Source organism: Alosa pseudoharengus, unplaced genomic scaffold (genome assembly GCF_046254945.1).
Source record: "Alosa pseudoharengus isolate Yale_2024_CS ecotype anadromous, Long Island Sound unplaced genomic scaffold, YU_APseudo_1.1 YU_APseudo_1.1_scf_24, whole genome shotgun sequence".
NCBI lineage: Eukaryota > Metazoa > Chordata > Actinopteri > Clupeiformes > Clupeidae > Alosa > Alosa pseudoharengus.
In genome coordinates, this window is record NW_027468689.1 from 9,903,341 (window position 1) to 10,025,236 (window position 121,896).

At 41.2% G+C, this 121,896-nt stretch overlaps 10 protein-coding genes across 14 annotated transcripts in view; 3 read left to right on the forward strand and 7 right to left on the reverse strand.

Moving 5' to 3' along the window:
• The window catches only part of ykt6 (YKT6 v-SNARE homolog (S. cerevisiae)), a 6,419-nt gene extending 4,654 nt beyond the window's left edge, over window positions 1-1,765 (reverse strand). The window contains exons 1-3 of the mRNA XM_076303088.1: window positions 1,429-1,765; window positions 498-619; window positions 227-309 (exon numbers count right to left, since the gene is read on the reverse strand). Coding sequence (XP_076159203.1) covers window positions 227-309; window positions 498-601 — 187 coding nt within the window. The 5' untranslated portion in view covers window positions 602-619; window positions 1,429-1,765. The remainder of the gene's footprint in view (window positions 1-226; window positions 310-497; window positions 620-1,428) is intronic.
• A 273-nt stretch (window positions 1,766-2,038) lies between these two features.
• Window positions 2,039-16,963, reverse strand: aebp1a (AE binding protein 1a). Of its 2 annotated transcripts, none has more exons than XM_076303090.1 (19): window positions 16,339-16,963; window positions 13,459-13,731; window positions 12,657-12,713; window positions 10,842-10,925; window positions 10,461-10,520; window positions 10,292-10,351; window positions 9,086-9,163; window positions 8,311-8,420; window positions 7,931-8,076; window positions 7,649-7,733; window positions 6,605-6,749; window positions 6,369-6,448; window positions 6,082-6,205; window positions 5,762-5,958; window positions 5,362-5,541; window positions 4,302-4,680; window positions 4,002-4,141; window positions 3,423-3,522; window positions 2,039-2,960 (listed from the first exon to the last, which is right to left on the reverse strand). In XM_076303090.1, exons 1-19 carry the CDS (start codon window positions 16,592-16,594, stop codon window positions 2,371-2,373), a joined length of 3,144 nt encoding a protein of 1,047 aa, XP_076159205.1. In that variant the 5' UTR covers window positions 16,595-16,963; the 3' UTR covers window positions 2,039-2,370. The 2 variants fall into 2 exon arrangements, with proteins under 2 accessions (XP_076159205.1, XP_076159204.1); XM_076303089.1 differs by having other exon boundaries at window positions 16,333-16,963.
• A 6,536-nt stretch (window positions 16,964-23,499) lies between these two features.
• On the forward strand, window positions 23,500-41,409 carry ash2l (ash2 like, histone lysine methyltransferase complex subunit). 2 transcript variants are annotated; one of them, XM_076303091.1, is made up of 17 exons: window positions 23,500-23,573; window positions 24,018-24,084; window positions 25,468-25,616; window positions 25,723-25,811; window positions 25,963-26,057; window positions 26,145-26,240; window positions 26,802-26,897; window positions 27,007-27,106; window positions 27,375-27,392; window positions 29,633-29,735; window positions 30,095-30,312; window positions 30,933-31,100; window positions 31,344-31,537; window positions 38,579-38,671; window positions 39,276-39,374; window positions 39,660-39,719; window positions 40,630-41,409. In XM_076303091.1, the coding sequence occupies exons 1-17, from the start codon at window positions 23,515-23,517 to the stop codon at window positions 40,732-40,734; spliced, it is 1,809 nt and encodes a 602-aa protein (XP_076159206.1). In that variant the 5' UTR covers window positions 23,500-23,514; the 3' UTR covers window positions 40,735-41,409. The 2 variants fall into 2 exon arrangements, with proteins under 2 accessions (XP_076159206.1, XP_076159207.1); XM_076303092.1 differs by having other exon boundaries at window positions 27,007-27,082.
• A 13-nt stretch (window positions 41,410-41,422) lies between these two features.
• Window positions 41,423-55,769, reverse strand: grk5 (G protein-coupled receptor kinase 5). The gene is made up of 16 exons (XM_076303093.1): window positions 55,465-55,769; window positions 52,326-52,421; window positions 51,962-52,074; window positions 50,419-50,496; window positions 50,199-50,299; window positions 49,912-50,004; window positions 49,747-49,810; window positions 48,992-49,132; window positions 44,736-44,926; window positions 44,347-44,384; window positions 44,020-44,109; window positions 43,281-43,489; window positions 42,759-42,896; window positions 42,255-42,392; window positions 41,897-42,055; window positions 41,423-41,652 (listed from the first exon to the last, which is right to left on the reverse strand). The coding sequence occupies exons 1-16, from the start codon at window positions 55,514-55,516 to the stop codon at window positions 41,575-41,577; spliced, it is 1,779 nt and encodes a 592-aa protein (XP_076159208.1). The 5' UTR covers window positions 55,517-55,769; the 3' UTR covers window positions 41,423-41,574.
• A 2,181-nt stretch (window positions 55,770-57,950) lies between these two features.
• On the forward strand, window positions 57,951-68,512 carry mier3a (mesoderm induction early response 1, family member 3 a). Its single transcript, XM_076303094.1, has 12 exons — window positions 57,951-58,991; window positions 59,524-59,669; window positions 59,791-59,925; window positions 60,136-60,256; window positions 60,389-60,462; window positions 60,777-60,846; window positions 61,223-61,374; window positions 63,901-63,982; window positions 64,085-64,179; window positions 64,296-64,423; window positions 64,952-65,100; window positions 65,572-68,512. The coding sequence occupies exons 2-12, from the start codon at window positions 59,571-59,573 to the stop codon at window positions 66,051-66,053; spliced, it is 1,587 nt and encodes a 528-aa protein (XP_076159209.1). The 5' UTR covers window positions 57,951-58,991; window positions 59,524-59,570; the 3' UTR covers window positions 66,054-68,512.
• Window positions 68,474-73,382, reverse strand: setd9 (SET domain containing 9). Of its 2 annotated transcripts, XM_076303096.1 has the most exons (7): window positions 73,205-73,382; window positions 72,710-73,029; window positions 70,816-70,939; window positions 70,078-70,193; window positions 69,722-69,827; window positions 69,511-69,598; window positions 68,474-68,745 (listed from the first exon to the last, which is right to left on the reverse strand). In XM_076303096.1, the coding sequence occupies exons 1-6, from the start codon at window positions 73,300-73,302 to the stop codon at window positions 69,511-69,513; spliced, it is 852 nt and encodes a 283-aa protein (XP_076159211.1). In that variant the 5' UTR covers window positions 73,303-73,382; the 3' UTR covers window positions 68,474-68,745. The 2 variants fall into 2 exon arrangements, with proteins under 2 accessions (XP_076159211.1, XP_076159210.1); XM_076303095.1 differs by lacking the exon at window positions 68,474-68,745 and having other exon boundaries at window positions 69,249-69,598; window positions 73,205-73,381.
• Window positions 73,383-73,831: 449 nt separating this feature from the next.
• On the forward strand, window positions 73,832-75,824 carry pdxp (pyridoxal (pyridoxine, vitamin B6) phosphatase). Its single transcript, XM_076303097.1, has 2 exons — window positions 73,832-74,732; window positions 75,381-75,824. Exons 1-2 carry the CDS (start codon window positions 74,132-74,134, stop codon window positions 75,704-75,706), a joined length of 927 nt encoding a protein of 308 aa, XP_076159212.1. The 5' UTR covers window positions 73,832-74,131; the 3' UTR covers window positions 75,707-75,824.
• Window positions 75,825-84,520: 8,696 nt separating this feature from the next.
• On the reverse strand, window positions 84,521-85,563 carry LOC143141918 (alpha-ketoglutarate dehydrogenase component 4-like). The gene is made up of 4 exons (XM_076302599.1): window positions 85,462-85,563; window positions 85,217-85,280; window positions 84,936-85,132; window positions 84,521-84,767 (listed from the first exon to the last, which is right to left on the reverse strand). Exons 1-4 carry the CDS (start codon window positions 85,489-85,491, stop codon window positions 84,750-84,752), a joined length of 309 nt encoding a protein of 102 aa, XP_076158714.1. The 5' UTR covers window positions 85,492-85,563; the 3' UTR covers window positions 84,521-84,749.
• Window positions 85,564-87,292: 1,729 nt separating this feature from the next.
• Window positions 87,293-116,932, reverse strand: LOC143142301 (myosin-IIIb). Of its 2 annotated transcripts, none has more exons than XM_076303099.1 (30): window positions 116,597-116,932; window positions 116,000-116,065; window positions 115,480-115,610; window positions 112,659-112,761; window positions 108,890-108,992; window positions 108,316-108,472; window positions 107,286-107,388; window positions 106,682-106,807; window positions 104,117-104,225; window positions 103,551-103,667; window positions 103,346-103,446; window positions 102,310-102,396; window positions 101,455-101,520; window positions 101,077-101,190; window positions 100,553-100,664; window positions 100,222-100,265; window positions 99,953-100,009; window positions 99,466-99,585; window positions 98,966-99,051; window positions 98,736-98,783; window positions 98,358-98,405; window positions 97,687-97,778; window positions 96,374-96,556; window positions 96,085-96,212; window positions 95,675-95,841; window positions 95,300-95,389; window positions 94,818-94,983; window positions 92,324-92,623; window positions 89,200-89,269; window positions 87,293-87,540 (listed from the first exon to the last, which is right to left on the reverse strand). In XM_076303099.1, exons 1-30 carry the CDS (start codon window positions 116,696-116,698, stop codon window positions 87,533-87,535), a joined length of 3,204 nt encoding a protein of 1,067 aa, XP_076159214.1. In that variant the 5' UTR covers window positions 116,699-116,932; the 3' UTR covers window positions 87,293-87,532. The 2 variants fall into 2 exon arrangements, with proteins under 2 accessions (XP_076159214.1, XP_076159213.1); XM_076303098.1 differs by having other exon boundaries at window positions 99,953-100,018; window positions 116,597-116,931.
• A 2,312-nt stretch (window positions 116,933-119,244) lies between these two features.
• tfpil (tissue factor pathway inhibitor-like) lies at window positions 119,245-121,478 on the reverse strand. The gene is made up of 6 exons (XM_076302451.1): window positions 121,469-121,478; window positions 120,825-121,022; window positions 120,489-120,653; window positions 120,140-120,205; window positions 119,709-119,787; window positions 119,245-119,574 (listed from the first exon to the last, which is right to left on the reverse strand). Exons 1-6 carry the CDS (start codon window positions 121,476-121,478, stop codon window positions 119,523-119,525), a joined length of 570 nt encoding a protein of 189 aa, XP_076158566.1. The 3' UTR covers window positions 119,245-119,522.
• Between the last annotated feature and the right edge of the window lie 418 nt (window positions 121,479-121,896).

Here is a 121,896-nt window from a genome sequence, read left to right on the forward strand (position 1 = left end):
TACACCGGCCCTTTGTGTGTCTAACCATGTAGCTCACCATATCCACTGGTTTGAACGCTAAAAAAATGTATGGTTCGCGACTTTATGAACATAGGGAAATTGTGGGTTCCAAGGCCAGACCAGTTAAGAACCACTGGTGTAATATCATTGCAACATGTTAAGACTACTGTATCCTTCAATGAAAGGGTCTTCAACAGTGTCACCCAAATGGGTCAGGGAGACTAACCTTGCTCTTTCACAGATGCCCGACTTCCCAAACCAGACCGCTCCACAATCAGTGCGCTGGTAAAGGTCATGAACTCCTGCACACTGCAAATAGGATGAAATCAAGAGAATGAAAACTAATGCCATTTTAGACCTATCTATTCAAAATGGTATGCTACACACTACAAGAAAAGACCCAAACTCCCACACCAAAAGCTCAGCACACTGAATCTGACATCTCTTCTGTGTAAAACTGAAAATACGATCAGTATTATGCATTTCAGTTTTCTTACCTGGATCTCTGAAAGAAGCTGAAGGATGACAGGTCATAGGCAGCTTTCAGCAGGTTGGACTTTGTGGCTCCCTTGTGTAAGACACTCAAACTGTACAGTTTCATGGTGATGTGGAGGACAACCTGTGACAGAGATGAGAGACGTTAATTTCACTCATCTCTTTATTTATGCAACTTGATGAGTGACGTTAATTTCACTCATCTCTTGATTTATGCAACTTGCTGGTTTCAGTTTCAGTTTGTTTGGTGAATCCAGTACATGATAAAGATCCCCTCACGTCACTTGGCTAACTTGGTGTGATTTCACCAACAGGGACCGAACGTGTTTTGGTCCAAGAACCTGATCAAGAATCACTTGGCGAATCACGTGGTGACACCTTGTATGTAGCCTGTACTGTTAACGTCATGTTCATTTACAACAGTGAACATTAAATGCCTTAAACATGATTAAAACGGATAGCTTTGACGTTAAAAAAACGCCCAACGAAATCCGGTCGCCAGCTAGCACTAAAGTTAACACCAAGCTATGCAAGGATTTGCAACCAAACCTTTAACATTAACGTCACTTCCATAGAAACATCTTGTAACGTCAATGATCCTCCTCAGGATTAGGAGATTATTGATAACTCATGGAATAAAAAGCATATTACATGTTCGTGTATATGATTAAAATGAACTAGCACTAGATCGAGAGTGCATGTCTCGACTGGTAGCACTGGTAACTTAGCGATACTAGCCGTCTATCGAGAGTCGTCTTCGCAGAGACGTGTCACATACCAGGCAACAGGCTACCTAGGAGGCTAACCTAATTAGCCAGCTAGCTGTCAGTAAGCTAGGCTACGTAGCTAGGCACTAGGTGTAATACTTTGTGCCACTAGAACATTAATGTTGTTATCATTGCTATAACAATGTAGAACGAAATTTCCTCTTACCTTTGATACAGTATCCAAGAAAAACTGTGCTGACTGAAGTAGCTTCTAATGTCGAATGAAAATGTAAAAATATTCCTTTAAGTCTGCTAGCCGGGCGGCTAGCCACAAACCTGGTAGGCTATGTTAGCTAGCTAAAAATCTAAATACTTCTCCTCGATACAAATCTATTAACACGTAGTTAAAACAAACACCTTAAATTTGACCCATGTATGCAAACGCTCAAATTGTAATTTAAAATCTTTAGAACTTAAGACTATCCAAAATCAAGAAAGTTCTCTTATCCTCACTGGCTGGCTTACTTTTAGGGGGCCTACATGGATCTACGTCCACAACAGTACACAACAGTTCCGGGCTAATATGTATTTCAAAGTAAAAGCAACCATTTGGCCCTTGCTGGGCGTGTGGGCCTGCTGCCACAGCGCTATTTATCTTGAAATACCCTATGTCATTTTTTTTTGGTTTCCTCCTTCCTGAGGATAGTTTGTAGTACTAGGTTTAATCAGTTTATCATAACAAAGAGATATTGCTTGTAGACAAATGTGAATATTGTGAGTATTGTTGTTGTTACAATAAAGGTAGGCTTAGGCAACATGAAAGACTGGAGACTAAACACTTTTCTTTTTGTGTATTTATTTGAAAAAAATAAATGCCCATGGGAAACAGACATACACACACTGAAAACATTACAGTTTTGGGTAGACCCTATACATTTGTTAGAGTTAAAAGCAAAGGAAGTCAAATGTGTCAACTGATTCAGGCATATCTTGAACGATAAAAACAGCCCCTCCCACCTTTAAGTTACTCCATGTCTGTACTTGAACCTCTTTGCGCAGCAGAGAGAACATTTTCTTTAAGCTCTTTAATACTTAACTAATACAGTATTAGAGAGTACTTTGTGCTAGACACTAGTGGAAAGAAATTACATTATTAGACTAACTTAGCCTAATACTCATCTATAGTATACTCAAAGGTGTCATCAATGGCTTCAGGCTCAAAGAGTTCTGTCTCAATGGGAGTGGGTGTTGTTGAACTGCTGTCCAGGTCATACCAAGAGTCGAACCAGGATGTGGTGGTCTCTGTTACTGGTTCAGTGGTGGTCGGTGGTAGCGTGGTGGTGGTGGTGGTGGTTGTTGTTGTGGTGGTGGTGCGTGCTATGTTCCTGCCGGCACCCCCCAGTCTCTGCTGACGCAGCCTGCGCAGACGCATGATGCGCAGCCGACGGAGACGCTCGCTCTGTGTGGGAGCGGGTCCCACATCGTTGGCCCCTGTGACCCTGCTGTTGCCCTGACTGGCGTCTATACTTACTGTTGGCTTCGCTGCTGGCTTAGGTATCAGAATGGGCCTATTGCCGTTGGTCTTCATGATCTGCTTGATGCGGTCCCAGTTGGATTTGGGCAGAGAGAAGCTGCAGGGGGTGGCAGACTTCTCATACCCCACCATGCAGAGACGCGTCTGCTGGGTGTAGCCGTCGGCCCGTGCTGTCACGCGGTACTCACCTGGGTTCAACAGCCGCCAGTAGTCTCCCGTGGAAGCTATAGTGTGGCAGATAGTAACAACACCAAACAATTGTGTATGAAGTCACAATTCTACAAGGCTTAGGGTAGAATTTCTTAGGCCTTTAAGCTCATCGCAAGATTTATTTTTATCATTATTAACCACTGTTGCAAGTTAACTGGAGCTTTTGCCTGTTTAGTGCAAATAAAATGGCTTCATTCAGCAAAACAAAATGACCACAATAACCAGACCTAAAAACCAAAGAAAATGAGCCTTATTTCCTTGATTAAACTAACTTGAGCTGAATACTGTCAGTTAACAAGGTGCCCTTTAAAATGTTTATGGAGATTTTGCATTGGAGTTGTTTTGACTCAGAAAAACCTCACATATATGGACATGTTAATTACCGGGTGACAAATTTTGTTTATAATACAAAGGTCAGTCGGAATATTGCTGACATATTCTATTGCTGAGAGATAAAGCTCAGATAGCAGGCCTACCTGTCTTTATGTCATGCTTGATGCCTTCCACTGAAATAGTAGCATTTCCTATGGGGTTTCCCCTCATGTCTCGCACCATTCCCTTTATGCCTCGGTGTACCTGGGCAAGGAAATCATGTTGTGAAAATACAGTACATTTGCATACCATAGACACATGCTTTTGCATACCATAGACACATTCTTGGTCTGCATCAGTCTATGTTATCATTAGGGCCATTGTAGGTTATGTATGCTGATTAGTATCTCTCTGGTGACAGTGCTTTCTGCATATAAGAATTCAGCCAACAGTTCAACTGAACCGTCCTGTCTGTCGTAATAAATCAAGACTGTAACTGAAGGAAGTCCTAAGAAGGAAGTGCAGGCATCTAAAAATAACAAGCATAGGATTAATATCAAATATAATACCATGGGCCTAGAGACTGATTTGTCTCATTTGATCACAATGTTTTAAATGTAAACTGATTAATTAGGTTGATATAATTGTTTTGTAGTGAAATTACATGCATTATTGAAATGCATATATTAGTATGAGTAGTGTAATTTAATTAAAATTGTATGTGGTGGCTTATATTTGTTTACCTGCTCTATGAAGGCCAGAAGAGACTCTCTGTTATTCTCCCATTCCTGGGGCAGCTCACTCTCATGGGGGAATTTATCACAGCCCAGGAAAACAGAAATCTCAAAGCAGTTGGTGTGCAGGTAGCTGAAGTCATTCATGCCTGCAAAAAACGAATCAAAGTATTTCCAACAACAATGACATAAACGATGACTAAGGTACATTAAGACAATGTGACAATCAAGTCTTTATTGTTGTCCCATTTTGTTCCCTGCTTTATTCTCTGTGTCACATTTTTACAACCCACTGCTCCCGAAACTCACTGCCCACGACGGGCTTCCAGCTGGCACGGTTGATGAAGCCCTGTCCACCGGTGATGTCATCTGTGTGGCAGGACCCGCGCTGCGTCTCGGTCATGGTCAGGTGGCTGTGGGCGTAGGTCATGGCCAGCCAGCGGAACATGTTCTCGTCCGCCGTCTCTCTCCATGCGCCCTCGTTCTGCCTTTGTATGCGCGCCCATGTTTCCTCGCTCATCTCGTGGTCAACGGTTGGTTGCCGTCGTCCTCCTCTGCCGAAGATCCTAGGGGGGCGTTGCATGTCATAGGGGTAGGTCACAATCTTCTCCCCACCCTGAAAGTTTGCTCCCAGCACGAAAGGGGTCCGTTCCATCCAAGAAATGATGGCACGGGTCTCCACAGCTGCCTGGGAAGGTGTGAACATGCTTTTATGAATATGTATGATATTATAATGTCTCTAATACCCTTAATGGTATTGTTTCCTCATATGTTGCTGCTGGTATGCAGAATCCATACACTCCCTCAAGGTCTTTAAGGTCTGCATCCCAATCACTACTGATTATCCCACAGTCACGACTCAAAGAGGAGACCGTGCGTTTGCCGTGGTTGCACCAAGACTTTATTGTCTCCCAATGGACCTCAGAAATGTACCAACCCTGACTGCTTTTAAATGTAGGCTTAAGAGACACTTCTTCCATTTGGCATTTGGCAACTGCTGATCATGAAGTTGGGTTTGGAGGACAGTAAATTGTAATGTCTTTGTTTGTAATACTGTGTGTTTGTGTGTGTGTTTGGTGAGTTTCTCTTTTCTTTCTTTTATTTTATTTCTGTGTGAAGTACTTTGGTCTAATTAAATTAAACTTACTTACTTACATACTTACTAATACAGACAATTATTATATATTAGAGAATATTATTATTAGACAGAGATCCTAAGAAATCCATTGAGATATGCAAAAGATAACTACAGTATCACAAGCAATCCTGCAAATAGGATATGACTTTTTCTGTGGTAAAGCAGGTAAAGTTCATTTTCTTTCTTTTCAAGTTCATTTTCATGATCAGCTGTGCTGTTGTGCATACCTACCGAACCATTGGATGAGAGGAAGTTCTCTGGTAGTGGAATGTGGTGATTGGGCACAATGCGAGGAACCCAGCCTCGGTCCTCGGCCCCCCACAGAACACTATTAAGGTCTGGAAAGTTCTGAAAGATGTCATACCCTTCATCTGTCCAGTGCCCTAAGGCCCAGTTACCCATCTCAGAACCCTGAGGAGAAGAAAGATATACCCTAATACATTTAAAGGACCAACATAATCAGAAACATGTCATTTCTGCATTTCTGTATTTTCAAAAGCACTCATGGTCCAATTGATATTAGAACATTATGTGGTCTTGTTTTTTTCCAAGAGCCACAACATTGTCTTTGCCACCAGTATGTTTAACCAGTTTTTTTGTAGCCAGACCTTATGTCTCAAAGAGAACCTACCATCTCATAGGCCAGCTCATAGGCATCAGGGTTGAGTGAGGGCACCAGATGAATGCGCACTCCCTCCACTAGGCGGCGCACTCTGGGGTTGTCATCGTTATACTCTTTGCAGAGGAACTGCATTAGCAGTAGGATCAGCTCCCGGCCCAGAACTTCATTTCCATGGAGACCGGCTGTGTAGCGAAACTCAGGTTCACCTGTAGGTGAATAGAGACAGAGAGAGAAAGAGACATTCATCAATCATCATTTTAATCACAATCACATCTCAGGGTTAGGCTTATGAGATCTGTTGCTTTAATTATCATGTGGCTGCTGAAAACCTGTTTCGTGGTCCCCAGGGTTGTCTGTGATCTCCATCGCGTACATTTTCAGGCCCTGGGAGCTCTTGCCAATGTTATAAATTCTTGTGATGTTGGGACACTCTTCATTTACCACTTTCATCATCTGCAAGGAGGAGGAGACAGATATCATGTGAAGTGGAAAATAAATGTTCATAGACACTATATTTATAGCCCACTCCCAAAGATAATGCTACATATATCCCAGGTTTGCCTGGGTGATATGGTAGGTTTTCGCTTGTGAAGACTTGTGGGAATGATGGTCTTACCTGCCTCATCTCCTTGTAGTTGTGGTGTCTGAAGTCCAAGTCATCTGTGCGGACAACCTCATTCTCACTGGTGTAGCTTTCTGTAGGAAAATACCACGTTTCTTAACTCCTAAGATGCTCTGTTATGCTTTAACTACATCATATGTATTTACAATGTATTTGCAACATGAAGGTATTGAAAAAAGGATATTTCTATATTATCCCATTTTCGAAGAGTCAAAAGCAGCAGTTCTTACTGGGTAAAGGACAGCCCATCACCTCTATGCGCATGCACAGGCTGCCGTTCCAGCTTTGTGGTAAGATGCGGATGTAGCGAGCCACCACAGGCCAGGCGAATTGAGTCAACACTGGGGTGTCTTTATCCACATTCCCGTAGAAAAGCTTTGAGGGGAGAGAGGGGGATCAACTTTTGGCTTCCTGAAGGAGCATTGTTCTGGACCATTCTTTGTAATTGAAGAACTCTGAGTACTGAGTTCTGCACAGTGACAAATCCAGTCATAACACTCCTATACTGAAAATTGTACTGTGAATACATGAAAAGAGAAATGACAGATGACAGACATTACCAGTGGTGGTCTAGTTAGCTAGTGGGTATACTGTGATGTACAGTAGTCTAGTTAGCTGTGGGTATACTGTGATGTAGTCTAGTTAGCTGTAGTGGGAATACTGTGATGTAGTCTAGTTAGCTGTAGTGGGTATACTTAACCTGGAAATCCAGGGTTCTCTTTGCTCAGCGAGTGAGTCTGGCGATGAGTAATGATGCTCATTACCTATGCCCATGGACCCAAGCTGCACCAATCACATCGGTGTGTCTGATATAGGCGGGCCAGAGACGAGCTAAACAGATGATGACAGCGCTGCGACGTCGAAGTCTGGATACATTGGTCGTATTGTTATCCAATTGTGTTGACGTCCAGAATCGGTCAGTAAACATTGGTCGTAGTGTTATCCAATTGTGTGCAGTGATATTTTCAAATGCATGCTTGGTACCGCCCCTCAAGTTGGGCCATTTTCATTACTCGTAGCTAGACCCTTAATCTTTCGGATTTGAGTCTGGATTTTCCAGGCTAGGGTATACTGTGATTAACCCCAAATGTTACCTATCCTTGCCTATTTTATGTGGGTATACTGAGATGGTGATGCTTTTGAAGTGGGTATACTGCGTAGTCCTGCGTATCACATAGACTACACCACTGGACATAACCTAAAAATGTTGTGGTTATCATATTAAGACTGGCCCACATCACTGGATTACTCAGATGAATGGTTTCTAAGCTCACCCATTCCGCATAGCCATCATGAAGCACTGTCCATTCCCGAGTGTCATTGCTGAAGGCCACAAAGTAGGCGGAAACAAAATCCTCACTAAATGGAAAAAGGAGGGAAAAAATGTCTCACAAGAAGTCGTATAAAGAATTTCAATCAGATAAATTGGACGGCATTAATTCAAGATTTTTATGATGGCCGCTGGATGCCCTGTTTCAGTCAGGGTAAAATAATGGTTTGCCATATGCTCTGACATCGGAATATTCAGCGCAGATAAAAAAAGAGTGAGTCCTTACTGAAGGTCAGAGTTCCTGCCCTGCGTGATGACCCCTGTGAACTCCACCTCCCTTCTGGCGTCCATCTGAATCCAGTGCTGCTTCTCATCAGGGTCGGCACACCACGCTCCGCCATATGGAGTGTCCTCCTCATCATTGCCTGACCTCTTCAAAGACAACAAACGCCCACACAATAACAAGCTGTGCTATGTGGTTGACGCAAATGGAATTGCTGTACACGGAGAATGGCACAACGTGCACATCCTTGGGCTGTGTCTTACCTAATCACAGTAAACCACAGACCAAAAACCACAGTATATAGATGTGTCAGTCATTGTGAACTGTGTTTTGTCAGTGCGTCAGCACAGAGGATTTATTGTTCTGTGAGAAATCTGACAAACCTGCATATTGAGGCGGCCTCTCTGGGCGTTAAAGCCATAGTGTGACATGGATGAGGCCAAGATCTGATCGTCCTCCACTTTATGTGACTCCATGCCAAGAGGAGGGCATTCTGGGGTGTGAAGAAGAGACACTGGCATTAGTGCGACACATTTTCTTAGTAGACGTGTCAGATGTTGTTCACTTAACACTCATCTTCATAGATTTTTTGTTTCTTGTGTTCTATATGTGTGAAGGCATTAATCAGTGTAACATAGATGTATCGATGTTTGCATATAGATTTGTTGTGTTGTAACACTCCTTATGCAATCATGAAAACAAGAAACTGGTTTGAGTTTGCTGTTGAAGCAACATGAGTTAAAGTCACAGCAGAGAGAAGACTGGAATGGGAGCCAGTTGTGAGTCAGCTTGTTCCAGAAACTCTCTGTGGTAAATCTCCAAGTCCCGTAATCTTATCCAAAAGCTCCTCTGCTAGTGGAAAATAAACGTGGAGTTGTGTTGCTTGGGTTGTCCAGTGTCCTGCGGAATTCTCTAAAAAAGGATTCCTTTTGTTCAAAGGAACAAATGAACATTTCTCAAGCCAAACTGCTGGAGAGTTGAGTAACATACTGCTAAAAGTCCTTAGAGCAGAGAATGCTATATCCAAAGGTATGTGCAAAGTGGGTCAGTGGATTTCTGTTAAAGGGAAAGGGCCCTGGTTGCTATGTTTGGAAAAGAAGGAAGGGGCATACAGCAGTAAAGATAAAAAGAGGCCATTAGCCATTTTAAGAGCATTACTCTTTGGTTCGACATAGACGGGGGTCTGCTTTCTTCTCTCCTCTTCCTCCTCCTCCCACTTCTTCCTCTCCCTTTCAGCTGGTGTGCAGAGAGAGAGAGAGAGAGAAAGAAAGAAAGAAGGAAATTGAGCTTTTATGGTTTGCATGTCTCCACACAGCATAACACTTTTAATATGCGGACCATTTCCATGATCTCATTTCCGGTTAAATAACAAATAATGATAATAAAAAAAAATGCTTAACATTCCAAAAACAACAAATAAAGGCTATAGATGCCACATAGTCTTGTGCAATTGTATATCATTATGGAACAGAGTGTTGGAAATATTGAAGAAATAACATAGACTGTCTATAAAACTTACTTGTAGAGTAAGATATGGAGGTAAAATAGTAACAGTATATGGTCCTCTTAACAGTTGTAAAATTAAAAGAAAAATCAGAACAGCGCCAAGGTAGCCCCCCAAATATATTCGGCTTTCTAAGGTTTCGGAATCGCTACATGGAAACAGCTGTTTTTTTAAACTTCTGTTCCTTTCCCCCCTTTTCCCTCCTATTTGGCCGTGCAAGTGGAGCACATCCACTACCCCTCACCCCACAACCTCAAGCCAGCTCCTTTCTCTCAAATCTCCGGGAGCTCCACCAAACCAGATATTTCCTCCAGCTTCCTCTAGGTCCCACACAACCAGTCCGTCCACATCCCAGTGGGTCAGTTCTGACCCGTTAAATCTCTCCTCACTCAGCTCCCTAACCCAGCGTCTCTCCCACTGTATGCTGTATAAACAAAGCACACAGCGCCATGTGGCCCCAGCGTGACAGGCCAGCCCATAATGTGAGTTAAGGAGCCTCAAAATGACCATGGCCACAGAGCTCCACAATGACTCAGGCACCCTCTGAAGAATAGAGGGAAACCACTTAAGGTGCAGTTATGGGAGCCATAAAAAGAAGTGTGGCGCTAAGGCTTTTTCTTTTGCTGGCTGACAGAAGGATTTAAAAGTGTTTTAAGGCCCCAGCAGTGGCGTGACTGACTGGGGCACCTGCACCGTACGCCGGCGACCCAGGTTCGATTCCCGCCCGTGGTCCTTTCCGGATCCCACCCCGATTCTCTCTCCCACTAACTTCCTGTCAATCTCCACTATCCTATCTAATTCTATCTAAAGGCATAAAAAGCCCAAAAAAAATATATATATAAAAAAAAGTGATTTAAAACCTCTTTCCTCCTTCTCCTTCCGTGCCTTCTCCATCTCCTCCTCCAGCTTCTTTGTAGCCACTGTTGAAATGAGAGAAAGCAAATCAAAAACACTTTAAAAAATGCTATATAATCATGAAAATTGTAGGTATGATTTTATATGATTGAATTAAAGTGATTGAGCACATACGGTCAACATAGTCGTATTCCTCATACCAAGGGATAGCAACTGATGGGGCTACTGTCTCTTCTAGTGGTAAGACATGATGAATATGTGTGTTACAGGGATAAGATACAGCACATAATCATTTTCAATAGCAATTCTGCAGTTAGAGCAAACAGCATCAGTCATAACCATTGATAGTCTCCTTAACTGTTGACTTAACTGTTGATCTAAAGAAGGCCTCATGGCCGAAACGTAATCCAATAAAATATACATATATTATCAACTATTGACTTTTAACAAATGCATGCCTACTGATAAACTGATCTTGAAGTGCTCAAACAGTGTGCCCTCTTTTAGATATAATTTAACAACATTCCCTGTAAGAGCATGCATGTTATTGTTTACCTGGTATAGGTAAATATATGCTTGGATCCTCTGTGGTTGTCTCTTCCTTGCCTTTAGGTCGTAGGTCAGGCTCTGTTACCTCATCTGAAACAAAACAGAGTGCAGAGTGACTTGCGTCACTTTACCTATAAGGTATACAGGAAGGAACCTTCATGAGGAACACAGCTCCTATTCACGCACACATTTTTTTCAGATAAGAATCAACATTCCTCAACAATAGTAAAAAACAAATTGAGCAAAGACAGACAATGCACTGTTGAAGCATATTGATGCTAGTGCTATGACGCAACTTGATGCTAACATAACAGGATGAACAATGAGAGATCAGATCGGAATTTAAGGTGATTAAGCCTCTATTTACATTTGTCTCCCTTAGACAGATAGATAGATAGATAGATAGATAGATACTTTATTGATCCCCAGGGGAAATTCAAGACTGATACCATATTAAAAAAACATGAATTCATATTTAAAAAATAATCACATTATTTTGACATCTAAGTCTGTATGTATTCCAGAGGGTGTCCCAGTTATCAGTTATCAGTACCCTGCTATGTGAGGGATTTCTTTATCGGCGGGGTCAGACTATCTCTACCTTCAACCCTTTTCAATTATGGGGGGAAAATGAGAGGCCAAAGTGAGGATCAAAGGAGGACCCAAACCCAGGAGACACTCATGCACCCCTCCCCAACACACACACACACACTCACAGACACACACACGCACGCACACTCACTCACTCACTGTCTCTCATCTGATCTCTCAAGTGCCAGCAGTGAGCTTCAAGAGTGGTTTAGATTCCTCCTGCCTCATCCATTACATAGCAGGCCACTGATAACTGGGCTAGCATGCAGTAGCCTGAAAGTTGTGGGTTCAATTCCCAGCTTCTACCCATTGTGCCCTTGAGCAAGGCACTTAACCCCAAGTTGCTCCGGGGACAATGTAATCCCTTGTAATATATACAGTAGTTGACATATGTAAATCACTTGGGACAACAATGTCTGCTAAATGAATAAATCTAAAATGTAAATGTGCATGCAGGAGAAAACAGTTCCGGCCATTATATTATATTTACAAATTCATGAGCACATGGGATAATATGTTTATTTATGTTTTCTTTTTTAAGAATAATGTCTAATAGTACTATTTTTGCATGCCATTCTATAATGCCATACCATAATCATATGAACATAAATGTATGCATTGGTATAGAAAATAAGTCCAAATATTGTGGCCAAATTTTAGCAATGTCCAAATATTCCAAACTAACTGCACCCTAAACTAAGCTATGACATTTTGTAGCTAAATCAGTTTTTTTTCTCAACAAAAACATTTTCTTCTGGCTTCGTGCAATTACTGACGCATCTAGCAAAATATTGTTTGTTTCCACAGTGCCAGCATAAAATGACTGTAGATGTTAACAGTTTTCAAATAGGTCTTTGCTAAAGTGAAGTGTTGGCATTGGTATGAAGTGTTACAACATTAAATGTCCCATCAACAGCTAAATGGAACAGATCCTAAGCAATAGACTTTTGGATAGTTTCTTAAAGAATGTAGTTAACATTGTTAAGTTGAGTTTACGAGCAGTTAAGCACTACTCTAGTTCAACTTAAAAAGAACACTGATAAAATGAGGGCCAAAAGAGAAGGAAGTGCGTAATTTTGCGGAAATAACCTATCTGTGTCCGCTATCCACATGTCCCCCTCAAAGAATATTATGATTACGACCTTGATTCAGATCCGGCTGTAAAGTTCCGTCCACAAAGGGAGGCCAATGGTAAAAGTCATGTGTTGGAGAGACCTGAGGTGTCCTTACCGTGGCCTGGTTGCACAGGTTGCTTCCCGTCAGTGTTCTCTGGGGAAACAGGCAACACTACAAGAGGAGGGAAAAAAGCCCTTGTCAGTCACATAATAACATTCTGTTTAGAATGGCATACAAACTGAGATGTTCCATTAAAGATACACCCATGCACTGTGGTTCAACTGGCCACAGCATCTGTATCCACAACTACCCACAGTGATCCGGCCTCAATTGCAATCCACGGTCATCCCACCATCTTTCTCTCCCACTCACTTACTGTCACTCTTAACTGTTCTATCTGAATAAAAGCAAAACCCCAAAAATATACTACTACTGTAATATAGACGATATAGGTCTTTATTAAAATGGCTGGCCGATACAGTGCTGGGTTACTTGCTGCACCTAATCCACATTACAGTAATACCAATGCAACAGAGTGGCAGCAATACCAGTATTTCTTAGTTGTACAGGCATCCTCACATCAAACGCTTTTGATTTATCGCTACTCATAACCGCATGACAACAGGACTTGTTTGTGCAGACATTCCCATAAAAAAAATCAAATTCCTGAAGCCTATAGGGTGCATCTCTTTTAGCAATAATCTCATACATAATTGCAATGATTGCACCAATAAACTTTTATGTCGAAGAAAGCAGTCGACCTCCGTGTGAAATAATTTTGAATTGTCTATGGTGAAACCCACAGGTGAAGAACTGTGGAGGAACTTATAATTGATTTCTTTGTGACGGTGAAATGCGACTGACAAACATGAGCAAAATGGTTAGCGCACCTGCAGCTGTTGAAATTTGTACTTACCATCACCCCAGCCAAGCTCCCGAAGTAGCGTCTCCTCTTCCTCCTCCATTGTAGGTTTCCTTGGTGTGACCTTCTCTTCCTTTGGCTTGGATTTTGGAGTAGACTTTGGAGCCTTAGGCTTCTTGGTGGGTTTTGGTTTCTTGGTGGGTTTAGGTGCCTTGGGTTTCTTGGTGGGTTTTGGTGCCTTGGGTTTCTTGGTTGGTTTGGGTGCTTTAGGTTTTTTGGATGGCTTGGGGGCTTTTGGCTTCTTTGGCTTGGACTCTTTTGGGTTTTCTGAAATAAGAGATGAGAGAAAATGCAACACTTTAAAAAAACATATGATTTTTGTTTCTTTTTGTTTACAGCACACTGCAACATATCTGTTATTTTTCATGTTGTGGCATACGTTCCATTTAGTAATTTCATGTTGTGTTTCCAACTTTTTCTGGTTAATTCCATGTTCAGGTGTCTTTCTTTATAAGCTAAACATGAACCAAAGACTTATTTGTCTGAATTTTGCTTTTTCTTCATTAGTTCTGACCACTGAATGAGCGTTTCTGTGTTTCAAGCTTTATAAATGTGTCGTGGAAGCCTTATGTAACTCACTGCACAGCTTGCCAGTGACCTCGGCACAGGGCTGTGTTGCATTAGGCAACAGCTCAAGTGCATGTCAATGCCTTAAGCAAACCTCTGATGCTGTCTGCCTTCTAACAAGTCACACACTTTTTAGCAGAGACAACGCTGAACACACTGATTCTTTTGTTGCAGCTCCCTCATGGCACATTGGAAACAGTGACGAGCATGTTGACGTTGCTTTACATTCATGTTCAGACAGAGCTAGTCCCTGCCAATTAACCACTCAGCTCAGGCCAAGCAAAGGCTATGCAATCTACAACTATATGTATATATATATATATTAATATGCGGCAGAAAAGAAGAACATCATGAATGCTATATAGCCTAATACATAGCATACAGATTTCATCAGCCAGGTGCTACATCACATTGCATGTCTGCTTTATATATTGTTCATAGTTATGTAAGTAAGTAATACGCTGTACACACTGTATACACTGTAACTAAAAACTCCACTGGCAGTAAAAGGTTGCATAAATTCAAAGCATGGAGCATTTCTGTCCAAAAATGAGGTCAACTGATAAAACAGAAATCTACTTTCACCTGCATTTCCCAAGGGAGCTATTTTTCCATCCCTACCTAAAGTGGTTCCTGTGATTCTGGGATAACATTGTTTCATCCCCTATCTTGTTATAGAGAATTTAACTTGCTTTACACTGTGGAAAATTGTATTAGTCTGGGCAGCCTTAAAAAAAACCTAGACACCGATGTTACATGCTCTTAACATGAATTGGGCTTAGCCACAGCTGAGTGCCAAAATATGTCATCTGATCCGTATTTTTTAATCACAAACAGATAAATAACATGTGATGCCTCTTGCTCTGCATTCTCTTCATTAAAAGCAGGAGTGAGTATTTATGTCTTGGACACGTTCAGACTGTTTTCATTATATTCTAGTGCTTTGATAATGGTGCAAGGAAACATCTGCAACATATTAAACATGTGGGCTTGAGGAGAGCTGAAACTAAAAATGAAGTGGGTGGGGGTGGGGGTGGGGGGTAGATAACACGTTGCACCACACAGATGATTTAGAGAATTCCACACAGGGTGCGCTTTACGGAAGACAGCACAGTATTTGATTAACCGAAAAGTGCAACAACTTCACTGAAACAAAGTCTAGGATGAGAGATTGCATACTGTTTCGTGAACTCAAATGAAAGAGCTGTTTGCATTGATAGAATAAGAATTTAAAGTGAACTGAAGACTACTAGTGGGAATTTCTGTTTGACTGTGATAAAGTTGGGCATACATGTCTTCCTCTGCTGTGAAGATAAGACAACCTATAAAAAAAATCACCTCACAAATGAATCACTTATGCCCTACATACCACACAATTACTCACACAACTTCTACAATCTTTTTTTCCACCAAGCCATGAACTAGTATATAACAAATGTGCAATTAAAAGTGATGGTTCCAAATGGAATCCATCTCCACAACAAACAATTGTGAAATCCTCTGCCTGGAGACAAAAACACTAGCTAGCTATATTCACTTCAGTGCAAACCAAATGTTTGGTCTGAGGAGTTCTCCTATACTGCGCAGCTTCAAACCACAATCTACTCCTTCATTACAGCAAGACAGAGAGGAGGGGAGGTGGAGGAAGGGGAAGCAAGAGAGACCTCTTTTGGGCGTGTGTGCATGTGTGTGTGCGTGTGTGTGTGTGCGTGTGTGCGTGTGTGTGTGTGTGTGTGTGGTGTGTGTATGCGTGTGTGCGTGCGTGCGTGTGTGTGTGTGTGTGTGGTATTCCCGTACTCCTGTCTATAGCATCCAGCTGTGTTTTCCATTCCACTCCTTCAGTATACCCAACAGTGATTTCTTTCCCAAATGGGGTCCCTAGTCCTGTTGGAGCGTGTTTTAACAGATCGAGGTGGAAGGAGACGCTAACTCAGCGCGGTCTGGTGTAGTGTGACTGGGCTAGACCACTCTGACCACACTGATAAGGCCTTGGATGGGGAGACTCACTGACAGAGTGCAGCTGTGCTTATAGGGCTCGCTGCCAATGATTCTCACCACTGTCATGGAAACACAAAGACTAGACGCACCATTTGTACAGCCTTTTTTCAAGCAAAATAAGATTGTAGAGTCTAATTGGATCAGTCTATTATTACAATTATTGCAGTTTGATGGTAAAATGGTGTGATATTTGTACATTTGCACGTCATACAATATGGTAGTTTCACTTTACTCAGCATTAAAGGAAAGCTCTCCTGTCTAGAACACGATGCTTATTTGCATATGAACTTTAACAGTAATGACCTTCACCTGCAGGGTCCTCCTGTGGGGATCTCTTGGCCCTCAGGGCATGTTTGATGTCGTTCTTCTCAACAGCGGGGCTGTCCATCAGAGTCCACTCTGCCTCTCTTCTCTGCACCCCTGTAATTTTCTCGGCAGGCGACTCATTGTGCTGAATCAGAGCTCGTCTGGCCGTCTCCTCGTCTGTCTGCTCTTCCGCGCCGGCAGCGATCCAGCCGAGAGCGAGCAGGGAGGCCAGGAACGCCAGTGGCAGCTCCGCACGCATCCTCGTCTCGTTGTGATGCTGTGTTCGCCAAGACAGGAGACAGAGCTGAGGTGTGTCTCACGCAGGATCTGAAAGCGTTCCTGGACAAGTCCTTCAACTCTCTCGGTAAGGGCAACAATAAGACCTACAGGTTTAAAAACAAGCACTTGGGGAAAAAAAGGTGGTTGAAAAACAGATGGTTGGTGTGAGATTGCTTCAAACAAATGTCAAAGTAAAAAAAAAGGTTTTGGTCTTTAAAAGGACAAATATTTGTCTTTGCCGTTTCTTGTTTGTCTGAGAATAAACACTACAAAGTCAAAGTTATGAAAATCCTGAAAAGTTGTGCAGCAGAGATGGACAGAGTGACTGCAGGAGAAACTGGAAGCCCCTACAGTCAGCCTCAATCTCTCCTGCGTGTTTCTTTTAAGAGGCTCCTTCACAGTAGAATTCCTCTGACATCCCCCTTTTAGGGTGGGAGGGAAAAGAAATCACCCAAAACGTCACATTCCAGGGGAGGGGACAACAAAGAGGCAGAAAAGAGGGAAGAGAGAGAGGGGAGAGAGAGACAGAGAGAGAGAGAGAGAGAGGGGAAGAGAGAGACAGAAAGACAGAGAGAAGAGGGGGGGTAGATATAGACAGGGAGAGAGACTTCTCTCATTTTATTTCAAACATGAGAGCAGATTGTACTACTGTATCCAGTGACTTCCAGTCAAAGCTATAAAGTCAGCTACAGAGCACTGTTTAAGAGAGCAAATGCTCCAGCACATCAACATTTTGAAGGGCCAGTGAAGATCCTCCTTACTCTATTACCCAAATATAAATAACCTGGTGTTCTAACTGGTGTACAAACTGAACTGTGTAAAAACATCCATAAACTCTTGTGAGCCAGATTTGGAAAAAATAGTGAGACAGACAGACACACACCAGTTAAAAAGTGAGATATGGTTCAGACACATTTCAAGTTCAGGCTCTTCATGATTAAGCTGGAGGAGGGAATGCATGCAGTGTGGTTTTCCACTATGTCAAACTAAATCAGATGTTAGTATATTTTAAGGGGTTTTAATATGGTGCCACATACTGGTGAATCAGCACACCAGACACTTCCCTCTCAGAGCCATAGCTTTTTCAGAGTCACACACTACAAAGGATTTCTCCAATCAAAAACTTTCACATTATATTTTACTAATAATGTCCCCATCTAATTCTTCCTGCTTACAGCTGAAACAAAAAGATAATGCAATCAGTGATGCCATATCACTGACTCATCTCTTGAGAGGGGCCAGCATTATGTGAACAAAAATAACAAAAATGAGTGACTCATAGCTAGTTCTTCAGAGAATTTCAAATTGAGAAGAGGTGTAGATTTCCATCACAATTAGCTTGCATACGGCTATTGCTCTATGTTGAATATGTCATGAGTTCACAGCTGGCAACCAAACATTCTCATTTTTATTACTGACATTGTTGCAAACAACAAATGTATTCAGCTGCTTTCTATAGCTTCTGCATTTTTACATAAAAAATGGCAAAGAGCAACTGTTTTTTTTTCAGCACCATGTTACCGTATAGCAACACACCAGTTAAAAATCTAGAGTATATGAATAATAAAAAGACGTTTCAGCTCCATCTGTTACGTAATTCTTTGTTAATTCTTTGAATACATACCATTTCATAAATCAATCCCTATTATTAGAGACTTCAGTTGTGTTGGTGTCTGGATACCCAAAAAGAAGGTTACTATTGACGAGTAGACATCTGAAGATAACATAAACCATGTGTTTGATTGCACACAGCTGTGAGCCTCCTGGGATTGTCTGGACCTCACTCAAACATGTTTTGCTCTAAAGCTTGCCTCTCCAACCAGGCCAGGAAATCATTCAAACGCTGGCCCGACACATTTGCCAATGATATCCTGTCTGCAGGTCTATAAGTATAAGTATATATACTCTTTTGATCCCGTGAGGGAAATTTGGTCTCTGCATTTATCCCAATCCGTGAAACACACACAGCACACAGTGTACACACAGTGAGGTGAAGCACACACATCAACAGCGGCGCTCGGGGAGCAGTGAGGGGTTAGGTGCCTTGCTCAAGGGCACTTCAGCCGTGCCTACTGGTCGGGGTTCCAACCGGCAACCCTCCGGTTACAGGTCCGAAGTGCTAACCAGTAGGCCACAGCTGCCCCACTGCCATGCATCTTTCTGATGTTCCCTTGATGTTCCCTTTTCTTTTTGAAATTACATTACATTAGCATGCCTTCAGTTAAAATGATCAAATGTATTGTCATCCTTTGGCCTTAGTTAAGTACTCTATTTATCGTTGCAGTAGATTTGTAATTTGTTTGCTCCTCTATCTACCACAAATTCAAATAATGAATCTCAACAGATGAAACTTAGTGCATGAGAAGACAAATTGAGGAGTCATTGCATTACATGTTTATTTTTATTTTAAAAATCATCACATTATGAAAATATTTGCAGTATTTGAGACTGTATAAAATAAGGCAACATGTTCTTTAAAGCAGAACTCAAGATATGTACAATTCAATCTGCCATTACATAAATATTCATGAAACAAGAAACTGTTCTTAAAATACATTATATTAACAATAATATTCTTCATATAATTCATCTTATCCACATGTTTTCGTCGAGGTAATAGTAGCCTTATCAATTACTTTGATGTTTGATCTGGCATTACAATGAAGTTGAATACGCATGGTGGTTGTAAATTTGCGTAAGAAACGGTGGCTGTGAGAACACAAATGGACTAGACTCATGACACTGGAACCTACTCATGGTAATGTTGGACGGACACACGGGATATGTTAGATACTGTAGGCCATATTGGTCGTGATCTTCAAGTCTTTGACCCTCTCGTTCCTTCTTCCACTTTGTGCGCCGATTCTGAAACCACACCTTGACCTGCGTCTCAGACAGATTCAAGGCCTTCGCGATTCCAAAGCGTTCAAACACGGAAAGATAGTGACTGTTTCTGAAACTGTGCTCCAAAATACGCAACTGTTCTAGAGTGAACGCCGTCCGAATGCGTCTTGCTTTGGCTATGGACTTGGGCTGCTCAGAGAGGGTTGGCAGTTCAACACCTGCAGTCGCACCTGTCACTTGTGTCCGGTCCGTATCTTCACCGCTGGATGCGTGCAACATTCCTTCCTCCTCATCTCCAGTCGATTCATATTCTGAAATGAAGCGTACAACATGTAAGACACAAGCTAAAAGTAGCCTACATGGGTGTGACTATGTCCAAAATATAATCCCCTAATGATCATACATCATGCAAAATAGGCCTTACTTACCATATTTGTGCGCCAAGAAGTCATTGTGAGATGGAGCACCGTGAGTTAAATTCCCGGTGAATTTAACTGGGTCAAGAATATCTGTCACAGAGAAAGAGGTGAGGGTGCTCTGTGGCATTTTCCTGTTTTCCTGATACATCATGAAATTTCCTCTCAGACACAACCTTCGGGGCCACCAGCCTGTCTTGTTTAGAGGCCTTGCGCACATGTCTCCTTTTATATATAACTGCCAGCACACGACGCTCACGCTTGTAAAATTAACATTTTTAAAAGACACTCAAAGGCAGTTGTGGGTCTGTGATGACAATACAAGGTACTGGGCTCTTCCTCATAAATGCGTTACCTCACACAAAGTACACACGTCTTGCGCAGGGACTCCCGCGTTGACACTTGCACATGCAAATGCGTGTCCCAGCGGGTGTGTCGGAGTCTTAGTTATTTATTGCAGTGCATCTGGTTAAAATGTGCCCTTTTCTTTAGAAACTTGTATTTTTTTGTTTTAACTCATGTCGTTATTTGCAATTGTGTGATTTTTACGCCACTAGAGCACGTCAACGGCACTTGTGATGCAAATTAATCGACTCACAAGAGAAAGTAAAACGTGTCGTATATGTAATCCTATAATTTAAGCCTTAAATCGCGACACGCTTCGTTAGAAATCTATTTTGAAAGAAGAACATTTGGTTGTTTCTAGCGAATGACCTTCTTCAGGAAACAATTTTAAGAGTTGAGAATGGGATTGCAGCAAAATTAGGACTATTGAATTCAACATTGAGTTCGCTAGAAAGTTACATAATGTTTTTTTCCTTTTTTTCCAAAATGCCAACTTATAGCCTAAATATTTTTTATATCCTTTGATATGTCTTCTGCAATGAAAAAGATGATATTCTTTCAGTAAGTTGTCTTGTTAAACCACAGAAACCATATTGTACAGCTTTTATAGTCAAAACTCATATTATCATATTATCAACTTCAGCATCATCCATACCCACCCCTACCCTATGTATGGGTGATGCTGAAGTTGAAAATATGATAATAGTTTTGACACTATGAAAGTGATGTTCATGTGGTGGCAGCCAGGTCATGACTGATGCCCTGTCCCCACACAGGGGCAGAGGGCAGCTTGTAAATAATCCCTGAAGCCCCTGGAGGTGGCCGTCGGTGGCAGATGCCAGTCCTCACACATGCTATAGCACCACCTAAGGCACTGGTATTGAAGGAAGGAGCCTGGGCCGGCCCACCGGGACAATTAGCAGATGTCACCAGTGAGGCTGACCCTCCTTGACCCGGTCCATTGTCTGCGATACTGGGGGGGGGGGGGGGGTTGGTGGTCGTGCCAGCAAGGGGCAAGTGGGGCAGAGTGTGCCTGCTGCATAGCTGCCTCTTGGCCCCCTCCTGGTTTACTGCTCCAGCCATGGTGAGCGTGTCATAGAGAATGGTAATTGACTGATCACAGAGCACTGGAATAAGACACAGATATCTATGCACTGAAATAGACATTCAGTGCAAGATTTGCCTGTCTTGCAAGTAAAATAGATTATCAATAGCACTAATGCTGATTTACTGCACATTGTGATATTGCCTGTAATGGACAAGGACAGAGTGTGCATGTTGACAAATCATATAGGCTAATATAAAGTGTTTATGTAAGTAACATTACAGAATGGCCCACATTTCTTTGAGAGCACCTATTGAGTTTACCATTCTTTAGAGAGGAATTGTTGCAGTCACAAAACATTTGACCAGTGTGTATCCCTTTTTTATTCCTTATTCTGTAAAGCATGTAGGGGGCGTCCCATTTTCAATGATCACCCCTGAACTCTTATACCACAAAACATGTCACAGATGGCTTCCAATTCAGGCGTGGGGAGGAGACACGAGTGTGACATGTCTTTTAACAACTCTCCTGGGCACATTTAAAATTCCACAGGAGAGGGACGTCCCTCAGAGGCTCCCTTGGTGACTTTTAAGAGAACATTCAACCTAATAGTCACACTCTCTTCTGTGAGGCCTTTATTCATTGCTGCAATAGAACTGTTTAGAAGCCTGCAATAGAATTGTTTAGAAGCCTGCAATAGAACTGTTTAGAAGCTTGTTATAGAATATATAACTGTTTAGAAGAACTGTTTATCACAGCATTAGGACCTTTATGTTCAGTGCAGTCCCTCAGAAGTAATCTGTTAAGGTTAGGCAGCAGAATAGAGGTTATATGCTGTGGTTAACCCTCTTCTGGGTCAGTGTATGCAGAATATATTTATTGGTTCATTAACCTATTTACTACATTTTCTAATATTCTCCTAATATTCAAAAATCTCCCTCATGATGAACAAAGTATCTATCTATCTATCTATCTATCTATCTATCTATCTATCTATCTAAACCGCATGCATTCTTTTTTCAGTTTTTTTCCCAGTAGTTCCCTGTGCGGATCTTTGTACCCAATGCACTTGATATACATGGATCTACATAAAATTTAATTTCAGAAAATGCACATTTATGCACATTTGAGTTGTTGTTATTATTGAGAATTGAGAATGAGAATTCAGATTCGGGTTTAAATATTGCAATCTGTACATACATCTGTGGCCAGATTTTATATGGCAGCAGAGGATGGGGCACAGCCATTCTAAAAATACACTTGGCAATCATTCACTCCTCACAATCTTACAGAAGATCAGGGTGCATGAAACTTGGTGGGCATGTAGCCTCACGATGACACGAAACAATTGATTTTCGTTTTGATCTGTTGACTATCTCGAGAACCGTAGGGCCTAGGATGACCCAATTTTTTTGTATATGTTGGCCTCCAGGGGCAATGTCAACCCATCCCATTACCACTCATTTGATGTATAGCGCCACCTAGTTAGAAATGAAAAAGCAAAAAACGAGGCATTGTAATCGCAGGTATCTTTGGCTGACAGGTTCAAAACTGCACAGAATTTGAAGTGTACGCACATAAACGCACACGCACACACACACACACACACATAAACACACATACGCATAAACACACACACACACACACACACACCACACACATACACACATAGTAGACATGAAGGCATACACACGCACGCACACATACATAAAAACACACATAATGAGGCAAACAGGCATACACACACACACACACACACACACACACATGCACAGACACATAAAACACACACGCACATTACCCCCACACATAAGCGAAAACACACACACAGAGAAGCACACACATACACAAAAGCAAACACATACATGCACACACTCATTTACATACACAAAAGTTGCAAGAGTAGGGGATGGAGTAGGAGATGGAGACAAATTGAAGGGTGCGGAGAGAATGTGCAGGTCTGAGTGGCGGTCATATTTTGTACCACTTTGCAGTACATCTAGTTGTAACCACAAAACAGATGGATATGCGTTCTATTCACAGTTGTGTCATAATGAGACAAATTCTGCAAAAAGTGTGTAAGCAAAAACTGTAAACTGATGCCATATGGTCTTGAATCATCTCTTGTTTCAACGCCTGGCCGACAGATGGCAGTGGGGAGGTCTCTGAAATCAATGGAATCCCCATTACTGAGAACGAAGAAGAAAATATCGCGAGACGTTCTCACTAAAGTGATTTGATATTTGAAACATGGCGACCGAAGGCGACGCGGGCGGTGTGTCCGTTACAGAAACAGAGACAGGGGAGGGGTATGTATATTTCAGAGAGTTAGTTCTAAAATAATGATCCGTTTTGATGTCTATTGAGTCACATAAACTAAAATTTTAACGCTGAAGAATCGCTTTAGATTGGTGAAATGAAATGTTCTGAAGAATGAATGCATGCCAGTGTAAACAGAAGCTAGCTAGCTAACCTTAGCTGTAACCAATGCTAAGGCGTTAGGCTATTCTTATGATCATACATTGTTTATGAGTATCTTTTTGTTTAGGCCTTGTTGAACAACATTGCCACATAAACATTGGTCCTTTACTGTCATATTGCACCCAGTGCCAGCCAGTGTGAATGACAGGATGGATGGACATCTCATTGTTGTTGCCTCTGCAAAGGAAAGCCGGTTGACTCCACTTCCTATGCTATAAGCAAATCGACATACGTTGAAAGGAAACTAAAGTATTATATTTCGTCTTTTCCAGCGATGCATCCTTTGGTGATATAAGCACAAATATGGAAACCGAATCCTCAAATGGCAAGGAGACAATGGTAACGTTGCAGTGGTGTTATAAGTTGCATATTTATTTATGGATGATGGAGTTATTAAGAAGTTGTTGCATTTGTTTTTCTGTAATAGTCAATGAAATCTAGCATATAGCCAAAACAAAACACCGCTATTGCAAAACAGCGCAATCATTTTACAGTTTTTTCTGATTGCTTAAGCACATTTTTTGTAATTATTGTCTATTTTTGCAAAACTCTGCACACAAATAGGAAAACCTTTCACCTAATCAGCAAAACATTGTACTTCTCTTGCAAAAGCTAACACACCTTGCTTAACTCTTCACACCTTTGTAAAAATTGTGTTTTCGTATCAAACAGTAAACACAAGCCATTACAATAATAAGCACACAGTGTGGCAACTACACACTGATGGTATGAATAAAAAACACATCTGGCTTTTGCTTTCTCTGTGCACAAGGTAGGCTATGTCAGTTTGAGGTCATACTTTTGTCATAGTTCTGTAACCATACAGGGATCCAAACTTCAAGTATTGGTGTTTATTTACACACATCAAAACAAACACAAGTGTGTTTTTCCAAGTCGAAACGCAAAATAAATAAAAAGCAATTTCACTGAGAAAAAAAAAATCAGTCTGCATCGTGATGTCTCTCTCAATTTCGTCCAAGGCGCTGGGGAAAATATATTCTGGAATGCCGTATCCAGGCCTGACATGATGCCTGGTCAATATCCCCACATAGACTGATTTTTATTTGCCTGTAAAAGGGCTATTTCTTACTCCTCTTACCCTTCCTCTTCCCCATCCTCATCCTCCTTGTCCTCTTCCTCTAACTTCACCTCCTTGTCCTTGTCGTCCTCTCCCTCTCGCTTTTTCACCTCTGCGTCCTCTTCCTTCTCCTCTTCCTCCTACTTCTTCACCTCCGTGTCCTCTTCCTAGGCCTCCTCTAATTCTCACTCTTCTTACTCTTCCTGCTCCCTCCATTGTACCTATTGTACATTACCTGTGGCTTATTTATAGTGCTTAGGCTGATTGCAAAGTGAACGAATTATCTACAGTTTTCACATGAGAAAGTGTGCCAGAGAGTTGGCAAAATAGTGTGAATAATAGCCATACATGTGTATAGTTTTGCTAGGAGTGTGTTGATCATTTGGAAATTGAGTGTAAAGCAGTGAGTTGTGTTTACAGTTCCACAAAAAGAATGCTGTGCAGTGGATTGTACCTACAGTTGTGCAAAGTGTGTGTTACAAAATTGCAAACTGAGTGCAAAGCAGTGTTTGTGCTTTTAGTGAGTGGTTTTGCTATACGTATTAATAGTTTTAGAAATTGTGCCATAACAATCACGGTTAGCGTTTAAGCATTCAGAAAAAACTGTAATACAATTAGTGATACTTTGTTTCTTTTGGGGTCAGGAGGCAGCTGGAGATGGCCCAGAGGCGGCAGAGACGCAAACAGGCTCCGGGGATGAGGAGAGTGGCGGGCGTCAACTCGGAGAGGTGGAGCTTCAATGTGCTCTCTGTATGAAGTGGTTCACTGCGGACACTTTCAAAATAGACACTTCGTAAGTCTCATGCACATGCGCTGACAGATGTAAGTCCTGACAACATAGGTACCAATTGGAGGATGTTTTAACAACGTTTCCCTCTGTTGTGGTCTTGGCTTCACAGAACCTGTCTTCCTTTCATGACCAACTATGTCTTTCACTGTAATGTATGTCATCACAGTGGCAACACCTACTTCCTGAGGAAACAAGCCAGTGAGTGACAGCCATGAGTCAATTCAAACATTATTAATTACATGAAGAAAAAAAAAAACTTCCCACATCTTGTAGGGAAAATTGCAGTATTTTTATTATAGGCAAAGTGTCATGTTTCCATGCATCAGAAGTAATCTTTGAACATTTTCAGATCTAAAGGAGATGTGCCTCACCGCCTTGGCCAACCTGACCTGGAGGTCACGCACTCAAGAGGAACACCCAAAGACTATGTTTTCAAAGGATAAGGTGCATTGCTGGCTCAGTGGCTCTTCAAACATACCTGGATATGTTCTATGCAGAATAATGTGAATACTATCCAATGTGTCCTTGCAGGATATCATCCCTTTCATTGATAAATATTGGGAGTGCATGACGACCCGCCAGAGGCCTGGGAAGCTGACGTGGCCCAATAACATTGTGAAGACAATGGTAAGAGTACGGCCCTTTTATCAGCTTCTAAACACTATGTTTTGAGCAATGTTTAATTAAGACACTGGATGTGAGTGTGGAAAATATTGATAAATGTAACCATATATCTTTGATATATGTAAGTGGAAAAGACTGATAAACGTAACCATATATTTTATAGTTTTATTGTGATGTATGCTGTGTGTTTACATAATATAGACTGTATTGCCTCCTGAGTGTACCCATACCACACATTATCATAATTTATAGACTGTATTGCCACCTGAGTGTACCCATACCACACGTTATCATAATATAGACTGTATTGCCTCCTGAGTGTACCCATACCACACGTTATCATAATATAGACTGTATTGCCTCCTGAGTGTACCCATACACACTTTATCAGTCCCTGTTCCAGTTAATTGAGGTATGCTAGACTTATAAACAACTTTAATAGTTTAGGATGTGTTTTAGGATGTGTTTTGTTTTAGTTTAATGTGTTTAGGATCTACAGTACTTGACATACTAGATTATGACAATGACTGTAATCCTATCTCATCTTGTTTGTTGTGTTTTCAGAGCAAAGAGCGTGATGTGTTTCTGGTCAAAGAGCATCCTGATCCAGGAAGCAAAGACCCTGAAGAGGATTATCCAAAGTTTGGACTCCAGGACCAGGTACCTGTGCAGATATGTATATCTGCATCTACTGTTGTGTTTGGAGCAGGTCACCCGACTGAAGCCCCGGATCTGAGTCTGATGGTCCGTTTATGTTTTGGCTTTGTAGGATTTGGCAAACATTGGTCCGTCATACGATACCCAGAAACAAACAACATCAGTGGCTTCTACAGGAGGTCAGAATGGTAAGAAAAATCACAGTGATTCAGGTGATTATACAACTTTTGGTTCATCATGCCTTCTCTATCAACAAATTATTATTATATGTTGCATAACATTAATTAAATGTCACCCAGTGAAATCTGCCCATGATATGTGTTGGCCCTCATATATGAATCCTTTGTGTAGACTCTGGCCTTGGTGGATTCATAGTTTTTCTGATCACCACAATAACATAGATCAATCTCCCCCACTGTTTCCACTCCTCTGTAATTCCCTGCCCTGAGAGACTTGTAATGGCTTTATATTGTATTCCAGGTGGATCAGCATTCTCAGGTGAATATGTGCAACATCTGGAAGTGTCAGATTGTAACTGTACCCCTCTCCCTCCCTCCCCCCTCGCTTCTAGCCTCTGGTCTCGTTCTTGCAAGCTTGGCCTCATTGTTTTTGGTTGATTGTGATGAAGATGAGCTTAGCGCTCCTGAGCGTTGTCTGTCGGCTTGCTCCTGTCGGGCTCCTTGATGTCCTCACAGACCTTGCCTTGATCTAATCCCTTGCCTGTGTGTGACTGTCTCTCTCCTGTCTGTGCCCACAAGCTCGCAATCTAACTGCCATAGCCCATGGCCAATCAAACCTTAGGACTTCTGCAGGAGATTGGATCTGTTAGCTCCTTACCAAATATGGAAGTTGCCATGGCGGTTAGATTGAGTGTACAGACCCCTGATGATACAGCGTTCTGTGTTCCCACGTCAGAATTCCAATGTGTGGGCTTACCTTTTTGTTCTAGTAATCTGCGATCGCAGATGTAGTTGTATAATGACCGTATAGTCAATGCATGTGCCTATTTTGAATTGTGATCAAACCGGAACAATTCAGACGTCTGCAATAACTTCTTGAGTTCTTGATCTTAATTTTGCATTGTAGTAGAACTATTTAAGTTGCCTTGAATTTAGGCAGAATTGTGGTTTAAAACAAACCAAATATATTTATACAAGCAATGTAATCATGTCTACTGGTATTATGAAAATCACTGAACACATTTAATATCTATGGACTGTTAGTTGGCACATGCTTTTAGATAGTGAGCGACAAAATTAACTTACATATTGCAGACCTATGCTGTGTTAGAGTGATGATTGGGGTATTGGGAACATTCAATAATATACAGTACCCTCCAGAATTATTGGCACCTGCTAAAGTTGACTAAAAACAGGTATAAAAAATAATCCATTGGTGATTTATTGTACTCTCACAATGAAAACAATGAGGAAAAATCCACCCTTGAAGGAAAGCAAATTTATTCTGAGAAAGGAAAATCTCATGAAGAAATAAATATTTTGAACGAAAACAAGTTGCTCAACAATATTGGCACCCCTAGAAAAATCTTATATACAAAACCTAACAGAAGCATTTTCCTATCTAATTTCAACTTATTTAAGTTAATCAGAGTGTCTTTGAACTTTCAGAAGTAGTTCATGACTTTCTTTTTCACTAAGGTATGAAAATAAAGTGACACAGAGGCTTAATCCTCTAGTCATTTTTCCAAGTCCCCCAAAAAATCTTCAAAAGTCACCTCACTGCTAATAGATTATTTAGTGGGCATGCCAGGTAAAGGCCTGACCAGTCATTTAATTACCAATGTAAACGACTAGAGTTACTGAATGGTACAGTGACATTGTCTGGAAGTGTGGTCTATTGTCAAATGAAATGAAAATTGCGCTCTTTAGCTAGAAACACTTTAGGTGTGTTTGGCGTACATAGAAAAACTACTATAGTGAAAAGAACCCCATACCTAATGAGAATTATGATGGAAGGGCTGTGCTATTGTGGGCCTGTTTTTATTCCCAAAGGCCTTAGGAACCTAATTACGGTGCATGGTATCATGAACACCAAGAAAAACCTGAACATTTTCAAAGGAAATCTGTCAATCTTTGCCAAGACATTAAAAGTTGGTCATGATTGGATCATTCATCAGGTCAATGAACCAAAGCAAACGTCCAGATCAAAACAAATATGGTTTACTGAACACAAAATCAAGCTTCGGCCATTGCCATCTCAGTCCCCTGATCTAAACTCCATAGAAAAACAGTGGGGTGAGTCAAAGAGGAGAATGCACAAGTGTGGACCTAGGAATCTGGACGATCTGGGGAGAATTGGTTAAGACGAACGGCCTTAAATCCCTTGCTTTGTATTCTCCAACTTTATGGGGTGTCATAGGAAAATATTACAAGCTGTTTTATTGGCAAAGGGAGGCTTAAGAAGGTATTATAGGTTGGATGTTTCCTATTTTTTTTCATTGTGAGATTACAATAAATCACCAACAGATTATGTATGATACAGGTTTTTAGTTAACTTTAGCAGAGGTGCCAATAATTCTGGAGGGTACTGTAAATGTAATTATTTATAGTTTATTTTGTGACTTTAATTAACTTAGCTTGACCACTTCCCTGGGTTTTTGCACAACTAATGCTGCTTTACTTACCCCAGGCCTGTGTGTGTGTGTGTGTGAGAGAGAGAGAGAGAGAGAATTATTACTAGGGTATGCTCTTGACTGAGCCATGCTGTTTTTGTCTCAGGTGGCATAGCCCCTGGAGGAACAGGCAAAGGCAGGGGTGCCAAACGCAAACAGCAGCAGCAACAGGATGGAGCTACAGCAGGCACCACCAAGAGGACCCGCAGGTGATAAGCACACACACACACACACACACTAAAATGTATATTTTCTATAGACACAGATGCAGTGATGCCCAAGGTATTTTGAACATCCTCACTCTTTTTACAGATATCATGTATATAATGTCTATGGAAACATATTTCATGATGGATGGTTTTATGTTGAGAAATATTTTGGGGAGAATCAAATCAGGACATTTGCATCAACATCTCCACATAGAAACATATAATCATGAAGGGAGAGGGGCCCCTTTACCCTCTGACACATTTTTTCCATATAGCAAATGAACGGGTTACATGTAACGTGACCTACACATACAAAAAACTAGAATAGGTTTTGAAATTCTCTTCTTTCCTTCCTCCAGTGACCCTCTCTTTGCCGCTCAGCGCTTGCCCCCTCACGGCTACCCGCTTGAGCACCCCTTCAACAAGGACGGCTACCGCTACATTCTGGCCGAGCCGGACCCCCATGCGCCAGACCCAGAGAAGCTGGAGCTGGACTGTTGGGCGGGGAAGCCCATCCCAGGGGATCTGTACCGGGCCTGTCTCTATGAGCGTGTCCTGTTGGCCCTGCACGACAGAGGTAGGTCACACCACAGCAAGCCCCTGGCTGGCCATGCTTGGTAATGAAAGAGGGTAGAAGAGGCTGCACTTTGCATAAGTTAAAGCAACACCAAAGAACTTTCCCTCTGTCGCACACACGCTATTTGTTTGTCCAGCACCGGCTTTGCAAATAACAATGTCCACAGACAAGGTACAATATTTTGCACGACATCAGATGCAAGTCAAATTTGTAGTGTCTTATGTCTCATTCCATCGAACTACAGATCCGCTACCCGATCTGGCAAACTTACATAGTGCGGTTATAGCCGATAGAGGGCCGCGAAGCGAATGCAGACTTGCCGTTCACCCTGTTACGAGTTGATGAACCACTAAAACGATTTTTTGAAACATTATTTTAAGGTATAAAAAACTCTTTGGTGTTGCTTTAAAGGTTGTATCAGCGATGGCGGGGTAACGTCACTTCTGTTGATGTTCAAACAAAACAGAGAGCTAGCTCACTACTCCCTCCCCCTCCCTTAAGTTCATAATTCAGTGACTAGTCAGTTGCTTTGGATACACGTGTCTGCTAAATATCTCTCTAGATATTTAGACAGAAAAGCATCATTTTAAGCAAACTGCTGACTTCAACTGTGCCGTTAGCTCCGCAGTTAAAGATCTCTGATGACCGGCTGACGGTGATGGGGGAGAAGGGCTACTCCATGGTGCGGGCATCCCACGGGGTGCGTAAGGGGTCCTGGTACTTTGAGGTGACTGTGGACGAGATGCCCCCAGACACTGCTGCCCGCCTCGGTTGGTCGCAGCCACTAGGTGAGTGTGTTTGGATAAAGGTGTTGTGATTCTGCGAAAGAGCTCTCCTGAATTTAGTCATCCTTTATCCAACTACTACTACTTCTCATCTTACAGTTATTAATTTTTGTTATTTTTTCTATGTTTACCCATAAGTTAATTGTTGACACAAGTCTCATTTATTTATTTGCTTACTTACTTACTGTACTTACTTACTTGCTTATTAAACGTATGAATTTAATTAATTTGTGTATGTGTTCTCAGGTAATCTACAGGCCCCTCTAGGCTATGACAAGTTCAGTTACTCGTGGCGGAGTAAGAAAGGCACCCGATTCCATCAGTCCATCGGCAAGCACTATTCCGATGGCTACAGCCAGGGCGATGTCCTGGGCTTCTTCATCGAGTTGCCAGGCGAGACGCAGGTGGCTAAAGCCCTACCAGACACATATAAGGACAAGGTATGCAAACGCCCAGACCACTTTCAGGGCTGCCAGACGTGCACTAGAGGCCCAGCCTTACTCAGGGGTAATGGCCATACCTCGTCAAATCAGATAAGGTTGTTGCTGCACTGTCTCAGATTTTGTCCAAACCTTGTCTATATCAAGAATGGATCCCAAAAACAAGGCCTGTAAAAGACTCCTGTTCAATTTCCTCCTGTTCTATATGCCAATACACTGTGGAAGTAGCTCAGTGTATTAGCATATAGTGTACAAAATGCCAATGTTGTACCACAGACAAATAAATAGTCAAAATCATTGTTTTACCTTTGTTTCAAATCTCGGCCCTTAAATGAAAGATGAGTCATACTGAGAACATGTTTGTCTTCCATCCTCCAAAGTTTGAGCTGGCATTTCTGAGAGCATGAAAATTATACAAAATCAAGGGTGAAAAAATGTATGAAAGCGTTTACAATTTTTAAAGAATTTAACAAAAATATTTTACAGGTCTGACCGTCTTACTTAGGGACCTAAATATTAGGTAGACAAACTTTGAGCAAAATCTGAGATGGAGCAGCAACCGTCTTCCTGGATTCTGTCTGATTTGACACGGAATGACCCGCATCCAAACATCCAGACCACTTCCATACTTAATGGACCGCACCAATCTGTTAGATCAGACTTCCGCCAGAGGCCCCACCTTACTCTGGGGGATCCTACCCTCATGTTATCTAAATTCTTATCTAAAAAGCATTATGTGAGTAGTTCATTTTATTTTCCAAGAAAAATATAGAATGGTTTAACAAGAGAGTAGTGCGCTCAGCTGAACGTACTATAAGAACTCAACTCTCTGCTCTACAAGATATCTATTCCAGAAGAGTACTCCTAAGAGCCCAAAAGATTCTGAAGGACTCTTCTCATCCTAACAATGGATTATTCCTACCGCTGAAATCAAGAAGACGCCTATGTAGACACAAAGGCAGAACTGAGAGACTCAGGAGAAGATTTTATCCCCAGGCCATCCGAACTCTGAACTCACACTATACTGACTTTGCACACATTCACTCCTCAGCACTCATGACCCACCCCCCACCCACACACACACACCTACATGACTTTTAAAGGCTTCTACATACCTGACGCACCCGACCAGTAGCGCGACAATGTGACGTCAAAATGACGTAGATCTCTCTGGCGTGCCAGGGTTTGGGCCATGTAGCACACGGTAGCGCACCCATAGACAGTAAAAGAAAGCGCACCACCAGAGAATGTCTAATAAGGAGAGAACCTTCACTCTCGGAACTCTTCCGGTGTGGTACTGCATCTAGGGGCGCTCACGGGCGAGTCCAGAATGAATGGAGGTCTATGGAGCTGTACCCCTCAAAATCCACTTTTTAAATTTGAATATTGTATTCGAAAGGGGAGGCAAAGACAATACACTTGGTTGAGTATTATATTTTTTAAAGTCACTTAATTGTTCTAAAAAGCCTTTCAAACGTGCCAATGACGTCATTCATTAGCATGATCATAGCATAGCATAGCATCAATGCTAGCGTGTTATGGGCAACAACGACCCAACCTGTAAGAAAATGAAAGGACATGACTCCCGGATTATTTCACTTTTGATTGAAAATCCATATCCATTTTGCGAAAAATAAAATAAAATCTGAGGGTTTCAGTTGTTAAATAGGTGAAAACAACAAATGTAGCCATGTAGCTCCATAGGACCCCATGTATTTTGGACTCGCCCGCGATCGCCATCTAGGTGAACTCTGGTGAACTGCAGCCAAATTCGGATTAATAGAGAGTGGGGAGGCTCTCCTTAGAAGGGCTCTGGTTGCAGTGTTTTGTTACAGTCGTGAATTTTTAATAGTTTGCTGGATAAGTTAACAAAGTTACCAGTGAGAGTTGCAACACATGGAATTAAGAGGAAAGAATATAAACAATTGATTTTCAAACAAAGGATATCTATTAAGGCCTGAACAAAATCTCTTTCCACTTCAGGAAATTACACAAACTCAGCCAGCTGCTAGCTAGCTAGCCAGCTAACTAAACTGTTTAAATTATTAAAATTTCCCTCGGGATGACTAAAGTATCTATCTATATATCCATCTATCTATCTATCTATCTATCTACCTGTGCACACACCTTGGAAACTAGATGATCATGATGATGGTAGTTGTGAATAGTAGCAACCAAAGTCTGAAGTACCATCACAGAGGCTAGCTAATAGCAGAGCCCGTTTACATTCTCTGCTCTGCTACTAGTGTTTCTTAATGCAGCTTCTTCTGCTGTGTAACGTAGTTAGCGTTAATCTTTTCACAACAGCGACACCTCTGTTCAGGAGAATATTGCAACTAGTGTCGTGACCACGACGCGCAAGTATAAATGGTTACCCAGTAGCATAGATATATACACTAGATGTCGCCTTGACTACTGCTGTTCATTGGAACGAATGCGTCAATCGAGACGCCATCTTGCTTCAGTGATCCACTCCTCTATAATGCATTAGCATCAATCTGGGCAAAGATCTAGCGAAAATAAAATCACCATAAATCGTCAAAATCTCAAGCAATTATCTAGTTTTTTGGGTTGTTCCAACTGACAGGCATGTATTTATGGTTGAGTCTAGAGAAAACTAAGCTTAAGACAATAATAAAGATACATTTTACCCGTTTAGCCCCATAGACTCCCATTCATTCTGCACTAGCTAGCGGCGGCCCCTAGAGGAACAATGAGTAAACTGCAACCAGGTTCGATACAATGAAAGTAAACAGGCTCTTCGTAGACAGGCTCTGGTTGAGGCCACATACCCCTCGTCTCGTTTACTCATGTAAGTTGTAATCTCACCAGCAGTTGCTGTAGATCTGTAGAACATTTACCTCTGCTACTACATAGGCTACGCCAGTCGTTACTTTTATAATCATGGGTCAGTGCCATGGGCAAACGAGATGTAGCTGAATTCATAAATGACAAAGCCATGAGAAAGGTGATTTTCTTACGTTTCAACAACAAAGAAGCCGATCTGCCATCATTGTGAGAAGTTCCCAAATTTGTCGCTAATCGCTAAAAAGGTTTTCTATCGCTGGGGATGGCCAAACGTCGCTAAATAGGTAACGCTGACAATACAGGAGAACTAGTTTAGCGCTTCAGATCCCTGTACCAAGATGGCGGCGGTGTTGACGCAGGCTGAGAAGCAGAAGGCGACATCTAGTGTATATATCTATGACCCAGTAGGAGTTAAGTCTTATAGAGACGAATGACCCATTAGACCAGCCTCAGACGAGTCCAGGAAGTGACGTCAATTCCAGAAATAAGTACATAATTTACTTTACTCTTTATGGAGAATACAGTGGGAAAAAACGTGTTTTCTTTTACAGTTCATGGAAAAAATAGTCACATTAGGTAGAATCTTTTTATTATTATTCGTAATTCACATGTATTTATTAAATAATCGATCGCGACTGACTGTCCACGTGATCTGCCAGTCAGCTGGGAGGAGCTCGTGACTCACGCATAGGGACTCACGGCAGATATTGCGCGAAATGTTGGTTTATTTAAATGTTAGTATCGTTTAGATGTACTTCCTATTCATTAACATGAACATGATGACTGACTAAATAAATGACTACGATGTTTAATAAACCATTGTAGGCATACAAGTTATATCACATCAATTAGTTTTCTGTAGGCTAGGCTAGTGTGACATGCTTTACACTAGGCTACAGCATAAAAATAGGCTCAACAATAGGCTATCAACACGTTTGCAGTATCACTGTTGCAGAAATCACATACAAGAAAGCATCCTCTTGATTGTTTGTACATTTTTGCATATTCCAACATAAGGAAGCAGCATGAGGAAACTTGTCGTTTTTCTGCCTTATTTTCTAACTACTTTTACGAGTCTGCAGTATCACTGAGTACAGCCAGAGAATGTCTAATAAGGGGAGAACTGCCACTCTCGGAAAACTTCCGGTTTCTAAACTGTTCTGAACTGGTTGCAGTTCCTTCTGTGGTTCCACATGAGGGCGCTCGTCCACGAGTGCAGAATGCATGGAGGTCTATGGAGCTGTACCCCTCAAAATCCACTTTTTTCGGGATATAATTTTTTTACAAGTAATTTGAATATTGTTTTCGAAAGGGGAGGCAAAGAAAATACACTTGGTTGAGTATTATATTTTTTAACGTCACTTAATTGTTCTAAAAAGCCTTTCAAACGTGTCAATGACGTCATTCATTAGCACAATGCTAGCGTGTTATGGGCAACAACGACCCAACCTGTAAGAAATCAAAAGGACATAAGTACTCGTTCATTCAACTTTTGACCTATAACCCATGTTGAAGTTATACAAACTACAATCAAATCTGAGATTTGTCAACGACAATCAGGTGAAAGAGGCAAATTTAGCCGTCTAGCTCCATTGACTCCCATTCATTCTGCACTCATGGCGATCGCCCCCAGTGGAACTCTGGTGGAACTGCAACCAAAATTCGGTACAATGGGACTTAATACGGAGTGGCAAGGCTCTCCGTAGACGGGCTCTGGTACAGCTGTTACAAGAGGGTCTGGCGTCCCTTTGTTATGACGCAACTTCCTGCGACGGTCATTCGTCGGAAAATGACTTAACCAGAGAATGTCTAATAAGGAGAGAACCTTCACTCTCGGAACTCTTCCGGTGTGGTACTGCATCTAGGGGTGCTCACGGGCGAGTCCAGAATGAATGGAGGTCTATGGAGCTGTACCCCTCAAAATCCACTTTTCTCAGGATATAATTTTTTTTCAAGTAATTTGAATATTGTATTCGAAAGGGGAGGCAAAGACAATACACTTGGTTGAGTATTCCAAAATACATGGGGTCCTATGGAGCTACATGGCTACATTTGTTGTTTTCACCTATTTAACAACTGAAACCCTACGATTTTATTTTATTTTTCGCAAAATGGATATGGATTTTCAATCAAAAGTGAAATAATCCGGGAGTCATGTCCTTTCGTTTTCTTACAGGTTGGGTCGTTGTTGCCCATAACACGCTAGCATTGATGCTATGCTATGATCATGCTAATGAATGACGTCATTGGCACGTTTGAAAGGCTTTTTAGAACAATTAAGTGACTTTAAAAAATATAATACTCAACCAAGTGTATTGTCTTTGCCTCCCCTTTCAAATACAATATTCAAATTACTTGAAAAAAAATTATATCCTGAGAAAAGTGGATTTTGAGGGGTACAGCTCCATAGACCTCCATTCATTCTGGACTCGCCCGTGAGCGCCCCTAGATGCAGTACCACATCGGAAGAGTTCCGAAAGTGAAGGTTCTCCCCTTATTAGACATTCTCTGCTAGCATATACGACCGTATGTTAAGGTAAAGCATTACACAGAGGGAACCTAATAATAATAAAAAAAGTAAACCTAATTTTTTTTAAAAAGGGCACTAATCATTTCAGAGGTTTTCGATGGATTGACCGTAGGTCAGAAAAGTGGAAAGAAGATTAGCTTCAAGGCTATAACTTTGTTTTGTTTTAGCATGACTGTTTTTGAAGATGATCATGTGTGGTAGCTTCAACATTAACTCGACTTGGTGAGGAGGATAATACATAAATAAATGTTTAACTTTGATGACTTTGAAGGCGAAGGAAGTGTGAGAAGAATTTCTGTGTATCTATCATATGAGTTACAAGATTCAGTTCGATGGTTAACGTCACGAAGTTAAGTGTGAGTCTGCGCAGTACTGGGGGGACCAACTGAAAAATCGTTCTATTTGACTCAGTGCCCTCCCATTGAAAAAGACGTCTTTGAAAGAGTCTGTTCGTCCATTTCTTTTACTGTCTATGGTGCGTAGAGAATGTGGCGCACTTAACACTTTTACATCCCTCTCCCTACAGACCTTTTATTTATTTTCTTATTTCATCACACGTCAAAACACACAGACACACACACACACACACACACACACACACACATCCTCCATCTATCTACCCATGTCCTTGATTGCCCCCACTGCCTTTCTGCCCCCACCCCCACCCCCATCCCCATCCCCATCCCCAACACACACACAAAAAACACACACACTTACATCATCACTGTCATCACCTCACATACATACAGCACACTGCTTGCTACATACCTACATGCCTCCTCTACATACCCCCCCTCCCTACATACACAGCACATTGTCTTCAGGATCTTCTCCAACACACATCCTCTACATACTTACAGCACACTGCCCCCACCTACCCACCCACACACACACTACACACACACACACACACACACACAGTCACTGCTCTACTCCCCTTCCGCCCACACACACATCTTCACTGTCATCACTCACATACATCATACATACAGTACTCTGCTTGCAATAGTAAGTCCCTTCACCATACTTACAGTACACTGCCCCCCCCCCCTCTCCCCTACATACACAGCACATTATTTCATCAGGAAGCTTCTCCAACATACATATTGCACACTGCCCTCTCCCCACATACACAACACACTATCCCATCTCCCTTATCATCCCCCCAACACACACACCAAGACCCCTGGCAGTTGGGTTAGCCCCTTGAGCCGTGGATCTGCCCAAGGTTTCTTCCTTGGTAAGGGAGTTTTTCCTTGCCCCTGTTGCTCTTGGGTGCTCCTTGTTGGTGCACCCCCCCCCCCAATCCCAATCCTCCCCCACCTTTCTTATGCAGCCCTTGCCACTCAATCTACTAAACCCCTCTTCCCCCCCATAAATGCACAAATAGGCTGACACCAGACATAATTTCACTGCATTTCTTACTTCCAGTAACTATATGCATGTGACAATAAACTTGCTTGTATCCTTGTAACAAGTGTTTGGGCAATCAGTGTTTATGGCGTTGTCTGTAGAGCATCACAGTGTTATTGTAGCTGTGATGTACTTGTTATCTTTTTGTCAGATTTGGATTTTGCAAAGTTACAGTTTGCTCAGCTCAGTTTGATCGCTCAGTTTGTTGTTGTTCAATACACAAAGACACATAACTGTTGAGATTCCTTTACTAGTGTAAGTTAAATGTTGTGTTGAAATGTCTGTTACAGGCCTTGATCAAGTTCAAAAGCTACCTGTACTTTGAGGAGAAGGATTATGTGGACAAGGCAGAGAAGAGCCTGAAGCCGGTGAACAGCAGCAAAGTAAGTGTTCTGTATAGGGCTTATTCTGGCCAATTTGCCCTTTCACCTCTTCATTAGCCAATCATATTGACCGTTTCAAGAGAGTTCCATTGTCAGCATCATAGGTGTTCCCACAAGACTTCCATTTTAACATTCCATATGTTATCTTAAAGAAGCGGAAGTAGATTGGGAACAAAATAGAACGTTCAAGCATTTGTTTTTGTTTTTCTTGTTGAAATAAAAGGGTCTATAAAGCATTTAAGTTTTGGGGGGCGCTGTGGCGCAACTGGCTACAGCGCCCACACCACATATGGGTCCGTGTGCCCACGGGGACCTGGGATCGAGTCGGACCCGGGTCATTTCCCGATCTCACCCCATCTCTCTTCCCCACTCACTTCCTGTCAGTCTTCGTTGTCCTATCGGATTAAAGGCATAAAAAGCCCCCAAAAAAATATTTGGAAAAAAAAAAAACATACACAAAGTTTGGAATTGGTTTGCTTTTCTCGACAGGTCCTGAATTTCTTGTCCTCTTGAGTGTCATTTGACAGACATTCTGATAGTTTGATGAAAAGCAGAAATGATAAGGATCTTCGTTGTCTCACCCTTTTTGTTTTTGCCTTTACAGATGGTGTTCTACAAGAATGGCGTGAGTCAGGGTGTGGCATTTGAGAACCTGTTTGAAGGTCTCTACTTCCCTGCCATATCACTGTACAAAAGCTGCACGGTATGCAACAAGACAGTTTCAGATTACAAGATATCAGGGCTTTGCATAGGGGAGATTGATACAGTTTGGGGGGCGGGGGGCATACATTTTACAAACTGAATTAGCATTATCCTTACAGACGAGGTGTCAATGAAAGACGTAACATAGTCTTTACTTAAGTTGATTTTTACATTTTCGAGAGAGAGAGGTCCTAATGGCATATTTTTTAAACGACTGTGGTATTCTTGCAGTAGTGAGTGAGTGATTGCTTCCCCATCATACTGTATGCCTTTTTATGTACTTCAGGTGTCTGTGAACTTTGGACCACACTTTAAACACCCTCCAAAGGACATCAAATACCAGCCTGTGAGTACAGCAAAACCACAATGCGTTATTGCATTCCTTGTGATATGAGTGATTTGTACCTAGGACAGTAAGAAGCCATTATGCCTTTGAGCAAGGCACTTAACTCTGAGTTGTTACAGGGAAACTGTAATGCTGTATTAATACCGGTAATTAGGTTTCCATGCAACGTCACAGAAAAATGTGTGCACAATTTGCGCATCTTAGGGGCAGACAGCAGCAGGAAGCAGCAGAACATCATACAGAAGCACTCTCCACAAAAAGATAACAAGGAGTTTCTCTGTTGTAAACCACACAGAATGTTCAATATTCCTAAAGGAATGCATGCCTTCGCCAAAAAACGGTGGAGGTTATTTTATCTTAATGTAAATGAAAGACGCACTCTGAAAAGAAATGTTGTTGTTATTATTGAGACCACAAGATTATACAAACCATGCCAAATCTAGGTTACAGAAGCCAACTATTAGGTTAAGTTTCTAACGTTGTCTGAGTGTCTCTTGCCCTCTTACTTCTACGCATCCGGTCTACCCACTGAACAAATTACGCAAAAATCGTCATAAGTCTGGCCTTTGCATGCTGCAGCACGATTTTAATGTCTGTACGGATCTTGCGTATTGCCTGTGCGAAACTGGATGTTTAGTACAACACTGAGATGTGCACATAGATAAGCACCACTGTATGACGTACAGCATAACCCTTTGCGCAGAGGTATAGACCCTTTCAACAATAAAAACAAAAACAATGGTTGAACATTCTATTTGGTTCCCAATCTACTTCCTCTGCATTAAGATAACATATGGAATGTTAAAACGGAAGCCTTGTGGGGCCAACTATGATGCTGATAATGGAACTCTTGTTGCTTTGGTCACTTTGGATATTGCTTGGACAATAAATACATGTGTCCTGTTTGCAGATGAGTGACATGGGCTGGGGTGCTGTGATCGAGCACACGCTGGCGGACATTCTGTACCACGTGGAGACAGACGTGGACGGCCGCAGCCCGCACTGGGAAGGCTAACCGCTAACAGCATCTGCACCTTCCCTCTCTCTCTCTCTCTCTCTCTCTCTCTCTCTCTCTCTCTCTCTCTCTCTCTCTCTCTCTCTCTCACTCTCTCTCCTGTCTGTCCCTCTCTCTCTCACCCTCACTCAGTCACTCACAGAAACATGGTCTGGATCCTGATACTTAAATCAAGAGAGTTAAAGGGTCCAGGGCAGTATCAGTTTACTTTTGGACACCTTCAGATGTAAACAGACTGCCGTAGAACGCTGTAGATGACACTTCAGCTTAAACCAATATGTTTGGCCTTTCCTTTCTGCAATGTATGTGACAGAGATTTCATAAAGAGGAAAAAACAGTTGTCAGTAGAGTTACCCCCAGTGGTGATTGGGTATAGCGATTAAAGGTATGTACAAAATAGTAATATTGTATATGGTGCCATTTATGGGTTATTGCAGATCTCCCAGTGTTGGTCATTATTGTCGTCAGTGCCGTAGTCTGTTGAATGATTGAAAGCATCCATCTCAGAATGTAATCTGTGGTGTCTGAGGACCGGTCAGTCAGTGATGTGTATGTCTGTAACGTGTTAAAATACTTTCTTGTGTGTGTGGTAGTTTGTGAAAAAAGTGATTACTTTTTTTGTTTATTTTATACAGAAAAAAAAGTTTTTTTTTTAATAAAGTTGTCTTGAAACCATTTAATGGGATTTGTCATTCCCAAATGGTCAAACTCAGTATTATACAAGATGGATGGACAGAACAGTATAAATATACAAAAATTGATGTATATAAAAGAAAACAGAAGACAAAACATAAAAAGGCACATTTTCTCTCGCACATTCATGCAACATACTGTGCACCTCTAAAGGGCAGTCCTAACCAGGTCTTCTGAACTTTGGCTGGTTGGCGAATATCCTCTCTCTTTCTCCTTGAAATAATTCTGGAAAAAAGGAGAGCAGCAAAAATCCATCAGTTAGCAGAGAGGCAATAATAGTGGAATTTCTGGAATGGCACAGTATTTACATGCCTGCTGGTTTTCTTGCTTAACCTTTGTGGTTTTCAGTAATGACCTAAGAAATGTCCCTGACAGACAATTCTCTTCACCTTTTTTAAGATTTGTTAATATATTGAGTATGAGTATTATTTGATAATATAATGAGTATGTAGTATTATTTGTGAGTTACCTGTCTCTTGAAGAGCCAGTGAAATAGGGGCCTTCTATGTCTCTGTAGGGGCTGTGGTGTGTGTTGGGGCTCGGGAGCCTGACTCCAGTCCAAATCCGCCGGTCTGTTCCCATTTTGGGCAAAATAATTCAGCTCCTGAAAACACTCGGACTCGATCATCTGTCAGGAAGGAGATAGAAGAGAGTACTTGGTTCAGCAATGAATATCTCTGTAGTCAACTGAGTCTGCCTCGATGGCTCCTGTACACCTGTTGAGGTTCCAGTCATTTTAAACAGCACCAGATTCAGCCCTACTTCAGCAACTGAGGAACTTAGATGTTTTGATTGGAGGTAATAATAGGGATGACTAAGCTCTATACCTCATTTTGCCACGGGATAGGGCTTGCCCCAGTGTTGAATTTGGCATAAAAATCCTCGTCCGTCACATCCAGGCTCACTCCTCGTGTCGCTGAGAATTGGTCTATGTCGAGCACATCCTGACAATACACGGCTCTTGGCTGGAGTATAAGAAATGGATAAACAAAAGTGTAAAAATAGATTCGGTAGTGAGCATCTAGTGAATTTTTTTTTTTTTTTTTTTTTTTAAAGGAATGTTGTATATCAGGCAGGGATTAGGTATGTGACATAATGCATTATACTATTTCCATTTCCTTCATCTTGGTCTACGAAACCAGTCTTTGCTTTAGCTAGTGTTAACCTGGGTAATTGCTGCACAGCTAATACTGTGGAGGAGGAAATTAGATGCACGGAACTTGATACTGGGGATTGGAACAAACCATGGTTCCTAGAATAGAAACTTCTTCAGAGCTGACAAAAAGAATATAGAAAGGGGAACGTTCTACCACAGGAGGGAGGGAACTTACATCAGGCTCAAACGGGGGCTTCAGCATTCCAGCCTCCAGCAGCCGGAAGTTGACGTCCTTGAAGAAGGGGTGATCTTTGACCTCTGCAGCCCCCTCTATCTGACACCCCAGCCGCTGGGAAGGATTTTTGGCCAAGAGCTGATCGACATCAAAGATGGGAAATGTGAGGGAGAACCCCATATTTGGATTGCTTAAAATTGCTTAGACCTCCCATTTGGCACCACTGACAATATCTACAAATATAGCCCATTTCACAATTTCTGCACAAAAGTGCATTTTTACATAATATGTTTGTTGACAGCACACAGCCTGAAATTTCAGTGGAAGTTGGTTTACCTAGTGGTGAGATCTTGTGAAATGGACTAATTCAATGTTTCTGCATCAGTCAAGTGCATGTCAATCATGTGAAACAGTAACAGCAATACCACATCATCAATGTTGTTTCATTACTGATTGAAGTATTCCCACTCAATTTCTCAATTTAGTCACTGAACAGCCCATATGGTGTCCATGAGAGGTCACCTTTGAGCAGATGGCTTTGGTGTCTGCAGTGAATCTGAACCCGTAGCGCTCCTTTGTCTCCAGAACCCTGTTGTCCATTTCCTTCCTATCCACACGTTCTTTGTGGCTACGGAAAGGAGAGGATCCTTCTGTCATCTCATAGATGAGGCACCCCAAGCCCCACCAGTCAGCGCTAAAGTCATAACCTTTGTTCTTTATCACCTCAGGTGCTGTAACAACAACAACAACAACAATTTAAAGTTGAAACTTGATCATTTGCATAAGCACATTCACAGTACACATGCACATTATACAATCATGTTTACATTTTACACACACATTACAAAAAGCATAATCTCACATTAGACTAATATTCAGAAGATTGCATTTAAAGTGTCTATAGAGAACACACATGTGTTATGCACACTCTCTTTAAACTATAAGCAAAGTCCTTTTAGGCAAGTCCCTCCACTCGGTGGCCATATAGCAACGCTTTTTGGGCACTCGTCGGGCATCCTATTCAGCAGGAATGCGTGTGCGCAAGGCTTCACGACAGATTGGCAAGATGTCTTCACAACACACCACATGATTGGCTCAATGTATTTACATGTCAACGTTTTGCCGAGGAAGGGGTGGGATATGTGTAGACAACGGCGTTACAAACTAGCCCCATGCATTTCTATGGAGGATTTTTTGTGTGCTGTGTCTCCTCATTAGAAAGTCTCTGCTATAAGTCATTTAGACTGAACTCAGCACATACCCATGTAACCAACTGTCCCCACTCTGCCATGAGCTTCGCCATTCTTGGTCAGTGTGACGGCAAGACCCAGGTCTGATATCCGGATGTGTCCTGTGAACACCATTCAGCAAAGTACAAGTTGCATTCATAAAATGTTTCTATATTTAGGGCCAGATCATTTGAATGCAAATTTAAAAGAATGCTAAAAGAATTTTTCAGTGATCACTTCCTGGAAACATTTCTGCCTGTTTGGGTTGGGCGCAGTGTATGATAAAAGGACTTGATACAAACTTCCTGCTTATGACAAAAGACCCAGTCAAGGAAAAAGAAGGTGATGAAAATACTTACCATCATCATCCAAAAGAATATTCTCAGGCTTTAGATCCCTAAAAGTGTTGAAAAATAATAAAAACAAGTCATATTGATGGATGTATTTGTAACATAAAGGCATAATAAGTTGCCACTGAAAACCTAACAGGGAGGGTTGTATTAATGGATGTCTATATGACATAATGGCAAAATGGTTGTGGATCTGATATGTGTAATGCTTCTTTATTTACATGTACTGATAACATGCACAAAAAGTTAACAACAAAGACGGAGAAGAAATAAGTAAACACACAAGTAAATAGTAAAGAGGAACAGAGCAGAATAGTATGAACCAAAAGTGATATTCAAATCAAAACATGCATATTTATGTGTGCAATAAACAAATGCAGGCAAATACTGTGCGTCACCTGTAAACGATGGACTTCTGATGGAGATGCTCCAACCCGCAGTATACCTGAGCTGCGTAGAACCTCACCCTCTCATTGCTGAGGCCAGGCAGGCCCATGTTGTAAATGTGGAACTTCAGGTCTCCGCCGCTCAGCAGCGTTAACACCAGGCAGAGAGCGTCTTTCGTCTCATAAGCGTAGGCTAAACTGACCTGTGGCACAGGGTGAAATTAAATGGCTATTGTGTTCCAGATCTCAGGTTGTTTCTAGTAAAAGAATCGGACCATACAGCCCTTTGGCAGCATGGTTTCACAAGCAGTTAAAGGTACAGTCCACAATCCCAATCTCATACTTTTTTTTGTCAAATTCAGAGTTGCTTTTTGCAGTCCTATATAGCTAGCTATTCAGTGTAAGCATTCAAAAAACCTCTCTGTTCTTAAACAGACACATAACTCAAATGAACTATGAACAATTCCAGCCAATCAACACATTGCTTTAGATACAGAGGGAAGGGGTGTAATTTGATCGGGTGATTTAATTGCATGCAATTGGATGTTCATCTCAAATATCAACAACCTTTCATTGTACTTTTAATATTTTAAAACACCCAGCATTTACTACATTGATTTTGACACACAGTAAATATTACATACATAGAGAGCACAAACTTGCAAAAATATATGCAATATATGGGTCAGTGACAGATAAGGGTTGGTAAGATGAAAAAATAAAAAATATGTTTAAACCTTTAAAACAAAACATGCCTGAGGTTTGCTAAAGTGTATACTTTGTATTTCTGTTGTATTCATATTATTTAATATGACGTGTATGCTATTTTTTAACAAAAGATAGAACTAACAGCCTGTTAAATTGTCAAATGGTGTAACCACAAAAATGACAAATATCTAATATTTCACACCTCCTAGAGTTCATGCAATTGCTCTCATAAAATTATTAGTTTATTTTGTAATATCCTATGAGAATATGTTTTATTATATTTATTTCTACATTTAAATTATATGGGTTTTTCATTGTACTGAGCAAGACCATATGCTGTAAACATCTTGTTTTCGGTCTATTCTTTGACCATTTGAGTAAAAATGGTTTAAACAACCATTATTACAGTAAAGTAGAGTATTAAATCATTATCCATATTCATTTTTTTGTACATTATTAGTATTTTAGACAAAATACTAGTTACACCAATTGACATAAATCGGTTACACCAATTGACCATGAAACGTTTATAGCAATAGGACAAGAAATTTACACAGAAAATAGGCATCAAGGTAAACTGAATTGGATATTTTGATATGTATTCATGTCATTCATCATATTCCATATCAAATATCATTTCATAACATCAATGAAGAAACTTGTGTTCTATTTGATTTCAATTCAGTTCTCATACAATTTCAGTCTATACCCATTATTTTCAAAGAGAGTGAGATAAAGGGCCCTATTTTCGTGATGCAAAACCTGGCGCAAAGCGTATTATTATTCTGACGCAAAGTTTTTTCCTATCTTACACTTCACTTTTATTAAATAATGCGCCCAGGGGTGTGGCAATTACCGATATAAGGTGTGGTCTGGCACATGATCTAAAAATCGCTATCTTATACCGTCTAAAAAGCATTACGCCACTGACCAAGAAAAGCCTGGTCTATAGCGAAAGGCGCATATGAAACACAGCTGAAGACGCACTATGTCACGTAGGGATGCACCGAATCCAGATTTTTGGGGTTCGGCCGAATACCGAATCCACTGGTTAAGATTCTGCCGAATCCGAAACCGAATACCGAATCCTACTCCATCCTCAGTCCATTAACACAGTAAACACATTTATGAAGTAAATAACATCCACAGCAGTGTATATTTAATTTTATTTTATTTTAACTGCAAATTGAACATGTAGCTCGACTAGAATCACCTTCTTTGGACTGAAAGTACTGCCAAACAACACTTTTTCTGCTCACGAGTTCCATTTTCACTTTCTCACTCACACAGCCTGAGCTACTGCATTCGAACGGGCCACCTACGTAAACACCTTCCTATAATCAAAGGCGGTGTCATGACGTCGACCAGTGTAGCGCGCATAGTGTAAGCGTAGGGTTCGGTTCGGTGGGGAAAAATTCTAAGGTTCGGCAGAAACCGAACCCTGTCAAAAAATCCAATATTCGGCCGAATCCGAATCCTGGATTCGGCCGAGATGTCACGAGATGTAAGCAGCAATTCCTCTGCAGAATAAATGTCCTTAGGTTATTTATTCAGTCATTCGAACATAGGGGGAAGTTTTGCTTTTTTCAGGCTATGTTTTTGCTGGTAACCCATTGTCAGTCAATATTAAAAGTAATTAACTGTGTATAACTGTTTTGTCGTTGACTATGACACCACAGTGAAGTTAGTTTCACTTTGCCTATATGTTCAATTAATAGACAAGTGCAGATGTGTGTAGCCTATACTCTACTCGGTTTTAGTAAAGAATGGCTTAGTGGAATACCTGTTCCATACGGTCTTGCGTACAAGCAGATTTCTTCAAATACACCGCTGACTATCAAAATACTGATGCACTGTTTGAAGTTGCCCTGCTTGCTGTTAAAGGGAATGACATGTCCTCCTCATTGGTTTAAAGGATGTTAAGCCCAAAACACACCCATGACTGATTAAGAAACATAAGAGCCACCTTTTTGCGCCAGGCACCTGACGTTTGATAACAAAACCACCCCGAATGTGGACTGGACAAATTCCTAAACGTATTTACGCTATTTGCTAGTGACCATGCATTTTATATTGCTAAATTAGGGCCCAAAGTGTGTGTGAGAGAGAATAAGAGTGAGTGAAAGAGTGGGTATGATCATTTCTTAACAACCGACCAACAGCAGGATCTGCGTTCACATGCACTCTGTGGCGAGACAAGTTTTTCTTGCTTGTAAGTGGCATCCATTGGGGGACAATAGGTACATTTTATATAGAATAAATGCATTTATATTATTTATTTATAATTTGAACATACTGTTTACATGCATCATAATAAAATATAAAAAATAATTATGGAAGTTTAAATTTAAAATGAAAAGCTTTGACATTTCAAAAATCGCTTAAATTGCAATCTAATTAAACCTTTTTAAAGCTATTGTTCATGCTAAACAGTTAGTCACTATTTCAATTTTAAAAATAACATAATTGGCACCTAAAATTACATACTCTTGGCCCTGAATCTGATCAAACTGGTCTTAAACAGAAAAGAGTCAAATGGTGTAACCGGTTACACCATTTGACATTTCTATTTAAAAGCAAAATTTGCAGGCATTATTATGGACAACTGTGTACACATTTCACCTTTATGTGAATATTCAAACACAGTTTTTACATTAAATTGAATATTTTATGATTATTATGATTTATCAACATTTTTAATACGTCATACCATTTGACATGTAACCTAAGCTTGCCTGGTCATGGCCTAAAAACACTATTATGTTACTTTAAGAGAGTTGCTAACCTTGACTCATAGCACTTGGGGTCTTGAAGGGTCCTTCTCTATGACATAATTTCCTGTCACATGATTCTCTGACATAATACATACAAAATTGCTCCTTAAATGGTGGTTACACCACTTGACATTTTAAGGTGACAGACACGATTCCCCATATTAATTCAAACATTCAGAACAATGGGGTTTCATTACTTGTATTAAATATTGAAAAGTTCTTGTGCAAGATCATGCCAGATTATTTTAGAAGGGATTTTGGAGAGAATTTTACATTTTTTTCAGCAAGTGTATTTATTTGGTTCATGTTTTTGTGGTTACACCGTGTTGACAATTTTACCCAAATTCAGTTAATACTCTTTCAAAATTAAATAAATCCAAAACTTTAAGATTAGGGTTTGATGAAAATGATATTTCAAAATAATTTGTCAAATTATTTTCAAATTTTAACAATTTTAAATGTATGTAACCCATATGTACACAAAAAAATGAGTGTCACGTCATTGACCCATATGTCGCATGACATATTCTGTAAATATATATATTCATTCTGTCCATGCAAGTTGTACAATAGAGGAAGCTAAGATGAGAATCGTATTTCTTTCATAATAGCTGGGGTGGTACCCAGCTTTACTGTTGTTAAAACATGCCACATGTTATGTTGCACAATGTTGACAAAATTGGCAAAGGGGCAGTGACATACATGTCAAACGTATCTATGGCATGATGTGACCTATATGTCAAACGTATCTATGGCATGATGTGGATGGAGCTGGGGATTTCTCACCACAAATCGGCTGTTGACCATCTCCAGGATCTGCTTCTCATTGAGGGCCAAGGACTCTCCATGGCGCTTCTTTATTCTCTTCTTTTCCAGCTTCTTGCATGCGTACATAGTCCCTGTTGCTCGAGACTGAACAGCACACACCTGCATAGAGAAAAGAGAGCTATTTTAGACTGATGGTAGAATTAAATCATTTCTCATGTTTTATACGGTGAGTATTAAGGCCACACATATATATATTTTTGTTATGACGAGATAAAAATATCATGTCGACTTTATTCTCGACATTTCGTCTTTATTCTCGACTCTAAAAGAGCGAGGATTTTCTTGTTGCTAAACCTGATTCTTTAGTACCCTACAATTTCACCAAATCATCTAGGCTACACAAGGCATTTTGTTGAGTTGTCGGCCAACTGATTGAGTCTGAGATTGACTGTCCGGATTCAGTGGCAGCTACTGTGGAGCGGTCGCTTTCTCTCCAAACTAGTTTTGATGGACATGACAAGAATAAAGACATCATGTCCAGATTAAAGTCAACATGATATTTCAACTTTATTCTCTACATTTCGAGTTTAATGACGACAGGTCGAGTTTAATGACGACATGTCGAGTTTAATGTTGACATGTCGACTTTAATCTTGTCATGGCAAAAATATATTTTTTTCTTCATGTGTGGCCCTAATACGCCGTTGTAGTTTTATTTATTTATTTATGTATCATTTATTAAGCAAGTATTTCAATTTGAAAGGAAACAATACCTCCCCAAACCCTCCTTTCCCCAAAACTCGGTACTCTCTGAATAAGTCTTTTGTGATTGGCTTTCTGAGAAGAAAACACAAAGAAATACTGTTATTAATCATTCATTGCCGTTTGAGACAGCTGAAAAACTTTGAATTGTTTTCTTGCTTGTTTTTGACACTGACCTCTCCACCATCTTCCACTGAAGAAAACGGTCAAAGTAAATGCTGTTCATGTAATCTGCAAAGGGTTCTTCCTTTAAGTAGTCATGAATGGCCCTGTGGGGACAGTAAAGGTCCTTTCAGGTCAAAACCTACTGTAGTGTCATTAACATTAGGTGAGATCACCAACGATTTTGGTTGCAATGGTGTTGCAATCATTTATGATGTTTGGCATGTAGGCAAAAGCAACTTTGCAATGAATACAGTAGCCTTATCTCGGGCATTTTGCATACAGCGAGGAAGTGGCTAACCTTCTGCAGTCGCTGAACACGTCTTTGTAGGGACTACTCTTGAGGTTCTCTGTGCATTGCTGTCTATGGCTGTCTACGACCTGTTGTACACAATCAGGAGACTAAACACACACACACACATGCACACACAGCGAGAGAGACAGAGACAGAGAGATGGTTAGGATGACATTTCCCAAATCCTCCTGACTATAGCTATATGTGCACCCTAAATCTTGGATACCTGTTTATTCAAGTATTGATCGATGATGCTCTTGCCTCGGCTGATCCGTTCCTCATCAGACGTTTGGTTATAGCTGTCCTATAGACATACACATGAGACAATTCAGCAATCACATCTATTCAAGACTCTTGCACCAATAAACTACCAAATAAAGCTGGGCTCAATACAGTACCTAAAGTGAACACAGGCTCAACTTCAAAAATAAATCCCTCTCTGTGTGCAAGTTAGAAAAAGACTTTTTAAAAAAACTAAATGCATTAATACAGTACCTATCGTCATGCACTGTTTTGGAGCAGGAACTATAAATGTATTGCTGATATAGTACAGTATAGTACAGATACAGTATGCTGATATGCATGTGTCTGAAACAAGACTGACAAGTGATTTCTAATCTATCTAAAACTGTAATATAATCTGGTCTTCAGCCCTATTTCCTCATGTTTCCCAGGTACGGTGAATTTGATAAAAATCTATGTGAGATTTGACGTCATCAACACAACAAATCGTCTACAGCAATGTGACAACTTGTTGAAGAATTTGTGCACGCTATTCAACTTTTAATACATTTACTTGCAGATTTAGGTAATTTATAACTTTGGAATAAGGCTCTCCTCACTATTTTTCTCACAAACCATGCTACAAACAAGCACAATTGTTAAAAACATCAGGTAGACCTATTGAGTGAATTCAGTCAGATATGTTATATTTGGCTATGGTTATGTACGCTTTTGTCCAAAGCGACTTGAATATGAACATTACAATGTTTAACAGTAACACTTACAGTAACAGTTTACAAAATGTTGGTTAGCCTACATAGAGCAGAATAGTAATCATAACAATAATATCAATACAATATAAAATATCAATAATGAATATAAACAAGACAAATATACAAGCCATTACTCTACAAATCAATTAATTAAGTGTAAATTGAACGGATAAGTCCCCTCTTAAAAAACGCAAAACTATTGCAGGAACGCAGAACATCAACGAGGAACCACCGAGGAAAAGAATCTTGAATCTGACCTCCTAGCGTTAATGGCTGGTTGACACAGTACAGTAGATGCTCATCAGTGAGCGGTTGGATCATGAAATTCAAATAGCACGGAGCAGATCCAGTAAGTGTCCTATAAGCCAGAGTGAGGGATTTGAATTTGAATTCTGGCTGCTATAGGAAGCCAATTGAGAGAAACTAAGAGATTTTCATGTGTCCTCTTTGGCTGATTAAAGACCAGGCGTGCTGCAGCATTCTAAATCAACGCAGGCAGGCCAGCTAACAATGAATTGCAATAGTCCAGTTTGGAAATAGCCATGGCCTGTACAAGAAGTTCTTTGGAGTGCTTATATCATGTGATCATGAATTGTCCTATATCTATACATAGCCTGAACAGTCCATGTCCATGTGTATACCTATCAGTCCTACAATTTGTGCATTAATCAATGCCCAACACGCACAATACATAAAGATTATTATATAAAATGTGATGTACAACATGCTATGACATACAAGGCCTACACACTCCTCATTCAAAAGGGCTTTTACCATTGCATCAAGCAAACATATGCATCTGTCCAGCTCTGGGTCACTCTGACAGTGGATACGGAAGAGGGCCTTCCCAATAGGCTGCACATCACACAGGCTGAAGTAGTCCCGCTCTGAAACACAAGTGCAACTCTCTTACTAGCTATACCACCTTTTTTTTCTTTTCATTTCATTTTTCTGATGAAAAAGCATGATTCTTCACCTAAAAAGTCACAACAACAACATCATGCGGGATTGTTAATAACACCTGATCCCCTATACTGCAGACATCGTTGAGCATTAGATCTGAAACAATACTGTGAAAATCAGCAAAACTGCATGGAGCTTCAGACAGACAAACCCATTCCCCAGCTGCAGAACCCACCGATGTTGTCGGCCAGGTCCCTGCACTCGCTGATGTGGGGGAAGCGCAGAAGATCTTTCCATTTTCTGCTTCTTCCTTTCCGTTTACCACCGCTGCCTGGGAACCAGTGGAAAATGTATAGTTAATTCAAGTTGGTGTAATTAGTGACATATATGTCTCTATTACTGCTTTCGTACTTAGGGAGCACATCTAGATGCAAAGGATCCGAATCATAAGACCCCATTAAACGTATAGTGTATGCCAATGTTTTCAGTGTGAAGAGGAAAGAGGAAGTAATGGTTCTCTGTGTGACAAGAGTGTTTTTTATGTGAAATAGTTACACATATTAATTATAAATGTGCTATGTGTGTTGTGTGTAAATGTGGCTGTGTGTTCTCCTAACCCTCCGGTTGTGTTCGTGGTCAAATGTGACCGATTGACAATTCTTTTCTCTCAAAAATATTGTTAACTTATTCTGATTACCATGAGGCTCCTTGAGTTTGTTAACACAGGGTATCTGAACACACAAAACAAATGTTGATAATTTCTATAACAATTTGAGTGTTCTATTTAACTTTAGAACACCCATGAGTATTTCTGGTCAAAAATGGCCAGCCATTAGAAAATTAATGGGTGAGAAAATGGTCAGTGTATAAAATTGAGTCCAGGCACATTATTGATCAGATGGACTGTATATGTGCTTCTATACATTAAAACACACACACAAACACACCCTCACTCCCCCTCTTTGCTTCTATGCCAGCCCTCACTGGAACCTTTCCCCAATAGAATCTTCCCCTTTCTGACGCATGAGCTCAGGTCAGTGAGGCCCGCAGGCCATAAATAGCAAATGGATGTTCATAACTGGTTATATTGAATAGAACACAAAATCTATCACAACATTAGATGATAGTATGTGTGTTGCTAAGGATTTCTAAGTTATAATGCAGCGGCCATTTTTGACATAAAACAAACACAACAGGAGGAGTGCACTCAGTGGAACATGTAGTAAAGAAACACGTGTAAACACACAAAACACACGTTACTCAACAGGACCAATGTCAGCAACCAGACAAACCAGTCATGGATGCAGTGCTAAACAGAGTTCATAGACACATTCCTGCACCATTCACTAATCCAACTACGCTTTTTTTAGCACACACAATATATTTTTAATCGAAGGCTTAATGGACACCAAATGTTATAAAAATCTCTAGAATAAGGTTGGGTTGCCTTCATAAAGGCCACAAGTAAATCCTTAGAGCAGTCTAAAGAAATGAACATCTGAGAATCATCACGTTTTAAGTTTTTATTCTTTTACTTCTTTAAATGTATTTACAAAACACAGAGGTGAAAAGGAACCAAGCTTGTGCATGATGAAACCAGAGACACCCTTGTGTCAGTAGTAACCTATTATAACCGATTATTCCTCTCCTTGTCTGACATCATGAGTTGATTTGAAACTGGGAACACAAGACAATGAAGGAATAGAATGCATGAACTAAAAATACACTTGTCAGCCAGCCAATCAACTGATGAAGCGGAGTGGTGGGAGGGGCCTATCATTCCTTATCAGTTTCTATGACTGAGTTGCTTGTCATGTTCTGAGTAATCCTTGGCATGCTTTATTCCTAAAAGCATGGGCGGTTTAAAAATAGATCCTGGTATGATATTCCCCCTTGGAGGGAAAAAAGTATGCAGAAACAAGCTATTTAGAATGAACCTAAATGAAAAGGCCTTATGTCACATATTGGGTGCATATGCAAATACTTTTGATTTCACCGTAATACGAAATATTTTGCTCAGTGTTTGTTCAGTATTTTGCTGATGTAGAAAATACACATACTCTTAATCATTGACATATTATATTAGTAATATAACATTACACTTTATAGCCTACATTATGCCCTTCTTAATGAACCTCTGCAGCAACTGCACACAGCTCATTTCCATGTAAAACAAAGCACACTAACATGGCATAAGGAAAGAGCTGCAAAATTCTTTCGTGATTCTAAATTTAGCTCCAAGTAATGTGTACTTTGACGTTGAGGACAGACGAGGCGAGGCTAGATTAGTGTTGAGAGAGGTCAAACCGGTTTTTGACCTCAAACTGATTTAATGCAGTCAACATAGAGTGAACTCCTTGCATTCTTGTTAAGTTAAATGTTTTCACTGCTGAGCACAGCATTTCATACAATTTGGTTTGTCTATCTCTTTCAGGAGGATTATAAAAGAATGATCAATTTTCATGGAACTTGGTGGAGGGGTGCTACATTGAAAAAGGAAGAACCTGTAAACTTAGAAAAGGAATAGTCCATATAATTGCATGGCAAATGACAAAACTGTGGACTAAGGTGTGTTTCCAGCACATTAAACTACACGTCTGTCTGTCTACACATCTTTTTCTAGACAAGAAAAACTCTGTGTGCAGCAGATGGAAAAGTAAAAGATGGCACTTGCTGCATGCAGCTTTTCAGAGCAAATACACATTGTAACCATGTAACATCATGCCCAACAATTTTGGACCCACAGCTCTCTTCATTGAGAGAGAACCTGATCAGATAGTATAGTATAGATACTCTTTTGATCCCGTGAGGGAAATTTGGTCTCTGCATTTATCCCAATCCATGAATTAGTGAAACACACTCAGCACACAGTGAACACACAGTGAGGTGAAGCACATACTAATTCCGGCGCAGTGAGCTGCCTGCTACAACAGCGGCGCTCGGGGAGCAGTGAGGGGTTAGGTGCCCTGCTCAAGGGCACTTCAGCCGTTCCTACTGGTCGTGGTTCGAACCAGCAACCTTCCGGTTACAAGTCCGAAGTGCTAACCAGTAGGCCACGGCTGACCCAAAAAGTAATGTAGGCCTGTAGATGTAGGCCTACAGTGTAAAGCATGCACTAGCAACCAAATGATCACTTTAAAGTAGACAACTGAATAATGCACTTTGCATACTGAATGGAAGGAAGTAGCCTATGTGCTTAAACTGCATCTGCTTATCAGATGTTTACTTTTATTCATCATGAATAGGCTATTTAGAAACTACTCAGTTATTCCTGATAACATAAACACAACATCTTAAACATGAAACCATAAGACAGCAAGACAAAGAATTCTGATAGAGAAAATACTGCCTATACAGACGCATTATAGTCTTACCTTCTCTAGCCTTCAACAGAGCATTGTTTGCCACCATATTTTCTATCTCCATTTAGACGATAGCACCAACCAATTGATCGAAAAAGAAAAAATATAGGCTATATATCGGGGTTCTCCTCAGCAACCTTTTGATCGCATACAAACGATCAAGGCATCGGTCAAACTTTTCTTTGCCATCAATAAGTGTCACACAAATGATTTTGTCAAACCATTATTAGGAAAAAAGGAAACTGTCATGATAAGTCACCCAAAGACAGCTAATTTGTAAGTCTAGGCTACTACATGCACCTACATGGCTACTCTCACGCTCACCTGAATGACAGGTAGTGAAACTCAAACTGCTTTAGTCACTGTCACTGCAGGGCCAATGAAACGTGGCCCATCCCCATTTAGGCTACCTGTCATAACTTCAGGCAACGATCGTAACCATGAATGGCAGGCATGCACGTCAAAGAGCTAATGAGGGTGCTTTTAAATTAGTTTTTGGTGGACCGAGGACTGTCTACCTTAGGGACGTTATATGTTCTCATCTAATTTTACTGAAAGGGATGAGAAGAACAGAATAGCACCAAGTTGCAAGGCTAAATAAAACCAACTGAGTGAATTAATCATAATGAAAACATGCTCTATTCAAGGATCAACTCTACAGTAGCCTAGCCTATGCCACGGCATTCTCCCAAGAAATATGTATGGGGAGACTTAATAAATTAACAGATTATTCGGTATGGGCATACCGAATAATCTGTTAATTTATTAAGTCGCTGCTCTCAATTAAAATGAGAGCATAATTTCCTATATTAGTAAAACATGCGCACATTTTCTTTAGCATCTGTGCCAGAGGTTCATAATCCGTCCATATAGCCTACGTGTTAGTCAAAAGGTTGGAATGCCCTAAGTGACTGACTTAACTAATTACTTGTTTGTGCATGCTTGTGCAATATTTTTGCATGGTGACATCATGACTACGGCCAACTCCTGAAGATGTCAATGTTGAGGCTGATCGGCACGCAACTTTGTGGCTGCAGTCTGGACCACTAGCACCACCTCCAGAGCGGCATGAGGTAATTCAATTTCATTGCAAGTGCATTGTGTTGCTGCCATAGGTTGCTGCACCACAAAATCAGATGCTAAGCTTGCATTTTCTCTTCTCCTTCAATTAGAGATGCAATCACTTATCATTATTAATTAATTAATTAATCAATCAATCAATTCATTATTTATAAACAACAAACACCCTAAATCTCCAGTAGGCCTAATCCATCCTCTTTATTTCTGTAAATCCAGCATATACATCATGGAAATGTTCACCCTTTGTCTTTCATGTTTTAATGCTTTTCTGCTATGGCAAAATTCTGATTTGCATTAGTTCTCAGCCAGGTCTCCTTGCATACATACGTCCAACAATCATCTGTGTGATGTTTACTTAATGTAGTAATTCTGCAACTATACATTGAAATAGGATTTGCTGTCAATAAACAAAACACTTGTTTCCAGCATAGTAATACTTTTCTATTAATTATTCTATTAGTAATTACAGTTTGGCTATCCAAAAAGGTTCAAGTTATCATTCCAAATGTATTGATTGTTTATTCTTGCTATAACCTAGTAAGCAATGAAAACAATCCCAGTTTTCAGAATACTTCCCCACCCCATACCATAATTTCTGTAATGTATATAATTAACCAATTACTTTCTTTCTCTTGTGAGAGACACATTCATTCCTGTAAAGTGGTGCTGCTGACATAGACCTGCTACATCCTCTTTTGAAGATACGACTTGAATGGTTTATGGTGAATAAACTGTCCAGTAAACAGCTTCTATCTTCTAATTCGATTAGGATAACATAATTAGTTTAATAGAGAAAGACAAAAGAATATGCTGAGTCTGACTTGATAATGCAAAGCCTATAGAGCTCTATAGCAGTGATAGCCTACGATATTGTACACAATACATTTACAGAAAGGTGACTTTAACGGCATCGTTTGGCATTGAGTTAAATGCATGTTGCACATTTCATCACCTAAAAACCACCTATACTTTATGCAATGAGTCTGTGTAATAGGCCACTTCACACACTGCAGTACTGTATGGGACTGTATACCGTAGGCCTATAGGCCTGTATTAAAGGTAGCTGTAGCTGTGTAGCAAGGATCAATCCACAGGAAAGGTAACATAATTGTCAAGGCTACACACCTTAAATGAAATCTTTCAGTTTGTTGATGAAATTAGTGCCTGTAAACTTAAATTAGCTCATAAAACATCATTCATGGATCACACAGTGTGATTTAGAGTTTATTTAATCAAGAAACAATATTATAGACTTACTTTTAAACCGCGGTGAGTTTTTAAGTGCAGTGGCCAATGAAAATCGCCAACAGGGAACACTACAACGCTATTGGTTCACTCGTTCAATCCGGGTTTCTGACTAAAGCTAGATTATTAGCTCAAAGGTACCAATATGGCGGAGGTGAGTAAGAAAATGGGGAAGAACCATCATATTTTAAATGTAAATTTGATATATCAGATGGAGTTAAATATGCTATTTTTAAATATATTTCGGTTTATAAAGCGTCAATCCATAGATACATAACATCTTTTTGGAAATTGATAGAGTCATAGGCCGAAAATATGTTTGATTTCAAACCGTGATCTATGGCTTCTGGGCTAGGCCCGGCGAATTCGCACTTAACCAGCTAGCTGCTAGCAAGCGATAGCTGTGTTTCGTCAGTCTTATGGTGTAACGCCACCAGTGAAATTACAGCTAACTTGGCTAGCTAGTGTCGGCGCTAGCAAACTTAAACGTCAGTGAAGGAAATGTACATGTTAGATATATTGTTGTCACCAGTCAGCCTGATAATTTTCAGAAGATAACGGGCAATTTTTCTAGGAAGCCATGTCATCACCCACTACCTGTAAATTCCAGTGCTTGTGTTGCGGAATTTGAAATGGGACATGGTGCTTGTTAATGTTTGTGCAGTCGGTATTACCTAGCTACTCATAGAAATCCTGCCAACATTTCATTAATTCTCTGTCTGTATGAGCTGCCGTTCAGCTGTTTGGTAAGACGTGAGTTAACTGATTACATTGAACAGTAGCTCATGCCATCACTTCATGTGTGTGATCACTAGGGATTTTGCTCTTTCGCCAATGGACTTGGATGGGCAATAGTAACAACGCATTATAACGTTATGTCTGTTCTTGTCAAACGTTCATAGGCTCAGTGTTATCTACCTTACTGTCATGTAACTTCGCTAGCTAGCGAGCTATCAACTGTGAGATTGTATTTCTCTAGATTTAGAAAATTGTATTTATTCATTTAATAAGGGAATTCGATGATGACTTTCCACTAAAATGTTGGTTTTAAGTGTTAACCCGGCTTGTCCTGTAGCATAATAGTCACAGATCTAATGTTGCGTCTGGGCTGCGTCGTGGGTAACGTTATTTTGTTGTATGTGTAACTGTTACATTAAATTAACTTACTTTACCTATTTGGTCTTTATAGGCTTCCCTTGGAAGTGCGAGCCCAGGTGAGTCACGTCTTCTCTTTGTGTTTTGTAATACCCATGAAAACTGTGCTTTGAAATATGTAGCGATGAAAATTGTCACCTGACTATTTCTTGGCAAATGGTCTGGCGCGACAACACACACGGTAATGTTAAATGGTCGGCTGCCGCGGTAGAAATTTGAATTTCCCCTGGGAATCAATAAAGTATCTATCTATCTAAATTGAGCTTTCAAAATATGTCGTAATACATGCTTGTTTTTAGAGCATTATATATTTTATGGTGATGCCCACTTTCGTTCATTTTGTTCTGAAAATTCCCGGAATATGTAAGATTTTATGAACATCTAAATATAGATAGATCAACTAGTTGGCAAAATATTACTTTGCTGTTTATGTGCATGGCTCACAAAATCTTGGTGCAAGAAAGGCAATTCAAAGCAACAAAATTGCAATTGGTTTTAGTTATCAATTGCCTGTCCAACTGAATTGTCCTCTGGAATTTCTTAAGCCCAACATTATCACTATTTTTACCCAATGCCAAACTCTATTTGCAGTTGGCTCCTTGTCTTCTGAGGATCACGACTTTGATCCCACGGCAGAAATGCTGGTCCACGACTATGACGACGAACGGACTCTGGAAGAGGAGGAAATGAGGGAGGGCGCACCAAATGTGGGGGCTGAGATAGCCGATTTGGAAAAGGTAACTACTTTCCCCGTACTTTTGGTAATCTACACATCTTGTGTTTATTCAGCCTCTTTTTGAGTGGCACGTCTTTATATTGTGTCTGTGGAGTGAACGCTATTCCGTGTTTATCCGACAGGAGAGCTCTATGCCACTAGAGGAGCTGTTGGCCATCTACAGGTATGAAGCCTCCGTCAGCACGGTGGGAGGTTCTAGTGTGGACAGCTCCTCGGTGGAACTGACGGATGAGCTCCCTGACATGACACTAGATAAAGTAAGTAGCCATTAAATGTTATATTTTGTTATATTTTATAGTTTAATGAAGTATGTTGTGTTTATAGTTTAATGAAAAGTAGGCAGTATTGATTTTGGTTGGGGGTTTCCCTACTGGAAACACTTAAAAATTGTGTAAATCTCACACAGATGAGGAGGTGTTGTTCAGGTGCTTTATTTGATCCCATGTGTGGTTCTGCTGTCTTCACAGGAAGAGATTGCTAAAGATTTGCTGTCGGGTGACGATGAGGAAACTCAGTCGTCAGCAGATGACCTCACCCCCTCCGTCACATCTCATGAAACCACCGACTTCTTCCCCAGAACTCTCCGATGTAAGCTTGACATGACTGATAAGTCTTGGTTGGTGTATGGTCCTTTGTGGTCATACTTGCAATACATAGTGTATTTAGTGCGTGACCGTGTCGTGGGAGGATGCAATAATGTAAATTCTTCTTCCCATCCAGCAAACGCTATATATGATGGAGACAAAGAATCTGAAGGAGAGGAGGACGGAATGAGCCCTGAAGATTCCAGAAAAGTACAATTATTTTCCATTCCTACTCTTACTACTCTACTTTAAATGTTTTCTATGGTGATGGATGATTAAAAACTGGTTAATTTAGCTTGTCACTATTATCTTGTTAGAATCGTTCTGAATCATATTTGAATGAGATTTTTTTTTATGATGACTGAATCATTGAGATTTTTCTTTTGTGTGTCACATTTCCGAGGTCTGTGTAGAGGTTTAAATTGTTTTGTTCCTAAAAGCAGGAATTTGTTATATACAGGGTTTTTTGGACTGGAGTATGACTTGAGATTGAACCCACTAATGCTGTAACTTTACTTTCTCAGGAGATTATGATTGGGGCTGAGTATCAAGCTGAAATCCCCCCTCTGTCCTGTAATTATGATGATGAAAGAGGTAAGGTGTTACTGATTGCCAACAGTGATGTTAAACAGCTTTCTCACCATGTGACTAATTTACATTGAAAAAATATCTGTACATTGCGCAAGGACTGTTTTAATATCTATTATGATGACCATATACTATGGTTGGTTTAGACAATGGAAAAACACATTCCCATTTCACTTCTTATTGGTGAAACAAGTCTGTATGGAAAAACTGAGCAATCAGTCATAGCTCCCTAACTTAATTTCAATGTGTTATCTGAAGAATACTATTGCACTTGGTAGTATTGATCAGTTATGCACATTACAGGAAAGGTTTTCAGGAGGATATTATCATGAATTTTCTGTACTGAACCTAATTTTTACTAAATAACTATCTTGTCCTATAGCGTATGAAGATGAAGATCAGTTGCTTTGGCGACCAAATGGACTACCAGAAGCAAATGTGACTGACTTTCTGAGTGAGGCGGCACTGTTGCACTCCGATGAAGGCAAGATGGAAGGAGACTTGGATGGTAGTCGGGTGCGGGACAATGAACAGGTGAGATCAGAGTGTGATTGTGACCGGGTCTCAGCTAAAGCATCATAACAAAACCTTTCATAGCATTTATAAAAATTATCAAAATTATTGTTTTATGATAGATAGATAGATAGATTACTTTATTCATCCCCAAAGGGAAATTATGGTTTTACAGCAGCAATCATAATATTAAAAATATTAAGCTAGAGCCACTTAAACACATCAACCAAACTCAAACCCCCTCCTGCTTCCCGGAAATTACGGGTGTGGAAATATTCATTCATTCATTCATTCATTCATTCATTCACGCCAGTTAACACTAACTTTGGCTACTCAACTTTGCAAGTGAATTTCTAGATAGAGTCCAAAATCAGGCTACCTTAAGGCATACCACGTACATTAACAGTGTAATATTCCATCAATACTAATCTTGTCTCTTCGGAGTGTGCTATGACAATCACATAATCATTACGTGTTAAAATGAAAAAAAAATTAAAAATGAAAAAGCTGTTTCAAAATGAAAGCCCCCTAAAGCATAGGAAATAAGGCAAAAAAAGATAAACAAAATAAAAAATGTGTTAATAGTAATATAATAATAAAAAAAGATTGAATTGAATCTTCACTGTAAAATATAAATAATTACAATTATGTATAAAGTCTAAAAGTTTCTGAAATTGGTTGTAAACTCTGCATTGTCTCTCAGAATATGATTCTCCCCTCCTGGCACTAAGGGGGGTTATTGTAAATAGTTATGGCAGTTGGCAGGAAGGATTTTCTATAACGGTCCTTATAGTAAAGTTGAAACAACCTCCAGCTGAAAACACTCTGTTGTCTGACCAGTAGTTCGTTCCGTTGAAGTGAGGTGTTGTCCAAAATACTAAGGAGTTTTTGGCAACATCCTTCTCTCAACAACCAACTCTAGGGGCTCAAGTGTACTTCCAAGCACAGAGCCAGCTCTTTGAATCAACTTGTTGAGTTTTTTGGTGTAATTTGCTCTGAAGCTGGTGCCTCTGATGGCTGCAAAGAAAATTGCAATAGAAACAGCAGAAAAGGTAAAACATTTTCAACATCCTGCTGCACACATTAAAGGGATACACCACCATTTGGGGAAATACGCTCATTTTCCACCTCCCCTCGAGTTAAACAATTTTTTTACCCTTTCCAGTTTCTCCAGCCGTTCTCGGAGTCTGGCGATACCACTTTTAGTTCCAGCCTAGCATAGATCATTAAATCGGATTAGACCATTAGCATCTCGCCCGCTAGTTAGTTCTATGCTTAAAAATGACTAAGATTTCCTGTAATTTTCCTATTTAAAACTTGTCTCTCCTCAAGTTAGCAAGTGTAATAAGATTAATGGATAATGAAACGTGGCGATTTTCTAGGCTGATTTGACATTGTACTATACTCTCATTCCAGCATACACTGTACACAGTGTCCACTACCATCTCCCTTGTCTTGTAGAGGAGGGCTCTGTATTTCCTGATGCAGGGGAGGTTGCTAATGGCGCTGTGCTGCAGTCCATGGTGATGAGTGTCGAGGAGGTGTGAGGATGCAGCTGCAGGGGCAGAACTTAACCTGTTAGCAACTTAGTTGGTTGGCAATGGGAAATTGCATTACAACCAACTAAGTTGCAAACTTAGTTAGCAACTATGGTTTTGGGAAACGCGCCCCTGTCTGTGATCGCTGTCTACCCTTACAATCTGAAGGCCTGGAACAGTGCAGTTTGAGTCAAGTTCCTGCAGCCATGTCTTGGTGAAACGCATAACACTGCATTCCCGATACTCCCGCTGTGTCCTAGTCAGCACTCGCAGCTCGTCCACCTGACATTTCCCATGACGCTCAAGGGAAGAAAAGGTTTATATTTCCTCCTCCTCGCTCTCCGTATGACACCAGGTCTGCAACCTCTCGTCTCCTCTTTAAGTCACTTTGGGATCTCGCTCCAGGCAGTGGTATAGCTTTGGAGAGTGCTATCAGCTGGTCACGAAGGTAAACGATAGTTCTGTTTGCATGGTGACCAGGCATTACAAAAGTTTAAAAAGCCAGGAGAATCATCAGGATTTTTTCCAACGACATAATATCCATTTTCGGCAAGAGATGTATCAACCAAACAAGCAAAACACAACTAAAAGCACAAAAAGATTACAATTACACAAAAACGTTAATGGAGCTGTTGTAACAGCCTGCCACTAGTGCGGTGCCTATGTCATAAAAATATCACCTGACATCTGTTGATGTATTGTTAATAGGGGTGTCATGATTTCGATTTTAAAGGTCAAAAAAATTTAATAACATTTAACATAAGGAATGCATTAATATTACCAAAAGATCGAAAATCGAATTGTGACTTTAAAATCGAAAATTAAATCGAATCGAGGATTTAGAGAATCGTGACTGAGAATCGTGAATGGTAATTGTTAATTGTAAATGCAAAAGTTTGCCAGATACTCCTCCTTTGTTTTTGCATGTTCATTTTCCTCTCCTATGTTTCGAATGTTGGCTGTGATTTTAATCATTCACTCATGAATTTGCTATGGTGTCATCTTTCAGGCTCTTTACGAACTCATGAAGAGCAATTTCAGTGTGCAAGAGGCACTTGACCACTATCACCGTAACGGAAGATCTTCAAAAGGTGAGTGGATACCCGTGCTACATGCACATAATCTTGATGCTTTTTTTCCCCCTTACAAAGTTTGGATCACTGTAAATGACCTTTCATATCTTTTAATCTTAGACGAAATGATCCCGTGGTCTGAGGAAGAGTGTCGCAACTTTGAGCATGCGCTCCTGCTGTATGAGAAGAATTTCCACCTCATTCAGAAACACAAGGTAAGGCTTTAAAAAAAAAAAAAGACTGTCATTTTCGTTTTTTGTTATCTGGATGTTTAGCTAGCTATTTGATGGTGCTTGGATGTTGATTGGATTTTGGGTCTTTTGTGTTAAAGGTCACAACACGAACAGTGGCGGAGTGCGTGGCTTTTTACTACATGTGGAAGAAGTCCGAAAGGTTCGATTTCTTTGTTCAGCAGAACCGATTTGGCAAGAGGAAATACAGCAGCTACCCAGGAGTGACGTGAGTGTTATGCCTTTTCCTCCTACGAATCCCACTGCACATAGCCACAATCAGGCTTTCCTCCTGGGCCTTACTAAGGCAAAGACAGAAGATAGTGAGTTGGAGAATTTTAGTGTTGTGTGATAAGTAATGCAACTGAGCCCCAGCAGCAGATGTTTTCAGTAGGTGCAATAACACTGTAATATAGAACTGTATGCCATTTTTGGCAGGAGTTTGTTGGTACGTATTTTTGTGTGTGTAGGTAATATAGTACTGTATGTCATTTTTGGCAGGAGTTTGTTGGTATATATTTTTGTGTGTGTAGGTAATGTAGTACTGTATGTCATTTTTGGCAGGAGTTTGTTGGTATGTATTTTTTGTGTGTGTAGGTAATATAGTACTGTATGTAATTTTTGGCAGGGGTTTGTTGGTATGTATTTTTGTGTGTGTAGGTAATATAGTACTGTATGTAATTTTTGGCAGGGGTTTGTTGGTATGTATTTTTGTGTGTGCATGCATCTGGTTTACTAGCTTGGGCACTTTGTGCAGGGACCTGATGGACCGTCTGGTGGATGAGGCGGAGGGGCTGGTTGCGGAGGGCTCTGCCTCTGTCTGTTCTTCCAGCAGCGGCCGCATGGAGCCCCCTACTGATCAGCAGATCAACCTGCTCAACTCCATCACTGCCAGCGACCTGTCTGGTACGTCCCCACTGTCACAAACACAAAAACACATATGGATGCATGTAAGGGTAAAGACTACAGTAAGGAATTATTTTACCCATTTTGCCTGCCAAGGACGTCGTCCACCCACTCTCTGTAAAGTTGTTGATTAAAGACTATGGGTTTAAATGACAGTTTCATAATTGACTGAGAGTGTGATGGCAGCTATGTTTAACACGATAAGCCTATTTCACAGTGTCCAGGTGTCCGGCCTTGTTGATGTTAATGATGCCTTAATTGGCAGGGTAAAACGTCTTCCTGCTTTTGTCTTTCCTGTGGACTTTTCTTTTGCTGTCTATGGGACTGTGCTGTTCCACAGGAAGTTGATTTACACAGCGGCCCAATCTTGTGAAATGGGCTAATCGGTTTTATCACAGAAATGTGTAGAAGTGGCTACTTGCCTTTTGGAATTGAGCCTCAGTTTAAATTTCTGACGCTTGTTCTCCCCAGCCCTGACCAGCAGTGTGGCATCCGTCTACAACTCGGGCGATGGGGGCGCCGGTGGATGCCTGGACTCGTACGCCTTCCCGACATCACTGGACGGCCTCCACCGCGGCGCCCTCTCCCACGAGGAGCCCCTCGGCGTGGACGGCAGCGCGGCCGACTGCCTGAACCTGCTGGACGCGGGCTTCTACCACGCCGAGCTGGGCTCGCTGGCGGTGTGCGGGCCAGGCACGGGTGTGGGCGTGGTGGGGGAGGACGAGCTGGAGCGCCCGGCCGCCAAGCGCCTGAAGATGGGCCTGGCCGCCGCCGAGCCCTTCCTCAGCGAGGTGGGCGTGGGCGTCGGGGTGGAGTTCGAGCCGCGGCCGCTCCACATCACCAGCACCAAGATGGCCGTCTCGGTCAGTGACTTTGGGGAGGGTGGCGGCGGCGGCTACATGGGGGCGCACACCAACCACCTCCACCAGCACACGGCACTACAGTCCGAGTGAGGGGGCTCGGAGCCTGTTTGTATCACCGTGGTAACCCTCGGTTGTCAGCCAGGCAACCCAATTGAGCGCTGTTCTGGTAACCGTGCCTCCCTCCTGTATGTACATAGACATTCATTGGGAGTAATTATTATGACCTATTGTTGTTTATATATGTAAATATGTACATAGCATCCTTTTTTACTATGACATCAGTGATGTCTTTATTGTATAGAAAGAAAAATCTTGATTTCTCAAGAGTTGTTATCATAGCCATTTATTTTTCAGTGCTGACTCTGAAGTGTCAAATAGTCTGACGTCCGTGAACTGTGGAGGGAGACTGAGCTGGTGGTGAGCGGTGACTCCTCCTCTGTTTCCCCTTCCACCAATCATTGTGTTTGACCCCGCAGTCTTCAACCAATGACAAAGCCTCACAGCTGCTGTTAGCACCACCCCCTGATTGTTTGGTACTGATAGATGTTTACAGGTACCTGGGTCCAGGCCCCCATTGATGTAGCCTTTTATACTTGGGGCGGGCCAAGACTTCATATTAAGTGTTTTTGTCCTTGTTTTTGTCACACTGCAAAGACTATTATGAATGGAGCGACTCTGAAAGAGAAGGAGCACTTCATCTTGGTTCTCTCAAAAATGCAGTCACATTGATTTTCAGGAATCTACTGTTGTAATCAGGAGATCTTTTTCTTTTTACTTTTCTTTCTTTTTTTTGTGGCCGAATATTACGAGTTATGTCAACTTTACTGCCAGGCCACTCTTGAAAATTGTTGTGCCGAGTCATCAACAATGGCCACTGTAACTCTAATGGGTATCATATGTGATAACTGACTGCAATTATATATATTTTTAAATCTCGCATTACTTCTCCAGAGGGTTTGGGGAGGTAGTGAAATTATCTTATTTGTTTAAGAAGTATATTTATTTGAGGTTTTTCCCCCTGATTTTCCTAAGCTTTTTCGTCGCTACTTCAGCCTGTTCAAATTGGGGGAGATATGTGTAGGTGGCATTCTTATTTTAATGACCCTCATTTTACATCGTGGACTTGACAGCCTACTTTTTGAAGCGTCTTTTAAAGGCTGTAAGTGGTAGACCATACGTTAATGCACGTGTTCAGCTAGACCGTGTGCATATCATAAACCGTTCACCTCAATGTTCCAGTTCTTCCTCCCCTACGTCTTGCCGCTCAACCATCAGAATCGGTGTCTCTTAAGCTTCGTCGTCATGACGATGAGCCACTTTCCCTCTAGTTCTCTGATTGGCCGAATCAAACTTGGGTTGTTCTCTGCATTCAAAAGAGCATATTTGTGTTTTTTTAAATGAAGAGGATTGACTTTTGTTGGGGGTCACTGGAAGACTGGGTAGGACTGAAGTTTTTTCTGGAACATAAACATGTTCAAATACACAGTATAGGCACACTATTATTCAATGTGAAAGTATGCATGTGTGCAAGGGGGTCAAATGAATCCACCACCCTTTTTCACCTCTCCCCAAACTCATCCTATTGGATAGACTTGAGTTTGTTTTGAGCTGCTTAGAGGTGGCGCAGTAGTGTGTATGGACACTTCTATGGCAATAATGTGTAAAAATGTACAGAAATGTGTATAGACCTCTTGTCTTCTGTGACGTACGGGAAATTTCTCAATTTTTTATTGGTTTCAATCTGGAGTAGAAGTTGGCCTTTGTCTCTTTCGGTCAGTTGAGTGCTTTGTGGTTGTTGTTTTTTTTCCCCCTTCATATTTTTCCCTTTTGGAGTGCTGATGGAGAATGTTATTTATTTTATTTATTTATTCATTCAGTTAATTGCAGGGAGATGTGTGTAGAGAGAAAGAGCGAAATAAGCATAATATCATTGTCCAGAGTTTTCCCTGTCCCTGCCTTTGTCCCTTGTACATCCCGAGAAGGTGTCAGACTGCGACCTGTAATTGCAGTTCTGTTCTCATCCACCAAAATGACGACGTGGCAGCGCACGAAGTAGAAGAAGAACGCATGAAGTCTGCTTAGCAGACGGAATCCTGGGAGGGCGTATCTTTATCACGTGAGGCGAGTGAGATAAGTAGAATGTGCAGTATTATGACATTTGAAGGAGTTTACTTAGCCTGTGAGTGGACTGTGGAGGCAAAAGAATGTTCATATTGAAAGGAGGGCATCGGCATGTTTACTTGAATTTGCTCGATGCCTTTTTCTTTTTTTTTGCTGGTTGTGCGACCCAGTTGAGGTCTGTGTGAGGGTGTTTTTTAACTGATTGATTGACAGACTGAGGTGGTGTGTGTAAGTGGATTGAGAGATACATGCGCTGTCCAAAGCACCCCCCAACCCAAGCTTGTAGCGAGGGGCTAGCTTTGTCAAGTTAAGACATTGATGGCCTTTTTCTTTTTTCCAAATGTATGTACTTGAAAGATGTATACTGATGCCATTTTTATTTTTTATTTTTTTTTGTGAAGACAATAAATAAGCCGAGTCAGACCCTTTAGGTTTGTGTAAGTTGTTCCAGGCCAGCTGTGTCCTGATGGTCTCAACGCTTTGTTTCCCAACCAGGAAAACATGTCAGTGCAGTAATGTGTTCAACCAAAGTTTTCTCTAAAAGGTAACAAGTAGGCTACAATTTGTACAATGTAGTGATTGGTCATTGACTTGCAGTACAGGGAGATGATGGACATTCATATCTCCTTCCCTTGACTCGCATTCTCCATCATTGTATCCACTGTTGGGCATAGAAGTAATAGGTAGGTTATTACAACAAAGTTTTGCTCTCTGATCACTTTTGGGGGAGAAACAAACATTGTGTTAAAGGTACTGTACACTATGCAAGATTTTCACAAACTTTACAAAGCCAACTTGATGATAAACAAACTTGTAATATGCAAATAGTTCACCTAAAATAGCTATAGAGCATAGATGTAAAGAGTCGCTACCGAGAAAACCAGCCATGCAACTTCAAAAACGGCGGCCCAACAAATGTCGCGAGAATTGTGAAATATTACCTTGCCAGTAGATATAGCTCTTTGGAGATGGATTAACAACAGGCAAAAACTTTCACCTCCACAACTAAAGCATTTTCATAAGTGTAAGAATAAATTAAGTTTGCTATTTACAACAGCAGAGTAAAATATAAATATATTGTGACTCTAGAGGGAGCTCTACAGTCGCCAAAAATCCCTTAACCTGCATAGTATACCTTTAAACAGACAATCAAACAGCAGCAAGTAATATCAAAAATATTCAAAAGACTTTAATTAATATTTGTGCATAGGTTCTGTTTTCCACATTTTTTTTGTATTTTCTGTTGTACCTAAACAACTGGTACAGTCCCAGAAATAAAGCTCTGGATATTGTCTCACTTAAACTAAACTAAAACAAAAAATATATAGATATTTTGCCAGTTCTATCTTGGTCTCAGTTCTTTAAGTAGAAAAAGGTTTTGTCTAATAAACTGTAAGGAAAACATGACAGATTGTGTCAGACTGACTTAATGCACTATGGTGTAGTAGTTGGAAAACAGCTCTTCTCCACAGTGGATGTCTCTTAGGGACACGAGGACCACACATCTCAGGGGTCTGAGAAGAGCACAAGGAGAGCACTGGTTACTGAACACACACACACACACACACACACACACACACACAGAAGAGTCATGGCAGAATACAGTGAATAAATGTCTGTTTCAATTGCAGTCAGACCTTTTGGTGTCGTGGCTGTAGTTCACATTAGGCAGATACTGATGCAGTTCTAGAGGGAAGTCTTCTGGCACGTCAAATTCTTGATAACACACATTGGCTGCCTTTTCTTGAGGACATGAAAACAGTATTGGGTATAATTTCTGACCAGATAACAGCTGTTTTTTGTGAAGACTTCTTCATCTATATCCCATGATGAACCATCTGCCTAAAGTTTTTTTCCTTGAGAGTCACATAAACAAAAAGACTCAAAATATTGCCTTAAAAGTGCCTCCAATAGAAACAAAAAAAAAAAACTATTACAGAACCCTGTCTCCAGTCACAGAACAATACTGATGAATGAAGAAGAAATGACTTGCCGTTGGAACAGTTATTGACGTACTGCCCCACTGCCAGTGGGTTCTCTGGGCTGTCTGTCAACCAGGAGACATCGCTCAGAGCTAGTGGACCCATTCGATCACGTCCACTGCAAGACCTAAGGAGCAGATCACCTTTGTCAAAGTGTTTGACAGTTGGGCTCTTCCTAGCATGTTTCTCAAAATGAAAAATCTAAAGTACCCAAAGACTTGTTAGCTTAGTAAGCCTACAGGAAGATTTTAAAGGGACACCAGGCAACGTTTTTGTGTTAATTAATCATCTTCGTAATTTGGTATATGGTTAAATGACTCATTCATTAAATGACTCTCTCGCCCGCCCCTACTGCCTGCATGAAGAATATCCCGCTTGCAAGTTCGGTGTATCCTACCCGCCGACCTTCAGTCTCACAAAGTCTCAGATATCGCGAGAAGCAGGATCAGTTTACATCCTGCATCCCCAGCAAAGAGGTAGGCTAACAAAACGCTAGCGATTGTTGCAAACGTGTATAATGGCAGAGCCGGCAAAGAAGCAGCGAAAACTCTCGCACACGTATAGACACGTACAGGCACTAGGGGGAGCTTCGTAGAGAAAAAGCATCAGACTTGCCTGGTTTCCCTTTAAGGTTGCAATTTGGGTAGGTGGCCTATGATTGCCTTTTGCTCAAAGAGCAACAGAGAAAGGTAACAGTGCCCTATACTCTGATGTGGTTCAGGATTTAGACTGCATTAAATGAAGCCTACCTGTAGACAATCTTGGAGATTCCCTTGTCATTACCATCAATCAAAACTCCATCTATGCATCTGAATACAAAAGGGTTGGCGACAGACTGTATAAGAATGGGCTCGTATACCTGATAAACTGTTCCTGTAAAGCCAAAAGAGATGAAGGACATTTTTATGCAAAGTAGCCTAATTGAGATGTTTCAAATTCTTTCCTTTTGCCCTCTCCCCTAGAACAGGTTCAGTCTGTTAAAAGTATCTAACCAGCAAATGGAATTCAAATTCCATTGATTCAAAATGACATGAAGACCCCAATATTTCATATTACTATATGTTTTACATGGTATTTCTATGCCTATGCAAATAATAACATCTCTTCAACTTACAGTTTTTGGCCATTGCTTACACACTAAAATTGAATGCTTAGACCAGTGGTTCTCAAACTTTTCCCGTCATTCCCCACTTTCGGATGTTGGGAATTTTCAAGCCCCACCTGACCCAATCACCCAGCGAAATGGTAACGTTAAAATATTATTGTCACATTTTGGTTTCACGTTACATTTCCGTCTTAGTCCCCTGGATCCGATGGTCCTTTAATTTATATGTAGGCCTGTTTATGATGCCTATGTGTATGTGTGGTATGTATGCTATGATCTTCCTTGTAAAAAAAGAAAGGCATGAATAAAGACAGGCACAAAAGACATTTCCTCCTGCTTGTGGTGCCCCACCTGTCATGTCTATTCCCCACTAGTGGGGCCCGTCCCACACTTTGAGAACCACTGGCTTAGATCATAGCCTCAATACCTAAACTTCTTGCAGCATACCTTAAACACTGTGTAACCATAGCTTAAACATAGTTTCTGCTTTGCACATTGTTTGCAATTCTGCAACACACTTATTGCGAAACACTACACACAATGTCTTACATTAGACATTTTGTTCAAAAGTGAAATCTCCTGTTATCATTGGGAAAACACTTCTATTCAAAATACAAGCACATCTGGTAATTGGTAAAACCCACACACATACCTGAAAACACTTACAGAGAAAACTGAATGCTAATCAGTCTGAGGCTTATCACTACAAATAGACTTCAGGTAAGTTATTGTGTACCTGTTCAAGTGTGTAATTTTACATTGAGTAACCGTATACAGTTCTGTATTTGCCTTTTTACTCCCCATTTCTAAAACCTATCGAATAATTATTTTCAGTGGGCCAATGAATTTTTTTTTTCTAATAACACTTTCTCCAGTAATTGTTTTTCTTTTATTTTTACTATTGTTTTGTTGTTAATTTTTGTTTAGAGTACATTCACTTACAGTATTGCATTGATAAGTGTGATTCTATTTTTCTTTATTTCTGTAAGAATGTCTGTTTTTTGGAAATACAAAAACTTTTGTTGCAAAAAATGTCAGTTGATTACATTCTACTTTTGAGTTTTACGTCTGAGTCTGAGAAAATGACAACACAAACTGAGACGCAAAGACTGCAGTGCTTTATATAAAACACATCAGTGTGTTGCTGTTTATTTGAAAGAGCAATTGAAATGATGCATGTGTGTATGGTTTTGTTGCAATAATTACATTTTTAGAAAGGATCCAATAGGTTTTGGCATAAATGTGAGTTGTTTATCTCCAAGTGCTAGGCCTATGTTTTACTTGGCTGTGTGTAGAGTTTTGACATAATGAGCCACATTCTGCAAAAAGTGTGTAAGCAATAGGGTAGGCAAAAACTGTAAGCTTGATTTCAATTAATAGCCTATAATTGAATACTGAATGTTAAATAGAAAGTATTCATTGTGTCCATGTCCACATGTAGGCTATCCATTTATTTGTGTGCTTATTTACAGACAGAGAGGGGACATTGGGACAACACAATTTTTACTCTTAAGGTGACTCCTTACACTAACGTATACCTGGGTACATGGCTACTGTGGCTCCTTTGGGCACCGATCCGTCGGTCACAAACACGCCTGTACCTGCTAGCGTCAGTGAGCTCGGTCCCCTTTCGATACAGAAACCTAGCATATCTAGCATCACCCGAACTGGTTCTGTTTGGGTTTTAGAAGTGTTTTGTGAATAGACTGACTGTACTGATTTATGGACCAGACTGAGGACCTCCTGTTTGGTCTTGTCATTTTTCACCAGTGCAGTGAATAAATTCACGAGGCTTGCGGACACCTCCACGTCTGGAACGGTCTTGTCCTCTGAGCGTGCAGTCACCTGGCGCAAAGTTCTGGGGAAAACAGCGCATGATAAGATAGGACAGTGGCATATAAAAATGTGGCGTGATAAATGGACCAATTTAAACCAATGTTAAGTTAAGCCATCCTCACACCAGAAGACTTTGGGTAGCATTAGGTGCTTTTTTTACAGGTAGCCTACAGGCGTGGTTGTTGGCATAGGCCTACCTTTCATTCTTCTTAAGATTTACGGCTATCCACGGCACAAATCGGTGGCGGTAAGATTTCCATTTGACTCCTAACGTTTTAAGTGCAGCTCTAATCATATCATAAGACTATACAGAGACAGTGCGCCGACATCTTTTACTCAGAGGTGAACCAACCATAGACATAGGATTTCATATATTGATAGAACGAGTGGCTCAAGAAACAATACCGCCATCCATGGGAAACAGTTTGTCAATGCACAAAGGTCAAGGCAACAGCTAGAGGTAGGGGTAAATGACATGTTTCAGAATGTACAACAATGCAGAAAAAAAGACGTTATTTTTATTCACAAGAAATGCAACCGTGCACTTGATGCAGTTAAAAATGACCATTCCTTTAAATGAACTGCCTAAAGGTCTGCCCTGCCGGTTAAGGCCAGCATATGGACGTCGTGGGCCGTGTCATATGCCACAGTGGTATTTATAAACGGCAGGGGGCTTTTTTGTTACATGAAGCGCGCACTAAAACCAGTTTTGTAACTAAAATATTGCAAAGGTTTATCAATCCGGGTTGTCAAGGATTGCTCATTTGTAATTGGATGATATATAGGAAAAGGCGGCCCCTACTCTGCTTTTATGATAAACCAACTGGATGGCACACAGGAAAAGGTGGGCTTGAAGAGCTGCGTGCCAATAAACGAGGCGCATTGCCTGTTTGTCAGTTGAGGTATTGATCTCCGCCCCAAGAATGTGCTGCAGGAGATGGGACTTTAGTGTGTCATTCTGCTCTCAACGTTTACTGTGCGCTGCAAGATATCCGCATTATCAAAAGAGATTTTGGCTTTGAATTGAACTAGAAAAAGATTGGTTCTCTTCTCCGCGACTGTGAAGAACATCGCTTGCAACCATAGGGCCACGCATCAGCTTGCCGCTGAACACATCAACCAGAATGGCTGGAAAGGTGGGTACTCGGGGATGTAAGAAAATTCGCGGAGCTCAAATCAGAGATCTTCTCGATTCAAAGCACAACGTCCTGTTTGATTGCGATGGGGTGATTTGGAACGGTGAAACAGTCGTAGCCGGAGCGCCAGAGGTGGTGACTCTGCTTAAGCAACAGGGCAAACGCGTATTTTTTGTCACCAATAATTGCACCAGGCCGAGGGAGAACTACGTACAGAAGTTTTCTAGACTGGGCTTCACTGATGTCGTTGAGGAGGAGATATTTAGCTCTGCGTACTGCTCTGCAGCTTACTTGAGAGATGTAGCTAAGGTCCAAGGCAAGGTGTTTGTCATCGGTTGTCACGGAGTGCAGAAAGAGCTCCAAGACGCCGGGGTCCCCATCGTGGAGGATGTCAGTGACGGCCCTGATGTCAGCATCTACAACTTTCCCCTAGAGCCAGACGTAAAAGCAGTCCTCGTTGGATACGACGAACGGTTTACTTTCATGAAACTGGCTAAAGCCTGCTGCTACCTGAAGAATAGCGACTGCCTGTTTCTGGCCACCGACCCTGACCCTTGGCATCCACTCCGCGGGGGCAGAATCACACCAGGTGCGTCTGACATGATTAGTGTCCATTCTGTACATATATGACTGTAGTGTACATTCTGTACAAATGTCATTAGCTGTTAGATATATAACAATGTTGAATTTGAGTTTAATCTTTAAGTAAACAATAAAGGGAATTATGAAGACATAAAAAATCAGGGTTATCTTTATTGAACCATGATACAATTGGGTTAGCTACTCAGTAACTCACTGTGCCCAAGTACAGTAACATTTGGCATGTGTTGTGTGTTTGCTGTGTATGGTACAACAATGAAGATCTGTTCAGTCTGTTAACCCCAACACACCAGCACCATCCAGAGAGATGAACAGACATAGGCAGTCATACAATAGGTTACATTCAACCACTTGGGTAGGCCTTTGCGTTGGTTGATCATTGTCTATTTATAAGGGTGCCATTGCTTCTTTGAAAAAATAGCATACATAGACTTTTAGATCTACTGTATATAGTGTTGAATGGATACATTCTGTAGGTACAAAGTATTTTACATCCCTAAGGAAAATGATACATACACCAGTGAACTGAACCCATAGCCTAATGGACTGTGTACTGTCATGTGTCATGTGTAAGAGTATATGCTGTAATGGTGGCATGTGGGTTGTAATCGGATTGCTTATACTCACGCACCACTAGGTTCAGGGAGCCTCACGGCAGCCCTGGAGACAGCTAGTAGCCGCAAGGCCACGGTCATTGGAAAGCCCAGCCGCTTCATGTTCGAGTGCATCGCCAGCCAATTTGACCTGGACCCGGCGCGGTCGCTCATGATTGGCGACCGGCTGGAGACTGACATTCTCTTTGGGGCCAACTGTGGCCTGGACACTATGCTGACCCTCACCGGGGTCTCCACGATGGAGGAGGCCCAGCAGTATAGGGACAGCGATGCTTCAGAGAAGAAGGACTTTGTGCCGGATTACGTGGTGGAGACCATCGGCGACTTCCTCCAAGCTCTGGAGGACTGAAGAGGGACCCTTATGTAGCAGCCTGGACTGAACCTGAAATGAGACTTTGACACCAGTAAACCACTGACCTGAGTGTGCATTACTGAGCCAACATTAAAAAAAATGTCTATCAGTGTAATCTCTTCTTAAGTACTGCACAAGTTGTCCTGCACAAGTAGTCCTGAAACCCATACCAGGTAGAGAGATGAAGGAATTGACCTTCTTTACATTATTTAGCTTAGTCATCCAAATGATCACCTACCACAAACTACCGCAAATGCCAGTACTTAGTGGAATAACACTATGCTGGATCATGTGAGTGCAACAAAAGTTTCATAGCTAATTCATATCATGCACAGGATTAGCCTGAAGTGCAAACAATAGCACAGACATAAACATTCCAAGCTGAAGCAGCACACAGCACCACTTGTGAATTGATGGGAAATCAAAGAATTCAAAGTCAGACAAGCATGTGGAGCATGATCTCGGCTGAACATGCAGTTGGTGGTAAAGATGTTAGCTTAATTTTATGTTTGACAAACAGTTATGGATCTCTTTGGTGGGATTTTTGAAGCCCTTGAGTTTTCATCCAGCCACATGGTGCTCAAATCTGTGCCTCACCTCTAGACAGACTTCCCTAAGGTTTAGAACACATTTAGACCTTTTGCAATGAAATTGGTGTAACTAAGGGATAATGTATCACCTTTGATGTTTGATGTACTCAGTGTTTTACTGTAGTGGAACAGATTTGTTTTTTCCCCCCATGAAATTGGAAGTTTCAGGCCCCATGACCTCAAGTAGTCAGGCAAAGAAATCTTCCTGGTAATTGGAATCCACCACTATGCGAAAACATTTTACCCACAATGGTGTAACAACAGTTATGCTTTGTTTACCTGCACATCTGCTGACAATCATCTCGACCAGTAAAGCATTTTTCACATGTTTTTCACCACCTTCCCCAGACCAATGCAAAGTGCTGTGCTACGTGTGTCACGGGTTGGTAATTAAAGATTGTTACGAATTAATAATTTTTTGGGCACTAGGCTTGACAAGCATGACATGAACACTCTCTTAGTCATGATAGAGCCATCATAGCAACCTTTATTCATTTTAGAGTACATTCAATGTGAATATCATTCATATGCTGGAGAATTTTCAGAGAATTCTAATTCTATAAGTATATATACTAATACTATACTTCTCAATTTTATTCAACTGATGCTATTAGTGAAGCACAAACTATTCACTGAACTCATGACAGTATTGCCTTCTATTTACAAATGATAAATGAGCTGATTCCACTGTGATAACCTCTTTTGCTATTGTGTCCAAACCAGGCAATGGCAGTTTGCTGCATCATGTAGCCATCGCAGTCTGTAATTGTGGCTGATGCAGAATTGGTATCCAACTACCCCAAAACACCATTCTCACGGCTTCAGAGAACCATCTTAATTGTGTTGTGTTTTTTTTAGCCATGTGCAAGCCTTACGCCTGTGTAGGTTTCTGTGTGGACATGATTGACCTTGAAATGTGACCTCCATATAGCGACTGAGTATTATGCATCAAAGTTAAGCAAGTGACAGTTTTGGTTTTGCCTGTAAAGTTGCATTCAGACGGTTGAAATAGGCTCTTTGTAGCCTTGCCATTTTAAATAGAATTACTTTGGCAGCAAGTTGCATAGTGAAAAGAATACAAAGTAAGCTTTCATTGGTTGTCAATTCTAAATTTGGGTTTGTGAAAAATTACAAATTTTAATTAAAAATGCAATTGGGTGATTTTCTCTTAAATGAACGACTGGCATTACACAACCATTGAATGTTCACTAGTGCATGGTTTGCTAAGAAGAGTGTCATGGTTTGCAAATGGAACGTTTATATATCTTGAATGCTTTTGTTTCTTGCAATGATTAGTATTTTCCGGTGTTAGGAAAATTAGGGGCTGTTGTGTTGTTTTGATAAAAAAAAAGAAAAAAAAAAAAGTCTAATTTGTGCACAAATTTGATTGATAGAGATTTTTGGTCTTTGTTTATTGTCTCAAGCTAGACATTGTATTGTATATTTATTGAAATACTTTATTTTAATAGATTGATAACTTCATTCAATTATTTGCCAATATGTTCTGTGTGAACTTAATAAATACTGTATAAATATTGTGAATGGGGTTTGATGTTCCGCATTTCCCCTTAACCTTATAGGATTAAGCAAACATACAATACTACCTATAGGTGTCCTCTCACCTAAAGAGAAAATCATATTAGTACAGCAGCTAAGGCCAGATTTTTACCTGAATCGTTCAGTTTTTGCAGAAAGCACAAAACTTGGTACAGTTATAGTACTACCCCTAGTGATCAAAAATTGAAATGGACCCCCTAGTGGCCCCTATCTTGACTTCAAATATGGCCACCAAAATATGCCCTTTTTTTCTACATTTATAATGCTATGCTGCTTTTAACACATAATATGACGTCTATAGCCATCTTTCAGCATTATGAAATATATAATGAGACAATCATGCATAATTAAAATGGCAGACATGTTGGATTTTAAAGAAGTAGCCATACATTCTGACACTGAGTCAAAAACTGGGGTGCGTTTAGGCTTTGTGTGAAGTTTTGACTGTGTGACTAAACCCTGCACATGCCAGGACTCAATCCTTCTAATTTGCCCCCTAGAAGCTGGCATGCTAGCAAGGAGGCTAAAACCCATGGATGCTAGCGTCTCTTTAAGAAACATGCTTCCTTTTGGGAAAGTATTAGCTTGTCTTCTATCCTAGAGTTAGATAAATTAGTACATACACCCAGTCATAGTTAAATAAATTAGTATAACCCAGTCCAACACCTCCTACTGTTAGCCTAATTCAATTGAGGTGGGTGGGGCCAATTAGCTAATTTAAAGCTTAGTGATTGTTTGAAAAGGTCCATTTTGTTTTATTGTAGTTTAACATTTTGCATCCCATAAAATGATTATGCCTGTCAATGAAGCTAATTTAAATACGTAATACCTTATGAGTTTAGCTCCCTCCTGACACATTAGGGCTCATGCTAGTCAGTGAACCAGCACTTTTAGGACACTTGCTAGTGCATTCAGCGCCCAGTCCTTGGGTGTGCTTTGTGGTGGAAACACCAAAAGCTCAATACAGGTAAAGTTGAGGTTGTTCTGATATAGTAAGTCCAAGACTTGCTTCAAGACTACTTTCTCCAAAAACTTTGACAAGAAAGGTTGGTGGCAAATTATACATTTTCCATCATTATCCTCCTTGACTGATTTTTCACTAGTTTCACATTTGGCTAGGGTCAGTGTCACTACTGGTAGCATAAGCCAATACCTGGAGCCTACAAACGTTGCACAGGTAGTCCAACTCCTCCAGAATGGCACACCAAACGTTACATTGCTAGAAGGATTGCTGTGTCTCCCAGCGCAGTCTCAAGAGCATGTTGGAGATTCCAGGAGACAGTTGCTCTAGAAGAGCTGGGCAGGATGGTAGAGGGTCCTTAACCCAGCAGCAGGACCAGTATCTGCTCCTTTGTGCAACAACAAACAGCATAGGAGCCCTGCCAGAGCCCTACAAAATGACCTCCTCCAGGCCGCTGGTGTGAATGTCTCTGACCACACTGTCAGACTTCATGAAGGTGGCCTGAGGGCCCGATGACCTTTGGAAGGACCTATGCTCACTGCCCAGCACCGTGCAGCTCAATTGGCATTTTGCCATAGAATACAAAATTGGCAGTTTTGCCCTGTGCTTTTCACAAATGAGACCAGGTTCACCCTGAGCACATGTGAGGTCTAAAGATGTCTTGGAGAATGTAATGCTCCCTGCAACATCATTCAGCATGACTGGTTTGGTGGTGGGCCAGTGATGGTCTGAGGAGGGATATCCTTGGAAGGACGCACACACATCTACGGGCAAGACAACTGCACCCTCACTGCTCTTAGGCATCAGGATGAAAACTTCAGACCCATTGTCTGACCCTGTATTTGTGCAGTGGGCCCTGGGTTCCTCCTGGTGCACAACAATGGCTGGACACATGTAGCGAGAATGTGCAGGCAGTTCCTGGAGGATGAAGGCATTGATACCATTGACTGTCCCCCCACACTCCCCTGACTTAAATCCGATTGAACACCTCTGGGACATTATATTTTGGTCCATCCAACACCGCCAGGTTGCAACACCGACTGTCAAGGAGCTCAGTGATGGCCATGTCCACATCTGGGATCAGATACCCCAGGACACCATCTGCTGTTTCATTAAGAGCATGCCCCAATGCCATCAAGCATGTCGGGGCCATACAAACTACTGAGTACCATCATGAGTTGCTGCGCTGAAATTCAAGCAAAATGGACTAGCTTGCCACATCATTTTTTCCACTTAGATTTTCGGGGGGTCTTTTAATTCAGTCCTGTGGATTGATCATTTTCATTCCCAAATAACGAAGTGGCATCCTTTTGTTCCTAACATATTACCCAGACCATATCAGTTTGAATCCTACCTCACAGGATGCTCGTTTAACGTATCATGGCTTGGAGAGCTGTCCGCACCTCACCAGGGGTCTCCCAGGGCTCAGTACTGGGCCCCCTTCTCTTTGCTATCCACACCACTTCTTTGGGACAGATTATTCATTCACACAGCTTCTCATACCACTGTTATGCAGATGACACACAGCTTTATCTGTTCTTTCCACCTGATGACCCCTTGGTCTCAGCACGGACGGACCTCGGATAGCCTCTCAGACATATCTACATGGATGAAGGCACACCACCTCCTGCTAAACCACTCATAAACCAAACTGCTGGTCTTCCCAGCTAAACCTACTGCTCCCACCTACTCGAATGCCCTCATACAGGCATATATGCTACCCCCCGAACATTGCGCTCTTCAGACAAACATCGTCTAGCTCTGCCACCGGTACGCTCAGGTCAATCCAAACTTTGTTCATCTGTTATTCCTCGTTGGTAGAACGCGGTACCAGTTCCTACTAAAGCTGAAGTCAAAAAACTCCTGAAGACCCAGCTCTTCAGAGAATATCTCCTCTCGTAGCACTACTTTCAACTAGCTAATTCTAGCACTTACCACCTGACTTGACTGTATAAAAACAGCACTCACTGATGCACTTTTCCCTATTGTACTCTACCTTTTTGAATTGTTTTAAATTATTCTAGAATTGTTGAGAGAATTGTTTTAAAAGCGTTAAACTGTTTACCAGGTTGTAAGTCGCTTTGGCTAAAAATGCGTCAGCCAAATGTACAGTAATAGATATCCAGCATGATGTTTTTTCCCCATTGAGATCTGATGTGTTTTATTTTTTAAAGTGTATAATTTTTTTGAGAAGAAGGTAGAATAAGAATGTATTGATGATGTAGGTAGTTCAATCATAGACTGTATATAGAACTGGACAGTGTGCCGTCTGTTAAGAGTGATGCGAGCGCTAGTCCAGAGCCCCCTGGTGGCTGGCTGCAGTACAATGTGTAACTCCGCCCACCCCCATGTATTTCAATGGCCAAGTAGCCAACTTTCTGTATCACTTTTCTCACCTAAAACAATTTTTGTATCAACAACTTTTTATTCGAAAAAATAGTTTTCAAGATGCTTCAGTACACACAATTTTCCTTTTCTCGCTGAAATAATTTTTTTTTATGTTATATTAACAAATCTAAAAAGGGCGTGTTTACACCTATGATTGACAGCTGGCTGGCTGCAGACACGACGCTTTGTCCATTATGTTTTACCTCTTGGCTGCAGACACTACCACGTCATCGCTCACTTATTTTAACGACACCTGATTTCGACACATAATCTAACCTAAAGAAGTGTTGCTGTTATTATCATTAGGCTATATCTTATCACAGTCTGACTAAATACATATTGATAGTCATACATTGTCAGTGTTGGGGAGTAACGGAATACCTGTTACGTATTCAGAATACAAATTATGAGTAACTGTATCCCGATACAGTTACAAGTTAAATAGTTGGTATTTAGAATACAGTTACATTGTTGAAATCAATGGATTACATGACGATACTTATCTGTTTCATAAGTTTGTTCACTCTCTAAATAAATTAAGGCAACTCCATTTCCCAGAAGCTCCTGAAAGCTATGATGAAATTTTTTACATGTTTAAATCCAAACCCTGCCGTCTTGCACTAGCCTCAAAACGCAGCCAGCGCGCATTATGGAAGCGTCATCGGAGACCCTGAAATGACTGTTTGCACAGCAAATTGAGTAAAGTAAGTGGAGGTAACTCCTGTTCCTCACTGATCATGGTTCCTGATGTCTGTTCAAAGGATATTTTCCCAAGTATTAATAGCTCAGCTACTTCGGCCAATCGACACAGTTTGCTAAGCAATAAGCAAAGCCTAGTTCACGTGTTGATTTAGAGGCTACAATAAAACCAATCTCTAAAATAGGCACTGCATTCTAAGTTTTTTATTCTAACTTAAAATAGCTTTATAGATTATTATTTTCCTAGATCTACATTTACGTTTTAAAATGAATTATATGGTACAGCCTCTGAAGAATTATTCTTGCGAGTAGGCCTAGCATATTTTAACGTGCGGTTTTTGATTGTCATTACGCGATCACGTTCATTTTGAGAGCACTGATATACAGTAGCCTAGCCCATAGTGTTTACATTTACAGGTAATTTGCATTCCACCTGTCATATGCGCCCCTCACTTGTAGCCTACTGGGTTGATGCCACCGAAAAATCTCACAGGCACACCTTAATTAGGGTAGACTGAGTACAATTGAGACATGTGTACAGTTGAGACACCTTAAATATCTTGCTTGCACAGCAAGTTGTGATTTTTGCTATGCACATGCGTATTAGTGCCAATTTGAACGACAAGTATCTCCCATCCAAGGATATCGGCAAATGTTTTTTTTTCCAAAGTAAGAATTTCACTTCACCATGCACCTTCGACAATGAATAGCTCATTACACTTATGTTACTGTTAAACGTAACTGGTATCATTACAAACATTATTATGTGTCCTAAAAACTGGCATATTTTATTGCATTGTGTCATGTAAGGTCGTTGCAAAATTTAGAGAAATGTGTGAGGTGGTCAGCGGGGGACAATTGAGACACACATTGGATCGATCATTTCTGGCTACGCCCTTAAAGTAGCCTATTTATTTGTTTATTTTAATTAGCCTAGTCGCCTGCTGTAGTTTTAATGGTCAACTTGCTATTTTAAAGTTGTATCAGGTAGCTTAGTTGACTTTACATTCTCCTATGTGGGCCTAACACTTCAGCCATTTGGAACAGAAGAACACACCAGAATAGGCCTGTTTAGTAGTAGGCCTAAGCAAGATTTGATGGCCGCATTCCTACACTTATAAAATGCAATTCAATGCAGAAGTAATCTAAGTATTCAGAATACGTTACTCAGATTGAGTAACGTAACGGAATACGTTACAGATTACATTTTTGGGCATGTATTCTGTATTCTGTAACGGAATACGTTTTGAAAGTAACCCTCCCAACACTGTACATTGTGTAGTTGTTTGTAAGAGACATCGTTGTTAGTTGTGACCATAGACTATATAGAACTGGACAGTGTGCCGTCTGTTAAGAGTGATGCGAGCGCTAGTCCAGAGCCCCCTGGTGGCTGGCTGCAGTACAATGTGTAACTCCGCCCACCCCCATGTATTTCAATGGCCAAGTAGCCAACTTTCTGTGTCACTTTTCTCACCTAAAACAATTTTTGTATCAACAACTTTTTATTCGAAAAAATAGTTTTCAAGATGCTTCAATACACACAATTTTTCTTTTCTCGCTGATTTTTTTTTTTTTTTATGTTATATTAACAAATCTAAAAAGGGCGTGTTTACACCTATGATTGACAGCTGGCTGGCTGCAGACACGACGCTTTGTCCATTATGTTTTACCGTCTAGGCTGCAGACACTACCACGTCATCGCTCACTTATTTTAACGACACCTGATTTCGACACATAATCTAACCTAAAGAAGTGTTGCTGTTATTATCATTAGGCTATATCTTATCACAGTCTGACTAAATACATATTGATAGTCATACATTGTGTAGTTGTTTGTAAGAGACATCGTTGTTAGTTGTGACCATAGACTGTATATATACAGTCTATGAGTTCAATTAACCAAGATATAGAATAATTGGCTTATTTTCTTACACATAGTGGCCATATTGGAATCTTACCAGATTATACTTCTGCCTCGTATATTATTGAGGTAGTCATGTGATAAAATGACTGTTTGAACTTGTGTGAAATTGTTTTTGAATGATATTTCTATCATGAATAACAATAGAGATGGTCTATATTTTCACATTTGTTATCCGCCATATTGGATTTCAAAATGGCCAACATCAAGTTTGTTTGGAAATCATGTCAATAGCTTCCTTGACCCTAAAAATTGAGTGTTAGAACTTAAAAGACTTTTTTATCTTGTTTAATTTTGAAGTTGTAGCAACAAATAGCCATATTTGAATTCAAGGTGGCAGCCACAAGGGGGCGCTATGTGTTAGGGTCCATTTCAATTTTTGATCACTAGGGGTAGTAGTATAACTGTGCCAAGTTTCATGCTTTCTGCGAAAACTGAACGATTCCGGTGCTTAGCCGCTGTACTAGGACACAGTAGAATGAACATATCACAAAATAGAATGCCACCATTCTGTACAGTTCTGCATTTGACAATTTAGAATTTATTGGACATATAGGCTATTCATAACCACGTAGGATGACATAAACTTGGGACACATTCACATGAAAACTGCAAAAAGCACTTGCATTTTCTTGGAAGTTAGATATTTGAATATTTGACTGTAGGCCACAACATAAAACAATGAAAAACAGATGCATTTTCAAATGTTTAATATTGGTCAATTCCTCTATCTAATGAATATAATATTATGTACACTGTGCTTATGGCAAAGGCAACATTTACTTTACATTCCCTCCAGCATATGATCAAACTGTTAGTATTTTTTTTAAACGGTCAACGTGCATAAAAATATTCTATCTTTGGACGCCAGCATTCTGTTGACACATTTCCACAAAGACATGTTAGGTTCAAAGATATCAAATGTCACTCGGGCCCTCCACGCTGAAATGAAAAGGGAAACGTTTAGATACATTTCTCTTCCAGCAACACTGATCTAACATTTTGAGTAAAGTAGCCTAATAAGGATTTAGGCTATCCATGGAGGATAGAACTTGCACACAACATTTGGTGTGAATTACGCCATACACGCACAGTTAACATATAACTGACCTGTATGTAATCCATTTCCTCCACGGCCAGCACTCGTCTGCGGTACTTCATTGGCAGTTCTCGGATGGTGGCGACGCTGTCAGGTGGACCAGACGGACGCTGAATGTAGCTGATTTGGGTAGGAGCTGATTTGGCCGATGAATTCATGAATGAACTCGATGCCATGCTGATACCTGTACTCTGCAGTACCTCTTCCACTGTGAACAGCAATTACTCGCATCAAAACACAGATAGTAACTGTCTTATTACAACACGCTACAAAGGTTCGTGAAATTGCTCACCATTTGGGCTCGGTATACCCCGACGATTAGGGAACTTTATCATTGGGGCGTGAGGGCGCACTGCCTGAAATCAAATGAGGTCCTTTTAAACTTGGCTAGCTCAGTACTTACACGCATACACCAGTCTAACATGATTATCCCAAATCAACAGGAAAAAAATAGACTCATATAGGGCTACAACGCAAGGCTGTAGGTTTATACAAGACGAATCAGCTCTAAACATAGGCTAGTTGTACATTGTTTACCTGCACCACTAACCTCCCGGCCGCTGCCATGTCTTTTCCGTCATTCACAATGCTTCTTCTTCCAACTTTATGTCATTGGTAGGTCGTCCAGCTTTTTGTAGAGTGAGGTCTGCCTTCTACCGGAGTGGAGTCGACAAAGTCCCTGGATTTTCTTTTACAGTCTATGCTGGATTTGACACTGTGTAATTCGGAAGTAGGCCTACGCTCTCTTATTTTCAGGTATCTATGAAGTAGACATAGCATATGCCTTCAAATCTGTCTTTGACATAGGGTAAGCCTGTATGTCTCCCAAGACTTTCATAGCATGTCCATATGCCCTCACAAGACCCGTCACAGGAACCCTGCTACTGTGATTACCTGTACAGGTAGATGGTCTTTTGCTAACTGTGCCTTGATTTATTTGACAATAGGGTACTGTAAGTCGACCCTCAAACTTAATTATAGAGCCAAGGAGACGCTATTAATGCCAAAACATGTATTCCTTAGCTCCAGTTTTATAGTTTATTTGCATCAATTACAGTACACACATTCATGGATGAAATTAATTAAGTTGGATATGAATGGTGAAAACACAGTAAAACAGTAAAAAATATCTCCATAAAATTGTAAATTTTATATTATATGAATGGTGAAAACACAGTAAAACAGTAAAAAATAATATCTCCAAAAACATGTAAATTGCCTTGAGACAAAATGACCAACCTTAACATTTCTAGCAGAGGAAAATATGAGAATGTGATACCCAATCAGCTCCCAAACCCAAACCAGTTTATTCACAGTAGGCCTAAACAACTGAGTTAAATATATATGAGCATATCTCCTCTCTCCAATAAACCCCTCACCTAAATTAAGCTCATGTGTATATTTGTAAAGCATATGGCACAAATAAAAAAAGAATGAACAGAAGACGACTCCGTGGATGGCATCATCCTCAAATACCCGTCCAACTGGCACGTGCCTGTCGCCGCTGTCGCCGTTTCTCCTCGAGCAGTTCTAGGATCTTTATGACTTTTGGGTGAGCACAGTACCTCTTCCCGTTCACATGCAATCTGGTGAGATGAATGTCGTTTACATGCATGTTTTGCACCCCGACATATTTTCACACATTGGTGGTATAGCCTACAGTATGGATGGCTCATGACTGTAAAGCACTCACTTGACGGCATCAATGTCACAGATACCATAGCTGCTCTGGACATCATATTTGTTTACAATCATCAGAATGTTGATTGGCACAATTGGAGTTTTCACACAGCATTTTGGGATGGCCCCTTAAGAAAAAGTCATGATATCAGTGTAATCCCAAATTTAACTCCACCTGACTATCTATATCACTATCAAATATAAAGTCTCCTTTCACATTAATATTACTATAGAGAATATGGCTAATGAAAGTCAAATACTAATTCTACAACCAATTGAGATCATAATGAAGAACAAAAAAAGATACAATGGAATGGAGGCAATTTAACTTCTACAAGTCTAAAGGAGAAACAGGTCTGTGTGTCTTACCTATGGTGGGCAAGGAGAGAAAAAGGATCAGAACAAGAGCCCTGAAATCCATTGGGATAGTTCTTGAGGAAACCGAGATGATGAGAAGCACAAGTCTGATCAGACACCCTCAGAGGGAACTGCTTATATTTGCATGCAGATGGCACGCCCCAAGGTAGCTTTCAGTCATCAAGTAGGTTATGTTGCAATATCTTAGAAAATATCTTATGGAATGTGTGTGAAGAAATAACATGATTTTCTTCTGACCTCAAAAGTGAATCTTTTACTTACTGTCTGTCACATTTAGACTTCTTAACCATGCATGCAAAGATGACCAATGTTTAAAAACTGAAGTATTTATTTCAGTGCATTAGAAAATCATAATTTACATTTAAATATACTAAATAAACACATGAAATACACATGAACAAAACATTCAAACAATAATAATAAAGTCAAGCACTATTAAAAGGTTCTCTTCACAAGTCCTTAAAGTGTGTCTCAAACACACAACTTTGTCCAGTTCGGTTCCGCAGCAGCAGAGGAAGTGTTGTTCTATTTGGTCCCTTTTCTTTGAATGCTAGGAATCTGTAAAATAAAAAACATTGGACATATTAGTCCCCTATATAGGCCACCAGGTGAGTGACCGCTCCATATGGTGTTAAGCGAACACATGCACACACATGGCTGAGCGAGCTCTTCCATCATTTACCCACACCGAATTTCCCATTTTTCTATAGATATCAGACAAAATGGGAAATACACCCCAAATGGTTAGTGGCAACTTTGGGGGGGGAAAGGACATCTGCAGCACAGAAGCACATCAACGACTGATGGGCCTGGTTAGAAAAACCCAGAACCAACCTACACCATATATGGCTCCTCCTGATCCCCCCCAACATTAGCCTACTTTTGTGTGTCAGTCAAATATTCATAATCATCTAAAGACTCCATATCCTGTTCCTCCTGACTCTATTGCTGGAGAACATGATGTCTTGACCCGACCAATGTCACATGACAATATAGATCCTGGGTTGGCGACTCGCCCATGCCTCTTTGCTTTAAAGAAAGGAGGCCACAGAGTCAATGTGATATGTGACATAACAATGCCCTGTCGCCTTGTCCCATTGATTTTCTGAATTAGTGACAGATAGATAGATAGATATACTATATTTATTCCCAAGGGGAAATTACAGTGTTTCAGCAGCTATGCAAACACAGCATAATAGGATGGGTAGCTTAGTAAGTGTTTGATATCAGACTACAGAGAACAGAGGGAGATGTCTTCAAAGACCCGAGAAGTGTTTGATTGACATCTTATTTAGATCAATCCTTCTTCAGTCTTCATAGTCTTTCATTAAAAAGCCACATTTAATACCAGCACCACAATGAGCATGCAAAGGCACGCTAAAGCCTGGTATCAAGAACAAGAGAAAAGAACTATTTTCCCTTAGTATTACTCTAAAAGCTTGAGGATAAGAATCACAGTTATTCTAGAAGGTTTACATATACTTTTATGACCGCTTTCTTTAATACTGTGAAGGAATGGACTTTGCGGGCACCAATACCAATCAACCAGCCAATAATCCTCCAAATTACATGGTAATCTACTAGTCACACAGGCATTGAGAGGACAAACATGCTTTGTGTCTTAGCCAACTCCCCCAAAAGGGAACCTAACATGTTTAAATGTAAATGTAAATCAGGTTTCTAGGCCAAGTATACCGGTGTACACAAGGAATTTGGTCTCTGCATTTATGCCCTCCGTGAATTAGTGAACACACAGAGCACACAGTGAACACACAGTGAGGTGAAGCACCCACTAACCTGGAGCAGTGAGCTGCCTTGCTACAGCGGCGCTCGGGGAGCAGTGAGGGGTTAGGTGCCTTGCTCAAAGGCACTTCAGCCGTTCCCACTGGTCGGGGATCGAACTGGCAACCCTCCGGTTCCAAGCCCGAAGCCCTGACCAGTGGGAACGGCTGCCCCGTTAACTACACAAGGACCTCGACAAGAGCTATGACACCTAAACACGCCTAGTATATGGAGTTCAACAAAGTCACCATGGCGCTATCAACTCCAAAAAATTATGTTGAGGTCATAAAGCGCATAAATAATACTTAAATGTATGCCTGCATTTTACAAATGTTGCCTTGGGCAAGCCGTAAAGGAGAACTCCGGAGAGTACAGTGCTACACTATAGGGGCATTTTTAAAATCATGTTTGCAAAACCTCCCAGGTAGAACCCACCTGTCCTCTTCCCGGGTGCCCAGAGATAGCCTGGAGCTACTCCCGTCTGTTCAGCACTGTCAGAGAATTGCTGAAAGAAGAAGAAAAACAAATCAGTTAATTTTACAGGAAGTACTGCACTTAGTAGACTTAATAGAAATGCCCATCATGACAGACAAGATGATGATAATAATGATGTGGTGATGGGCACTTTGCCCAGATCTCAGAGGCCCTTCTGAATGGGTTTGAACAGGATAAAACAAACAGAAAGAAAGCTCTAATGCAACTGACTCTGAAGTCCCTGACTATGGACTTTGTTTCAAAACAATAGGTTGGGTCATAAAAGTCTAACTGCTGGCACGAATGAGGTACCGTATTTTCCGGACTATAAGTTGCTCCGGAGTATAAGTCATGTCAGTCAAAAAATACTCCAAAACCAGGAAAAAAACATATATAAGTCGCACCAGACTATAAGTCGCATTTATTTAGAAATGTATTTCACAAAATCCAAAATCAAAAACAGACAGAGATTATGTAACTGTACTATTCAGGCCAAAAAGATTAATGTTAATGAAGATAACAAAGTGGAGGCAGCCAAGAGGAGGGCCGAAGGTAATTGTAAAGCAATTTAGTCTAAAGATTCACTGAAATAAAAGGCTGATGTGGTACACCAAAATTTAGCTAAAATGTGGAGAATACAATGCAATCAAGCATTTTGGGCGATGTGGAGTCACAAGCTGGCATCAGATTAAATGGTTTTAAAAGGACGTGACCGAAGCTGAGGCAAGCCAGGCGATAAAGGCCCATTCACACCAAGAACGATAACGATAACTATAAATACATAAAGTTCTCGTTAATGTGAATGACGACGTTCACACATAAACTATAACAATAACAACATGAAGAATGATATTGTTGGGGATCACTTTCAGAGCAATTTTCAGAACGATAAAAAGTTAATAGCCAATCAGAACCCATTGAATTTTAACAGTCACATTCATTAACACAAGGAGAGACTTTGTTTATCGTTGTTCAGTGTGAACGCTTTTATCGTTATGGTTATGGTTATAGTTATCGTTACCGTTCTTGGTGTGAATAGGCCCAAAGATAATTGTAAAGCAATTTACAAAAGATTCACTGAACAAAAATGCTGATGTGGTACATGAAAATTTAGCTAAAAATGTGGAGAATACAATGCAATCAAGCATTATGGGTGATGTGGAGAGACAAGCCAACAGCAGATTAAATGCTCATGAGAGAAAAAGATGCTGTTTTAAAAGGACGAGCAGACCGAAGCTGCAGCAAGCAGGTGATATTTAGACATTTATTTCACAAAATCCAAGACCAAGAACAGACAGACTATCTAGCTGGACACATAGAGGCCAAAAATATTGAGAATTCTACCGAGAATGTTAATCAAGACTAAGGAGTGAATAGTGGCAAGCTGATGAGGCAAGCCGAAAGCTGTCAACAAGGGCCCGACGCTAACTGTAAAGCAATTTACAAAAGATTCATGTGGTACATGAAAATTTAGCTAAAAATGTGGAGAATGCAATGCAATCAAGCATTTTGGACGATATATTGGCACAAGCTGGCAGCAGAGCAAATGCTCGGCAGGCCACCTCCGAGAGAGCGAGAGAAAAAAAGATGAGCATTTAAAACCAGGGCCTAAATTTCAGCGTGAGCACATAGTAGGCCTACTTTCATTACGTGAAAGATAATTTGTAGCAAAACAGCGATCAAATATTACATTACATTATTACATGGGAGTGAGCTTTGTTTTCAAATGTTTTCATGCATGTCTAGATAACGGGTGAGGAATATTTAGGAGACAGACTATCGTAAATCCTCAAATTATGGCTGGGGGGTTTTATTTAGGCTGCGCTAAACACAGCACCCTTATTTGGGGCAGGCTTGTATTTGAGGCAGCTAAGCCTTTATTTCTTACGTGGTGCGTTTTAATGTGAGACATACCTGTAGGGCTACTTTTCGTTTGGAGCGGCATACTGGTAGGCTATCAAAAGCAGATGTTCGATTTGGGATTTAAGCAGCAGCGACTGGTAGCTTGAGAGCGACGTGTTGGAGACTCATGGTGTAGGACAATGACTTTTCATTGGCAACAATATTAAACCAACCAACAATATAAAATATTAAGAAGAGCTCTTTTAAGTTAAATCAAAATAAAATTAGTATTGGCCTTTATTTGTCCGTATCTGAGGCCCGGCTATAAATAGAATCCCGGCCATAATATGAGGATTTAGGTATGCACGTGTTTCAGGCATCTCTGATCGAAAGTGCACAGAACTTGTGCATTTGAGAGCGCTCTCTTGCGACTGTAGACGGTAATGTTTCATGTAGTGTTCATGTCAATTAATATGAATTAACATTTAAAAACATGTTCAATTATATATTTTCATATACAAGTTGCACCTGACTATAAGTCGCAGGACCAGACAAACTATGAAAAAAAGTGTCACTTATAGTCCGGAAAATACGGTACTTGTATGCTTGGTATAGGAAGCTAAAAGCACATACCAGCAGACTGAGTAGAATATCTGAGATTTGAGCAAAACTGTATGTACACATTCCTTCATATGAATTCAGAAATACCAACATGTGACATTGTTAAACAGCAGTTATTAGTGAAAGTTAAAGTAGAAAATAAACTAGTAAAACACAAAGTGAGGACTGTTTCTGTACATGTCTTAACCCATTTACTCCTAAAATGCCTGCTAAAAACGACTATAGAATCCTATGGCATTCTAGACTAAATAACCTTATTTCCTGAGGGTTTTCTGAAAACATACTAAAAATTGTCAACGTCTAAAATGTAATATCTAAGCCTCTGTAGCACCTAGAAACATGAAATAAAAAGCATGCTGCGCTACGCAGCATCCAGCGGGAGGGTCAATGTTGCACTACGCAGAATCCAGCGGGAGGGTCAATGTTGCGTCATGCAGCATCCAGCGCGAATGGGTTAACTTACAAATATTTCTGGTGATGGTGTATTGGGAGGTGAGAGATTTTTCCATACAATCGATATACATCATAGCAAAATTAGCCAAGAGCAATTGCTACAACCCATAACAAACGTTAACACCCATGTTGAAAGAACAGACATGACAGAGAATGATGTTTCACACACCTGTTGTAACTGCTGAATCTCCCTCATGGCCAGCCTTATGGAGGGGTACAGCCGCGGTCTGGCTTTGTCTTTCGGGTTGGCCTGTTGCTGGTTGGACAGGGCATCCAGCTGCCTCCGGTGGTCTAATATCCTCCGCAGCACGGGGGGTTTGTTGGACTGGAGCGCTCCGGAGGTCTGGTCCGGGGGCATGAAGAGGCCCTGCAGCTCCTGCGCCACAGAGTCCGGCCCGCGGTGAGCATGCTCTGGAGGGGACGGCAACATGTACTCCAGCTCCTCGTAGTCTGGCTGCTGGTCACATGACTGATACACAAAACATACAAAACACTCAGACACACGATCTCTATTCCACCTCAAGCCTACACATACTACATACTACTGCATACATGCTCAAACACGCGCACTTACATAAACACATATAAAAACACCACAATAGAAACACACAAGTTTTTTTTGTTGGTATGAGGACTCACATTTTTTATAGGACAAAGTGGAGAAAACTTTAAGGAAGGTATTAACAACACCCATTCTCCTTGGTCTCGTTGCAGAGTCATGGTTTGTATGTGTTTATGATTGTTGTTATTGTGACAGATTGCTATTGTAAACATTCTGTAAAATGATTACCATTCTCACTACTAAATGTACAACCCCAAATCAGAAAAAGTTGGGACGTTGTGTAAGATGCAAATAAAAACAGAATGTGATAATATACAAGTCTCGTAAACCCCATATTTAGCAGCAAAAAGGACATGGACAACATATTAAATGTTGATGAAAATGCTGACTATTTCAAGGAAAATATGTTCATTTTGAATGTGATGCCAGCAACATGTTTCATAAAAGTTGGGATGGGAGCATGATTACCATTGTGCCGCTTCACTTCTTCATTTAACAAAATTCTGTTTAGGAACTGAGAAGACCAGTTTCTAGAGTTTTGAGAATGACATTTTGTCAAATTCCTGCCCAATACAATATTTCAGTTGCTCAACAGTAATTGGTATTCTTAATCATGTTTTTCATTCCATGATGCACCGAATTTCTGGACTGCAGACAGGCCATTTTAGCACCTGGACTCTTCCTCTATGGAGAAATACTGTTTAAATATGTGCATTGCAATTCATTTTGCCATTGTTTTCCTGAAATATTCCCAGAAAAATACATTGCCAACATACCCATGCTGTATGAACTTTTGCACCTCCACACAGTCTTAGATGTTGGGTTTAGAACTGAGCACTAAAACAAGTTGGGTAGGTTGGATACTTGGATAGGCCCTCTCCTCTTTAGCCCAGATGAGTCCAAATTGCAAATTTTTGATTGGTCTAACCACAGGACCCTTTTCCACGTTACCTCAGTCCATGTTAAACAAGCTCAGGTCCAGATAAGACAGTGGTATTTCTGTATCATGTATTGTCTAATTACAATTTTGGCTGTTGCATGGTAAAGTTTACACTAGCATACCTGAATTGAGTATCCAACTATGCTCATAGACAATGGTTATCAGAGGTTTTCCTGAGCTCATACAATGACTTTCTTTACATAAACAGGTATGGTTTTACAGTTTTTCTTGATTGCTTTGACCTGCTTAAAGAAACTGGGATCCACTTGGTCTTCATGAACACTTTCTTTGCACATGTGTTCACACATTTTCATTGGGTTCACACATTTTTCACACCCTTTTGCTAAACAGTTAACACAGATGTCATTTAGAAACCCCAAAATCAATTTTGCCGTTTGTTGCTGGTATCAAATTCAAAATTAACATACATTTTAACTATTTCATTGAAAATGTCATTTTCAACATTTGATATGATGTCTGTGTCCTTTTTGCAACTAAATATGAGTTTATGAGATTTGTAGATTATTACATTCTGTTTATATTCGCATTTACACAACGTCCCAACTTTTTCTGATTTGAGGTTGTAGACTATATGACTACTTTAAACTATTTTTCTGAAAATGTTTTCTGATTTATTATTGTTGTATGACAAGCCATCTGCCAAGAACCATAACCATACCCATAAATCCATATAACCTACAGGTAGCTTTAAAGGCCTATTCACACCAAGAACGATAACGATAACTATAACCATAACAATAAAAGCGTTCACACTGAACAACGATAAACAAAGTCTCTCCTTGTGTTAATGAATGTGACGGTTAAAATTCAATGGGTTCTGATTGGCTATTAGCTTTTTATCGTTCTGAAAATCGCTCTGAGAGAGATCCCCAACGATATCGTTTTTCATGTTGTTATCGTTATAGTTTATGTGTGAACGTCGTCATTCATATTAACGAGAACGATATTTATTTATAGCTATCGTTATCGTTAATGTTCTTGGTGTGAATGGGCCTTAAGACCCCTACAGTACATGCAAGTATATGTAGTGTTTCTTATCAGACACTCGATCCCTCAACCTGGGAACTATTAGCATAGCACCCTGCTTTACCAGTTCATTAACAGCACCGAGTGAGTGAGTGAGTGAGTGGCTGTACTCACCTGTCCACAGGGCACAGTGAGGAGCTCCATGAAGGGCTTGATGCCCACCTGCGTGTGGTGCTGCACCAGGTCCGTGAGCGAGGGGTGGGCTCGGTCCTCCCCCAGGATCACATACTTCCCATTGCACTGCATCTCGATCATATAGTGCCGGCAGCGACTTGCTCCCCTGCACACCAAAGAAACGTCAAAAGGTCAGATGTGTGATGGACAGCTCCACAGTCTTCATGTAATCACCCTCATAGATACTGTAGCTCACAAGCCATAAATACTTCACAAGCGTTATTTATGGGCACTGTACACTGAAGACCAGCGTAATAATTATATTACATTACATTTGGCTGACGTATTTTTAGCCAAATAATGATGAGATGTGTCAAGTAAAGTCCAGTCAAGTCAAATCTATTTTTATATCAACTTCATATGACAAGCACAGACTCAAAGTAGTGTAGTCTTGCATATACCTTTATCTTACTCTCCCGTACCTGAATGTGAGAGTGTATCCCTCCCGACTCTGCCCAACTCGGATAAGAAAGCAGCCAAGGGGCTTGTCAGTGAGGAGGTCCTCGGCTTGGCTGAGGAAATAATGCACTGCTTGAGAGACGTCCGACATCAACCACAACACAAGTGTTACAGACTCAAACGTCAAACTAAAATGTGCTGAATGCCACGACAAGTTGAAAATCCCCCTCACAAATTTGTAATGATTAAAACATAGAGTTGATTGATCTTGGTTTACCATTTAGGTAAGCCACCAGCAAGAAGACTGTTGACTTTCCCAGCTTTATAATAAGTACCTTGAGGGCTTGAGAAAAAAAGAGCTGAGAGCCAAAACTGTGTACTCTGATTGGTCGACTCACCGGCGCGTGATCATGCCGTGGAACCAGCAAGGGAACTCTCCGTTCTGCACCACCTTAACGGCCTGCGTCTCACGGAACCATCGGATGGTGTTCCTCCGCTGCTTGTGCTTCTCTTTGGCACGTTCTTCTTGCGCTGGTCCCGCTAGATCGTTATCAAAGGGCGTCGCCTTACCAGAGAAGAGCGGAGTAGAAAGTTAAAACTCAGAAAATGGCTTCCAATAAAAAAAGTCACACATTATCGCTTCATAATAACTGGTGATTAGCATCAATATTCCAGACTTGCTTAAAATTCTTACTCCATTCATATTAAAATTACAAAAATATGTAGCTAGAGAGACAGTTATTTTACTATGGTCAGTGGTCTGGTATGAAAACTGAAAGGCATGATGGGATTTGTAGTATGTCCTGACCTCAAAGAGCTTGCTGCGTGGGCGAGGCACAGGGGCCAGGTGCGCTGACTGGGGCCCTGAGAAGAAAGAGCGAGGCCTGGGCTCTGGCTTCTTCTTCCTGGGTAGTGGAACGGGCGGAGATACTGGCCCTAAAATACAACAGACAGAACGTCAACGCAACGTTCACACAGATGAAACGTTACTCTTTAAATACACACCATCTCTAAATAACACTCATCCAAACATATGAATACAGTAAGCTACAAAACTGTTACTCGGATTATAAGAAACAAAGGCATGGTGAACTCACTCTTGTTCTCCTGTTCTATGAGCTGCTGTCTTCTCTTCTCCTCCTCCAGCAGGAGCTGTTTCTTCATCTCCTCCTTCTCCTCCCTCTGCAGCCTCTCTTCCTCCTCTCTTTGGACCTGCATCTGTCTCCGCATCTCCTCCACCAGCTGCAGGTACCTCTTCCTGCAAATCTCCGCACGGAAGTCTACAGCACACACACACACACACACACACACTTTTATTAAAAGTTATCAAAATTAAAACAACAACTACGAAGACAACTGTAACTATAACAATATGAGTCCACACTGAACAACAAAAGTCTCTTCCTGGTCATGAGTGGATTCTGATTGGCTGTCAGCACTTCTATCGATCACAATCTTACTCTGGTAATCCCCAAATACTGTATATCATTCTTCATGTCCCCGTCATTATAATATGCAGTGCTGACATTCTTAATAGGTACAGCAATACTTAAAACTTGTTTTTGTCGTTTTAGTTAACGTTTGCCAGTGTGGACGGACCTTCACGGATATGTTAATAATTTAGATCAGCAGCTCAGATATACATCCCTGGTCACTGCTGGAACCAGTGTTAAGTATAAGTATAGTATATATATATACTCTTTTGATCCCGTGAGGGAAATTTGGTCTCTGCATTTAACCCAATCCGTGAATTAGTGAAACACACACAGCGAGGTGAAGCACACACTAATCCCGGCGCAGTGAGCTGCCTGCTACAACAGCGGCACTCGGGGAGCAGTGAGGGGTTAGGTGCCTTGCTCAAGGGCACTTCAGCCGTGGCCCACTGGTCGGGGCTCGAACCGGCAACCCTCCGGTTACAAGTCCAGAGTGCTAACCAGTAGGCCACGGCTGTTATGGGTTTGAACAACTGCAGATAACTTCACATATGCCCACACATTCCCATTTCACTTTCACTCAAAAATGCAATGTACTGCAAATTAAATTCAGTTTAGTTCTTGAGAGCTGTTGGCAACTTGAGAGCAGTTGCAATAAAACAACCTTCAAACTCATCATAACAAATCCCTTTCACAGATAGGAGGCCAAAAACAACCCTAAACACAACAACCACTAAGAGGCATTGAGGCTAGAGGTGTTTGATTCCATCTAATCTTGGTGAAATGAAAGTAAGAAGCAAATCAGGTGTGGGTGAGCCAAATAAAATATAATTCAGTGAGTGATGAAAGTGACAGACAGCACTGGAGTCATTTATTAGCTTGGCATGCTTTTATATGTTTTCGTTGCCTCGGGCATGTATGAAACGAAGCTTCCCCCTCCACTCCCAACTTCCAGTAAATACCAAACCCGTACATACTCTTCTGTATGACAATGGCGGCCCTCCCAAGTCTGTCAAGAAGACGAGCCAACTCTGCTTGGTGCCAATACTTAAAGAACAAACGCGACGACCTGTCATGAGAGACATAAAAGAAAAACCCACACAGAGTTTTAATCACCCGTAACAATCAATAATTCAAAGAAAGTGAAAGGACGAGGGAGAGGACGCTGGTAGGGGAGAGTTCAGGCGTCAGCGACGAGACTTGTTTGTTTATCACTCTCAGTTTGATAGCAGAAAGTGTTTGTGTGTAAGTGTGAGACTATATACAGTACTAGGTATCACCCTGCTAATTCAGTGGTAATGCTAATTAAAGCATTAAACCTGTCGTAGTGAAGCATACAAATATACTCGTAAATTTTACTAGAATTAAAATCAATCAATAATAATAATAAAAAACATGATCATAATCATCCATTTTAAAGCAAAAATACATGTTGGCAATACAACTAAAATGAAAATAGGACTCTACATAAAAGCCGCCTTACAATCAAACACTACAAAGCTGCTACTGTTGTATACCACTGCATCTTATGATATGTCATCAAATAAACTGTGACTCAGGATTATGCAAAGGTTACACCCCAGCAGAAGCGGAGATGTTTCAGGGTGGGGTGTGGGGTGGGTGGTGTCATACTGGATCTCATACTCACCCACACGTCCAGCCAGTGAGCCTTGTGTTGTTGAGGATGTACATGCAGCTGGAAATCAAAAGGAGAGAGTGGAAACATGATCAGCAGACAGGCAGGAGAGAAATGCAAAGCAAGCTTACAGCGTTCAGCTTTTGCACTGCATAGTAGAAGATTTTGCTCTCCTCTGTCTATTTACAGTAAAATGACAGTTTCCAATGTGAAGTATGATAAATATGACAAACTCAAAAGGTAGCTTGACTGTGACTACAGTGCTCTGCATTGAATGTTTTAAAAGCAGAAGTTGTAGTCATAGGCCGTTGTGATTTTAATGGCCGAGTTCCCATTTGTGTGTGTGCTTGGGTGCGTGCATGTGCGTGCATGTTCGAGTGGTGAGCATACCTTTCTCTATTGGGAGGTATATCTGTTTTGAGCAGTAGGAGGCTATACCTGATAAAACATAAAAAGAGGAACATTCATTGATTCACAATCAGTTTCACATTTCCTCAACAATTTCCTGCTGATTTGACTTCAGAGCTGGGACATTAATGCACTGTTCACATAACACGTGTCAAGCTTGTGTGAGGACGATGTGTTACGATGAGTTAGCAACACACCAAACATTCACTCACCTCTCTGCAAATTCCTTGAAGGTCGGTCTCCAAGAAAATCCATCTCGACGTATTCTGATGGTTTCTAGCAAGCCGTTGTACCGGAGCTGCAGAAACAATGGCAAAATAGGAGAAACTTACTTAACTCTGCGCTTTTACATCCATGAACTTAACTTCAATGGGGAAAGTAATTTCCAATAACGCACACTAGAGGGCACCTTGGCTTCTAAGGTTTCATTTTCAGACAGTGTGGTTCACTGCTTTGTCCTGGCAGGCAGTGCAATTACCTTAGGATATCTGTGGCTCATCTATTGGCCTATTGCCCACATATATCTAAGTACAAAGTTATACCCGGTAAAGGATCAATAAAGTATCTATATATAACTTCGTAATCACATCGCTATCAGACACTGGGCCTAGGATATGTCAAAGTCTTACAGACAGAAGTAAATGGGAAACTCACTGAAGCCATACATATTCAAATGACACACAAAACACAAAAGAGGAACAGTTGGGCAGACCTGGTCCATGACGAAGTTGCTGTCCAAGTCGTTGGGGGATTTTGTTCGGTTGGGTTTTATGCAGCGGACGAAGTGAGGGCTGGCCTTGAACATCTTCTCCATTAGGACCCCAAGAGAATGCTGCACACACACCCAACAAAATACACCATGACCCCTCCAACACTTTCCTATTAAGCTTTACAATTGTTTTGAACTTTTGTTACAGGGAGATGACACACACACACACACACACACACACACACACACACACACACACACACACACACACACACACACACACACACACACACACACACACACACACACACACACACACACACACACACACACACACACACACACACACACACACACACACACACACACACACACACACACACACACACACACACACACACACACACACACACACACACACACACACACACACACACACACACACACACTACATCACCACCAGTAGGGAAATGAGCAACATTGATCCTACCTTAAACTGAGCCCCAACAGATTGTTTCCTGGTTGAGTTGAAGTTGTCCTCTGCAATCTGTGCAAGCTTACAGGAAGTGCAATCTATTAGGATCGGTTAGGTTACAACACTATCTTCTCTACAGGGTCCCTCCTAATCTGGTCGCATTCTTTATTGGACCAAGATGCAAGTAATTTGAATTGGACTACAGTACACTAGTTCTGTATTTATGTAGACAAATGATCTCTGTGCAAAACAAAACAGAGGAAGTGTTCAGCATGTAGTCATACCTTAGCTTTGCGGGGCATTAAAGTTCCTGTTCTAGATATCGTAGCTACAGAAACAGGTAAAAAGAGAGATATATATCTTAGAGTGCACATGCAGATACATGTGATAAACATTGTAGAATGAGGAAAAAGCCTTCATTTGCATTGCTATCAAAAATAATCGCAGACAATCCTAGAACCCACACACCATGCCCCAAAATGTCTCTCTCAAAATAAAATGCAACTTCTCATAGACACTTCAGCATAGAATCTACTGGCCTAAGGATAAACGCATGACAAATTCAGAGGCACCACGTGCAAGTTTGCACAGAGTTGGTAGCTCGGGAGAACTCACCAGCGAAGAGCAGGCTGAGGAGTGGCGTGACACTGTTGATGAAGAGGCCTCTGATGCTGGCTGGGATGGTGTCCCTGTTCCTTTCCAGGAAACCTACGCTGTTATACTGAACCTACAGGGTTAGGAAATAAGGAAAGGAGGGATGAGGAGATGGAAGAAATAGGAGAGAGAAAGGAGGGATGAGGAGATGGAAGAAATAGAGGAGAGAGAAAGGAGGGATGAGAAGATGGAAGAGATAGAGGAGAAAGAGAGGAGGGATGAGGAGATGGAAGAGATAGAGGAGAAAGAGAGGAGGGATGAGGAGATGATTCATTTTTTCCCAAGATCTTGTGAGGCACAAAAACGAAAGAACATAAACTGAAATGTATTATTCAGTGTGGAGTTGTGCTAATGCGTAGAAAATTGAGTTCAATCACAGCAATGTATATATCACGAGTCTCCAAATCCAAATAATTCTGGACAACATCTACACGTACAACCAAGTCTCAATAGAAGGTTATTAGATCGGACTTCCTTATGCTCACCTTTGCTGCGTAGTGCACAACCGTGAATGAAGGACTGTGGCTGCGCACCACTTCATAGTTGGGATGCGACTTAAACTTGCTGTTAAGTTTATCCACAAAATCTCTATCTGAAGCCTAAAAGGGAGAAACAGATGAACATTATTCTTGATCTGGCTTTCCCAGAAAAACACAAACTTTAAGTGCATTGCCCCACTCTTACCCCACTCACTCACACGCAAACAGTCCAATTCATTTCTTCTTTAAAACTCACCCTCTACTCTTATAATTCTCTACAGCAAAGAAGGCCTTAATGCCGTTTAGGGAACAGTGGGACTTCAGCCAGTTTCCGTGGAAACTTTGAAGTCAGCAAAGTTGTGGGAGGTCACATGACCCACATACCTGTGGAAAGGCGCTTTGCTCGTCCAGTAGTGAGAGGATCCCGATGGGCTTGGTGAGGAAGAGGTCCTGAAGAGACATTAATAAATCAGTCTGTAGTTTGTTCACTTTCCAACCAACATTCCTAAAAGGATGGATACTGCTTCCTGCTGTGTCTATGGCACACTAAACCACAGACCTATCATCACAATAAGATGATAGAAAACGGAAAAAACAACAACAAAAACACCCACTGCCTTTTTTGTGTAAACCTTGTGGGTCAGTATAGTTCTTTAACTAAGGAGGGCAGGGAAAGTACCTCGCTCACAGCATTAACAGCAGAGAAGTAGCAACATTATTTGCTACATTGAAATACTACAATGATAAAGACAACCAACAACGCAAATGGCATGTTTCAGATCTGATGAATGGATAAATGGCATGTTTCAGATCTGATGAATGGATAAATGGCATGTTTCAGATCTGATGAATGGATAAATGGCATGTTTCAGATCTGATGAATGGATAAATGGCATGTTTCAGATCTGATGAATGGATAAATGGCATGACGCTGAGGTCTGCTTCAGTCATCACTGCCTCTCATAATCAGTACAAGCATTTCCCTCTTTCTGCAGTGCAGAGTAGTCACGGAGACAGTCATCAGAAACAGAATCAGCTGTCTAAGAAAAACAGTGTCTGTCTCGGGGTGTACGTGTGTGTGTGTGTAGGTGCACAAGGGAGAGAGAGAGAGAGAGAGAGAGAGAGAGAGAGAGAGAGAGAGAGAGAGAGAGAGAGAGAGAGAAAGAGAGGGGAAGGAAGGAAGATAGATCGAGTGATAAAGAAGAGAGTGTGAAAGATGAGTTTTTAGCGGTCTCTCACCAGTATGGGCTTGTTGTCTTTGTATGAGATCACTTCCCAGTCCAGCTGCTCTTCTTTGTATTCCCTCTGTTCCATCAGAAAGATATGCTACAGGGGAAAAGGGCACACACACCGTCACCACACTCCACACACACAAAACTCCCCAGCACCCCAGCACACTACTAGCTACCCCTGGGATTCATGTAAAGAATACACGTTATTGATGATAAATGGCTTTAGCCACAAGATCCATGGTCTGTTTAAATTGCTGAACAGTGGAAACAAATTCAAGGCCTCAAAAAGTTCTTGCACCACAGGTTATTACCAGGAAACCATAACCTCCCGTGGGGCTAGCACGTATGGAAAAGCTCCTGCTGTTAAAACTTGTTTCCTGCCCCCTGTGTGTCGGGTGAAATAAAAACTGTGGTTATTTCCACATTTTCCACAAGCTGAGTGACCAAAACGTGCTCTAAACAAGGACATTCAGTTGGGAAAGATTTTGTGAAATTTTGCGTTCCTGGTCTTTGTTTGTGTGTGTGGTTCTTGGGAATCCATGTCTCGGTAACCTGAGAGGAGTGGAAGAGCCGTCGGCTGAGTGGATTACAGCACGTTACGCCCTTTAAAAACACTGATCTCACTGCTCTGGACAACAATCATATTGCCCCCTATCAGTTATCCACTGCAACAGCTCCTTCCATCGTCATTCAAATGTATGACTTGATGAGAGGTGTCTACCTAGTAAGGTAATGCACAGGTGTAACTACAGTTGAAATAAATCAAGTGTAAACTTCCCACCACAACAAAGCATATCGGTCATGGTTGAGCACATTATTCAAAGCACATCTGTCCCAATGAAAGTAAAGTCATGGCTATCGTTTTCACAGGAAAGGGCGCTAAAAGCTCAGGAGTTCAATAGAGCATGAGCATCCATTTAACAGTTTCAGGTTGCACTGATCTGAAAAAAGCCCACATCCCTCTGGCACATCAGACTAATGCTCTTTGAAACAGTAGGAGGGCTGATTGGATTTGATGTAACCAAGTTGGAATTCAGACTCACATGGTTGAAGAAGAACTGTAGCTGCTCATTGGCCAGATTGATGCAAAGCTGTTCGAACCGGTTTACAGCAAAGTTTTCGAAGCCAAAAATGTCAAGGATACCTTGAAGTAATAAAATGTGAAAAAAAGAAATGTAATGTGATGTGGTACAGTCAATCAAGAAAGTGATCTGTGAAGTACTATTGTGAAGTACTATCAAAACGTACCAATTTCACAGAGTTCAACATCTGGATCTACATTTGGGGCAAGTAACTCATTGACTTTGCTGACTATCCATCCAAACACTCTTCCATAGGCAACTTTGGCAATGGAATCTCGGGCATCTGCAAAGAGAAGTTAGATAACATTCAAATGACTTAAAATTCCCCCTAAGAATCAGTTAGAATGAAACAAGACAACGCCACAAAACCCTTTGAGGTTTAGTAACAGGGAAGGTTGTTTAATAGTTTCTTCTTCCTATTACCACTGGAGGCACTAGAGGATATCTACTGATATTAGACATAAAGACACACAGTTACGTAATACTCTACTTACATAAAGAGCTACAGAAAGCTATGACACATGCAGATATGTTTAAACAACACAGCCAGTGAGTGGATGTGTGGAGAAATTGGGCCTGTGTGTGAAAAGTGTGTGGTGAAATTGGGCCTGTGTGTGAAAAGTGTGTGGTGAAACTGGGCCTGTGTGTGAAAAGTGTGTGGTGAAATTGGGCCTGTGTGTGAAAAGTGTGTGGTGAAACTGGGCCCCTTTGAGCCAGGAAGCTGATGCTCACCCTCGGCCTGCTGCTGGCTGTGCAGGCGCCTGATGGCTTCCCCTCGAGTGACTGACATAGTGCAGGTCAGACTCTTCAGCAGTTCCTCTTCCTGAACCCCGAACTGGCCCTGAGGAGGGAAAAACAGTTTTCCGTTAGCGAACGTTTGCAAACAGTCTGGGGAGGTTGTTCTCCACGAACATACAGTGGAACTGGACATGAGTTTGACGAAGGCAACAATGTAGTTACCGTTACAATGGAATGTTAACACCAAATCGTTCAAATTTAACTGTTCAAAGAAAACATGTTCACCACGAACGTTCGCTTCTGTTTGCCAAATTTGAACGCATCTCAGATTTGGGTCCAAGTGCCCTCAGGGGCTCCGGGTTCAAAGTAATTTCCCAATCCCATACCATGTCTCCCACTCACTTCCTCTCACTTTCTTCACTGTCCTTTCTCAATAAGGGCATAAAATGGCAAAAAAACTATACTTCCTTAAAAGATCAGACCCTTGCAGGCAACTGTACTTGCAGGCAACTCTAGTGCTGACCAATCATAAACATGCATTGTACTGCGAGACGATCTGGAGGAAAAACATCTGTACTGTAAACGCAAACGCACACATGGAAAGGAGTCCTTGTTGCGTCTTCCTGGTTTCCTGGACCGCCGAATGACTACGTCCCTTTCCTCCCGCCATCTGGAGATGCACGACCCAGCCATAAATTCACCTGCGGCCCGCACTCCCCCTGAATCAGCGCCCAAATATAGCCCTGCCTGACCTTTCTCAAGCCACCCACGTCTTATCGGGGAAGGCCAGATGTGTTGGGGGGAAGGTGGGGTATGACGTGTGTATGTATGTGTGTGTGTGTGTGTGTGTGTGTGTGTGTGTGTGTGGGGTGCCGTGCCCTGCCTCCAGGATCCGTCATCTCGTAGGAGGGCTTGTTTATGGGAGAGGGCAGTAACTCACCGCTCCGAAACAGCCGGGCGGGAGGCGAGATGGAGACGTGCGCGGAGACCCAAAACACTGGCCCCAGTCAGACCGCGGGAGTCAACAGCTGTGAGCGGTATAGGGTTACTGTCGGCCGAAGGGCCAGCCACTCAAGCGAACAATAATGGTGTTTGTTTAGCGTTGTATGCAAAAGGCCAGATAAAGCCTCCATTCTCTCCCCTGCTCCACCACTGTCCAGCCATTCATCTACTGTTATTCCACGCCTCTGGGACAGTGTCCAGCGAGCGCAAAGCAAGAACAGTCAGTCACATATAATATCATAGCATAGCTGACTGAAACAAATTAGAACTAATGCTCCGTCCTCAAAAGAGGCCCAAGCTTTCTGGGAAACTAATTATCCTTAACTGACCAACTGGGGAAATTACTGATAATATCAATTAGTAGTAGAAAATTTTTGAAGATAAGAATCAAGAAACAAGACACACGTTTTTTTACACCAAGAGCTGAGCAGGGAGGAACAGAAAATGACAGGAAGGGGAAGAAAAAAAGGAGATTATGGGGTAGAAGACAGGGGGGAGAGAACATGACGGGGGCTAGAAGGGAAAAGAGTGAGAGAGAGAAGAAGTGAAAGAGAGAGGAAGAGTAAAGGGTGAGAAGGACAAAGTTGACAGAGGGGAAATGAAGACACCAAGAAGTGACACCATGACCTAACTGGACGAAACGCCTAGTGCAGCGTGCAGTGTGTGCGATGTGGTTGCGACGTTCTGGGCAGAGCTTTTGTCAGACGCCGGACAGACTTTCCACAAGAAATATGATGCAATAGAACAGCATGTTGCTACATGTGCAATTAGGAAAAAGCAGTGTTTCCCATACATTGACTTATTTGTGGCGGCCCACCACAATGTCAATATTCAAGATTTCTTTTATTACATCTAATTATAGGTTTATAATAGAGTAAAACTCGTTGTGTTTTTTCTCCTCAAAAAATAAATAAATGAAAGGTGTGTGTGTGTGTGTGTGTGTGTGTGTGTGTGTGTGTGTGTGTGTGTGTGTGTGTGTGTGTGTGTGTGTGTGTGTGTGTGTAGAAAAAAAAAGTGCCTTGTTGTCTTCAGCATGAGTTCAGCAATCTAATTGCTTGGTGAAAGAAACTACTTCGGAGTCTGGTGGTACGAGCTTTCAAGCTTCTATATCGTTTGCCAAATGGTAATAGCTCAAATAGTTCATGGTTGGGATGACTAGGATCAATTCAAGATTTATTTTGCCTTCCTAATGCATCTTCCCTCAAATAACAATATTGACCACCACACAATGATTTTCCATGTTGTACTATTTAAATTGAATGGAATTCTTTCATTGTAGAGCTATGTGCACCTTTGTGCAGCCTCTCCTTGTCTCTCTGTCTCTCAACGGACCTACATGCACGTTTAAAGTAAACATTAACAATCTTGCAAGGCATAGAAGACGACTGGCTAAACTGAGCTTAAATATGGTTAGCAGCATCATAACCCCGCTGCGCTAATTTGTTATAAAGTTAATTCTGCAAACCTACCACCACAAATAGAATTCAATTCTGTGGGAAACACTGAAAAGGTATGAGGGTGAGAGAGTGAGGGATGCGCCAATTTGGTTAAACTCACCGCAGCCGCCTTGAGCCAGCCCACAGACGACTCGGTGACCTTTAGGGCATCACCCTCCCCAGGCTCAAACATGATGTTGCCTAGAGACAGGATGCCCGCCAGGATCGTCATCATGTCCACCTTTTCCTGCAGGACAAAACACATTCACACTAGTTTAGGAATAAGGGTTTAAGGTTCGTTCAGTATTTGTGATTGGATCTGGTCATACATATTGTTTTTACACATATTAAAAGCGCGAGAGAGAGAGCGAGAAATGCAGAATACAGAAAGAAAAAAGGAGAAGAGAGAGAGAAAGAAAATGCCAAAGACAAAGAAAAAAGAGAAAGAAAGAATGAAAAAAAAGAAAGAAAGAAAGAAAGAAAGAAAGAAAGAGAGAGAGAATGGATAAAAAGGCAGGGACAGGAAGGGAGTAGGAAGTTATAACAGGGACACTCGAGGGCAGGAAGTTATAACTTCAGACAGGAAGTTATGAAGATAGTAGAGGAAGACCACTCTGTGAGCTGCCATTGAACAATTACGCAGCAGGATTATGCGGGAACTCTGAGGCAACAGGAAAGACCAGAGCCCAGCTGAGTGCTTATGAAGTTCTACACAAGATGCCTACCTGCTCTTCAAACCCAACCATGTCCATTGCATTACACACATCTGCATACTTCTTGCTCCAACGATTCACCATGTCATCTGACAGGGATGTACCATTCAGATATCTGAGAGACACAAGCACAGATAAATCAATTCATATAGCAGATAGATTCAGGGGAAAGAAATGACTGTATACAAGACAGGCATGTTTTTCATTCATGCTTGTACTTCCTTAAAATTCTAAGTTATTTATTAAGTTTGGACATTCTCAATAATGGATCATGGAAAACATTATTACACATTCAAGCCGCTGCCATAATTCACAGTGCAATAAAGTACAGAGGTGCAGAAATGTAGAACTAGAAGTGTCCTGAATTACAGTAAACAGTAATCACAAGCCGGATCAGCTCAACCTTTGACCCACATCTACCTACAGTATCAACAAACACTTCACCCACTTCACCTGTTTGAACACTCTTCAAGGGAACTCTAGGCACACCTGACTGAAAGCCTGCGACTAGTTTTGAGGCGTGACCAGAACACATGACACTTGACTCAAACCTGATCGTGATAAGAAAGCCCATAAAAGCTGATGAAATACGTGATGTACTGAGTGGGTGGGTAAGATCAGGGTGTAGAACGAAACCAAAGTCAGTGACACAGCACAGATGCCCTGTGACGTTATGGGCGACTCATAAATATGTAGGATCACAATGACTGACTACTACTTTCTAAGAAGGCCTATTATTACACACTTGCTTTCAAACCAGTGTTGTTATTATTGTTATTCAGTGTTGTTGTTCTGCCTTGACAACTTGACACTCCATTTGGTTTGGCTCGTATGAGATCAACAAAAGGATTCTTTTCATGCCCTTGATAAACTACCGAGTGATCTCCTGTCATCCATTATAAAAATAGTGCTATCCACACTGAAAAAAAACCCAATAAACACTCAATACAAAATGTAGGCAGGATGGCCGAATGGTGGTGGGGAAGAGAACTACTACTGGACCAGGGCCAGGCCAGACCAGCACACCTGTTCAGCAGCTCACCTGTACTGCTCGGGCTCCAGGAGGCCATAGATGTCCTTGTCGTCGGGACAGATGCCCGCCAGCATGCAGTAGAAGATGTGGAAGTTGCGCTCGCCCTCGTCCTGCTGCACCACGCGGGACTTCTCCAGCAGGTATTCGTTAATCTTGGCTCCTTTCACTGCACAAACACAGATTTAACACAAGCGATATCTTCAGAGGGACTGTTTCTGCTGTATGAAGTACTGAGACGTATCCAAAAACTACGGTAGGGAAATGCATGGTGAAAATGGTGCAGACAGATGGTCAGTGTCTAAGACAATATCAGTCAGTGGTCTATAGTGTGGAGAACTAGATAGACTACACAGTAAAAGCAAAAAGAGAGTCTGGTCTGTGGTCTGAAGAGTAATCTGATGTCTGCAGCCTAGCAGATAAAGGCAATCTCTCACTCGGGAGGAAATTTGCATGCTAAACTAAAGAGGTTAAGGGCAGTTTGCATTCTCGAGTCGGCAGGTGAAGCTTGGCATCAGGCTGTGTTGTTGAGGAAATAGAGTCTAGAGCCAATAGTCTAGACATTTGAAACTGTAATGGGCCTCACCTGAGGTTCCTAAGAAGCGTAACTGGATGTACTTCCCAAAGCGACTGCTGTTGTCATTCATGACCGTTTGGGCATTCCCGAAGGCCTCCAGAAGAGGATTCACCTGTGGACCAAAGGGAAACACATGACTCATTTGTCCCTCAGAAGCAGCTAGTCTTCAAATGCATTGCAGGTTATGACAATACATGAACCCTAAATAGACTGCCATAGCTGACAAACCTGATTTTGCATGAAACGCCTCACTCAACAAACAATGCCTACATGTAAAGATATGACAGGTATTTAAGGAGAGATTTCACTGTACCACACAACATAAACTATTTTATTACAATATTTTAAAGAGTCATTATTATGGGGGGGGGGGGGGGGGGCGCTGTGGCGCAACAGGCTACAGCGCCCATACCATGTACGGGTCCAAGTGCCCACAGGGACCCAGGTTCGAATCCGACCTGCAGCCATGTCCCGATCCCACCCCATCTCTCTCTCCCACTCACTTCCTGTCACTCTTCACTGTTCTATCCGAATAAAGGCAAAAAGCCCAAAAAATATACTTAGAAAAATAAAAAAAATAAATAAAAAAAAAGTCATTATTGTGGGTCTACTACTATGCATTGCTTTCTTCTAAATACAAGTAAATCCCTGGTTGAAGAGGGCCTCTATCGATCTCTTTTCTCTGCACGGTTTCTATTTTGCTGTGTTAGTGCATTTTTGTCTGCTTGTGCCTCTATTGTGGTCTTCAAAACAATGCCAAATAAACAGGGCCAGTCTTTTGGTTTGGCACAAACGGCTACATTTCCACTGAAGTCCAACTAAAAACGTCCCATTTCCATGCTTTATCAGACCAGAATAATTTTCATATAACCCCCCCCCCCCCCCAAAAAAAAAATACTGTATTGTATATTGTAATACATTCAGCACATTTTGGGTACAAACAAGTTACAGTTTTGGTGTTGGGTCAGAGAGACATTGGAGCAGTTATTGCTCGAGACTTTTAACTGACCTTCACAACATGCTCCAAAAAAGAAGAGACATGACCAGTGGCTGATAGTGTTATCTGCATAAACACTCTGGGGTTCTGATGTTTATTTCAGGTCCCAGAGGAGCCTTGGGAGGATCAAAGCTCTTTGCAAAGGATTTCAATTTCATGAGGGACTCGCAGAGAGCATTAAGGCCCTTATCCTTCATCATCTGAGCCTATGACTGGGTGTGACTAGGGATCCCTTATAAAAACCCAAATATATGCCAAATTAGAAAGTCAGGAAGTGCCACAGTATGGGAAACAGGATGTGAAGTCGCAAAGTGAGGCCTTCTCAAAAAGAAAACATAAAGCATTCCAGATGGTTTTGGCAAGACACAGGAAGAACAGTGACTGCATATGTCACCAAAACAAAGCAGATATTTTGGCACAACTTTATTAACGATCATCATACTCCTGTGTTTAGTATTAGTAGTCTTCATAGTAATTAATCACACCCATGTTTTAGCTAAATGAGCTATATTAATCTAACCTTCCTATGCTCCATTTCTACGTGGCAGACTCATCCAGCCAGCAAACCAAAGAGGCAAAGGAAACCTCCCACAACAAGCCAAGTGATTTTAAGAGCAACATGTCACCACTGTTTAAGTTGGACAGAGAATCAGGCCAGAGAAATTCTGCCCAACTAGCCTGACATAAACCATTCCTTGAAAAAAATGTTCCTCTAGGTAGCGATTTCCCCCCACTGATAAGTAGCCCTAACATTCCGTGCCATATGAGGATAGGAATTGTGTGCTGGTATTGGGAGGAAAGGGGACCTGAGGAGGTCTGGGTCAAACTCCACAGCCACATGTTTGAAAGGCACAGTCTGAAAACGGCAATGCTCAACGTTGAAGGGGACTGACAGGACAGGCCCCGTTTTCTTGGCTTGGACCATCGGGAGCGCAAGACAAATGGGAAGTGGAATGGAACCCTGGAACATGGAGATGTGAGCGATGGAACATTTTATTGGGAAAACTGGGAAAAGTTTCAGCAGGGAGACCTAGATTTCTTAGATGGCACATGGCCCATGTGGACACATACACATAAAGTTTCACACTCATGTGTTCATCCACCCACCCACACCCACAACCCCCCCCCCACCCCCACACACACACACAACTAGAGTCAGGACTCATTCACAACCCAACCCTATTGCACGGCTGTCTAGTGGAGTGTGAAGGAAATTCCAGAGCTGACAGTAGTGCGGAAGACTGTAATAAAATCAGCATCATCTAAGCAGTAAATAGGAAGTGATTAAATGCCATGCCCTGATTACGCCACCACAACAACCAGAACCAGGACTTTACAGGAACATAGTGTAAAATTTATAGGAACATACTTTACAGGAACACACTGTAAACTCATGAGTCCCTCATTAATCTGAGTCATGGAATTCAAACTAAGTACACCAACATCAGAGAGAGAGAGAGAGAGAGAGAGAGAGAGAGAGTTATAGTGACAGAGTAAAAAAAAAAAAAGGCGCATGATGATGACAACCTCTTACACACCAAGAACTCTCTGGTGACACTACAAGCCACAACACTCAGAGTGAACTTTTCAACCAAAACACAGAGGAACATTTGAGCTGTTGCTACTTGCTAAAACTGTTTCCATCGTATTAAGTACGTCACCAAAAAACAGAGCAAAAGATGAATACAGATAAGCCGGACTCCATTAATGGCGATAAGTACACCATTTTGCGTTGCTCTGGGAAACTCTTTGGGATGACCATTACTAATATCTTCAGTAAAAAAAAAAAATTCTTGCCATTATATTTTGTTGCCAGCTGTTTATGTAACTTTTATATAACAATACAGATTGTGAGCCAAGAAAATATAGCCTATAGCGCCACGGCTTTGCTAACAAATCTCCAGGGACGTTTAATTTCCCCCAGTACCAAGCTGAGTTTGCTTATTCAATGAATACAAACAGTGTCATGGGCAGTAAGTAAATCCATCTATTAACATCTGTTAATGTGCACATATACCCTTGTGTACATAAAATGCTTCCCATGTGTCCACTAGTACGCACCTTTTCCAGTTTCCAAATCTTTAAGCTGTATAACCTGTATTTACTTTCAACTGGGCAGCAGGTTTACACAACAAACAGGAAAAACATGCTCCAGGCAGCAACCACTAGTGAAGCTCAGTTACTTCAAGCTTTCCATAAGCAAGGGCAGTGAGAGAAGAAGGGAAGAGAAGGAAAGAGAGAGAAAGAGATGAGAGAGAGAGAGAGAGATGAGAGCTGAGAAGAGAAAGGAAAGACACAACACACACACACACACACTCACACACTCAGAATCAGCTAATCTGCAGAGGTCAGGAGTAAGGGATGTGTGCTGAGGCCTATCAGATCACCATGCTCTCCCCAATGTGACTCAGCAGACAAGCAGACACAGGGGGACCGGGAGCAGATCCTGCCGACCTCACCAAAACAGCACTTGCAGTAAATTTCACCTACAGTGAGGACATCTAGTCTTTCCAACCACCAAATGATCCCCACATACTTTTGAATATATTGCCTGGAGCCTACCACTCCAACAGTAAACAGTAAATGGGCACGTGGCACAGCACATTATTTACAAAAGGTACTTTTAAACAAAAACAAAAGGAGACTACACTAAGACGAGGTGTGACCGAACTGACTCAGGTTTCGTGCCCTTCATAGCACTTGGCACTGATCTGATCTGGCCTCCACACCCCTGAACGGGCTTAACTGGGCTTGACCTGGTCGGGTCGAGTCGAAACTGACCTGGAGAATCTGCTGCTCCAGCTGCGAGTTGGCTCTGCACAGTTCCATGAGGTGCCGCAGTAGCAGCTTGGTGCTCTCAGTCTTCCCTGCTCCGCTCTCACCGCTGTGCACGCACACACACGCACACACACAAACACACAGAGACAGAGAGAGAGAGAGAGAGAGAGAGAGAGAGAGAGAGAGAGAGAGAGAGAGAGAGAGAGAAAGTTAACGTTAACGTGGTAGCGTAGTGGGTAAGGAGCTGGGCTAGCTTGCAGTGGCCACAAAAGCTGTGTGTTAAACTCCTGACTGCCGCCGTTGTGTCCTTGAGCCAATGACAGCCCCAGGACAACTCAGGGGAGGGTAGTATGCAAGTATGGATTGGGTCACTACTAGCACCGTACCGAAAGGCATTGAAACACTTCCTCTGTGGAGACATCTAAGCAACACAACATTTTTTAAACAAAATGTTCATGCAAAGGTATCATGCAAAATGGACAAGACAAACATATTTCTTTACATGCAGGAATGGACGATGGTGCAGGACCTGACCCCACAGGTTCTGCACCATCGGATATGAAGGTCACTAGACTGATTATTCTAACAACATTTGCATGAGAGATGGGGCATGCAAATACTCATTTGTGGTTGTTTGAGATTTCGCTCCGATTTATGACCTGCATATATTAATCTTACCACAAATGCATGCTCCTGAACTTTCCTGAAAAGCTCACGTAAACAGATCAATCACACACGTCAAGGTAACACTCATATTTACTTTAATAACCCCGCATTCAATGCATTCTGCTGCCCATCCCTGAATTCAGACCAAGCATACTAGCACAACCTGTGTGTGCGTCACTAACAATAATAGCTGTTTAAACTCAACACTAATTTACTTCCATTTAAAAATAGCCCTGGTATTTACGTCCAGAAAAAACGTGATCGGGAGTAGTGGAAGGGAGTGCTATTCAACATAGCCCTGTGTACATTAAAAGCATTCTTCTCTTGTTGTCTTGGGGATTATCGCCCTGTCCACCTCAGTCCTCGTCACACACTGACCGGCCTACACATTCAGGGGCAGCTGTGTGGTAACCAGGGGCAATGGGCCCATTCAGACATAGCTGGGAATTGTGGGAAGGTTTGCTTTTGAATCAGCTCAGGCTAGAGTCTAAACAAACGTGGCCGAGGCAGCGTGTGAGGTACACAGGGCTCTTTGAGAGAGAGAGAGAGAGGGAGGGAGAGAGAGAGAGAGAGAGGGAGAGAGAGGGAGAGAGAGGGTGAGAGAGAGAGAGAGAGGGTGAGAGAGAGAGAGAGAGAGAGGGTGAGGGAGGGAGGAAGAGGGAGGGAGAGGAAGAGAGAGAGAGAGAGAGAGAGGGTGAGGGAGAGAGAGAGAGAGAGAGAGAGAGAGAGAGGGATGCCTCCAATTGCCTACATGAAATGTATTCTCCATAGAGAGACTGTGCACGTACTTCTACTTGGAATCCTTTCTACAATCCTTTAATTTCCTGAATTTCCTGGTTACTGTACCCTGATTGTCTCTGTGTGGGATATTACACTTTAATGCCAAATTCAGAAGACTGCCGGAATAAATAAGACCGATTGGGCTGCTTTCAAGCAAATAAGTATAAGGTTTCCATTTTTGGAAAATTGTGTAATAATAACTCTTTAAAACACCACTGATCTTGGGGTGAAATTGAAAGCACATCCAGGAGTGGAGGCTCCTGGTCTCTGTGAAATACATTGGAGTGAACTGTCTTCAGTAAAACCACAAACAGCTTGTAGAAGGGCTGACTTGCAGTCAAAGTACATGAGTCCTATGGGAGGCGTCTACACTGGTGGAGACTTCTGAACATGCCGGATGTCTCAGTTACGTGAGAGTTTGACCAGACTTGTGTGCATGATGGAATTGTAATTATATGTTGGTGAAGTTTATTTAAATTTCACCCAAATCAGTTTTCCTACAAGATGCAGTTTTAGTTTTTTGCTATGTATGGCTGTGTCAACATTCACTTGACATGGTTTGTTTGCTTGTGGCTGTATACTACAAACAACACCTACACACTGTTTGCAAACACCCTTGGGCAGGACCACTACATACACAATATGATGATATGGACTCCCCCAATGCAGATGTTGCGCTACAAGGGACCTAGACAATTCTGCAACTCAATTAAACTGTTAATCTATGTTTGCCGTTTGCCAAAATCTAGCAACCTAACTACAGAAACAACATGCAAATGGTAAATCCTTACAATCACCAAGAACAGCATAGTTGGGACTGATAAAAGCTTGCTAGCATGCTCAAGCAACTACTTTTCTACATTTTCATATGTTTTTTTCACACGTAGATCATAGAATTGTTATGAGCATGGTCTAAGCAGCTACTGTAACAGCAGGGACGTTTATCTGTCTTAGTCTTAGATGATGATGCCAGTAATAACCGCCTACAAAACACATGCTTCAAAAAGTGTCTAATTGTTGCATACTGTGTCTTTATGTTAACATTACTCTACCTCAAGATCACAAACACATGCAAGTCATTACAAAAACCTACTCACTACTATACTGAACGCCTTTTTGATCTTGCAACAGCAATGGTGAGTGCAAGAGCTCTGTCAATAAACTGTGTCAGGCAGCTACTGTAATTAAATGATTCAAAAATCCAATGCAAGAGTTTGCTTTTGCTATCAACATTGTTTCACACAATGACCACACATCTTTCACAAAGGTTCCATAAGCAACTATTGTCTTCCGGTCATCTCCAGGTGTGATTTCACACCACCCAGTGCCAGCCGTCAAGTGCAAAGTCAAGAGGTGAGTGATGAACTGCTACTCGTACCTGATCACTATACATTGGTTCATGGGTCCAGTTCCCAGTCGGCCCATCATGGACTGGTATGCCCTGTCCGCCACAGCAAATATGTGAGGGGGCAAAGCCTTCTTGTCATGGAATTTGTATCTTTCTGATACCTGAGGAGTGAAGGGGAGGGAAATACAGGCAAAGAGAGTGTGTGAGAGTGTGATAATGAGTCAGTCTCCAATAAATTAAATTTGGACTGTCTCTGGCGTTGAGAACCTTATTCCTTAATGCAGTTAGTGTGAAACAGAGAGTCCGCTTACATGGAGAGTGAAACGGAGTGATGCTCAAAACCAACTGGGGTATAATATAAGATTTACAGATTCGGGCCTTCATAATACATGTAATGTAACGTGATTTGGTAACATTACCACAGATGACACTGGGTATTGGAATCAACACATATATAATACATATATATGTAAGCTATATAATATTGATTTTATGTTTGTTAGAGGAAGGTGGGCTATAGGCCTAATTAGGGGATGACATGCACACATACCTCTTTTTCATATAAAGGCAAATACTTAAAAGGATTCACTGCCAGCAAAATGTCACCAATGTATGTCTGGGGGAAAAAGACAGTCAGTGGTTAGGCTACATCACCACAGTTAAAATAGTCAAGTCCACTGCAGCAGGTAGTCTAACTTCAATGAGATGAGAATAAAAGCCTCTGTATATTGAGCTCACTCCTACATGACCTAGCACATGCCATTCTTGTCCCTACACGTATGGAAGGGTTATATAGTATAAAGATACATCTGTCAGAGAGTAGGCTAGGCTACAAATAAAAAGCGATAATTCTCATTCGGCCAGGTAACTGAACGCCCGGAAAACAAACAAATATGTAACTTGGCTACCACACATATTTGGAGGCCATTATTTCAGAGGCGATAAAGCAAATTGTTATGCAGTCGTAGACTATTTTTAGAGCCCTCTCAAAAACATATGAGCTCAAAATGACAGCAGTATAGTCTATATCCTCATTCCACGCAAAACGTGTCTGGACAGGCATTCACGTGCTAAAAAGGCATTTCAAAACGTACGCACAACTAGCTTACAGTGCACAAATGCTAATAAAGTTTAACACTTTACTTACATAGATTTTATCCTGTTTAAATCGTTGACTGAGAGACTCTAGTAAACTTTTTTCATTCAGTTCTGATAAAGTTGCCAAATCTTCCTGAAGAGGATCCTCCATCGCGTTGGCTGGTTGATTTAAAACAAAAAGTCGTTCTTCAAATTCAGTTTTGTTCAGTCGTGCGCATACAGCCTCGCTTTGTGCCTCTTTCTTATATGATTACACACACCACCAGCGTCAGTGACAACCAGCTCTCTGTATCCTAACCACCTCGCTCTCTCCCCGGTGCTAAATGAACGTTCTCAAACTGCCTCCCCCAAGAGAAGTCCACGCCACTTAACTCTTTCCTCTCTACCAGGTCTGAGTGACAGTTGAAAGTTTACTCCCTAGCACACGACAGCTGAGCTTTCATGTTGGTGTTGAATCATACCCTTAAAGGAACACGCCACCCAAAATCAGTAGTAATATATGTTCTTACCTTACTTTCACGAGTTGAGTCATACCTCTCCCGCGCCGGTAGGTGCACTCAAACGCTCTGTCGCGCGGCGCGAATGTGTTAGCATGTTGCTATGCTAGCGGGCTCTGCCGTGGCCATAGAGAGAGGAACATAGCAGTAATCAAACACCTCAATTTTTTCCCTACTTAAATACAGTTGCATGAGTAGTTGATAAAAATGTGTACGTCACACAACATGAAACGTGGCGATTTTCCAAGCGAATAAACAGGAGAACTACAATGTGTGGCGCAATAGCACTTGGGATAAGTGGGGAAACTTAACATCCATACTCCATAACATCCACAGCGGAAAAAGAAGGCAAGAAAAATAATCGGAAAACTTAGATGTGTAAGGCAAGCAAGCAAGTTTGGCGATTGTTACTAAAAATGTGAACATGCACGTTGCACTGTTGTGCGGTGGACTTTCAGAATGAATGGAGTCGGAGTTTCTTTAATATCGAGGCGTCATATTTGTCCGATGGCCTGCTATAAAATGAATTGCGATGTCTGTCTGAAAAAGACGCGCTCGTGCAGTCAAAATGAATGGGAGTCTTCAGAACAGACTTGTCAGTCAACCTGACATATGTGTAAAGTAGCCTATAATGTGAATGAGTTGTTATTTTATCAAGGATTTCTTTCTTTTTGCAAAAAATAAAGTACAATAGGCATTAATTAGTAGGCCAGGAGCATGCTGAAATTATGTGGCAAATTGCGTTTTTTATTACAATGGTAAAATTGTAAAAGGACGTGACCGAAGCTGAGGCAAGCCAGGCAATAGGCCTATAGGCCCGACGGTAATTGTAAAGCAATTTACAAAAGATTCACTGAACAAAAATGCTGATGTGGTACATGAAAATTTAGCTAAAAATGTGGAGAATGCAATGCAATCAAGCATTTTGGACGATATATTGTCACAAGCTGCATGGCAGAATAGGCAACAGGCCGATGTGCGTTTTATTTGGAGACTGTTTTGCACGACAGAGACTGAGTTTGCTGCTGATATTCTGGGGATAGGCCTAGCCAATGTACGACTTCAGCCTTTTAATATATTTGCTGCATTAGATAAGTCTTTCTAGAACAGGCAAGGGCTTTCTAGCCTCACGTCAGCAGCGCTGCATCACCATATAGCCTACATTAAAACAACCAACGGATGGTGGGCGGGTGCAGTTTTGAAAATTGGTCAACAAACTTTGGTGCTGATGGATGGCTGATGGATGATAAGTTTTGCTATGCAGTTATGGTTGAAATAATAGCCCATCAGCGCATCTCTAGTGTGTGTGCCTCTCTCTCGCTCAGAGGGGAGGGAGAGGCTGAGGGTCGATCCAGCATGGATTCTAAACTCTGTGGTGGATATGATCTACAATTAGGTGTTAATAATATTACCACGCTAGGTCGAAGTACTCCCAAGTGCTATTGCGCCACACATTGTAGTTCTCCTGTTTATTCGCTTGGAAAATCGCCACGTTTCATGTTGTGTGACGTACACATTTTTATCAACTACTCGTGCAACTGTATTTAAGTAGGGAAAAAATGGAGGTGTTTGATTATTGCTATGTTCCTCTCTCTACGGCCACGGCAGAGCCCGCTAGCATAGCAACATGCTAACACATTCGCGCCGCGCGACAGAGCGTTTGAGTGCACCTACCGGCGCGGGAGAGGTATGACTCAACTCGTGAAAGTTAAGGTAAGAACATATATTACTACTGATTTTGGGTGGCGTGTTCCTTTAACGTCATAGGCTACATGTATTTTTTCCGTAGTAAATAACGCAATCGTGTTTTCAACATTGGCCGCTTAATACACTCCCGCTACTTATGTTCCGGCTACTGAAGCATTCTGGGTAGTCAAAAGATCAGACTAAATCAGCTAAATAGATTTATTTGACTATTAAGAAAAACAAAACCTACAAAAAAACAAACACAATTTTTGATAACCAAGTCTTGAGACAATCTCTGCACATGGGTAAGGGGTTGCAGGATGGGAAGGTGAGTTCACATCACACAATCTGCACTGTATGACCACAGAAGTAACCCTTTGCTGACACAGAATATGCGTCAGACTCACACACAACCAGTTAAATTAAACCATATAAAAATGATATCACAGTGCAATTTTTGACTGAAAAACAGTTCAAAAACAGTGAGATATGCCATAGAGCAGCCCCTCCGGTCATGATAATAAATTATAAGTCTTCTTTCCATCACTAAGTACATTTTGTGATACACAAATAACATTCTGTCACACTACACAAACAGCTGAGCAAGAGTTTTGTTACTTTCATGATTGTTTTCATTTACATGGGCAGTAACTAAAGATAATATATAAAACATTCACTTATTATAAAATACTAAAACTAACAGTAATTGCAAATATCTATCAGAATAGTGATAAGCACTGACAAGCTCCATCGCCGTTCTCTCTGAGGTGCCTGTTCCTCTTCCCTCTCTCATCACATCTCACTCATCTCTGTTGTTGGGACCCTCTTCCTCGCCTTCCCCTTCCTGGAAGAAAGAAGAGAGATTACTAAAGCAAGTCCACTGCACACAGGGAATGGCCACGGTCAGAGTGGCCACTGGGGCCTCCTCGGTTATAACGGTATTCAGAGAGGCTTCTAGTAGAAGCACAAGAAACTTACTTCTGGGTGACATACAGGGCAATTGCTGCGAATATCGCCACGGCAAACACCACTCCACCTAGTACTCCCACCACCAATCCTGTAGAACAACAAAGTGTAAATAGCAAAACTTGGCATTGACTTCACTTCACATTGACGTGTATCAGGCAAGTTAAGTACGCCTGTAGAGTCCCCCTTTTACTATATTTACATTAATGATGGTCTACTTTACACATACTACATTGTTATTTTTTTTGTTATTTTGTTTTATGTGATTCATGTGTATTACTGAAATGAAACTTAACACAGATGGTTTAGATCCGAAGCGTAATAATCTGACCGTTAACCATAGAGTTGCTACCTTTACTGAATGCATATGTAATGTCCACAGTGAGCTGACCTGTATCTGTAACTGTATCTATAATCTGTAGTTACTTTATTAATGTCTGTACCTGCAGAAACTGGGGTTTCATCAGGGTTGATATCAGGGCCTTGTCCCAGTGATCTTCCAGATTTACCTGAGGGGTAAAGGCCATACAACATTTTAATTAGAAAAAAAGTGCACTGCTGCCCCCTAGTGGATTAAAATAGAACAGACAATATATCTTACAAAAGAAGGAGATTAGGGGAAATTCAAACAAGCAAAGAAAGCGTTTCAGTAAAAAAAAAAAAAAACTGCAGTGGAAATAATGAAAAAAGGACAACACACGCACACACACACACACATATATATATAAAACCATAAGATGAAGGGAATGAAGAGACACTGTAAATTTAAAAAAATGGAAAGAATAAGATTACCTCGGCATGTTTGCTGACATTCTTCTTTTGTGTCAAAGCGGTTGCCATTGCCTTGGCACCCACCATAGTGAAATAGACGACAAATCTTTTCCTCCGTGTCGAAATAGTATTTCAGGTGCATGGCAAAACATGCACCGTTGTCCACGGGAAGAGAACAAACCGCATCTGAAAGTACAAATGTGGGAAGGACATGCGTGTTTATTGCTGCTGATTAAGCTGTTCCCCAAACATTCTCTCTCTCTCTCTCTCTCTCACACACACACACATACACCCACACACACACACAAATATGCAAAAAGTATAGTTCCATAAATATGGCTGCCATTTCCGGCTCACCTGCTTCTGGGTACTTCTGGTGAGCTTGATCAGGGAGACACACTATAGTGCAATTCCGATCACTGTCAAAGTTGTTGGAGTTGCCTCCCTCTCCTTTGTAGAAGAATGGTGTGCAGACATTTCCATCAAAGAAATACCTCAGTTCATGCTTCTGCCCTTCCCCCTCGTTCTTAGGCTCATTGCATCCTTGGTTCGGATCTGGAGGGACAAATGAAAGGGGTGTCTGTTTCAAAATGCCCAGGGTTAGACGACAGCAATCAGAATAAGCATGCAGTTTGTGGTCTACAACTCAATCACAACAGCACCACTGTGTAGGAAGGTATTTGTAGCCTAGGTGTGAACTACCTGTATTTAAAAACAATTAATTTAGCTGACATTTTATTTTTTTTCCTGTAGTGTGGTCATAGTTGATGTCAATGTCAATTCAATTCAAAAGACTTAATCTATCCAATTTCCTCATCCAGGCATAGTGACATAAGACACATATACAACATAACACAACAAGACAGGATAAAAGAAAGAACAGGGCAGAAAGGGATGTAAGTAAGTCATACGCCATGGCAAAGACCCATGCTAAAACACAACACATCAGATCTATTCTTCCAAGATAAATTTTCATTCACAAAACATCTCGGTGAACTTACCTGTGGACATGGCAGAAGCAAACATGCACATCAGGAGAAAACAGCTGAAACATGGTTTAACCTGCATGTTGGAGCGATTGTTCATAATCAAGTTTCAGGAAATCCACAGATAGCACTCGGGCAGTGCACTTAGGGCGCAAATGAAGAATAGTTCAGTTGAACGTACTGACCTTCAGACTCTTATTTGAGTCCAGGGTTTTATGGCCTAGGTGCGTCCGAAAGCCCTCCTACCGTAGTTTCAGTCATAAAACCAGCCTGTGATGCTTCATAGTTTCAATCATAAAACAGGTCAATTATTGTTGTTCACTTGACAGTAGGGTTTGAACTGTTGGGTTCAACAAACCAAGAAAGAAGAGAACACACACAGATAAATAAGGAAAAAAGATAAGAATATCTGTATAGTGTTGTTGCCCTGACAATGTAGGCAG

Excerpts from the sequence above, each read along its gene's own strand:
- ash2l (XM_076303091.1), top strand. The coding sequence starts at position 23,515 with ATGGCGACCGAAGGCGACGCGGGCGGTGTGTCCGTTACAGAAACAGAG. Across the intron at positions 38,672-39,275 it reads AGCCGGTGAACAGCAGCAAA|ATGGTGTTCTACAAGAATGG; the intron begins GTAAGTGTTCTG and ends TTGCCTTTACAG. Across the intron at positions 39,720-40,629 it reads AGGACATCAAATACCAGCCT|ATGAGTGACATGGGCTGGGG; the intron begins GTGAGTACAGCA and ends TCCTGTTTGCAG.
- mier3a (XM_076303094.1), top strand. The coding sequence starts at position 59,571 with ATGCTGGTCCACGACTATGACGACGAACGGACTCTGGAAGAGGAGGAA. Across the intron at positions 64,424-64,951 it reads AGCAGCTACCCAGGAGTGAC|GGACCTGATGGACCGTCTGG; the intron begins GTGAGTGTTATG and ends CACTTTGTGCAG. Across the intron at positions 65,101-65,571 it reads CACTGCCAGCGACCTGTCTG|CCCTGACCAGCAGTGTGGCA; the intron begins GTACGTCCCCAC and ends TGTTCTCCCCAG.
- setd9 (XM_076303096.1), bottom strand. The coding sequence starts at position 73,302 with ATGATTAGAGCTGCACTTAAAACGTTAGGAGTCAAATGGAAATCTTAC. Across the intron at positions 70,940-72,709 it reads CACAGTAGCCATGTACCCAG|GAACAGTTTATCAGGTATAC; the intron begins GTATACGTTAGT and ends TTGGCTTTACAG. Across the intron at positions 69,599-69,721 it reads TACAGCCACGACACCAAAAG|ACCCCTGAGATGTGTGGTCC; the intron begins GTCTGACTGCAA and ends TGCTCTTCTCAG.
- tfpil (XM_076302451.1), bottom strand. Across the intron at positions 119,788-120,139 it reads TGAAACCCCAGTTTCTGCAG|GATTGGTGGTGGGAGTACTA; the intron begins GTACAGACATTA and ends GTTGTTCTACAG. Across the intron at positions 119,575-119,708 it reads GCCCTGTATGTCACCCAGAA|GAAGGGGAAGGCGAGGAAGA; the intron begins GTAAGTTTCTTG and ends TCTTTCTTCCAG.
- aebp1a (XM_076303089.1), bottom strand. The coding sequence starts at position 16,594 with ATGCGTGCGGAGCTGCCACTGGCGTTCCTGGCCTCCCTGCTCGCTCTC. Across the intron at positions 12,714-13,458 it reads GGAGCTTGGCTGGGGTGATG|TGTTGCCTGTTTCCCCAGAG; the intron begins GTAAGTACAAAT and ends CTCCTCTTGTAG. Across the intron at positions 9,164-10,291 it reads GAAGGAGAAGGAGGAAAGAG|CTGAAAGGGAGAGGAAGAAG; the intron begins GTTTTAAATCAC and ends TCTGCACACCAG.
- grk5 (XM_076303093.1), bottom strand. The coding sequence starts at position 55,516 with ATGGAGATAGAAAATATGGTGGCAAACAATGCTCTGTTGAAGGCTAGA. Across the intron at positions 52,075-52,325 it reads GGACCTGGCCGACAACATCG|AGCGGGACTACTTCAGCCTG; the intron begins GTGGGTTCTGCA and ends CTTGTGTTTCAG. Across the intron at positions 49,811-49,911 it reads CAGTGGAAGATGGTGGAGAG|AAAGCCAATCACAAAAGACT; the intron begins GTCAGTGTCAAA and ends TTTTCTTCTCAG.
- LOC143142301 (XM_076303098.1), bottom strand. The coding sequence starts at position 116,698 with ATGGAGGATCCTCTTCAGGAAGATTTGGCAACTTTATCAGAACTGAAT. Across the intron at positions 103,447-103,550 it reads TGTTGAACTCTGTGAAATTG|GTATCCTTGACATTTTTGGC; the intron begins GTACGTTTTGAT and ends TATTACTTCAAG. Across the intron at positions 89,270-92,323 it reads AGATTCAGCAGTTACAACAG|CAATTCTCTGACAGTGCTGA; the intron begins GTGTGTGAAACA and ends TTCTTCTTTCAG.
- pdxp (XM_076303097.1), top strand. The coding sequence starts at position 74,132 with ATGGCTGGAAAGGTGGGTACTCGGGGATGTAAGAAAATTCGCGGAGCT. Across the intron at positions 74,733-75,380 it reads CGGGGGCAGAATCACACCAG|GTTCAGGGAGCCTCACGGCA; the intron begins GTGCGTCTGACA and ends ACGCACCACTAG.
- LOC143141918 (XM_076302599.1), bottom strand. The coding sequence starts at position 85,491 with ATGGCAGCGGCCGGGAGGTTAGTGGTGCAG. Across the intron at positions 85,281-85,461 it reads CCGGGAGGTTAGTGGTGCAG|GCAGTGCGCCCTCACGCCCC; the intron begins GTAAACAATGTA and ends ATTTGATTTCAG. Across the intron at positions 85,133-85,216 it reads GGGTATACCGAGCCCAAATG|TGGAAGAGGTACTGCAGAGT; the intron begins GTGAGCAATTTC and ends TGCTGTTCACAG.